The sequence below is a fragment of the Rhyacophila brunnea genome, unplaced genomic scaffold (genome assembly GCF_057557595.1).
Source record: "Rhyacophila brunnea isolate RB1 unplaced genomic scaffold, BYU_Rbru_1.0 scaffold_4, whole genome shotgun sequence".
Classification (NCBI taxonomy): domain Eukaryota; kingdom Metazoa; phylum Arthropoda; class Insecta; order Trichoptera; family Rhyacophilidae; genus Rhyacophila; species Rhyacophila brunnea.
Window position 1 is genome coordinate 50,013,865 of NW_028233068.1, and position 144,179 is coordinate 50,158,043.

The 144,179-nt window shown below is 33.5% G+C and overlaps 2 protein-coding genes and 1 non-coding gene across 3 annotated transcripts in view; 1 reads left to right on the plus strand and 2 right to left on the minus strand.

Annotated features, from left to right (window-relative positions):
* LOC147067481 (UPAR/Ly6 domain-containing protein crok-like) overlaps nucleotides 1-4,740 on the minus strand; it is a 26,374-nt gene extending 21,634 nt beyond the window's left edge. Inside the window, exon 1 of the mRNA XM_085953610.1 lies at nucleotides 4,094-4,740. Within this exon, the coding sequence (XP_085809736.1) occupies nucleotides 4,094-4,160 (67 nt within the window). The 5' untranslated portion in view covers nucleotides 4,161-4,740. The remainder of the gene's footprint in view (nucleotides 1-4,093) is intronic.
* Nucleotides 4,741-20,015: 15,275 nt separating this feature from the next.
* On the plus strand, nucleotides 20,016-120,608 carry Itpr (Inositol 1,4,5,-trisphosphate receptor). Its single transcript, XM_085954285.1, has 59 exons — nucleotides 20,016-20,157; nucleotides 49,752-49,884; nucleotides 52,526-52,596; nucleotides 55,639-55,745; nucleotides 58,008-58,127; nucleotides 58,822-58,939; nucleotides 59,605-59,717; nucleotides 60,172-60,288; nucleotides 60,819-60,932; nucleotides 71,136-71,248; nucleotides 71,552-71,695; nucleotides 72,347-72,431; nucleotides 72,521-72,681; nucleotides 73,117-73,282; nucleotides 73,662-73,808; nucleotides 74,161-74,305; nucleotides 74,909-75,065; nucleotides 75,586-75,721; nucleotides 76,479-76,648; nucleotides 76,867-77,022; nucleotides 80,947-81,144; nucleotides 84,566-84,672; nucleotides 84,848-84,868; nucleotides 85,360-85,448; nucleotides 85,982-86,128; nucleotides 86,753-87,066; nucleotides 88,188-88,347; nucleotides 88,584-88,731; nucleotides 91,206-91,432; nucleotides 92,686-92,814; nucleotides 93,299-93,436; nucleotides 95,178-95,381; nucleotides 96,651-96,766; nucleotides 96,863-96,998; nucleotides 97,283-97,454; nucleotides 97,573-97,736; nucleotides 97,936-98,056; nucleotides 98,138-98,280; nucleotides 98,634-98,854; nucleotides 101,012-101,379; nucleotides 102,164-102,255; nucleotides 103,141-103,285; nucleotides 103,419-103,523; nucleotides 103,615-103,760; nucleotides 104,008-104,188; nucleotides 104,540-104,769; nucleotides 104,885-104,977; nucleotides 105,458-105,601; nucleotides 105,777-105,969; nucleotides 106,589-106,711; nucleotides 106,842-107,014; nucleotides 107,517-107,681; nucleotides 107,786-107,975; nucleotides 111,132-111,191; nucleotides 112,388-112,608; nucleotides 113,484-113,649; nucleotides 115,869-116,029; nucleotides 117,158-117,319; nucleotides 120,026-120,608. The coding sequence occupies exons 2-59, from the start codon at nucleotides 49,784-49,786 to the stop codon at nucleotides 120,110-120,112; spliced, it is 8,601 nt and encodes a 2,866-aa protein (XP_085810411.1). The 5' UTR covers nucleotides 20,016-20,157; nucleotides 49,752-49,783; the 3' UTR covers nucleotides 120,113-120,608.
* Nucleotides 120,609-134,235: 13,627 nt separating this feature from the next.
* Nucleotides 134,236-134,397, minus strand: LOC147067483 (U1 spliceosomal RNA). Its single transcript, XR_015071570.1, has one exon. It is a non-coding gene; the product is annotated as a U1 spliceosomal RNA (small nuclear RNA).
* Nucleotides 134,398-144,179: the final 9,782 nt, after the last annotated feature.

Below are 144,179 nucleotides of genomic sequence, written 5' to 3' on the forward strand. Positions count from 1 at the left end.
TAAACCCGCCACTGCAATCCTCGAATGGAAAATTTTACAAACCGGAATATTCGATAATTTTTCGAAAATATTAAAATGTGGTCGATTTTTCTGTTATATGCGATAAAGAAAAATTGTATAATGAAAATGAATTTAATATTTTCTTAACAATTCTAGAACTGGAATGCAATTTATAAATTTTTCACGAAACGGAACGATTGTCTTGAAGATTTCTCTAAACGGAGCTGAGTTCCGGTCCATTTCGAATCCTGCGCCAGTGTGATAAATACGTTATCTTCGGACTATTATAGGAGTCAGTAAGTGCGTACATTAGATTATTTAAGATCTTGATTGCATCTCTCTGTCTAAGACAATAGGAAAATATCGTGGAAAATAAATGTATAATTTTATATCAAATTTAAGACTGACAATGGGATGGGTGACATTTCAATTTTGCTTATGTGGAGCATTTTGCTTAAGGACTTTACCGTGTGGAATGTTTATGCTTCGTCTTAACCAGATAGTGTGTTTACGTAGATTAAAACTTGACAATTCTTGCGGCTTATGAAACATTTTAAATACATTATATTATTAAGATAAATTTTCATTTATCCATAAATACTAGATTTAACCATCAACTATGTATGGTGGTGTGTAAAAGCTTTTTATGTATTTCGTATGTTGGTACGCGATAATGGTGATATTATGTCCATGTATACCAGTGGCAAAGACTCCGCACTAGACAATTATTGCATTTTGACGTACTTACTTAATAAATTTAAATTAAATTAAAAAGAATTTAATTTGCCAACGACATAATTATGTTGTATATGTCTGAATGTATTATAAATACATACTGAATCATTTGTCAGGTTGTAAGGTTCAAAAAAATTTGCCATAGCGCCCTGTTTTTAACCTTTGTATCTGATTATTCAGCAAGGAATGTTGATTTTTTTGTATGTAATTTACCTCACGTGAACTAAGTCCGTCTACCGCAATGTACGCAATACGGTAGGCTCTAAATGCGAAGTCTATTCAAAGTTGTTGTTTATGACTGCATCTTTGTCTAAAATAATTAATAATAAGATAATTAAAAAAATATATATTACATTCAACCACATAAAATAAAAAGAAATTTTATGACGTGTATAAATATTTAGAGAAATAGGTACGTAAGTAATTTAAACTCATCGCTCAATTTTATATCGTCAGTGAGCTATTGGAATTTCAACGATGTAGTGTGTCGTTGTCATTTTAGTGTGTACATATTCATCAGTAAAAATATTGTCTTCTTATTTACCGTAAGTATAACTGATAAGTGAGTGACAAGTGTGCTATTTTTTTATGATCTCCACAGCCTACATCTTTCCAAAAGTCACCCTTCGCCACTGATGTACACTATGTATAATTAATTATGAATTGGTGTGAAGTAACTACATAATAATAATAAACAATTGGTTACAGTCCTTGAATTTAATCCCATATAATCCTGTATAGTTTTAGGTAACCAAGTAAATAAATTTACTATCAACTACTTTACTCTACCCAACGTCTATAACTGACCCTGCGGTCGAATTAGGATTAAGTGCTACTTGATTAACGAGCATTGAACCAAAAATAAATATCCACTTAAAATGTAACACCAGAAATTACAGTTTTATTAGAAATATAAATTACATTGAATAGGTACCAACATCAGAAAACACTGTTAATTTAAAATATAAAGAACATAACTTGCAAACAGGTAACACAGGGAATTAATAGGAACTGAAATACCTTACGGATGTAGAGTAACAGGCAACCGATCTCCAGTATGAAAGAATATGACGTGATAAAATTCTAAGCTTGTCCTTCGTTCTGATAACTGCTTTGAATAAAAGAAAAATTTGAAGGTTGCAATACACACTATTGCATGTCTATAATGTGTGTTTCATTGTCATTCTCGTAGGACACACATTCAAAAATCTGCTTCAAAATGTAGTGTATTGGAGTAGAGCCTATCTGAATTATATTTATTAATCTGTTCTGTGCTTGCAAAGGTTTTCAACAAAACTTTCTTCTGTGCATATATTATATAAAAATGAAGCTGAATATTACAGTGACGTCCCATGAGGGTAGGCAGACCATGCGTAGCCTAGGGACGACAAATTAAGAAATGAATACTAGCATCACATCTTTTGAAAGCAGTGAAGGTTTTCCATTTAGAGGACGCTGCTGTAGCTTCGTTAGAAAGTACCGACACACCTGAGTTTAAAGAAATCACAAGGGAGCATCCAAACCTGCCGGTGTCTCAGATCTTCACGTAACTAAAACCATCGCTGTTTGGAGTAGGTTTCGTAGAAGTGCTATAATCCTCAGTAGATGATAATATGCACCTAACAATTTGAGACTAAAAACGAAAGAGGACGGTAGGTATTCTAAGTTTGCCTGAGGGCCGCACTTTGCCTAAGGACGTCACAGTGAAAACACTAATTATTACAGTTGGCTAATGATTAAGTTAGCTCCAAATAATTTTGCATTGCAGATGCAATTGTAGCAAACTTCACATATTAGTGTTCTGAGATTTTTATATGCCAGAACAATACCGCTTAAAACGTCTGGCAATTATTATGTTAACATTAGGTATAAAATAAGTTTTTTTATACATGGGCCACCATTATTGAGATAGAATTTATAATAACAAAAAAAATAACCAAAGCACGACGTCAACAGCACATCGACATTTTCTTTTTAATGACAAGTAATGTATTTAACACTCTCAATGAGGATAATAATATTATTATAATGACTTAGCGATCACCCGAGACTTCGGCCGCGTTAAATACGGAAAAAGTATACAAAAGATACACAATAAACTGGTTCGAGTGTAAATTTGAACTCTTGTCATTTTTGGTAGGGTTGATCTGCGTATTCCTGAATACTATCTGAAACATCGGGAGCGTCAGCTATTTGTTCTCTCAAAGTACAGAACTAACCTGCTATTGGTGATGCCAATTGGGAGAGCTATAACTCTGTGCAATCAAATCACTTCGTATATTTATATATTATTCCACCTACGTGAGAATGAATTTAGGTGTACATTATTTTATAAATTCGTGAAATTGGGTCTACTTAGCTAATCCGGCATACTTCCGTGTATATACTTTACTTATATATTTTTTAATATTTACTATGTATACTCTTTTTATACAGCTTTCATTTCTTTGTTTTTTAATACTGTTTCTTTATTTTTCGTATCATATTGGCAACGTCTTAAATTTGTAATTTGTAAAGTTCACTGTGTGTAAATAAATAAATTTGAATTTGAATAAATTCACCCGTACCAAAAACATTCTGGAATCGACATCAAGTGTTGAAATAGAAGTTCAGATTCTAATTTCTATGAGAATTTGTCATATTATTGTATTGAAATGGTGTTTAGTTTGTGTCAGATGTTGCCATGTCATTGAAAAAAATGATGAAACTCATTATTTATGTTCTTCAATGTATCGTAAATTATGAAATGCGTCGTAACCTCTACAAGAAGTAGGCATTCGTAGTCCAATTAATAATGAAATGGCTTCTCATCCAACCGACTTAGTTCGCATCCCAGTTAAGCTATTGTATTGCCGTGATTGTTTCAATACTAGATATGACTATTTTTATCCCACTGTTTCACAATAATTTTACTGCCACTGTCATTGGGCCTTTTGGCCTGTTATAGTATTAGAAAATGTATAAGGTACCTAGCAGTTAAAAATGTCGTATCCAGAATGTATACACATATAATTTATTAAAAATGCAATGTGGTAGGTATGATTATACGTAAATGAAAACGATTTTAGCAATCGACCAAAATCTATTTTGGGTTGTATGTGAGTATATAGTGCATTAATTATTATTATGACAGACATTTGGATAAATTATAGAAAACGCTAATATCTAAAAAAGAGTTTGTAGTTTTTTTGATAACAAATAAAATCATAATAACTAATATTATTTCAATTAAAATACATGACAAATACAACCAGGCATATTGACAGATAGTAAAAAGCTTAAGTTTATATTGGACGATATCAAAAAACAACATGGGTAGGTAAATAATTATAATATCATAGTTAAAAATAATACTTACTTGGTTCCGGTAATATTGCTATGAAAATAGCCAGAACTGCCACAAAACACCCCTTACATAATAGCATTTCGATTTATTTCCTATTGCCGAAAACAGCAATCAAGGTATGGATATCACGCGATATTTCTTATCGCCGAAAATCAAACAAAAAAAACTACAATATTTTTTCAATAGGTGCGCGAAAAGTATGTCAGTATAACTTGAAGACCCAGTCACATATAACAGAAAATACACACTTCGATCTTAATCCAATTAGCTTTTAAATTTGTCTATAAAGTATCATAGTTTATAAAAAAAGATATAAAAACACTATAATTTAAGCGTAGATAATTTCTATTCAAATATGAATTCTTTGATTATTTGCTCGTTAGATATGTTTTGGAAGATATGAAAATTGCTTTTCAGTGGCACACTTTGAGGTTATGTACACCAAATCAATCAAATTATGTAACCTTGCTACGTATTATAAGGCTTCTATCCCACCTAGAGCCTATTTATTTAGTTTTTCAACCGTTACGGCCGTAATTCAGGTCACCGTTACGGTTTTTCGCGAATTTTTGAGTCCAATGTTATGAAAATGCACGGCGATTTTCGAGCGGCGTTCCCGTTACTTAGACAGATAGGGTTTCAGGAATTTCCCGAATATCTCCGAGCGTTCAGTAGCCAAAGAAATGGGGCTACTGGAGCCTTTGAAACTAACACACCGAAGGGGTGACTGTGTCGATAAGAATCTAGCGATGTGTGTGTGCGGCGCATGCGCGATATTAACGAGGACAGGGTGATAAGGAAAAACAGTTAAATTTTTAATCATGTTTACTTCAACAAAATAATATAGGTATAGGTACCAGTGGCGAAGGGTGGAGGTAGGCTGTTAAGATCCGCTATAAATACTCCACACTGAACTTTGTCAGTCATACGTATTTGTTTTCATTGAAATAAGACTACAATTTACAGATGGTGACAGTTTTTAAAATTCATCTAAACCATGTGAAAACCAAGCCATCATAGATAATAGTCAAAAAATACTCGTCTATCTATAAAATATCTAAAATTATGCAATTAAATCATATTATGTAACTTTGAATATTTTATAAATAGAATAATATTTTTATCTATTATAGTTTAGTTTAGGCAGGACTTGTGAATGAATTTAAAAAAAATGCACCAACACTATGTGTAATATGTATTCTTAACCCAACGAAAATAAATAAGCATGAATGAAAAAGTGTGCACAATTCTGTCGTATCGCCCAAAATATGCCAAACATTTATTATTATGGTTTGGTTTAGGCAGGGTTTAATTGATTTTTAACAACTAACCAATAACATTTGTAAATTGTATATGTAAAATTTATAAAAATAAATACTTATGACTAACATAAGTTGCACTATTTATGGTGGATCTTAATAGCCTACCTCCACCCTTCGCTACTGATAGGTACATCAACACGATGGCCGAGCAGTAACATGTCGGCTTATAATGTCGTGGGTTCCGTTTTTTAATCTCGGGTCGAGCATATTCACATGTTGTTTTTCAATGTGTTTAACATAATAAGTTGAACAAGTGACTAATAAGTATCTATTTCTAGTGAAAACAAAAATCTTTTAATAAAACATCCACTCTGTGGGAGCTCATATTATCATCTTCTGAGGATCGAACGTGGTAATATATTGTAAATCATTTTACAGTGGCACCATGGGGGTATGCCAAAATCGATTCATGGTTATATCGGTATTGCGTGCTAGCATTGAAACAGGCATTCTGGCAAATTATACAAATATACCTGCAATTCGCGCATGGTGTCACCCTTACAGCACTCGGAATGGAACAGTTTACGAACCGGAGCGTTCAGATCGAAAGATATTTAGAAAGTTATCAAACATTATGTGAATTTTATAAAAATAAGTGTGTTAGATTTTCTATTAATATCTAGCTCAGATGTCAAATATTTTTTTTCTACGAGACGGAGCGAAAATTTTACCGATTTCACGCACCGGAACGGCGCTCCGAGCCTTGCACCCTTAGGAGTGTCTGAGTATAGAGAATCTGCAAGGAAAAGTGTTTGGGTCCGCGGTTGAGCTGACGAAAAGCCATAAGTAGTAGGTGGGATAATGTGAGAGTAAGTGGCACTTGGTATCAATCTTACTTAATATTTTTTATGGATACGTTTTCGAAATAGACCCCCTTCCTCCAGAGGAATTAGGTATTTCGAGCCCTCCTCTGATGAATCGATTGCATCAGATACGTCGAAGAAAAACTGAATAGTCACAAGTTGTACATTTATCTAACACTATGCAGCCACCGTATTTGGTTTTTGCACTATCACCACGTATTCTCCCTCATAATTAATTCTTCAGCGCTTTGGGGTAGTTTCATACGATTCCAGCTCAACACAACCAACCGAAAGTCTCAAAGAATCAATTATGCAGCAACAATTCCGCTAGCATTGTAATGCTTTTATTTTTTACTATGACCACCCTGTATCCACCCCTATAGTTACCTCATCCAACATAAAATCCACCTAACTGTGTTACCTCTGTTTTGAAGTTCAAACTGTGGGGTTTATTTATCGACTTTACTAAGTGGTCAAAAACTTTCTCTATATACATTCGAAATGGGGTGTTTTCTCGCAAGAAACGTGTTAACACCAAATAGGTTATGGTGTCATGTGAATGTATATCTTCAGAAATAAAACGACCAGGAAGAATTTTGTCATCATCATCACCGGCTTGATGCCTCTAATGCCTCCTACATTTCCATATATCTGCCATCAGGCTTCTTTCGTTGTTTTAGTATCAGGTTTGTTGTGTATCTTTCTACATAGTCCAACCACTTCAGTCGAGATATCTTGACCCTTATTTTCTATTGTGGTCTATTAAGCGGATCCTTTTGGATGCTTGGGTTAGTTGTGTGTCTTTCATTCTTAGGACAAGGTATGCCCTTTGGAATCACCACGCTTTCACGTGTGAGATGGCGGGGGGATCATTCTACAAGTCTACAGTTCGTAGTAGTACGTTTCTCGTCACGTGTCATGTTTATCGCATACAGATGACTTTTTTAGTACGGATACATGCTTTTGTCTTGACCTCCCGGGTGGATTCGTTACGAAAAATCGCACAGGCGTAACGAAAAATAAAGTCACAAAAGTAGCGCGGCCGCGAAAGACTCCAGTCGGCAACGAACGACGCTTCGGGAATGACGTCTTTCTTTAACTTCTTTCTTATCTTTCTTAATTTTTTTCTATGATATCCAGGACTCCGATCCATACATCAATTATAATATGGATCCTGATGACGTTTTTGTAGAGGTATATTTTAATCAATGAAGAAAGCATACGAATCGAAAAAAATAACATGGTATTTGGGCAACTAGGATATTACTTTTCGCGGTTTAATATTGACTTGCGGCATATTTGAAAGACAAAACAGTGTGGGACTGACAACATTAACCTCTACATACACATACTTACCACTCGTGGAGTTGACAGGCCGCAGTGACGAAGGTGAGCATCTCACTTACATATTGTGTTTATTGTCGTTTTGATAGCTTTAATAATTAGTATTTTGATATATAAATATGTCAACTTTAGCAAAATTCGTAGTCATTGATCATATCATGAGTAATGAGCTTGAAGAATCCTCACTCGCGGACTTGTTCATTGATCCGAAGTCAGCTCTTTCCAACGCCTTGAATGACTCTTTCTTCGAATTGTTTATTTGAAGTATAGTAAGCAAACTAACAAATAATCCAGTTTAACGGCTATTTTCAAAATGCGTTTTCCGCTGTATCCGCTTTAACCGAATAGTACCGAAGTATCATATTATAAACATGTTTTCTTTTGTATTAAATTATATTTTCGAAAGATTGACATCAGTTTTTCTACTTCATCTAGCTCTACTACGTCGAGCTACGCGGGCATCTACGAAAATGTGCTACGCCACTAACGTAGCAGTAATACAGGTCGTCAGTAATAATCACGACAATTAACACTCAGGAATACGTACAGACTCATCAATATATTTTTTTACACTTCTTCGATCACTCTATAACCCGATTCAAAAATGGCATTCTTTTGATACGTTAATTCATATGGCGGCAATCAATGGCACAGGAAACAAAAATTCTGTGGTTTTTCAAATTCAAAATTAAAAATATTTAAATTGTAATTAATTTATTTCATTTCATTCATTTACACTTTCATTGATATACGAATACGTAAGAATCTTTTTCAAGTATGTATTATCTTTTAGTCTTGTATGGCCCATTGCAAGGCTCAGTTGCGAAAGTTAGCCTATATGGTCCTACACAATACCTAATGAGAGTTGTACTGTAAGGATTTGTACATTTAAAGAATCTAAGAAGAACTATGGAAATGAATGACACGTACCTACGTATCTATTTTGATTTTGGAAATTTCTGATGAAGCGAAAGCCTCCTGTTATTCGTAGAAAATCACCACTGTTTATACTGGCCAAAGTTGGAGGCTTATTAACCTTTGGTCCCATTATTTATCCGTATTTTTTATGTTCATTTGAAGTCCAATTTGGTAGGTAGCCATTTTTGAATCTGAAGCTATATTTCCGTATTTGGAACAATACTCTTTAACATCGGCATCGGAGGCAAGTTCTGAATATGAACTGTAAGTAGCTGTTGTAGAAAAATGAACGAAAGGTAACTGAAAAAATACACGACTAAACAATCGTACTTACGAGACACTTAAAGAATTAGAAGTTAAATTTAAGAATATAATATTTTATTCATATTTAGATTATTCATAATTTATTATTATGTATGTATGATAATGTATGGATGAGGATTTAGGCATGTATAGGTGTGTATATACAAATATCATATGAGGTGAGTTTATATGTATATTTAAAAAAATAATGTTATAAAAAAGTAGGTACCATCTAAAAGTATTATTGAGTGTTAACTCCATTAATTATTTTCCAATGTTCCTAGAATTGACGATTTACACCTCTTGAGTGTAATATTTATAGTGTTTATAAAGAATAATGATCTATTATTAGACTTTGACGATTTATTATAATATGCTATCGAGTGTATTGTTTATAAGATATGGTTTTTACTAATTAGGTTTTTTACTGACACTTCAACTATTCATAATTTGTTTGTTGTATTTTTGTGACCTCTGACTTGATAGGTAAATAATGGAGTTTTTACCTTCTTTATTGTATTGATTTATTATATAAGCTAGAGTTAAAGAGTGTTCTTTGTCAGTGTGTGTTTACATTTGGTGAGTGTACACAGCACCTGAAGATGCCGAAAGGCGAAACTCTGGTCGCAAAAAACGACCTAAATGGAATAGTACAAAACTTAAATCCATTAGAATTTAAATTCAAATTCCATCAAGTACCTTCGGTCGATAGTATTAATATTAATAATTACAGCCGAGTTTTAAAGCAAAAATTTACAGCAGAAAAACAAAACCGCTGTCAGGAACACGACAAGAACAATATCATATGATAAAAATATAAATATATTTGCAGTCACAATAATTATACTCGTTAAGCGTTCTTCAAAGTACATAATATTGAATATAGCGTAGCGATTATCAAGCCATCTACGACCTACGCCAGCGGCTACCAAACAAAGTACGCACCCTCTGCATTCAATTACTTTGACGTAGATATTATAGTAATGGTACTGGCTAAAGTTGTACTTTTATCATCATTATCATCAGCCGGGGTCGATCCACTGCCGAATGAAAGTCTTCCCTAGTTCCCTACATTGTTCTCCGTCTCTAGCTCTTCGCTATTACGTACGTACATCCATCGATATATTATATGAAGTCGTATGTTTAGCGGGCTTTAGGGCGTTCCTGTGGTCATTTAGTGCTTTAAGATACCACTGTATGACAGCATTTTCCCAGCGATTGTCCATTCGCCAAATGATATGTCTAACCTGTTGCCATTTCATCTGCTCTATCGCATTGCATCGTTTTTTAATATTTGGTTTCTTTTGTGGTCTTTCCGCAGTATGCCCAACATGCACGATTCCATGCCGCGTTGCCCTACTCGTAATATTTGGATTTCTCTTACGTTAAGAGTCAATGTTTCACACGCATCCGTTATCATTGGTTAAACACTTAACGCTTAAGACACAATCTGAGGTTATTTTTGAAGATAATAGGCCAAATGTATGTATATATGTCACCACCTTCAATTATCTGTAGTCCTTCATCACATTACAAAACTCATCATCTAGAGATACTCAGCACCACACACGGTTGTAATCGAGCGTATCAGGACTCAGGAGTCGCACATAAGTGGCGTGAGGCGTATTTAGATTTTAGACCTGAAAACGAGATCACGAGACCAGTCACAACAGACAGAGGTCTAAACACACATCGAACATACTTTGTTATTAGTTCTACAATCCTGTGTGGATCTTGGTTGCCTCCTAAAAGTGGTTTATTAACAGTTTTTTTCTGACTGGGTTCAATTCTTAATAAAAAAAATCATGGGATAGAGGTGCAAATAATATGCACCTTCACAATATATTGTTCAATGTAGAGTTGCCACTTCACAACTTTGCACTCTGGCTCTTGTATAAAAATGATGTATTAATATTATATTCTAAAAATATTTTTAACATACCTATATTATCTATTTATTTATTACTACACAATATATTAATACAAGTGAATATCATTTGATCGAATTTTATCCAAGGTAAGTTATAAAGCGTATAGGTACTCTATATTTTCCAATTTGCCATTGTAACTTAAGTGGCATAATATAATAATTATTCATAAACCGAGAGGTAAATTGAGTTATTCTAAAATATAACCTTTTCAGTTGAAAGAAAAACTCAATCTACTATGATATTTAATATATTATATAGTAAGTCGTATACCTTACTTACAGCTAAAAATGTTTTTAAAATACTCTGATATAAAATATACAGAGAAGGAAAATGAACCCATCTCTACCCATTGATGCATCAAGGAATCTTTTCCAGATTTCTCAGTGCGTATTCCGAAATCTACACTTTAAACGAAGGTACAACTATTATCTAATTTAATAATTTATAAAAATAAGCTTGAGAAATCGTGGTTCTTTAATGTGACGTCACATTTAAAGCTCAATGTTCGTGACGTCACAACCGGTAAACAGAAAGAGTCAAAACTATTTTACAGCCAGTTGATACCTTCTCTTTCATACGCGTAAGAATATGCTTATTATTTTATAATAAGTATATATGTACATACAGTACAACTATAAAGAAACAAAAATATGTCACCATCGATTAGGCTTCCTCGCAGTGACTAGGTCTTGGAGCGATTAATTTAATAGTTCAAAGTGATTACATACCTACTCAAACAATTAGCCTTCATTACTAAAGGTATCGTACAGTTTCTAAAGGCAAGGACTACCTGAAAACAATTGAAACAATATGTGTCGAATTTGTGTTATATTCAGCGCTTGAAATGGACAATTTTACGAACTAGAGCGCTCTACAATTTTCCGAAAATATTGATATAAGTATTTAATATCTAATTCTATGTATATTTTAGTATGTAGGATTTTTCGTTATACAGCCTAAATATCTCAGATGGTCAAACTATTGCTACGACGAGATATTTGACGATATTCTCGGGGATTTCATGAACATTTCGTGTGCGTTCCGGTCCATTTTTCGTTCTACCAATGTTGGTCTTGTATGCCAGGTCAAGCCCCACTTCAACGCTTCAAAAATCTCCATGCCCTCCCTATCAACATTTTATAGTTATCTAACTAATTCTGAAAAAAAAATGAATTGGTTCAAATGAAAATTGTACATAGGCAATACTATTTGTAATTTAACTTTCGTAAGTAAACATGTATACGTATCTACAACTCGGAAGAAAATTAGTGCGATCCTTGTGCTATACTTCATCTACAAATAATTTTCAAGATGGCCTCATTGCTCCCCAAAACAGTCAAATTGCCCTCCTGTGGGATGTACGCCAGCCCCACGTTGGGAATCACTGAATTAAATTATACGCTTCATAACTTTGCACTTCGGCTCTGGGATTATAATGATGTAATATATTCAAAAAATATTTTTTAACATAATATCTATACTCCACTTATATATTTATTTATTTATTACTACATAATAAATACAAGTCAGCGCTCGAAATAGAAAAGTTTACGAACCGGAACGCTCGAAAATTTTCTGAGGATATTAACATGGTTATCAAATTTTATGGGCATTTTATAAACACAAATGTGCTAGATTTTTTGTTATATGACATATCTAGCTCAGACGGTCAAAATATTTTAACCACGAGACGGAGCGATAACTTTACAGATTCCACGAACCGGAACGGCGCTCCGGTACGCTCCGGTCCATTTCGAGCCCTGATACAAGTGAATGTCGTTTGATCTAATTTTATGCAAGTTAATCAGGCAAAGAGGCGTATCAGTGTAGTGAAAAGTGTAAAAAAGTGCAAAGTTATAAAACGTATACTCCACATACCTACCTATTATAAAATAGAATGATTATGCATATTATCGTACGTACGTCATATAGATAGATTTAGTTACTTGGCGAAGCACCGTATCACATGTGACAATAGTGTATATATTGTTGGTGTCCGCTCCTTAGTGGAGCATATAGGCGCCTCCAAGAATCCCTGTCCCTCGCCAGTATTTGTTAATAGCATCTATTCTCGGAGCCTCAGCAGAGGTACGGTTTCTTTATAAAGTGCCATTACCCGCTTAAGTAAAGAAACAATGTCATAGGTCCAGAGTCCAGACTGTCCGCATCAAATTGCCAAGGGCAAGGACGCAGTTTGGCTTTGTTCATGATACCATCACGATTTGAATTCTGATACATACAGCATTCGCTATTCTAATGCAGGGATTTCATAATGGTGATCATGAGAGGCACTCCAGAGGGAGGTATCCCCCAAACTCCAGAGAATTTAAAGTTACGAAAATATAATATTATCTTTCTTCAACTTTTGATTTATTTTATTTTTAACCTATTTAAGTATGGTACCCACTACCCAGATCTAGAAATATGGGTAGTGGGTACATAAACTTTGTAATGAATTGGAATTAGAGAATAGTACGTAGGTTGTAGGTGCCTATATACATTTTCATTGATATACAAATTATATGAAAAGGTTTAGGCATTGAGATTTGGAAATGAAATGGTATTTAAACGTCGCTTTCAAAGAATTACATAATTATTTATCATTTTTTGGATAGTATAAAAATAAACTGTCTTTAAAAGACGAGTAATACTATCTAGATCCACGTACATTTCACTATGAAGTTAAAGGGGCTATAATCTATAAAAAAAAACTAATTATGAGGAGACAAGTTTCTGTTATACATAATGCCATGAATCATGATTTGAAAATCATTTACACAACACTATTGTTCATCATCAATTTTAATTATTTTTACTTCGTCTAATGTCAATAGAGTCTAAAATGTTATCGGCAATGATTTTGGCTATGCTGTTACTGTCTGTCGCTGCTTTAAAGAGGGATTGAGTTGTGGATCAAACTAGTTTCTGAGATTCTTCACCCAGGGCGTTCCTCTTCTGCCAGGGCTTCAATTGTCGGAAATCTTCCCTTGAATATTTTGATACAACAATAGTAATATCCTATTTATTGAACCTCTCACGACTTAATAATGCTGTAACTGAGTATCCCATGCCTCTCGGTGAGAAAATCATTTTAACATTCTAAATTTAATATTAAGATTCGTGTGAAATGTGTATGCTAAGAAAATGTATGCAATAAACAATATTATTTTTGCCATCAACGTCTCTCACTGAGTAAGTACTAACTGATACCGCTGACGGCCTGTGAATAGTGAAAGTTTGTTTGTGTTTGAACACTCCTACACCAAAATACTATGCAGAAGTTGATATCTCTTTGGATGCCTCACGATGTGGTCAACGTAATATGACAACTTGCTAGTGATTACATATTATATGATTACTTCTTTGGTATATTCATCTTCAACATTCGAAACATTGTCTTTCCAGTTGATGTCTGTATACCCACGGAACCGGTCTCTGTATACCCACAATTCGAAAGCTTATTATTTTTGGGAACGTTGTGTCTCTGAGTCTCCACGACTCCACGCTGTATTAGTAGGACGGAAAATAGATTCTTAGCAACTTATCATTTTCATTTTGCAAGTCAGGTTTTAGTGGTAGCCACATATTATTTTCCTCAGTCGTATAAAAGCAGCTTCAATGATATTGTCCCAGTTATCACCCTGATACTGCTTTACACCATATTATGCATTTGAAGCTTTTGATATGTGTATTTATTATATTAGCCACAGGCCCCCTCTGCAAGGGTAATTCCACCCTTTATCGCTTGTAAATACTAATTATATACATACCTATCAAAAATTGAAAATATAATTAGAAATCACGAAGCGGAAGAATATAACCTACAGAAAACACCTTGTATCTTCAAAATACAATACAAGATACCAGCTGGTATCTTAAAAATATAGGTTGGTAGGAACCTACACAGAAGAAGCTAGTGTGAAAATCAGAGCTGAAAATCGAACCGTAACCGAACCCTAAGTGTACGTCCTGAGTGGCAGCGTTCGGCGCAGCGTTGAGCGTTTTGCGCAACTCAAACGTATAACCGTCTGTGAAAATGTTCGTAGACAATGTCTCAAAAAATAAGCTCATCCTAATGTTAATGAGTTGCCTAATTGTATTATATAAGTAGTATATAAAGACCTACGTACATATTCAGTATTCATATACCTATATACTTACATATTATTATTCGCTCTACGCTTTGCGCTTTAAGATGAAAAATCAATCGCGTACAAAGAAGGTTGTATTATCTACATATTATTTTCTATAAATATATATTAGAGGTTGGTACAGGCTAGTCGTGGCTAACAACACAGACAAAGTTAGTTACAATGCCCTTGAGATATTTCCACTGATAACGGGGTAACGATTCTCATTAATAGGTAGATAGATGTAGGTAGAATATTAAGCTTTTTCTATGTAGGTAGGTACTACCTATATAAGTAGTTTAGCTCTTATACGTGTAGACACATACTTAATAACAATAATACCTTCTGACTACAAAGTAAGAGAGAGATACATAGGTACTACGTATGCTACACGTAGTACCTAAGTATTTCGATTTTTTCTTGTGAAACATCAAATTATCAAAGTTTAATAATAGCAACTAAGTTTTTTTGACATAAGTACCTACCTATATCAATTTTTCGCATTAAAAAACCCAATGTACCTAGTTATCTACACTATAATAATATTATATGCAAGTGTATAAGTTTAACAAACACGTAATAAGACTTAGCATCGTCAATATTATTGGAACCTGAAACGACTTGTAAATATCAGAAAAAATAATTATGTAATTACTAAAAACTTAAACTTATATACTTACCTACTTATATACAATTTCTTCTGTGTTGTATTCTAAATCACCCGACAAATTACTATAAAAACCATTACTTCAAAGATCGCAATTGAGGGCGTTGGTATCAAAACTCATAATCTCCAGCATATACCAAAAATGAGTTATGAATGCAGCATTGTTCTCCGTGCTCATGCCTACCATTCAAAGTATAAATTATTTTTCCAAGCTGACAATCTCCCATACAAAATGAATGTGAAATCTGTGTTTATTTTCAAAACTTATATTCTCCAATGCCCTATGATTTTCCAAACTAAGAATCTCCATTCCAGCCAATGAGAAGGCATCATTGTACTGTCATGGTCGACAGGATTTGTTTATCTATCAAAGTGTAAGCATCTGTTCCCCAGTTTTATTTAAGTTTTACTTAATTAATATAATTAATAAAATATAATTAAGTAATTATATTTATATTATATTATAATATAATTAATAAAATATAACTCAACAAAAAGTTAACACTTTATGGTTGCAAAAGGTCGGGTAGAAGATTTTTTTTTTAATTTGTGTATATGGTAATGAGTGACAAGAAAACAAATTTTGCCAATTCGGATGACTTCGGCACAACTTTTGGCGGGCAAAAAACCGCAAAATTTTGGGTGTTTTTTTGGTTTTTCGCTTATATCTCAAAAACGGTTGGTTGTAGAAAAATATTGTTTTACACAGAATTAAAGCTTATTAAATTTTCTAAAAATATTTATGCAACACATTTTTTTATCTTTAACCGTTTATGAGATATTTGCTGTTGAAAATACGCGTTTTAGTAAAAATCAAACTTCAATGAGAAGAAATACTAATCTAAACTTAAGATCTTACAAATAAAGTATATTCATAGTTTTAGTAATGATTGCAAAACAAATGTTAATATGTACAGAATAATAATATTCACCAAACATCTTAATTTTTTAACCGTTTCTGCTGCTTTGGTGAGGTGGAGTAGGCAAAGGTTTTACGTCGTCAAAGTCTTGCAATGCAGCTCCCATGTCGGAATCATTATCCTACAAAACTATATAATAATATATTCCATTAATTTGAAAAGAATGGAGAGATATTATATATATATATATTAATTTCATATCATCCATTACCTGTTCATTACTGGGAAGTTCTCTTGAGTATAAAAGTAATCTTCTTCAGCGTCCTCTTCCTCCAATCCAGAAATATCTGCTACATTTTCACAATTTACTCCACTGCAGTTCTTGCAAATTGACGAACAGTTCATCCCTGATTTTCGACAGGTACATGCTTTACTGCACCCCTTCTTGCATGCACAAGAAAGTACTTTCAGTATTTTTTCAGGCACTGGATCTTTAATGATCTCCACGGGTATTAGGCCATTGCTAGTTCGCTGCCACCCCCAATCGTCTGGTTTTTTAACATTACCAAGCCAAGTTTGTATTTGGTAGTAGGATCTCAGCGAATGGTGTCGCGCTGCGTCTCGAGTTGGTGGTAGTCTTGATAGATTAAATTTAATCTGTTTGGCCGATTTCATGAATAGCCGATAACGCAGTGTCCAGTGTTTCCTCAGGTCTACAGGCATCACTGTACAACCTCATAAGTACCTGTTCTCCTGCTACAGCTATTTCATCAGTGCTGGAATCTGGATTGTTAAATATTGTGACCACTTCCTTCAACTGAATATTCTTCTCCAAAATACCACACAATTTAATCTTTCCATGGCCAAATAGAGAGGAGGATGTATCACTCCCACTGAACGCGTGTGTGAAAAGAATGGTACGTGCGTCATATTTAAACGATTTTGTCGAGAACAACACATCTGGTTTACTTCCCTTTCCAGGTTTTCGAAAGAATAAGTTGTCCAAGAATTGTTCTCTTGCCGACATCAGTTCAAGAAGGTCAATATCTTCACCTATTATTACTACGCATTTAAATTCATTTGCTTTTGAAATGGCAGTAGTTACAATTAAAACATTGGCATCCTCTTCTGCCTGGCTCACTTTTATGCCAACCCGTGAGAAATGTGTTTTAAGTAGTGTTATCAAGCGATTTTTATTACTTCCGTTGCTCAAAAAAAGTTCCTGGTCCACCTGATTGACAGTGTTTCATTGAAACATAATTTCAGGGCAGGTAACTAATCTTTAATTATTATATAAGTAGGTACCCTAATAATTTCAATTCTTAATAATTTAAATGTTACTGACCATATTTTGAATCAGAAAGATATTCTTAAACCAATAAAAGGTAATTATAGGATAATTTCAAATAACTCTAACAAAATATTTAATATCAATAGCATATTAACTGAAAAAACCCAGCGAAATTAATGGACTTTATCTAACTAGTCACTCCATTACCTGTGGCCCAAATTCCATGAATGTAATAAACCCACCATTACCTACCCAACCTATTTATTAAATGTAAAAATAAAATAATAATATTGAAATATAAGGTAATGAACTTTGTTTTTCGTCTCCTGAACATTTCACATATTGTCGCTTTGGACAATATAATCCTAGAGCGACGATATACTATTTTCAACAGCAAGTATCTCATGAACGGTCAGAGATAGAAAAAAACATAGTATATATAAAATTTATAAAATCTAATATGCTTTAATTTGATATATAACAATATTTTTGCTACGACCAACCGTTTTTGAGATATAACCGAAAAACCAAAAAAACACCCAAAATTTTGCGGTTTTTTGCCCGCCAAAAGTTGTGCCGAAGTCATCCGAATTGGCAAAACTCGTTTTCTTGTCACTCATTACCATATATACAAATTAAAAAAAAATCTTCTACCCGACCTTTTGCAACCATAACGTATTTTTCGGTCTAATTTGACTGGACTATATGGCGTATTTTCTAAACTAATAATCTCCATAGACTCACATCAAAACTAAGAATCTCCAAGTTTAAATTGAAGATATCTTGAATGTTTGACGAAAAATAACATCTGTATTTACTACAGGCAATTTCTTTTGCGATCCTCCATCTAATAAAACTATAATCAAACTATTTATTCGTAACTGTAGCATGAAAACAGTTTTTTTTGTTTGCCAATAACACACATTGATGGAGATTCTGAGCTATGATACTAAGCCCCTCAATTGGTAGGTAGGTACTAATAATTATTTTTTGTGATATAAACAGCTACTGGACAAGGGCAGGGGTTGGAAACCTTCTCATGTTGGAAGGCCATGACATAATCTAATATGGCCGAAATCATATATATTGCGCCTAAATTATTATGTAAAAATCTAACTACACTGTATTAACCAACCGTCAAATCTGTTTGGTATTAACGAATTTATTAAAAAAAAAAATGAATGTTAACTCATAAGTTCGCACTGAATGGCATAGCATGTAAGGCCGCATATGGCCTTAAGGCTACACACAGGTTCTCTACCCCTGGACCAGTGGCGTAGCTAGAAATAATAGGTACCTACATATACAAATACGTAAAAAGAAGAATAGGTATACGTACATTATACTATAATAATATGTATTCATTTAAATCTACCGGATTGAGATTTATGGCCACCTATCCAGGCCGGCCCCAATGTTTTGCATACCTACTTTTGCGATGAGATACTACGCCACTGCCATGGATAAGGGCATAATCACCGCCATCTTTAGATTAATAAAGCCTGAGCATAACTTTTTGCACAATCAACGAGTGGTCCACTGCCATACTATTTATTGATAACGTACCCGCAAGCAGAGTTTGGTATTCTATAATGACTGATGATTATAAATAAGTTATTAGTTATTGTCGTTTAGAATCGACTGTCACATTGACAAACGTCCTAGTGTACTATGATATTATTATACACAGAAGAATTTTACTTACTTTGATCATCACTTCCAATTATTAATAACACGTAACCACTAAATCAGATGAACTCCAAGGTCTCCAAGATACGTTAAAATAATCTGAAAGAATTCTGAAACTAAGAATACTCCGACAAGTGAACACCACAGACGCGTCAGTATGAGCACTCTATATACAATGACAGGCAATGACAGGTCATTCATAGACAACGGGAGGGGCGAAAAGTAGGACCATTCGTGTAATGTATCGGCTTCCTTCTTCAGTGGGCAATGGCATAATACAAAAAAGATTCCAATCTCTTTGGCATAATATTATTTGACAATAATAATTATTGATTTTTAATCAAATATTTTTCTCACTTTGTTTATTATCAGAAAACTTTCAGTCTAATCTGCTAAATTTATATTGAACTGCAAAAGAATAATATCTTGATACAATTTTATTAAAAATATAATATATAAATCAAACAGACTTTGTAACAAAATATTGTACCTAATGGTTTTTAAATAATATAAGCATTAATTTAAAAAATGTATTATCAAATCACGAGTGATTATACTACATTATTATTATCAATTAATTATTAGTTGTAAGAATCGTAATTGTGGGGAAAAAACCAGTACACGAATAATAAAAATAATTGGAAAAAATATTATCACCACTGGCAACTCTGAAGGCGAGTGTCATTTGGTGTCATTCGAGATTTCGTATGTGTGTTTTTCGGTGATAGACGATTCAGTTTATTTATATTGTAAAAGTGATCTTTAAATATTGTGTTATTCCAGAAGAATCAATTTATTTGAATCTCCACATGTTAAAGGTGAATATCATTCGCTTACACGGTTTAACACATAACATTTACTCTCAAATCTGACATCCTTGTGTCGTGTTTTTTATCGGCCAAATAAATAAACCGGTACTGATTTTTAATAATATATTCCTTCCACAAGCTTGTGAGATAAAATATGTGATTGTGGCATTGTTTTGTGGTATTTTTATGTGTTTAATTAATGTATTAGCTGCCGAATGGCACGCGTTAGCGAAATATCGTGATAACGTCTGATACGGGTAGGTATGTACTAGTGTTTAAACTAAGTATGTAGTTTGTTATTATTGGTTCAATTGAGTTGCGTGCAAGATGTCAATTGATACGCTGCCCATTGGAGATTTATCTCGCATCTCTATTGATAAATACGGCGCATCTGAGCTATGATAATGTTATGTACAAATTCTACATTAAGTAGGCGATTCTGTAGGTTGCATATTTTGATCTAAACACTGATAAAAACACACCTGTTCACTATTATAATAATCAATTAATGACCTTTTTTATGTAGGTAGGTATTTGTTTTTTTAGTTAAGACAGTTTTGTCCAATTAAATAAATAAAAACAAATAGTATCTAAGGTCAGTATCTAAAAACAATAAGTTCATTTTTAAACAATTAAATGTTGAGTAGCTACTTATATAATATTGTAACATGAAAATTTTTGTTTAACAATTCCAGTATGTATACAAACATCATTTTATTATTTCTAATTATACTTTCTTTCGAACAAATTCTCTAAATTTCTTTGTTACAAAGGAAATTAAGTATTTTAGGGGATTGTTTTTAAAAATCATAACATCTCTCAGAGCGAGGGCATATATATTTTTTTTATTTTATCACTGATTTTACATTTTTTGTGATTATGTTTCATTTAACTATTTTATTCCATTGTCAATAAAATTTTATATTCATCAAATAGCCACTAAATTATACAAATGTTATCTTTGTTTATTACTTATCTTAAAATATAACAGCGCCTCACTTAGCAGGTAGGTAGCTATCCTACCTCACTTGCATTTTATACACCATAAAGTTAAGTAGGTACTTAGTGTAAATTGTTTTTACAGTATTTACATGCATACCTACTTACTTTAATATTTGTTAATGCTTATTCATACTAAGTACTTACTGACATAATATTATGTAATCACACATCATATAATAAGAAGTACATAAATAATGTGCATAATAACTAAATTAATTAATAATTTACCTACTTACTGAATGAAGATTTTTTAAGTCTATGAATTTACAATATACTTAGTTATTTATCAGAAAGCTTTTAGAGAAAAAAATATACTAATTATCTTGGTGTACCTACTTTAATTTACTAAACATACATCCCCTGGTTGACGGTAAATATTAAAATCTTCATAAACCCATGTGCCGCAGATGACTGCATGACCATTTATCATTACTTTTCTGGCAGAAACAGTTCGCACCCGGGGAATAATAGTGACAAAAGTCCAAATTGTCGTTTTTTAGTTAATCATATTATAACATTTTACTTGAATTCAAGCAGAAATAGTGGCACAATCACCATTGTGCCATTGTTATTGCGGATAGCATTCAAAAGTGTGCTAACTTCACGCTATTATAAAGTAAATTTAAAAAATAAACAAATTTAACACACCAAAATAAAATATTCAAACTGCTCTCCTGCAAAAACAAGTTATTCGAGTTGTGCCACTATTATTCCCCGGATGCGAATTTATCCCATGTAAACAATTATTAAATACCCTTTTCTGTCGGCGGAGATGCTTTTCGATCAAATAATTGTTAATTTAAAGTTTAATATTTTCATACATTTCGATGCATCATTATGACACACTAAGGTTGAGTTAGGTTTGACTAGGTTAGAGTAGGTTATGTTGGGTTGGGTTTGGTCTAAAAAGGATGTTTTAAAAAGTCATGCGGTTATCTGCGGCACCATTACCCCTTATTTTTGTATCAGTAAATTCTGTGAATATTGATTGTTATCGTAAGCTGAGATTGCTCCAATCTCAAACGAAGGTCTCTCTATTGTTCTTATGTATTAATTGTAAACTGATGTTTGCCGTGTATTTCTGCTGAACCTAATCAATTTGTTGATCCTGCAGGTTCGGGCAGCTCTGTGACATGTTGTGTGTGTGCATTTACCGAGCAACATGTGCAGCCCATTGCAAATTTCAGCAGTTGGTTCACTAAATTGCGTACTTTTGTCTAAGTACTTCCTTATTCATAGCTGTCTTTTGTGGTATTTGCATGTTATGCCTAACATCTATAACTCCATGCCCTGTTGTGCTACGAGCTACGTTTTTGATTTTTATTAATCTCTTTTTAATACGATTGTACTGATCAACCAATGCTATATTTATATAAATATCTCTAAACAAGAAATGAAAATATAATTAATATTAAATTCTACAGGTTTAATATTAATTATATTTTCATTTCTTGTAAAATGGAATTCTACCAAGTAAATGCTAACTCAATTAATAATATCTCTAATCTTTCCAGCGTTTGAGCCTTTAATTTCTCCTTATAAACTGAAAAAAACTGCAGTGATTTATTTTAATTCTTTCTTCTTTTGACAATGTCCGATCCTAATAGGATTATATGGGCCTCCACAGATGGAGGTTTGTATCAACAGATTTTTTGTTTTTACAAGAAATGGATTTTAGCCACTTGCACAACCTATTACGTCAATATTCTGACTCCAAACACAAATTGAAAAACAATATACTGTGTATTTGCCAGACCCAGGTTTCGAACCTGCGATCCAGACATAATAAGTTGACATGTAAGCCGCTCGGCCATCATGGGCATTTTAATAGATGACGTATCCATACACCTATTTCTAAAGCATAGTTTCTCAACCTGTGAAACAGAGATAATTTTGCAAAATACGCTGTGGACAAAGCTTTCTACACCTCTCGCGACACGCACGGCCACTAGCAGTGTGCTTTGTCGCTAAATATTTTTTGCTGATGCGACCAAAGTTTTTCGCGTCTTCTTAATGCCTACTTGCTCTTTAACTATCTTAACTTTACTATATTAATCTAGATCCATCCAGCTCCGACAGAGGCGGTATCGCGTACTTTGGGAATTGTCAATTGTGTGCTTATTATTTAAATAGGTACCTAAGTACTTGCTAGTTCCTAGCATTCTAAATTTAAGGAGGTGTGTACCTATACACTTTCATTGATCCGCATTTAACTTCTGTTCCCACTTCCACTCTTACTTGTGTTTGTGTAAACAAACTGTAAATGATTCACAATTACTTCCGTTAAGTACCTACATGTGATGCATTCTGCACTTTGACATTTTAAGTACACATTACACACTATCTGCTCTTAAATACTCACTCATTTATTTGTACTATCAATATTTAAAACAATAATGATATCATGTCAATTGTCAACATTGAATGAGCAAAATTTCCTTTTTTATCTCAGATTTCATTTTACTTGCCTTCTTGTATGTAATGCATTAATTTTGGGATTATAAAAACTAAAATCAAATAAGTACCTACATCTGATTATAGTTGCATACTGTCATATTTTCATATAGGTACATCAGGTTTAATTTTTTGTTTGTTTTGAAGTCATTAGGATTCATGCGTGTAAACATCAGATTTAAAAAAAATCATCAATGCTATTTTAAGTGTTTTTAAGTGATCAAACCCTTGTATGCCTACTTATTAACAAATACCGGATTTTAATAGTTTTCATCAGTATGTCCAGTATGCAGTAGCGAAGGGTGGAGGTAAGCCTTTAAGATCCGCCATAGATAGTGCACATTAAACTTTATTAGTCATACGTATTTGTTTTTATTGAACTAAGACTACAATTTACACACGGTGTTGGTTAGTTTTTAAAATTAAATTAAACCTTGCGAAACCAAGCCATAAATCGCCACTTCGCCACTGCCAGTATGTGACATTTCATGTACTTACCTACCTATTTTTAAGTGATAAAATTTATTTTTCTATAATAATGAGCTCTGAGAAGGGGCAGTAGTCGAAAAATGTTTGGGAAACTCTAGCATAGAGCTATCATTGTAATCAGAGCATGGTATTTGATCGTGTAGTGTAGTGCGGTTCTTTACTTATTTATACGCAAAGTAAATAAATACATTGCAAATAATGTATCCATAACATCAATTATTATGACCATTTTATAATCAGCGCTCGAAATAGAAAATTGTACGAACCGGAGCGCTCGATAATTTTATGAAAATATTAACGTTGTTATCTAATTGTATATGTATTTTATAAAAATAAGCCTGTTAGATTTTTTATTATATGACATATTTAGCTCAGGCGGTCAAATTAATATTTCCACGAGACGGAGCGATAATTTTGGAGATTTAATGAACCGGAACGGCGTTCCGGTGCGTTCCAGTCCATTTCGAGCCCTGTTTATAATAATACTTATGTAGTAGTCTGAAGGCCTCCGACTTCCTGACTAGCTCAGGCACTTGGAAGTGGAGGTTCATTAATGTGGAGGAACAGGCAGGAATCTCATAGACGTGGAGTAACCAAGAAGTTACGGTAGAGAAAGAAAGTCGATAACTCATGAAAACACTGGTTAAACTTCATAACTGGTATATTGTCAATGTTGTTACACAATTTAACTTATGGTCACCTTTTATTCAAAAGTTTATAATCAAATGTCAGTGAAATAATGTTTATATGTAACTAGATTCTCGTTAAACAATCACGATAAGTCGAATGTCAAAATTATTTAACGTCTACAAGCCACAATTATCCAAAAGGAAAAGGTCTGAATTGTTCGCATCCGAAATTCACAAGTAAATTATGAAAAGTCATTTATTGAAATCTCGAAATTCAAAAAAAACATTTGAAAACGTCTGATTTATTTATATCTCGAAGTCCACAAAAATAACCACATTTATTACTAATTAAGTAAAAATTAATTTGAATATTATTAATTAATTATTTTAAAATTAACTTGATTATTATTAACTAATTATTTAACATTAACTTAATTATTTCTAATTAGTTATGCAGACGAGATCGTGAGGGTCCCGGAGCAACAAAGCGTCGCCGAGGCGACCCCCAGAATCCACAAAACAGACTGATATCTGATTTTAGAATCTTGCCTTTTTATCCGTTAGGGGTGGTCGTATTTCTTACCCATTCACACCGATACCGCCATATGCTACACATTTATATAAGGTTGACGGATTTCAGTCTATCAACCAAACACATAGTGATATCGATGTACATAATATGATTGATATTAATATTACTTTAATTACATTAATTACCATATACTATTAACGCCCGTCCATATGTCCCACTTTATTATTTCGCTAACCCATTGCATATTACATTTCATTAACCATTATATTACAATTATACATTACCAATTATCTTACAACCAAATCATATTTTATATTTAATCTATCTTAATTAACCCTTTACCTAAGCATATTATATTTAGTCAAAATTTAATCCTATTATCTTATTACCTATATGTACATGGTCTGTGACCGACTTATCTCTTCCACAGTTCACCCTGAGAAGTGGTGGGACTTGTCAGAGCAAACTGCGGGACTTCTACATATATTAAATATTGTTCTGCTTTGTCGAGGGTCGTAATCATCTAACCGGTGGTACATTGACTACCAGGATCAGACCGAGCGGTTGGGAGGCACTACTCCTTATGGGAGCGCCCCCCACAGGGGCGGAAAATTAAGTGTGCGTCAAGTTATACATACACAGATGATTACCTCACCTACGAAGTTTTCTGCACTCTCTATTATTCCTGCTTAAAATAGTTTGTGAAAAAACTGAGGAGGCGATCTAGTTTATGAGCCCCTACGGGCATAGGTATATTGGTCGAAAAATGCGCTTGAAACAAACCAGAAAAATAAAACAGTTTGTACCTATACGAAGACAGAATTGTCTGAAAATGACAGCTTGCTTCGACCTCGTTTTGCGGCTGTTGCGCTTAGGCCGCAATGAATTGAAATTAAATGTATTTTACTAACCAAAAAACCTATACTAATTCAAATAAAGCCTTTTTAAGTAGATATTTAGTTAATATGTATATTTTAATTTCATTTAAGCCGTGTAAAGATCTTCTGAGCTATCCCACATTTTGTAAATACGTCTTAATTGATTGACATAATTGTCTTCCTTCTTATCTTCTTATCGTGCCCATACTTTAACGGAGGTCTGCCACCATCAGGGCGATGTTTGCTTTAACATCCATTACCCGAAACATTTTGGTGGAGCTGCTTTCGAATCAATCACTGAGGTTCAGTCACGGGCTTCCTATCTAATATAAACTTAATATGCAAAACAATTATATCAGATGATTTGTCAAAAGGTATAGTATCTGTGTATTTTTTTTCATTAGTAACTAGTACACATTGTTTTTCGATTTGTGTATGAGTCAGAGTATGGACCTAATAGGTTGAGCAAGTGGCTGACATCCATTTCTCGTAAAAAACAAAAAAAAAATCTGTTATACAAACCTCCACTCTGTGGAGGCCCATGTGATCTTATTAGGATCAAACATGGCCGAGATGAGATGAGATGAACTCATTTGCCCAGATTCTTGTTTCATATTTTATCTACACATCATCGACCTGGGCCTTCAAAAAGACTTTCCAAAGTTCCTTCCACTTTTATCGGTCTCTAATTAATTGTATTCTTCCTGCCACGAACTTTATGGGTTCATCGATCCAACGGGTTTTAGGAGAGCATGTGATTATTTTGTGTATCTTGGGAATACAGTTCTTGGTCGTTCCCTCAAGGCTGAGGATCGTGACTATCTTGAAATTCCGTCATCTTCTGGGTGACCAAGAATTTCCACTCCACTCGATCTTCTGCTTCTCTCAGGGTAGAGTGAAGGCTGCTCCCGGTAAACTTCTTCACTTGGTGTATCCAGTGCGTCGGGAGGCTACCCAAAACCACCATTCTCTCCAGGGAATACTGTATGATTGCATTTATCGAGCGGCTGTCCAAACGCTGAGCGACAGGCCGGCCCGTTACCATTTCGTCAATTTGTCGACCTCTATTAAATATTACGTAGGTCGTAGACATTGATATACTACTGGATGAATCATATGCTTCTTAAAATGACGCCCGATTTTCAGCGACTCGGCCTTTGTTAAAACTTACTGAGTAAGCCCAACTAGCTTGCATCTTACTCTAACTAATAGTCAGCGCATGACGACTTGCTCTGTCTGCTTTGCGTTGCAACACCCTTAGGTTCACTATTCCAAGAACGCAAATTTAGTTTTACAGCCAGGGCAATACGGGTGAAATTAGGGAATCCATGTTATCGGTCTTAACGCATTATACCTACAAGGAAATATTATAAGACGATATTCGTAATATCTTTTGTGGTACATTTTTAAAATGACACTTGTATGGGAACTGCTCATCTAGTAGTATATCAATGGTCGTAGAGTATACGTTTTATAACTTTGCACTTTTTACTACACTGACGCCTATTTGCCTGATTACCTACCTCGCATAAAATATATATATATATATTTTTTCCTACCATGTCCGATACTAATAGGATCATATGGGCCTCCACAGAGTAGAGGTTTGTATTAACAGATTTTGTTTTTACGAGAAATGGATGTCAGCCACTTGCTCAACCTATTAGGTCCATACCCTGACTCACACACAAATTGAAAAATAATATGTGTACTTGCCAGACCCATGATTCGAACCTGGGACCCACGGCGTGATAGTCCAACGCTTAAGCTGCGCGGCCACCGTGGGCATTAATATATTATGTAGTAATAAATAAATAGATAATACTTATATCTTAAAATATATATTTTCTGAATATAGGTATTACATCATTTTCATCCTAGACCCGGAGTGCAAAGTTATGAAGCATATACTCTACCCTCGTGTGCCTCCTTACCCATTGGTTTATTTTGTGATATTTAAGCATTATGCCCAACATGCACAATGCCATGTCATGTAACGCTGTGATCTTAGTTTTTTGGATTTCTCTTAAAATCGTACTTCAGTGAAACGGCAAATAATTTTCAACAGTGGGTACGACGAAATTTCTCACTAGTCGCCAATCGGAGACCGACAGTTGAGGTGTCCGCACGTCGATTTGTTTTGTCATGCCGTCGGATGAAAATATTCTTAAATCGTGTTAAGATGACTAAAAAACTTTACGTATGTATTTAAAAAAGAAAACATGTCAATGAATATACTATTATTATTAGTGATATAACAATAAACATAACATTAAATGGACGCATGTTGGGTTTTATTACAAATTATATTTCGTTCGGCACGCGTCATTTGCACAATCCGCGCATCGCCTAGTCACGATCTTTTTAGACCATGCCTCAACTGAAGTATAGCCTTAAGGGTCGTGAGAACTGGTAACACGTCACATTGATGAAGTATATTATATAGGTAGTTCACGTAAATATATTTTAAAATTTTTCGCCAATTTACTTATTATGTATTATGATTTGAATTCGATTGCCCACCTCTGGTATCAATCGATGCGACGTAATATATTATTAAAATTGAACATATACAACTTTTTTATGATATTTTTAATGTGTTTTTATTTTCTGGGTAGATAAAATAACGAATATTTCGGCACTATAAATAAGTCATTAAATGTTTCCGTTATGTTATTATGATATTAAGACCCATGCCTCCGTGGCATGGTTGTGCATTTATAACGAAACATGCAAAATATTAAAATCCGATGATCTGGTAGGTAATATATAATTATATCGTGTATATATTAAAAATAATATTAATTTTTAAAATTAAAATTTTAAAATTAAAATTAAATTTCCGATAAAATACTATTCGTAAATTTCTTACTGAGATTTAACACCTACTGAAATCTGCATGTCAGATATTAAGGCTATACCTCAGTTGAGGCACGGTCTAAAAAGATCGTGGCTAGGCGATGCGCGGATTGTGGGTCGCGGGTGCAAATGACGCATGCCGAACGAAATATAATTTGTCATATAAATCCAACATCCGTCCATTTAATGTTCTGTTCTATTAGTAACAATAATAATATATTCATTGACATGTTTTCTTTTTCAAGTAAATGGGTAACGTTTTTAGTCATCTTTACATGATTTAAGAATTAATACCCCCGTCGCCATCACGAAACAAATTGATGTATTCACGCCTCCACGTTCCCTCTCAGACTGCCAGCGAGTCCAAAATTTCGTCGCGCCTATAGTTGAAAATTATTTGCCGTTTCACTGAAATATCGCTTTAAGACAAACAAATTGTATTTAAATTCGACGAAACGTAATATTAGGACTATATTCGTGAAATGTATTATATAATAATTAATACTCACGAGTAATGCTGCGGGTTTTCGTGTACGGATGCAGTTCGCCGTATCACACTTCACCGTGAAATGTTGTATCGGAAATATATGGCCGTATATCAAAGACCGTTCAACCTCTTTGGGTCGTATTATAGTTATAGTACATAAAATGCATGTCTCGATAGAACACGGTTCTTGTCGGTTTACACTTTACAGGAAGCCAGCAGCAAACAAATTTTGAAAATAGCCGATATACTGGATTATTTGTTAGGTTAGGTTTTCATTATTGAATTCATGAATTTTGCCAGAATCAGCTATGAAAATTGAATTAATGTTCATATTGAATCTAATAAAATTGGAGACCGTATCTCTTTCCGATAAGAAAGCTCACGGCGAACTGTGCCACGGTGAAATGTTTTACGTACAATTTACACATAACCGCGGGTTTTGGGAACGTCGTTATTTCAATTATTGTTCGCATATTATGGAATCTACCGATTTCGCACATTCATCAGCTTTCAATCTTTACATCGCCGTTTCAAGGTGATAGACCTGTATAGAATCTGACTTCCCCAATATCTTTGATATTGGTCGGCAATAAATCAGGGGTATATTAGCATCAGTCTATAGTAAATCCAGCGATACTCAACCTGTGGCCCGCGGGCCGCATGCGGCCCTTTAAACTTTTATATGCGGCACGAAACACATTTATTATCAGGAATTTCGTATATTCGTTTCGACTTTGACGCACAGATAGTGACACCCGAAGAGGATTGTCATTATGGTCCACATCAGATTTGGTATAAGAGTGTTGCTATTGCACACGATTAATTTAAAAAACACGCATAATTTTGAAAATCTCAAAAATGTTTTGTAAAAAAAGGGGGGGGGGGGTTTCATGATTTTTTTCGTCACACCAGTAGTGATGCGGCCCGCGTTACTTTACAAATATATGTATTTGGCCCGAAGAAAAAAAAGGTTGAGTATCATTGGTATAATCAGTCAGTATATTATGACTAGATTACAATACTTATACAATTAATGTTGTATAGGTTTATCGATTGATCTCCGTCTCAGCATGTCATGTGCAGTGACATCCCGTGGGGGTAAGCAGGTTGTGTGTTGCACAGGGGTGGAACGAATACAAATATTACAACTTTTGAGAGCAATGACGGTTTTCCACGAAGCACACGATACGGTTGCTTCATTATAAAATATTTTAGTTTAAAAAATAGTCGAAGCATAAACATCGTGACTGCATAACTATTATTTTATTGTAATACATGTTATGGTGTTTTACCGCATAAGCAGAATCTTCGCCTACAGTATCTAAAACCACCACTATTTGAAAGTAGGTTTCATGGAAATGCTCCAATTTTCAATAGATGGTGTGAATGACAATTTAAGACTTTTGGTATATTTGTCTGTTGAAGATTGCCGAAAATAAATAATGAGATAGATAAATAGGCACCAAACAAACTTGCAGACAATTTGAAACTAATAGCGCCTGCACACGTACATGGATTTACTGGCAGCAATAGTGCGTATTTTAAACTATCTCGACTATAACTGTTTCTCCTGTCTCATTCTTCAAGAGTGAGCGAGACGCGATGTTGTCACTTTATGGTACTATTTGACAGGTAGTGAAAATCGGTTAACCTCAAAATGAGTATAGTTCGTTTTTTGCCGGCAGGTTCGCCACTATCATCCTACTGCGCAGGCGCAGATCGAAAAAATCCCTACTGTCGCATGAAAATTCAGATGCTTCCAAACTTTTTTGATTCATGCATGCAAGCTGCAACTGCAGGATAATACACGTTTACCCATACATTTTCTTGTTATGGCCGTGATAATACTTACTGTCAACAGTAAATCCATGCACGTCTAAATGGGGTATGAAAATACAAGGGGACAGCATTCTAAGTCTGCGTCACAAGATCAGCACTTTGCCTAGGGACGTCACTCCCCATTGGTCTTAACTGACATCTAGTGGTTATTGCTAGGACAAGACAGTCATATGTCCCGGATAACTAACTACCGATCTTAGAATCATTAATTAATATTGTATGTTCAACCAAGGTTCTGAACTTACATGTCAATGTCAATTAGTAGGGCAATAATGTATTCAAACACATCGTTTCGGATATTGATATATTCCACTTGCGTTAGTCAAATTTAGGTGGACGCTTTTTTATAAATTTGTTCTCTTACTTTTTATGATGTATATATTTAAGTATTAGCCAATTATTTGTTTACTTTAATACTTATTTTCTTGTCATGTTATAAACGTCTTAAACTTGCACTTCATTCGTAATTTTCGGTTCATCTAAAATTTTGAATTTAAATTGTAAAGAAATGTACATATTTGAAAGTTGAATGACCAACTTTTTTGAATTGCCGCGCTACCTTGAATACATTAAACCTATTGACTGGCTTCTTAAAAGCAAATGACTTATTTTAATATTTCAATAAACTATGTAATTTTGGTCACGTGCGCCTTCGAATAGGTTCGGTACCTTGAATCCGGAACTGTGACACCCTGAATATCTAATATTTTACTACTTTTGTGCTACTGTGTGAGAAACGAAAAGGGAGATAATCAAAAAAATCATTAATCTTCATAAGAGTCAAAAGAAAATTGAGTTTTGGCCAACTTTGTATGTATAAAATTTACCACCTGTCTGTAGTATTGATTCTTCTCTTTTCTCCTTATATAGTGTACGTTAGATTAATTTGGAATAGTTCACACATAGATTTATGAATTTTGATTCCGATCAATGTAGTATTTTTGGCTACAAATTACGGTCGTATTCATCGTTGTCATAAAAGTATTGCTGCGATACTATATGCCGATCACTATGCTCGTACATATTTCAGGATTATCATCAATGACATTCTTATCATCCACAAAATATGACGTGTGTGACGTGCCAAGGATGATGGCGCGGCCTAGGTTAAATGTTGTGCACGTAGCTAATACATTTATCTCCGTGAATAGATTGTTACCTACCCCCAGTGTTCTTGAAAATTCGCAATCTCTAGGAGTCATCTGAATTTGAATGGGCCCACGAGCTTCCGTCCGCGGTCTATTAATACCTTCTAAGTTTCCTGTCTTCTTATCACATTGATGGCATCAATTATTATGTAAACGCAGTGCGACTCCTTTAAGCAGTGATGTAGCTGTGGAGACTATTATAAATTATAATCCGACAAGTAGGTATGTGGCGAAGACATTTTAGATTTACTTACACTAGTAGGAAAACTAAAACTACATAATAAAATACAGGGCATATAAACAAAACTTCTGGTAAGTGTTAATTATCATTTTAAAATTTTGCATACGCGTATTTTTATGTGGTCAATTGTTTACTTGTGGTTATGCATTTTCTGTAGGTTTTGTTAAAAGTTCACTGTTTTTGCTTTAAGCGCCGGCTAGACGCTCATGCTTTACCACAAGCTTACCTGCGCAAACTGGTTTGTATCGGGAAGCTCGTGTGTATGAATGGGAAAACGGTACCTCGCGCAAAACCGATAAGCGCTGTAAAAGTAGTTTGCACAAACTATACCGCACAGGCAAGTCGCTGCCGTCTAGCCGGCGCATTATAAGTATATAAATAATTAGATATTTCTGCAATGTTAGTGATCTATAATATTTTGTTCACTATTTTTTTTTCTACTTTTTTTGAGATTTAGGGGGCTGAATAAGGAAAATGTTTGAGTAGCACTGTTCTAGAGCACCATCACACAAGGGATAATAATAATAAAAACAGTGATCAAATCGTTGTCCGAAATCGAAATAAGGCCGAAGAGAAATTGGGAAAGCGAGGAACAAAAAATAGTCGAGGGAATTCGAGAACGCAAAAAAAATAATTGAATAGCTCTGTGATCACTGGTTAGGCAGAAGCAATCAAAAGTTAGTCGGTGGCACAATAGTTAAAACGGTGTTCTACCGCCACCAAAACGAAAAAAAACCGCGAAAATTTCCAATCGAAGTGCATAGTGAATTTAACTATTTTAATACATTTATCACAGGTAGATTATTAGATAATGTTATTCGAATTATGTATTGAGGTTTTACGAGTGTAGTGGTAGCTCTCAAATAAATAGATTTGGGACTCTGTCATGGACATGCCAAGGGTGGCTGCCGCCTGGGTGCCAGCTTACAATTTCCGCCCCTCCCCCAACATTTTGATTGAACATAAATATGACATAAGTCAAAGAAAAGTTGAAAAATAATTACAAGATAAAAAGAACTTTTTATATACAACGTTTTTAAATTCTGTTGAATCATATAAACTTGACTTGACTAGCTTAAACGATTAAAAGAAATTGTACTTGACATGTCATATTGATTTCCATAGTAACGCACGTATATATTAATAATTTAGTTGCTAGGACCCCAGACTATCAACCAATAATGGTGTCGAAATAACTTTTCATACAAAACAGAATTAACTGAAAATGAATTCAATTCTACCTAAAGATGGCTAAAAGTATTTAAAAAATGCATTGGAATCGTGTTCTGATATATTCTAAAATTTTAAAATGTTTATCTAGACGGGAAGTTAGTTAAAAATCGATTGCAAGATTTGGACCGGACAAATAAGAATACGAGCTAATAAAAACGTTGTAAAAATTATTCTATAGTCATCAAACCAGATAACTGAAAATATTATATGTTTTACCTATTAAATAATAAGTATAACATTCTGAATTATAATGTAAAGCGTCTAAAATCGATAGATATACATCGATGGAAGTAATGACATGGAATAAAATTGCGCCAATTTAATATCATTCATCAAAAATGTTTCATCGGACTTTTTCCACCCACGAAACCTGCAGCCCGGGTGTTTCGCGCCCCTGACGCCCCCGCTTGGCGCGTCCCTGGGTTATGTTTCTCAAAAATGATAGTGCCAACTGTTGATGCTTCACATCCAAACGTACGACCTCGTGATACGCTCTATTAAGACCGAGTGTGGTGCGGGGCGGTTGGTTTGGAGGGAACTATTAGGTAGTGGCAAGTCTTTACTTTTTTGACTTCCACAATATTAATAGGTATAAATCAACATATTGACAAATACTACCATTTTTTATATGTGTGAAAAATATAATCTCGACAAAAAAATCTCGAGAAACGAGAAAGAACCTTTTCTTTAAAATTTGTTATTTCTCGAGAAATTTCTAGGCGATAAATCTCGATCACATCCTCTACTGACTAACTCATCCCTTGGTAATGCAATCAATTTGACTATTCAGTATGTAGAAGACAATTGTAGACACATATTTTAAAAATATATTTGTAGGCATCCGACTGACTAGATACGGTTGTTCCAGACAGCGACTCTTTGCAGCATGAAAAGTTTAAAAATAAAATAACTTATCGACCCACAAACTTGACGTCGCTCCTCATTGTTATGTAAAAAGTGCTCATATTTTCGTATTTTTGCGTTCGTTTATAATAGGCATTCAGTAACTCCATTGTTATTGTCTACATACAGACAACACTAATAGGCAGTGTTGTAGTGCTAAATAAAAAAGTGCTGGAGCGCTGGTAAATGTTAATTTTCTTAGTACTTAAGTACTCCCTCCTATTAAATCCACATTTAAACTTTTGATTATTTACTAAAAATCGGATTTAAACCTCCTCGTTACAAATTATTAGTAAATTTCTGAAATGAATCTGTTATTCCAAGATGTCTTCGATTTATGTATGATATGGCGTCATGTCATTGTGTTCAATTGATGTAACAAGATGTTACTTATCCTGGACTTAAAAATAATTAAGAAACACTATTTAACTGTATTATAAAAACAAATCTATTAAGTGGGGGCAATTAACAATTGTTTGCTTCATCAAAAGGTTTTTTAATTGGAATGGTAATTTTTCAATCAATCGACGCGGTCGCCATGAGCTGCCAACATTTGTGAATGAGAACACCAAAGAAAATATATCAGACCATTGATTACCACAATTAAGTTGTGATCAAATTTACATGCATGTCAGTAAACATGTAAAATATGATAAGAACGTTCAAAAATTCATGCAGGTGTCGATGCAGTGCGGTTCAACGTGAGGTGACCCCATTGTTGTTTTGGTGATTTTGCCAACTGACAATGTTCGTTTAAAGTTTCAAAATCTGCTACGGAATGGGAGCATCAGTTTGATAACATTTTAAACACCAAGAAAAACGACGTTACACACTTTTTCCTCGTAGCGGCAGCTTACTGTGACGTCACGTGATAGTCGGCGATATGCACCATGATATATTTCGCGCTTTATTGTCAATTTTCACGAAGTAAATAATAATTGAAGCTTTGATCTGCTTAGAACTTTCTTTAATTCGCAAGTTTTCATGTTCACATTAGAAATATGTTATCGAGGATCCATTAATACTCGAATAGGTTCGGGGCCAGTAGATTGGTATACAGATTGCAAACCAATCTAATTTAACCCCCAGTATTTGTACAAAAGTTAATATTATAAGTTAAGTATTATAAAATACATACAAAAATTAACTGTCAAATTTAGAGATGTTGTATTATTATGTATAAATCAGTTGCTGATCCAGTAGCCCAGAGAAAATATGGGTACTGTTCGGTTAAAGCGGATACAGGGGAAAACGCATTTTGAAAATAGCCGATAAACTGGATTATTTGTTAGGTTAACCTAACCAAACCTAACCTAACCTAACCTAAACTAACCCAAACTAACAAATAATCCAGTTTATCGGCTATTTTCAAAATGCGTTTTCCGCTGTATCCGCTTTAACCGAACAGTACCATGTAGGTACACTGCTTGGGATTGTCTGCTAGTGCCGTCAAAAAAGTATTGACACTTTTTTCCGGAAATAATTAATCCGCCGCGGACAAGCATCATTTTATATCGATTCATGTGAGTATCAATACTTTTTGATCAACATTCTGATACTACGGAATCGATAACTTTCCTTTCGATATGACGACCCTAGTTGTGACAAATATTGTCTTTGCCATGCGTGCAGGAAAGTCGATAGAATAAACCAGTATCAATATTTACAATTTTGCAAGTTAAGCGAGTACAGTCAGAAATATGGTAAAACCAGAAAATATAAAAATACCACAATAATAAACAATGAAAACATTAGAACTCGCATTAGATTAGTGTTAATTGCCTCAATAAGGAAAAAGCCAGCTTTTTGACAAAAATTACAAATTGAGTTAGTGTACAGATAGTCAAAAGCAGTATAAAATTTATTTCAGTGTAAAAATCGATATATTGTTTCTCATTTTTTTTTTTTTTTTGCGAAATTGGTACCTAGTTATTCTAAATAAGAAGACATTATAAAGAGATTCATAATCAAAAACACAGCATCGATTGAAAATATACTGGTTTTTGTTTATACCATAAATCAAAATATTCATCCACATTATTGAAAATTTTCTTTAAAAAAATGAAAAAAATGTGACTGGCAAATAGCTGCCTTTTTGCTTATGGGGGCAGTGTAGGTATGTACGTCAAAAAGATTATTATCTAAAAAAGTATTAAATTGAAATAAACTACTTCTTCCGTTTTTTTGTAAAAGATAGAAAAAATAATTAACCATTAATAGTATAAAATATAAAATTACTTCTTATACCTACTCTTATTACTGCTCATAGTTTGGTGGTTTTCTTCTACTGTTACGGCCAACTCTGGTTTCGACAGTAAAGTTGTTAGTTGTACGGTTTGGGCTGAACATACATTAAGTGGTTACCCAATAATAAAATAACCTTGCAGTTCTAAAAATGCACGTAACCTGTTTTGTAACCAAAATTTGACTTGTATTTGTAAAGTCGCCGATCATAGAATTAATAGTACGCAGAATTCTCTGATTTACGACTACATATTCTATTTCGTCTATAATTTTCTACAAACACGTATCTCAAAAAAACACAACTTTTCAGGAGAGGCAAATAACAACTCTATTCTCTCAGTTTTTAATCAGAAATAAATTTTCTTCTATGAAATATCCATTTAGAATAGTTACACATATTTTCATGAAAAAATGTTATGTTTCTTCAATCTATCGCACTATACTTTCGACCGATCAGTCATATTGTCTGAGATACGAGAAAGCGTTGCAACTTTAATATTACTGCAGTAAACACGTATCTTAACTTACGAGAAAGAGCTTAAGTATAATCATCTGTCGGAGTTCAGTATTCTGTATACTTACAAATACGTAACTCAAGATACGAGTTTATAATATTTATAAAAGTCTTTTATTGTGATACGAGTTTTTTGTCATTGCTTAAATCTTATGTTATAAAGCAGCGATTTCCAAACTGGGAGGCTCGGAGTGTTGCAAAGGGAGGCGCTAAAAGCTTAACACAATTAATGTAGCCACATGTTTGCAGTTTCCAAATGCATAGTTTATAAAACGGCCGCTAGTTATAAACTACAGAAAAAACAGTCCTATAAAAGGTTGTTTGCAAACCTGTCTGAAAATATGGAGACTAATTTTATAATTTTACAATACCTCACTTCTATACTATTGTGAAGTGCGCTGGCTATCTCGTAAAAAAAATGAAGTAAAAGGGTCAAACCATAATGTTGAAATTTGAGACAAATTTGTTTAGGAACAATAATTTTCTTGTTAAACTTGTCTATTTGGCTGAAATTAAAAAAAAAATGAGTGAATAAATTAATGCATTCACTGATGTAAAAAGACGAAGTGAAGTCATTCATGAAAAATTGGAGCTTTGGAAATCAAAATTACAAAAAAAATAAGTTCGCCTTGTTTCCACTTTTAAATGATTTCTGCGCCAGGTATATTGAAGCAAACAAAAATGTATTTACTGAGTTCTTGGTTAGTTTGCTAATGCACTTTTCACATTATTTTATTAACAGTAAAAAAAGTCTATAAATTAAGTAGCAAAACGTTGTTTATTTTTATAATTATTTTTTTTTCATTTTTGTTTTAGTACATTGTTGACTATTTTCTATTATTTAATGAAATAAATGGGGGGAGGCGCCAAGATTTTTTTTCAAAAGGGCGGCGTAGTAACACAAAGTTTGGAAACCACTGTTATAAAGTATGTTTTTAGATACGTGTTAGTGGAATATGTGCGTATTCAAATCCTGAATTCATTGCATCAAACAACTCAAAACTGACAAAAATTGAGATACGTGTTTGTAGAAAATTAGCGACGATTTGTAACTAAGTGTAAAAATTGTAGTTAATTTTAAATTTTCCTAGTAATTCCGTGGCATTGCAAAAACGTATATAGGAATTTTATTTATTTAGGCATACATTTTTATAAATCCATTAACAGGCAGGTACCTACTCGCCTACCTCATATTAAAAGCCTAATTGTCAAAATCTTATAAATTATAAAATTATCAAGCTGGTTTATTTACGTAGTGGTTACTATAAATTGAATTCTAGCTCAATCACTGACTACCGAAAATTAACATATTGTGATAAACATTACTTACTACTTATCTACTGTTGAAACCAACGATAAGGATTCCGATTTTTTCATGCATTTTTAATATGAAATTTAAATATATTTTAATATTTAATTAATCGAAAGAAAATTAGTTGGTTTGCCATGAAAATGATAGATTTACGATTGTTGACAATGTTATATCGAATAATCTACGTTTATATATTTAAAACCATTGGTTTATCAATTATAATGTTTCATTCATCAACTTAGTAGGTACTTCTGAATATACTATATTTATTTTGTTCTATCGAGTTTTCTAGTCAAAAATACCTTTGACCGTCTGAATCGAAGAGGTCCGGCTGTCTAGCCAGCCGAATCTAGACAGCCAGCAGAGCATTGTTATTAAGATCTACCACATAAAGGGCATCAATTTATAATTGTATATGTACCTACCTTTTACTTTGACCTAATATCGCGTACATAATGTTATTCACCTTTGTATAGGTATGCCTTTTTGAGACTCAGTGGCGAAGAGTGGAGGTAGGCTGTTAAGATCCGCCATAAATAGTGCACATTAAACATTGTTAGTAGAAATAAGACCACAATTTACAGATGGTATTGGTTAGTTTTTAAAAATCAATTAAACTGCCTAAACCAAACCAAAATATGACACGACAATTGGTATGATACGACAAAATTGTGCACACTTTTTCATTCATACTGTCTTATTTGTTGTCGTTGGATTAAGAATACATATTACACATATTGTTGGTTCATTTTTTTTAAATCGATTAAGCCCTGCCTATACTAAACTATAATATTAATTATTCTATCAAGAAAATATTCAAAGTTATGTATGATTTAATTTCATAATTTTAGATATTTTATAGATAGATGAGTATTTTTTTACTATTATCTTCTATGGCTTAGTTTTCGCAGGGTTTAATTTAATTGAATTTTAAAAACTAACCAATACCATCTGTAAACTCTAGTCTTATTTCAATGAAAACAAATACCTACGTATAACTGACAAAGTTTAGTGTGCACTATCTATGACGGATCTTAACAGCCCACCTCCAACCTTCGCTACTGTCGAGTAGATACTTACATTTGTGATAATAACATTATCCTAATATAAAAGGTCAGCCTTTTTTAAAATTTAATTTTAGGTAATTTTGTTGTTAAAAAATACTCTTACAGTATTTTTTTAAGAAGTATGCATAGACAATAAACAGATTTTCCTCAGAATGTAATATCTCCCGCGTTTTCCGCGATCTGTTTTGAAGGCTGATAGACATGCTTAGACCGTTTCCTTCGCGTATCTCATTCTAATAATATTATTATTATCTTTGGCTATCGATTCAAGAGGAATTTTCATGCGAAACTTTTGAATATTTAATGTTCTGAATGTGTAGTAAATATATATAAATGTAGAGATAGGTGATAAGTTAATATGGGCTATGATTTCACGAATTCCGTACGTTGGTGATAATTAATAATTCACGAAGTCATAGTTCCTTCGGCAAAACAATTTATTCATCAAGTCTTATATACAGCAGCCGCAAAATACAGCGCTGTGTTAACAGTACCTATGTTAACACCAGTCACTGGAAATATCATTTAAATATCTCCACATCAAGTCTACGTTTATTAACTTTCAGCCATTTTACATACCTACCATCAAAGTTGAATTATGTAAATAAATGTAAACCAATGTGTATGTGTGATGCAGGGAACTCAGAAATAATGGGAACTGAAATACCTAACGGGTAAGGAGAAGCAGGCAACCGATCTCGAGTAAGGAAGAATACGGGATAAATTTAAACACGTGCCAAGAATACGTCATACGTCTAGTACTGACAACTGCTCTCGGTTTATGCATTTACGCTCATTTAATATTGGTGTATTACACACACTATTGCACGCGTATAATGCGTGGTTCATCTTCATAGGACACCCACACATTCAAAACCCTGCGTCAAAATGTACTGTATTGGTATATAGCCTTCTTCTTCCACGGCGCTACATCCCGGGGTGGGATTTGGCCTCCTCCACAACCGCTCTCCACTCACTCCGGTCTCTCGCCACACTTCTCCAGTTACCGGGTATATAGTCTGTCGGAACTCTATTATCTGTTCTGTGGGGTGATGTTTAACATTACCATAAACTAGGTGTAATCGTATAATATAAATGCGTGTTCATCGTTTCGGGTGTTAAATTTCTATAGGCTGTCTTTCTAGTAGTTTGCAAGGGCAACACCATTGTCCTCATCTCGTTGAAATTTAATTTAGTGGGCTTGCCTTGCGTGGAAATTGGTGTCCCGTGCTTTTTATTTTGCCATACTTGCAGATTTGATGATCAGATAATCCTCATTTCGCCTTATTATATCGATTATATACTACCATGATTTTTAGGTATTATGGTGTCTATAGATGGATGTATATTTGATGAAATTGTTCGCAGAGTAAAGCTAGGCTGGAGTGCTTTTGGCCGCCTGAATAATGTCTTCAAAAGTGACCTTCCACTGTGCCTAAAGCGCAAAGTGTTCAACCAGTGTGTGCTTCCCGTGATCACATATGCGTGTAAAAAATGGACCCTGAATAAAAGAGAGATCCAGAAACTTAGAATAGCATAGCGTGGTATGGACAGGTGCATGCTGGGCATAACGCGAAAGGACAAAAAGAGGAATGAATGGATAAGGAAGCAGACAAGGGTTTGCGATGTAATAGAGTTTATTAAAAGCTTTAAATGGAGATGGGCTGGACACATAGCTCGAAGAAGAGACAATCGTTGGACAAATCTAGTCATCCAGTGGTATCCAATAAGTACAAAACGTCCGCAAGGTAGACCTAGAGGCCGCTGGATCGATGAAATGATAAAGTTCTGCGGATTACGTGGCAACGAAATGCACAGGACCGAGAGAAGTGGAAGCAGCTTGAAGAGGCCTTCATCCAGCAGTGGATAGTTTCAGGCTGACGATGATGGTATACAAACGGATAACGATCAGATGCGTATGTGGCTGTCATCGGATTCCTGTAACCCAGATCTCAATTTTAATATTATTTATTAAATATTCATTTTTCACATACACTCAGTCAGTACTACTTACCTATATATAATATGATTTCGTAATGTTATGAGATAGCGGATCTGCAATTTCATAACATTGCGAATTAATATTATTTCATAATAATTTCAAAATATTATTTCTTAATGCGGCCGGTCAACAAAAATATCGGATCAGAATCGATTGGAAATCTCACTCGATTATAGACACATCGCACTGAATTGCCATTATATTTATTATATTGCATCGATTGTACCCTTGTAGTTATTTGAAACAGTAAATAAATCATCAGGAACAAGTATTACCGTCTTTCAACTGCATGATACATATCCTCCGCTGAACCAAAGAATACCACACTTACATACTAATACTACATTGTGAAAATATATTTCCATGAACAAAAATCATAAGTTTAGTATGGTACACGGTTCAAAACCACATGCGGTGTCAATCTATGGATGGCCTGTAAGTAATATTATAACATAATAAATGGACAATGTCATTTTATGAACTTATCAGCGATAATGGCAAAACAAATACATAGTTATGCACAAAAATGCATATGTAACTGTCAAGCAAGAAACTGCAGTTTACGGTAACAAAGATTTGACACGATAAGCGACACATAGAAAATATATTGATACTCAGACTAACTAAATTATTGGTTAACAATGTTAGCGTAATAATTTAGATAATATATTAAATTTATAAAATATATTGAATCAGTTCCCAAGACTGTTGATTGTTTCTATATCAAGTTTTTAACTGCTCCGCTGGTCCAGACTCCAGACCTATTACTGTTATTTAATTATTTTCTGCTTAAAAATTAATATTAGGCATTATCCAACTTTTGAATAATGTTCTTTTTAACAGATAGGACGGAGGACTTAAAAACAATCATAATAAATGGTCTGCTCCAACCCCTGAAATGTATTTTGTACCTGCCTGATTTTAAATGTAAAGTGTTTTAATGAAAATATTTTATGCCTACATAATTTGAAAACACCCCAGAGAAATAAAAGTACAATATAATCAATAAAAAAATCTTTAAATAAAAATACGACACCGTTGTTTTCAAATTATGTATGTTCAATAAAGAATGTTACATTGAATAAAAAAATAGTTTTCAAAATATGTAACTTTTTACAGTGAATTTATTACGGTTGGTAGATACTTCTAGAATTTAAAGCGTATTCGGGCTCAAGACACCATGGCCCTGACATCCTGAAGCGGGGCAACAGGCCACAATGTTTGACGGCCCCCCAAATATATCGCTATGGTCAAGGGCAGTATAATCTTCTACAGTAGTGTTCCCCAAATGGTATTCCGTGAAACTCCTGGGTTCCGTGTAAAATAAAGGGTATTCCGAATATTTTTAGCGATTTTTTGTATTTTTAAATAAATCCACTTGAATTGCCAGCTCTCGGCATCATATTATTATGAAGCACTGATCGTGGCCCCCTTTTGTGATAGCTAAGTAACATGCGATCCTTCGCCATATATGATAAATAGTCATTTCTATTAGTTAGAAAACACACTAAAAATAATCATAAAATAAAATCCTATTTGCCGAATAGCGCTGCAGGCGACTTTTTTCCTATTAATTAGAGCACATTTTTGGTGAGCATTTATCTCACTTAACTGGTCGACCTGCCACGTTGGGGCCCCCAGGCTAGAGCCATTTCAGCCCCTCTTTGTGGGGGCCATGCAAGACACATCATAATAATTCGTACTTATTAACTAAACTTATTAAATACACAGTAGGTGTAGCATTGTACATGTTATACCCACTGTTTATAATTAATCACTATTAGCCATTATAGAAGAAAACTCGTTCGATGACAAAGATTTAGCACGATTTTCTTCGCATTTTTAGAGGCCGTTATTTTCTGAACGAATTTGCAGCACTGCCATATTAAAAATCGACGAAATACGAGTGTGGGTCAATAATTCCTTAGAAAAAAGCATTAAAACAGTTTTTATTTTTGTATTTTTTTTTTATTTCTCAACATAATCTCCTTGGAGCTCAATACACTTGGTTAGACGTTTCTCAATTTTTTTTAAACCGTCAGAAAAATAAGTTTACGGAAGGTCCTCAAAATAAGCATTTGTCCGATCGATGACTTCTTCATTTGAAAAAAAACGTTGTCCACTTAGCCATTTTTTTAAGTTTGGGAAAAGGAAAAAGTCACTGGGGGCTAAATCTGGCGAATACGGTGGGTGGTCGACCAATTCGAACTTCAATTCTTCAATTTTAGCCATTGATCGTAAACATGTGTGAACACGGGCATTGTCCTGATGAAAGAGGATTTTTTTCCTGTTTAAATGAGGCCGTTTTTCTTCAATTTTGTTTTTTAGCTGGTCCAATAAAGATGCATAATAATCCCCTGTTATTGTTTTTCCTTTTTCCAAATAGTCAACGAAAATATTTCCACGTGCATCCCAAAATACAGTAGCCATAACCTTACCAGCTGATTTTACGGTTTTCGCCTTCTTTGGACATGGTTCGCCTTTCGCAATCAACTGATTTGACTGTTCTTTCGTCTCGGGAGTATAGTGGTGTATCCATGTTTCATCTACAGTCACAAAGCGACGAAAAAATTCATCCGGATTGCGTTGCATGAGCGACAACAGGGCTTTAGAGGCCACCACCCTATTGCGTTTATTGTCGACTGTGAGCAAACGCGGCACCCATCTTGCAGAAACTTTTTTCATGCCCAATTTGTCATGTAAAATAGAAATGACGCTACCTTTTGAGATCCCTGTAACCTCAATTATCTCACTCAACTTTAATCTTCGGTCACTTAACACCATATCGTGGATTTTATTGATCATTTCTGGTGTAGTCACCTCTACAGGACGTCCTGAGCGTGGTTCATCCTTTGTTGATGTACGACCACGTTTAAATTCATTTAACCAGTTATAAATAGTTGCAAGTGAAGGAGTAGATATGCCGTGAACTAAATCCAACTCATTTTTTATTTCCTTTGCTGTTAACCCTTTTATATTAAAATGTTTAATAACAGCTCTAAACTCAATTTTCTCCATTTTTGTAAACAAGCAAATTTTTTTTTTAAATGTACGAAAATAAAAAACAACAACCCGACCAATCTGATTGAAACTTCGCAGCATACTGAATCGGTAGTGCCGCTGCATGAAAACAAACCGCTTACAGTACTAGTCGCGCCACCTGTCGGCTTTTCTAAGGACTTATTGACCCACCCTCGTATCATAAAATAATGTAAGGTACGTATAAAAAACGTACCAAAGAAAGTACATATGTAAATTCTTTCATTCTCGGTATAAATTTAACATACATAACGGAAAGACACCTTTAAAAAACACGCCGTTCCAAAAAAGCTCTTTGTACCTATTACCCGAACCGCGAAGATTTCCCCACGCTATTGAAAACTCGAACAACATCCTTTGCCGAAATTTATTTTAGAAATTCGTTCTTTTTTATTTCGTGTTTATCTTCCCGGAATTTTCGCAATTTTACCCAAACGCAGTTATATTACGAGTATTATTTTCGTGTTTACGATTTTCCTCACTGAACGTGTACGTTTGATGGTACGCACGTGTGATGTTATGACGTTATGAGTTATGAGTGTTATGACTGAAAAATATTTTAATTTTCTACCGAAAGATCGTATAATAATTTATTAATTACGCGGTGTTAATGTTACCCAACGTAAATTTTGTACCTACGCCTACACGGTTGTATGAATAACGTTACATGAAAAATAACATGACCTTTGGGTCTATTCTATGCTTATCGACCGCTAAAGTGATAAAGTGAAAAATATTATCAAACTTAGGGTAGGTTTGTATCAAAATATTAGCACTTATTGTAACAATTACACGAAGCCGGTTTTTATTGTTGCAATAAATGCTATATTTTAACAGCACCTATCTTGCTGCTGTTAAAATATCGCACTTATTGCAACAATAAAAACCGGCTTCGTGTAATTGTTACAATAAGTGCTAATATTTTGATACAAACCTACCCTAAGTTTGATACTATTTATCAATTTAGTGTTCGATAAGTATAGAATAGACCCACTTATCAAACTGTTTATACTTACTTTTAATTAGTTTGTTATCGTTGTAGTATGTTAATTTTCCAATGAAAGAATCCAAAAATAATAGATGATTAGTATTTGTAAGAATACCTAGATTTACGAAAAACTCTTTAGACTTTTACTAAAAATATCTTCTACTCAATTGCGTTACGATGTTTTCTCAGAATGATGAGCATATTTTTATTCGATTTTGGATTATAAGTCAGGTGTCGAAAACTTAAATTTCGCTAAATAGTATTATTTCAGTTTTTTCACAATATTATTTGACTATTTATTTATTCGGTTTGCAACTGCAACGTAACGGTGCTGCACTTGTTTCAGTTGGTTGCCAGGAATAACTCGAAGGCGATTACCGAAGATTTGTTAATTGCGCTGGTGTGGTGAATTATTTTATAGTAAATAATGGATCGTGGGTCCCAGGTTCGAATCCTGGGTCTGGCAAATACACATATTGTTTTTCAATGTGTGTTTGGAGTCAGAGTATGGAACTAATAGGTTGAGCAAGTGGCTAACATCCATTTCGCGTAAAAACAAAAATCTGTTAATCCTCCACGCTGTGGAGGCTCATATGACCTTCTTAGGATCGGACATGGTTAAAAAAATGGAAAAGTTTATCCAGTCACATTTAAATATTTCAATATTTTCAGTTTCAAGTTTGTATGGATTCCATTCATAAATAAAATAAACTATATTAAGTATTTTCATTTTTTATTAAAAATATAATGTACATAATATATTATATTCCTTTTAACACTACAGCAGGCCACGAGGCCCAATGAAGTATTGTAATGAAACAGTAGTGTATTTAATAATATAAGAAAAACAATCACAAGCACCTAGATTTTGAGAAAATCACATAAATATATTGTGACTTCACTGAGTCGAACACGAGGCCCCCGGATGAAATGCCAGCGCCTCACACACTGGACCACGAGTATCGTATTGATGCAATAATATTCCTACGACATAAGGCTGACCAGTGGACTCGTAAATAATCCTAATAATACACATCTGAGTCTGCTAATACAAATTAATCATTCATTCGTAAACATATAGATACCGATAAATACGGTAGAAAAATGAACTTTCTCTTACATTGAAATGAGGGTTATTATTGCAAATCTGCTTTCATACATTTATTGACGTTTTATTCTGCTAACGCATCTGTAGCAGCATAATGGTATTCGATAATACATAATTGTTTGTTTTTATGTCTTTGAACTATTCTGTGTCCACTCTAATAATGGGATGTTGTTCTTACGTGATAATAAGTCAATTGCACTGAACAATTGAACAACTAGAATTTTGATTTAGAATTTAAATTCAATATTTTATTAAGTGCCCTCAGTCGATAGTAGGTGCCTGCCTATTCATTATTTGACTGTGCCTGCCTATTCATTGACACCTACTCATTAATTCATACTATCTTACGATGCGAGCGTAGTAGTAATTAAATATACCTACTCCCATTATATTGTACAATTATCGTAATCGTCAAAAATATTAGTGTAGGTATGTAAGTACTTTCTTTCTACCTTTTTTAAAATTCCCCATCTGGCTCGCAAACCATCGTTGATTGATCTCTTATTTATATACATACAATGGCCGTGTTTACACTCGTCCACGAATTAAAATCCGTTAATTCTGGAAATTAGAAATATTATGTTTCTTTCGGCAGACGTAAGACTGTTTTATAAATTTTCTTTGATATTTATGAACACACCGGCTGTAAATTATATCTTTATCCCGACTGTAATATGGAAAACGTTACATAATTAATCTGTTGAATTGATGAACTGTATCGAACAATATTATGCTCCAGTGGCTAGCTATACCTACGCGTCTAAAATCGCAATGATTATTTTATTTCAGATTTCTAAATTTTAGCTACAATTAAAAATAACATAAGTACCTACGTCTTTTCAACAATAATAAATTTTACTTAACACTTCAACTATTCATAATTTGTTTGTTATATTTTTTGAAGTTATACTTCTTTAGGCGCGTTTGGAAAATAAGATCAGAGTGTATTTTTGGCATGTGACATGTAACACATAATTTATTTTTTCAGACGAAAAAAAATCGCACTCGATTGGATTCGAACCATGATTGTTCGGTTATCAGCCTTTACGCCACAGTATGATAATGCAATCGCGACGATAATACAGTATTATATTATAGTTTATTCCGTTGCATAGGCAGCGAATTTATTATTATATGTACGAAGAATTGTTCCGTTGCCTAGGAAACGAATTTATTACTGTCGGCCATTTGCAATTCCTTACGTAAACAAACGATTAAACATCAGATTGACATTTAGTACTTTAAAAATAAAAACAACGAGAAACCATTATTATAATTTAGTAAGTAATATAAGTTAAAATGTATAGAAATAAACCAACGGCGTTCCAATAAGCGGTCATTTTTCTTGAGTGTGTAATTTAACAAGATAATTAAGAGCTAGTCGAAGAATCTAGGTTATCACAAGTTTTGTTTTTCTTTTGTTACGCCAAAGAAGTATAACTTCTAACACACACCGATATTTTTTATTGTGACCCTTGACTTGATAGGTAGGTATTGGAGTTTTTACCTACTTTATTGTATTGATTTAGTATATATGTGTCGCTAGATTTCAAAATCAGCCAAGTCCATAATAGATGAATAGAATAAAAACAGCTTTTTGTTTTCTCAAATACACAGTCACAAGGGTGAAAGTTTATATTATTTCAAGTATAGAATATTTAAAATTAACAAATTCCACATTTTGATAATGCAGAAATGTTAGAAAGCAGTAGTTTTTCAGCAATTCACAAAAAAGTCAAAAATACCTAAAGGTGGACTTGGCTGATTTTTAAATGTAGCGACACATATGTTAGAGTTAAGAGCGCTCGTTGTCAGTGTATGTTTGCCTTCGGTGAGTATACACAGCGCCTGAAGATGCCGAAAGGTGAAACCCGGGTCGCAAAAAACGACTCAAATGGAATAGTACAAAACTTAAAACCATTAGAATTTAAATTCAAATTCCATCAAATACCTTCAGTCGATAGTATTAATATAATAAAAAATACTTACTGTTCATTCTTCATCGAAGACTCAGTATACACAAGATTTAAGAATATAGCAGTCTTTTTTGAAAATACATACATACCTATATAAAAACATACGTATTAGAAAAACTATAGAAAAGTCTTGCACTGAGTGAGATTCAAACACACATCTTTCGTTTGCTGAGCGAGTGCTCTAACCATTGTGAATCGGAAAAAAGAGTTTCAAAACTTTTTCGAATAGCAAACGTCTAAATAATGAATAAAACAAAATACAAACCTATTGAATGATTCGTTATTATCCGTAATAGTACTTAACTAAATATTTTTATTTCTATTTTTTGTAATGTCAAACGTATTATTAAAACAAATTTTGGGGGCGGTCCTGACCCCTGAACTGTTTTCTGAGTAGGCACATTTATTCATTCGTACAGCAGCAGTTTGTCATTGACAAATTTTATTAATCAGGCACACTGACACAAAGTCACACCAGTCAAAGGTTGTGTCTGTCTTTTCGTCGTGTTGTCAATTTATCGTGACTTTGTTTATTTTTTACATTGCGGATTTCTGTTTAACTGCCGAAACCGGGAGATTTAATAATCTTGGGTCCCTAACCCTAGGCATATACTTACCATATTTTTGTTAGTGAAGTTTTGATGTTTTTTATGTTGTAGGTTTCGATCATTGGGGCGCTCCGGTGGTGATAATGGGAGACAACCTGATATGCTCAGCAGGGTTTCTTCATCTGGGAGACATTGTCTCCCTGTACGCGGAAGGGAGCGTATGCGGATTCCTCAGCACGCTAGGGTAAGATACCAGTGAATCCTCTTCCTCTGGCTTGCCAACATTAAAATATTTTAAACGAATATGTTTAGTTTAGTCCAGGGGTCGGCAAACTTTTGGACTAAAGGAGCCAAATATGAGTGGCATAACGGTTAAAAAAAATGTCGAGAGCCATACGTATAACATTTTTATAAATATGATTTATTTAAATGAATTAATTACATTTTATAAGTGTTTATTTATTAAGCGAAGAAGATTTCCCGAATAAAACTAACGTAAATATATGTTTTTATTGTTGAAATTATAAATATAATTTTTACAGAATACGAATTACATACAATTTTCACGTATTCCTTAAAACTAATGTGAACAATGACCTACCTTCCTTGCATTTCTTTGGAGAGTTTCTGTATGTTTGGTATGTAACTAGTTTTTAATTTCAGAAGGGTGGAGGTAGACTGGTAAGTTTCGACATATATAGTGCACACTAAACTTTGTCAGTCATACTTATTTGTTTTCATTGAACTAAGAATAACATTTTCAAATGGTGCTGGTTGAAATTCAATAAAAGCCTGCCTAAACCAAACCACACTAGTTTAGGTATGCTTTGGGCGATCCGGTAAAAATAGTGCACACTTTTTCAGTCATATTTGTTTTCGTTGAATTAAGAATTCTTATTACAGATGGTGTCGGTTACTTTTTTGAAATTCAGTAAGGCCTGACAACCAAACCAACCATAATCGATAAAAAATATTCTCATATCTATAAAATATCCAAAATGATGTATGGTTTAATGGCATAATAATTTTGGATATTTTATAGATAAACGAATAGTATTTGACTATTATCTACTATGGCTTGGATTAGGCAGGGTTTAATTGAATTTCAAAAATTAACAAACACTATCTACACATTTTAGTCTTAGTGGAATGAAATAAATGTGTTTAAAGTTAAGTGTGCACTATTTATGTCAGATCTTAACAGCCTACCTCCACCCTTCGCCACTGACAGGTAATGTATGTCGTGTTTTTACCAAAATTGAATTTTATTATGCTGTAACAATATTGTATGTCCAAATAAGGTATTTCTTACGATACTGTCTTATTTATTTACAGAATAATGTCCATTTAACCTTAGATCGATCAATCGGAATCTTTTGAATTCGATTTTGTCAATTCCGGACATACATACATTATTTATGCACTTTTCCTGCGATGGAACACTTGGCAAATCCTGGAATTTTAACAGAACACTTGTATATTTTATAAGGTCGATAAATAATACATTATCAATAAATTTAAAAAAAAATGATAATTATTTATTTATTAACATTCCGTGGAACATCGTTTGGGAAACCCTGCACTAACCCATTGATACGTTAATTAATTATTATTGACAGACTGGATAAAGATCATGTATTGTAAAATAGTTCTAATGATGACGACTTATCGACAATCCCTACTTTGTAAATTTTGTCATTTTCTTGTATCTACTATACACACCCTATTTATCTACAGTCGAGCTCGGTTATTAAGATCACGGATGTAACGTTAACATTTTAGTTTATGATTTTCTTCATACATTTATTCACTTTTATAACAAGCTCCTTATCGAATATACCGAGCTAAAATATCGTCAAATTTTTTCTTAAAACTGTTAATGTGTGGATCGTTTAAAAACATTTCGACCCTAAGCAATAAAATCCGATGGACAGGATGACCTAATTGGTATCTTCGCTGACAATATTGAAAAAGTATCCATGCATATGGTTGAAATTCCATGTAAAAAATCCAATGTTTGTGAAGTCGGTAGGTACCTACCAGCGTTCATTACAATAAACAACTTCTTTCGGGGAAAAATTCTTATTGTGTATTTTTGTTTGAATTGCAACTTTTTGAGTTATGTGACCGCTCATTTTAAAAATACCTAGTCTCTGATATAACGAGTAACGCTTGTAACGAGCAAATTCAGTCAGTCCCATCTTTCTCGTAATAACCATTTTCGACTGTAGTTATAATGATGACGACTTATCGACAATCCCTACTTTGTAAACTTGGCTTTATTTTCTTCTATGTACTATACACACCCTATTTATCTATTTAATTGGCTTGTCATTAACTGTTGTCGTAACCGGGGTATTTAGCGTTGAGCTCAAATGCTCATTCGTTTTCTCATAAATGATTGTTTGCAACAGGGAATACAAAATTATAGGAAACTGGATTACCCTACTGGGTTTGGAATAAAAGGGTAAGGATCTCGAGTGTGGAAAAATATGGGATAAACTTAGTGTTAAAGAATATATTATTTTCAATAGTTATGTCTGTCTCATAAAATGTATTAAAATTTGTCACTTAAACATAATGCACATTCAATATTTGAGGACAGTTTTGTGTGCCATGGTTTTACGGCCTAAAGTAATAGAATAAACCCATACTTCAACTCTGAACTTCAAAAGTGGTACCATACCTGGTAGGATAAGCCAGTTCCCATTAATTTTGTGTTCCCTGTTTGTCAACTACAATTATTATTCATCAAGACGGCACTTCAAATTCGAATTCAATAGGTGGTCGGTATGAGGCATTTCTAATTCTATAATTTTCAACAATAGTGTAATTAATATTAAGTTACTTGATGCCTTTTTAATTAATTCCGTATTTTTTTTCAGGTTGGTAGATGACAGAACCGTCGTCTGCCCGGAGGCGGGGGATCTCAGTGATCCCCCGAAAAAATTTAGAGGTTTGTATTTTTGATTTTTTTCTAATCCAGTAACGTTCTTAATAAAAAAAACCTAATGTTATTCATAAATCACTATGAGTCACAATGCAAATGTTCAGGCCGCTTCCACTTTTTGTAGTCTTCTTTATATTCTGCTCTTGCAGTCTATTTTAGCTTGGCTTTCTTTCAGTTTATTTAAAATATACAGAATTTGTAAGATAGTAAGGTTAGCATACAATTAAATTTGTCAATTCTTATTAAATAACATTTATTTAGGTACTTGTTAAGTAGCCCAATGAATTTTAACAGCTGTAATTATACACATTACGGACTCGATATCGTGCTTGTGTACTGATAGTCTGTTTACATGTGCATGGATTTACTGCTGGCAGTACGTATTATTGCTGCCATAACATGAAAATGCAAGTATAAACACATATTGTCATGCAAATTGCAAGACTGCATTCATGAATGAAAAAAATTCAGAAGCTTCTGAATTTTCATGCGACAATTGGACCGTGTAATAACTGCGCCTGCAGTAGAACAATAGTAGTGAACCTGCCGGTAAAAATACTAACTACACCGCACAGAGTCATTTTGAGGTTAACCGATATTCACAACCTGTCAAATAGTACAAAATAATGATAACATCGCGTCTCGCTTACTCTTGAAGAATGAGATTGGCGAGACAGTCAGCACTTTTACGTGTAAACAGTTATTGTCGCGATGGTTCAAATTACACAATTTGTTGCCAGTAAATCCATGCAAGTGTACAGGCACTATAAGGTAAATCACATATTATATCTTAGTACCTAAATATTAAAATGAATTGTCACTTTAAAATATATGCGTTATGAAATCACACTTGAAACCTAAATACATAGCACAACTAACATACTATGTAGGATGTAGTGCTTATTTCTACAAGGTTGTGTTTATGTTTCAAATGATTATGTAGATCGAAAACTGTGCGTAAAATTAAACAAGGCATGACAACTCCATATCACTGCGCACGCGCACAACAGCGATTCGTATATTATTATAGCAGTTCGTTTCAAGATGCTTTGCAGTGCGTTGGCCATATACTTTTAATTACTCTGCTTTTATATTATAATCTTTAATTATTGAATCTAGATTATTAGTAGATTATATCCTTCTATATATCCATAATTAGACTCTGTAAAAAGTAAATACATACCTCCATAACCCTCCCTGCTTTAATTCTACAGTTACCTAATGGCAACAATACTAATATTTTGAGATATCTAGTGAATTTTTACATTTACAATATTACTAAAAACTGACACGATAAAGTGACATTTTAATCCATTTGCACTATATTAAGTCCACAAATGACAACATTCCCCTCCATCCTCACTCTTCATCATAATTTTTTTACCCCTTGTCTAAATTATATCACATTTTATTTGACATAGTGCACACTCAACTTTGTCAGTCATAGTTGTATGTTTTCGTTGAACTAAAAATACAATTGGCAGATGGTGCTGGTTAGTTTTTAAAATTCGATTAAACCCCCCTACACCCGCGTTGGCCGCGCAGCTTAAGCGTCGGCCTATAGTGTCGTGGGTCCCAGGTTCGAATCCTGGGTCAGATAAGTACACATTGTTTTTCAATGTGTGTATGAGTCGGAGTATAGACCTAATAGGTTCAGCAAGTGGCTGACATCCATTTCTTGTAAAAAACAAATCTGTTAATACAAACCTCCACTCTGTGGAGGCCCATATGATCCTATTAGGATCGGACATGGTCGAACAAACCAAACCATAATAGTTTAGGAATGCTATGGACAATCCGACAAAAATAGTGCACACTTTTTCAGTCATACTTTTTTGTTTTTGTTGAATTAAAAATACATATTACACATGGTGTTGGTTAGTAGTTTTTTAAATTCATTGCCCTGCCTAACCAAACAATAATGATAAAAAATATTCCTCTATCTGTAAAATACCTAAAATTATGTATGATTTAATGGCATAAACATAAACAAATATTTGACTAATATCTACAATGGCTTGGAATAAGTAAGGTTTAATTGAATATGAAAAACTAACAAACACTATCTACACATTGTAGTCTTAATTCAATGAACAGTCTACCTCCACCCTTCACCACTGCCAGATCCCCTCCCACCTTAGGATGTGACATTAAAACCCCCTAAAAAATTTAATCTTTAGTGACCAACAGTACTTTATTTACCGTTAATTATTATTATAGGTAAATTTTAATTAAAAATAATAGAACATTTCATTTACTTGCTTGCTTGTAAAGCAAAAATTACCCACAAAATTTATTTAATGACAGGGGTGTGATTGCATATTTTTACATAATAAATCAATATCCAGTACAATGTTTGAAATGCTAATTCACAAGGTTTGCTCCAAAGTCTCAGTTGAAAGACACGACATGTGTTTATGTTTTATTATCAGTAATGATGAAAATGCGTAGGTATGTTGTCGCAAAAGGAATTATGATTAACAATGCTGCTTTTGCGAAAGACGGATATTCTTGCTGTCGCCTTATCCAAAATTCTGCAAGGCTTCTTACATTAAATTCGGCTTTAAGGGAATTATCTGATCTAATATCAATCAATTCTTCTTGAGCTGCCCACGTAATATGATCATATTTTAAGGATTTAGCAAATGATGTTCTTATCCAATTGTTGTGTTGGTCTTTATATAAGTTGGGAAATATTTGCTATCCTGGCAGGAGCTCCAGGGCCCCCCAGGAGGCCGCGCCTCCTAGTTTGAGAAGTACTGGTCTATGTCTCTTATGTTCATTAGATTAATCTGCTTACAAAAGAAAACCAAAGTAATTATGAACTTAATTATAGCAAAGTAAATGATTCTGAAGGTGCACAGTTCACGGGTACTTATTAATTACCACGTTTTACGGAGTCACGTGGAACTAAAATTTATTACATTTTTTTTACGATTATCAAAAATGAAATAAAAATTATTTGACGTACAGTTATTTTTATGAGATGTTTAATTACATTTAAGATAATTTGTTTACATTGTTTGATATTTCCACGCGTTTCCGCAGATTGCCTCCTGAAGATATGCCCCATGAACAGATACTCGGCACAGAAGCAATTCTGGAACACTGCCAAGCAAACAAACACCGACACCGGACTTCTAAACAGATTACACGTATGTATTATTACATACTTATTTCATTCCGGAATCTTTATGGAAAGTTTAGAATGGTTACAGGCATTGTTTACAAATATTTGCAAAAATGTATCTACATTTCAATATGCATCACTATATGAATTCATTAAGATAAAATCTATTCCTAACATTTTGAAACAATTACAGTATTTATTTTAAAAAAATGTATTAAACTATGGCTTCAAATTATTGGGTAGGTATATATATGCAATAACAGCAAGTATTTTAATAAAAAATCTAGCAAGTATTTTATTAAAAAGGTGGGAATTATTTAATATGAAAGCAAGTAAAAAATGATCATCGGTAAGTATTAAAATAGTAACAATGGAAGTATTTAAATTATTATAGGGAATTATTTAAATAATTAATGGTAAGTATAAATATCAATTTGTCAGAATAAAATCTATTTTGGACAGATTTTTTCTTTTACAGAGATAGCTTATTGCATAGACTAATATACTTTTTATGCGATAATGGTAACCCTAAAATGCCGTGCGCCCCATTGAATGTTTTTTACTTTTCATACTATCAAAATAATAATGGATATTGGTTTTATCTATTGGCCCATGTCATTTAAATAATGATTATTTTTTGCTGTACCAATATTTTACATTCAACATTAAAACTGGCGGGCTTATACCGATACTTTGAAATAAATACTTACCATTCATTTAAAATTCTGACAGTTGTTATTTAAAAACTTTTCAAAATTGTCTATTAATACTTGCTTTAAAAATGCACGCCTTAAACTATCTCAATAATTTTCTGCGAATGCTTGTTAAAAATTATACACATTCTAATATTATTATGGTGTGCAGAATCATTTCTAAACTACATGATTTTTTAACTAAACAATGAGGCAATTATTTTTGTTTACCATTTCTCCTTTATAGAATGCCAAAATAACTATGTGTGTAAATAAAAGTAACAAGTTTTTTCCGACACTCGGAAATTTTATTTATTTTCTACACCAGTTTTATATTGGTGCGCAAGAGGAAAAGGGAGATAAGTCTGAAAATTAAAAAAAAATATTGTTAAATATAATAGTGAGAGCGGAAATGATCAGTGATGACATATCTTTACATTACATAAATTGAACTCATTTATCTCAATGCAAATTGTTGATATATCTCACTGTAGGTTTGAGGTATCGATATGCATAAAAAAGAATCGACGCTGTTGAAGTAGTGAATTTCACATAAAAATATATAATATCACATACAAATTATGTTGCTATCGAAAACTCAATCGTCTTTTTGGCTTGCTTGAAAAATGTTGATTGTTTACTTATCTCACTTTTCTTTTTGCATATAGATTTGACAGATGAAATCGGTCCAAAAATAAAATGTGTGAAGAACTACAGAAAACTGATTGAAATTATTAAATTAATTATAAGTACATTACTATCTCAACTGTATTTTTATGAGGAGATCTATTGTCAGCCATTTCCTCAAATTTTGTTGTTTGATTTAATAAAACGCAACTTTTTTTGTAGTATTTATTCCACTTTAATAAATAGATTTATTTATCAAAGTGGAATAAATACTACAAAAAAATTTTGCGTTTTATTAAATCAAACAACAATACAATGCAGTTCCACAGTCGACAGTTAACAAAATAAAATAAATAGAATCTTGTTCAGAAATTAATGCTGAAATCTTCTATTTTGGTATGAATCTGTTATTTTATAAAATTTTAATTTATCTTATTGTTAAAAATCACTATGTCACATGCAATATTCCCACTAATGATGCACATGTGCGCAAAAAACCTAAATTTGCAAAAAGCTCTTGTATCGTTAATATAGACAGGTATGAAAAAAGTCAAAATTGATGTGACATAGACTTACACGGAAACTTTCTGAAAGCAGTTATTCATACCTAAAATTTTACAAATAGGTTTTTATACCAAAACAAATCTGTTTCAATTTATTTTTCAATTCATAGGTTTTATTTAGGTTTCTATTTTGATTAAAATTTATTTCTCGTGTGTGGTCTCTTGAAAAGACAAAGCACATTACAGCACTTACACATAAGCTCACAACTTAGAGAGAATACGGGTCACATGTTTAATCCATTTAGGATGGATCAGTGAAGCCAAGATTTGACCGATTCAATACTTTACTGATTATCTATGATGACCAATGAATTGCTTTAAAAAGAATTGGTTGCCAAGTTAAATTATTGTTAAACTAGCATAAATTTGTATCTCATAATATGTACTATTATTTTGTCTTTGAAGCATGCTGCTGAGATAGAAAAGAAACAAAACGAGATAGAGAACAAAAAACTTTTGGGAACAGTGGTTCAGTATGGCAGCGTTGTACAGCTTCTACACGTCAAATCTAATAAATATCTCACGGTAAGATCATATTATGTTCTAACTAATTATTAATCTACCATGTATCAATAGTAAATAATTTCATTGACTATTTTGAAGGCATATGTCATATAGTATAGAAATCATAGCAAACAAGTGACAGCTGAAATCTCTTAAAATTAAACAAATAAGTATTTCTATAAGATATTCATCCAGCTAATTCTCGCATATGGTTCAGAATGCTGGACAGTAACAAAGGTGAGTGATGATGCGTTGGCTATTTTCAAGGAAATGATCTCATGGAGGAATTATGACACAACTCTGGACAATGAAGTGTGCCATAATAGAGTGCGAAAATTATAAATTGAAGTGTCATGGCCGCCGTTGTGGCGCTGCGATATATTATGAAAGGATTGTCAGTATTGTAGTTCTCAAAACGGCCACGCTTCACGTTAAACTTGCCGCAGTCTAGGTGCAATCATGCATTATTTACATTGTACGTGAATGAGAGGATTGCATTCCGTATCTTAGCTGTACATCTTGCACAGGCACTACACAGCGAAGGATGAAGAGGAATTGGACATCTGAGGTTTCAATTAGTGCATTTTGTAGCCAGGATTGGAATCTACTATTTGAGTAGGCCAGAACCCACTTTGAGTTGTCGCCTCTAGACGATGAGGATTTATTAATTCATGTTTCTATACAGTTTAATTGGACGTATTATTTTTATTTTCAGGTTAACAAAAGACTTCCTGCCCTCCTGGAAAAGAATGCAATGCGAGTGTCGCTCGATTTCAATGGGAATGAAGGATCATGGTTTTATATACTCCCATTTTACAAGCTGAGGTCAACAGGTAACAAATAAAGCTTATATTTATTTTCTAAATTTAATTTTGTATGACACATATTGTATATATTAGTGTTTCTTCCTAGTGCACGTGTGGGATATAGATTATTAAAATAAGTGTTTAGGTGTAATGAATTTCTCACAATAGATGTGCAATAGACAATAAAATCATGACAAAAAAAATTATTGTAACATTGACTCTGTAGTGATATTTATTGTCATTGTTTAAGAGCATACTTCAGTGAAACGGCAAATAATTTTCAACTATAGGTGCGACGAAATTTTGGACTCGCTGCCAATCGGAGAGTGAAAGTTGAGCTGTGAACACGTCAATTTATTTTGTGATGGCGTTGGGGGGATTAATTCTTAAATCGTGCAATGACGACTAAAAAACATTACCCATTTACTAGAAAAAGAAAACATTTCAATGAATATATTATTATTATTATTAGGTACTAATAGAACAATAAACATAACATTAAATGGACGCATGTTGAATTTTTATGACAAATTATGTTTTGTTCTGCACGCGTCGTTTGCACAATCTTCGCGTCGCGTAGTCACAATTGTTTTAGACCGTGCCCCAGCTAAAGTATAGCCTTAATATTTCCATTTAATTTTGCCATTATATATTTTTGATTTTAATAATCGCATTGCTTTTATTTTTTTCAGGGGATAATGTAGTAGTCGGGGATAAAGTGATATTGAATCCCGTAAATGCCGGCCAGCAGGTTCTTCATGTAGCCGCCAATCATGAACTTTCCGACAACGTTGGATGCAAAGAGGTAAAGTGGTCCTAAACGAGATGAACTTCAACATATTTATTCTTACTGCCAATATTATTGTAATAGTTAAACATTAATAAGACCAGTTTTCATGTATGGTTCGGAAACCTGGTGCATGTCCAAAAAAATGAAAAGGGTATTAGGCTCATTTGAGCAGAGCGTGCCGCACGCTATTTCTGGACCCATCAATGACACATAATCGGGTTGGAGAAGGAGATACAATTACGAGGTATATGTTTTGTACGGGAGCCCGTACATTGTATAGTCCATCAAATTGGACCACCTTAGATGGATACAGGACGGACAAGTTGCACATGACAATGAAACTGACATTCTGGAAACCGAAAGCAAATAAAGACCTGGTTGACCTCGTACAAGATGGAGGGATAGTGCACTCTAATCACATTTTACAGTCATACGACATGATATTAAAATTATGTTGTTTTATTTTCAGGTGAATGTAGTAAACGCTTCAACATCATGGAAGGTAACACTGTTCATGGAGCACAGAGAGAATCAAGAAGAAATTTTAAAAGGCGGCGACGTTGTTCGATTGTTTCATGCTGAACAGGTAGGAATAATTTAAAAAAACTTCCATTCAAAGCTTTTAGCCTGAAAACAGAGTCTTACCAACGATACTTGAGAAAAAAACGCAACTGAAGTCCATTGAATGGTCTATTTATGTGTATCAACGAAATATTTAAACACTGTAGCCTGAATATCCCTGAAAGTCTTAAACTAAGTGATAGCCAAACGGATGCTACCCTCTTAGGGGCGCTAGAGGACTCTGCTTGAAGACATGGAAACGGTACTGGGCATTGAAAGATGAGGGGTGGTAAAATTGTGCTCGTAGTAGCACACAATACATATCGATACCTCAAGTTTTTTGCTGTGTTTTGAAATAGCCAAACTTTGTATTTTATGTAGTTTTTTTTATTAAAATTTAATTTTGCAATTCTTTGACTCACTCAATTTCTCAACTTTATCCTTCATAACAATATAAAAGTTGTAAAGATTTTTTTCATATTATATAGATTACAAAAATTATATATGAAACAATCGGTCAAAGTCGAGTAAAATTTGTAACTGTGAATTTTCCAGGAAAAATTCTTAACAATGGACGAGTACAAGAAACAACAGCACGTGTTTTTAAGAACTACCGGCAGATCCAGCGCAACGGCAGCTACCTCCAGTAAAGCTCTATGGGAAATTGAGGTTAGAAAGTCTAATATTTTATTAAATATCTGGAGTGATAACAGTGTGATCATTTTATTCCTATTATAGAGACTATTTATGGTTTAAGTGTAAATGGTGATTTGAACACTGACTTTCTTAGATTTATTTATTAAGACAATGAAGTTTTAATGATTTAATACTAAGTGAGGATGTGGATACGTGATTCAAAAACTAATAATAAAATGTAAATTACAATTTTTGCTCCTCTAAGTGGAGCAGGTGGGTCTTCACAGAATGAAAGTTATATCAATAAACTTTCTTACGAGGAATGGATTCACCCAATCCATTAGGTCGTTACTCTCGATTAACCCGATCGCCGCGGATGGGACATATGTTGTTTTTTACATAAGCTCTGATACTGGGCGGATGTCGCAACTGTTGATATCGAAAATTGAAATGTCGGTAAAGTAGGAAATACTTCACGCATAGTATTAATTTTTGTATTGAAAAATGCTCTGATTCGTGTTCGTACCGCCATATCGATAACTTTGTCAAAAATATGTTGTTTTAATTTCATAAACATCGATCTTTCGAACCCCCTCGATCTATCGAGATTCGCCGGTACGATTGCATCAGTTCAAATCTACGCGGTATTTTTCGCGGCTGCGCAGTAGGTATACAAAATATATTTCATTCAAGTTGAGTGTGCGCCGAGTATTTACCGTGTAAAGTTGAATTCACCGCGATTTTTACATCATGTGCGGGAATACGAAAAAGACAACCAAAAAACGAAAAGAAATTTGTTGTAATATTTCTAAAAATGTACTTGAACTTGTGTTCTGGATTATGTCATTTATTACTCATATGTCTCCCTAATTGTTTCAAAGTCATAAATCGAGCTCATTATTGCAAGTCGTAAATATTTAGTAAAGATGCGTCCACACGGAATGAAAAAATATATATTATTATATTTTAGAGGATTGCAAGTTTTACCAATAAATTACGAATTACTATGAAGGAATATATAAAACGTATAAATTTTTGCTAAAAAAATACACACGGGTAGGTATAAAATATAAATCATGGAATATTGACTTTTCAACTATATTACATATTATCTTCGCGTACAATTTAATGCTTATAAATTTTTTAAACCTTACCCAAAAAAAAGTTTTTATAGCACTTGGAAAAATTTACGCAATTCAAAAAATAAATATTGTTTATTTTACAAAACATAAAATGACAATCACTAACATAATACAATGCTCAATAAAACTGAAAAGTAATCTACAAAATCCAAGTTTCACTAAAAAAAAAAAACAAAAAAATTATTATAATATTTTCAACCAGTGTGGACTCACCTTTACTCTTAAATTAGAATGGCCCATAAAACATGTAAAATGCTGACACAATCTATGCCACGAAATAAAACTGGTGACTACCATCCAATTTTAATGGATTTGTCATCAATAAAACTTACACTAATTAACAATAATTCATAAGTCACCAATAAAAGCTATTATTTTCAATAATTTTTATGGCATTTTTAAGTGTTTTTAACACGAGTAAAATAAAATTAGTCAGTGATTAATTGCCTTCATCGGCACACTTGTTTTGAAGTCGAGTGCTTTGTCATAGAAAATGGCTACAGAGTTTATCCGAACAAAGCAATACGGTAGTTTTGTTAAAGTAAACACAGTGAAATTCAACACTCCATTATGTGTTTTAGTGTGGCACTTGGATCCTTATGTATCTAGGCATGATAACAGTTGTAGCCACAATTTTTAACTGCCGTATTTATTATAATTAAAGGCCGGATCTTTCAAGTTTTTAACCGTCAACCCATAAAAAAACACATTAAAATGGTGGACGAATCCAATATCCTAAGGAGACTTTTGCCCAAATGATTCTTAGTATGGATTTCTACAATTTGTCAGTTGTTTTTTCTGGCAGCTCAGGTGCGATGGTAATTATTGTAATTAAGATAATCGTCTTGCCAATATTATAACGCGACTTGCGGCTACGACAAACGAATTCAAATTCGCAAAATGCAATTAAAAAGATCGCATTACAAAATTGATGGTTTGTTTTATTGCAGGCAGTAATGGTAAACCATTTTTATAAAATGCGTGTAGAATATGTTTTTTCATAATTAAATATCGAATAGCTTTTGCGTACCTACCACTAATATAAATACAAATATTGGAAGATTTTGTCCGCTGACCCGTTTTATGTTCTAAATGTATCATATTGATACCTATTAGTATTACAAGCAACAATACCGTACCTACATATCGATAAAAAAGTCACATACCTACTTGTTTATTTCTTTAGATATTTAAGTATTTTGAGGATGCTCTGCCCAAACTGGTCTATTTGATTATAAACTATTGACATTGAAGAATTTCATCAAATCGATCGTAAGAAATTTCATCTTCAAAATACCAGTGGCGTACATCTGAAGATGCGAGACATCCCTGAAAATATTCGTTTGAACCTACTATTATAATATTATGTATTGCGTAAGCCGTAATTGCATTCTTCTAAAGGTTTTGCAATATAATATTGCTTCAGATTTTCACTTAGTCATTGTATTACGTTAATATTTATTGTTGTTTAATTTAATAAAACGCATTTTTTTGTAGTACTTATTCCACTTTTAATCAATAAATTAGGACCAGTTTCGTTCGCATCAGAGGGACATTTTCAACTGAACAAGGGAAGATTCAGTTGAAAATGTCCCTCTGAGGCGGACGAAACCGGTCCTAATTTATAGATTAAAAGTGGAATAAGTACTACAAAAAAAATGGAGCCATTGTCGAAAACTACCCAATCAAGACTCGTAACTGGACAAAATCTGACATTCGAATGAAATTTTCAAAATGGCGTCCTATGGTAGTTCGTAGTTCCATTTTTGGCCATTCTACAGGTAAGTTTGTAGGTGTGTAACGTTAAAAAAAAGTCCCGCCGTCCCATGTAATACTTCAGATTTTCACTTAGTGATTGTATTACGTTAATATTTATTGTTGTTTAATTAAAAAAACGCATTTTTTTGTAGTACTTATTCCACTTTTAATCAATAAATTAGGACCGGTTTCGTTCGCATCAGAGGGACATTTTCAACCGAACAAGGGAAGATTCAGTTGAAAATGTCCCTCTGAGGCGGATGAAACCGGTCCTAATTTATTGATTAAAAGTGGAATAAGTACTACAAAAAAATGGAGCCATTGTCGAAAACTACCCAATCAAGACTAGTAACTGGACAAAATCTGACATTCGAATGAAATTTTCAAAATGGCGTCCTATGGTAATTCGTAGTTCCATTTTTGGCCATTCTACAGGTAAGTTTGTAGGTGTGTAACATTAAAAAAAGTCCCGCCGTCCCATTTAATACATTGTACGCTAAAGGCGCGCCGATTAGGTGGCCATTCGACATAATTAGCATTATATTTAAATGTTGTTATTAAAAAGAAATTATCTGATATATGATTATATTATGTATTTGATTTACATACTTACATATTATAAAGTGTAAAGAACTATTCATCACATAAAACGACTGGTACCTAGATACATATTTCATTAAAACACTTTATAATATGTACTTTCGTACTTTTTCCACATTTATTCCATAATGTTGATATTCAACCGATTTTATCCTAATGGACATTTTCAATTGAATAACAGTACAAAATATAGGTAGGTACATATTATTGCATAAAAAGTCAATTAAGTATAGAGGACGTGGGAGTCGATTGTTTACTTGAACTAACTTGTTGGTGATATTTGTCCTTATTTATTAAATGACTGGTTTATATACATTAAGAAATAGCGTAACTTCAAAACTGTGAAAAATTTGCTGTGTTTAAAATTCACCTGCCGTAGGTGTATGTATCAAAAAAGGTTCCCGACCAATGACAAAAACTTGAAGACGATTTTATTGCTTTTATCGCATGATACGTACAAGAAACCCACAACTTAAAAATGAATTATTTTCCATACGATAGTATGTATCATCATCAGCTGTAGTATATACCAATATTGCATATAAATTTATGTTTACATTTTAGATATAATAGTGCAACCATCTATAATACCGTGGATTTACAAGAATAAAATTACAAAGCGGCAGGTTTACATAGGTCGTAAGTGCATTTGCTAGTCACGCAGCCTTCGCTATCGAGGCTTGATAATTATATATTATATACTTACACAATATTATATATGTGACATATTATAATATTTAGGAATATTATATTTCATCCATTGTTGTTATTTTTAAGTTAATAAGTCAAAAGAATAATATCAACTAAGATTTAATAACAATAAACAAAAATGCAAAATGTACAAAGTGTCAAACGCGCAGGTTAAGTTTTTTTTGTTTTTTCTACCATATTACTATAAGATCAAATTATAGTTTCATGTGTGAACTCCCAGATTGGATAAATCAATGAACTATTAGAACCAAGGTCAACTTGTTAAGGCAAATGGTAGGCACTGCAACTGTGTTATACCTATTTATATCTAATATTTTCTTGATAAAATAATTTATTATCAATGGTATTAGGTACTATATATAGGTACACAATGTATCAATGTCGACTAATTATGATTGTATCATTTTGATAACTTCCGAAATAAATAATTATATCGGGTTTATATATTTCATTGAAATAATACTATGATATATAATTTATAGTATTAGGGAGTAGCAATTAACAGAAAACGCATGTACTTACATATTTTGCATGATGAATATAAAGTTTTTGAAAATGGCCTATAAAATGTCAAAAAAAAACATTACAACATCAGTACCTATATATTAAAATTGAATATCTCAATATGTCCAACCACTTGCTTGAAACACAAAAGTACGATTTGAAGTATCTTTCGTACGAAACTTTTTCTAAAGGGTTTCATTAACCACATAGGTCCGATATTCCCCATTTTACCCATCCATAAATCCATATAATATAATAATATGTTTTCATATTATATATTTTCGTAGTATCAACATAATATACGAAATCATTCAGATTTGGTACGATTTTAATAATACACTAGCTGTCAGGTCCTTCTCATTATGGGAGCAAGTGTGATTTGTTATTTGATAGTGAAAATAAAAGTAGTTTAGTAGAAATTTTAAACTTTGATTACAATAATAGGTATGTATATAAAAAGTGGAATATTATTAAATATTATAGATATTACTATTAACAACTAATTTTTCCACTCTATACGTAAGCGCTTCATTAATTTCTCTAAATAGTATAGTATATCTACCTACTAATAGCAGCGTTTCTATATAATTAAGTATCGATAAAGTCTCTTGCACATATTATCAATATCATTTATTTCATATTTCATTGTACCTACTACATCGTACAACTTATTTTTCTGAAAAACATAGGTTCCATAAATTATTAACGCATTTTTTAATTAAAAAATGTTGTAATATTCGAGTCCGTCCCAAAAAAAAAAGGACTCCAGATATCCGGTGTCTAATTATAATACAGCGAAGAATAACATTTCGAAAAACCTACCGCGGACAGCACATCTTTTGTATGGAAACTTAACGCGCCGATCGGGTTAAACATAATATTGAAAAAAAAATCTTTAATTAGGTTAACCTGTCAATTCATGATGGAAATGCATTGTATTAATAAATTTAATAAAACACAATTTTTTGTACTTGATCCACTTTTTATGTTAAATAATTGTACTGGTTTCATCCACCTCACGGGGACTTTTTCAACTTTTGAAAATTTTTATTTAAATTATTAATTGATAAAAAAATCATGAATTTTGCTACACATGAGTGTATAAAAGTGACATTAAGCCCTCTTTCAGACGGGATTCCGGTGTCGAGCCACCGGCGTGGCTCGATTCCGCATTTACACATAACTAAATGGGAGCGTTCAGACGGAAGACACCCGTATTGCACTTTTTTTAAGCCACCTGTGTGGCGGAGATTCCGCATTTACACATAACTAAATGGGATCGTTCAGACGGAAGATACTCGTGATTACGAGAATCGCACACTTTTCCTTTGCCCACCACAATGTCAAGCCGCTCGAATTAATAGGCATGTTTTTTAGCTAAATAGAAATTTCTTCAAAATAAAATGCATAAATGAAAACAGTGTTTCATACTGATCCAGATTCTGAAAAAAAAAATTAATATTATTCTGTTTTCAATAAAAAAGACAATTTACAGATGGTGGTGTTGGTGAGAAAATTTCTTATGATCGATTTGATGAAATTCATTATTGACAATAGTTTATAATCAAATAGATCAGTTTGGTCGAGCATCTTCAAAATACCTACTTAAGTAGGTATGTAAAGAAATAAATACTAACAAGTTTTTCTCTCAATGTATTTGCCATACTTTGTCTTGTAATTATTTTTATTGCTGAAGCCAGGTCTAATTACCTATTGTCTTTTCATTGAACTCCTCCGCGCTATTTATTTTGTAAATTTTAATTTATCATTGACGCATAATTAATATTAATAGGCATCTAAAATATCTAAAATTATGTGATTAAATTATAGGTAGGTACATAACTTTGGTTATTTTATTGATATGATAATATTTTTTATTATTTGATTAGGCAGAGCATAATGAGCAGAATAAATTTAAAATTATTGTTTATTGTTATTAAATCGTATTTAATATTATTCTGTTTTCATTAAAAAAAACTACAATTTGCAGATGGTGTACTAAGTTTTTTTAAATTCGATGAAACCTGCGAAAACCATAGCTAACAGTAAAAAATACTCTAAAATTATGCGATTAAATTATAGGTACACAACTTTGGATATTTTATAGATAGGAAATATATTTTTTTATTATTTGGTTAGGATGGGAATAATGAAGTTTGTATTTATCGAGCATTCATAACAGAACTACAATGTACAATACAAAATTTGTCATTGATAGGGAACCTTTTTTTTAACATACGATAGGTGAATTTTAAACACAGCAAATTTTTCTATGATAAAATTAGGCAAACTCATAATGTATATAAATAAGTACAAATATCACCAACAAGTTAGTATTAATTTAAGTAAACAATCGAAACCGACGTTCTCTATAATTTTTTTTTATTCAATAATATGTACCTATATTTTTTACTGTCATTCAATTGAAAATTTACGCTAGAATAAAAGCGCTTGTATATCAAAATTATGAAATAAAATGTGGAAAAAGTAAAAAAAATAAAAACCTTTTATTTTCTAAAAGTGTTTTTTGAATGAAATATGTAGGAAGGTACCTGCCGTTGCATGTCATGAATCATGTGTCTTTCCACGTTATATATATTTAAATCAAATAATAATACCTCAGTAGCGAAGGGTGGAGGTAGGCTGTTAAGATCCACTATATATAGTGCACACTAAACTTTATCAGGTATTAGTATTTTTTTCATTGAAATAACACCACAATTTACAGAAGCTGTTGTTTCGTTTTTTTAATTCAATTAAACCCTGCGAAACCAAGCCATAATAGATAATAGTAAAAAAATACCTATCTATAAAATATCTAAAATTATGCAATTAAACCATACATAACTTTGAATATTTTAAAGATAGAATAATTTTTTTTTAATCTTTTATAGTTTGGTTTAGACAAGGCTTAATGAATTAAAAAAAAACAACCAACAAAATGTGTAATGATATTTATTCTTAATCCAACGAAAACAAATAAGTATGAATGAAAAGGTATCCACAATTTTGTCGTAACGCCCAAAATATACCAAAATTAGTATGGTTTGGTTTAGGCAGGGTTTAATTGATTTTAAAAATCTAACCAATAATATCTGTAAATTGTTCAATAAAAACAAATACGTATGACTAAAAAAGTTTAATGTGCACTAATTATGGCGGATCTTAACAGCCTACCTTCACCCTTCGCTCCTGTAATACCTAAATACATGATTGAATAGAACGGGCGTGTGTTCTTTTAGAAATGAACGTTAGCCTGCATTTTATCTACTTAAGGTCTTATAACTAATTTAATCACGGTAAGTGGTATAGTGTGGCATTTCGGATAAGTAGATATAAAATATTCTAAATCTAAATAAATTAACGTTTAGTATATTTTAGTTAGTTATAGTATTACTTTAGGTATATATTAGTTGGTATTTGTATGTATCTATATTAGTTATAGGTACCTGCGAAAAAGCTATTAGATATCATATAATTATTAAACAACGTATTCTATACGCATTGTATAAAATAAATGGTTTGTTATTACTGCATCGACCAAAAAACATTTTTATTCGTCATAATAATAATACGTAATAATAATAATAGTATTGTATTCGTCGACCAACATGTGATTATTATTATATTATTATTAATTAGACCCGCACCATTTAAATTAAACCGCCTAACGCAAAATTGGTTTTACCTTTCACATTTTTGTACTGTGTTTTCGAAATATATTTAGAAATTGAACGATCTTTTGACTTATAGATATGAAATTTTCGGTACATGTAGAAGAAGGGTGTACAAAATGGCATAGTGTTTAGTTTAATGAAAAAAAGAATATCAAAACGTATAATTTATTATAAAAACGGAGCATGAATAAAGTAAAACTACCTTAAAAAAAAGAAGTAAAAACGTGTAGTTAAAAATCATTTCACCCCTCCGGTTGTACAAAATGGCAAACGACATAAATATTTGTCAAAAATAGAAACAAAAATATATTATCAAATAAAAATTTCATATTTTGACATTCAATTTCCACTGGAAAAGTAGTCATAAATCTTCCAAGATGTTTATCTCCGTTTTTATTGTTTTATTTATATTTAAAAAATGCCTTCTTTAAGTTCTTCCATTCATTTTCACAGCTAAAACTGCCTGATTTATTTTCATTGTATCCCATGTCTCTTACAGAGTTTTACGTAGGTAATTTCGGAACATAATCTTTCAGAAACAATAAAATCATAAATCACATAATATGCCGTTTTAGCCTACCATAATGTATGCCATTTTATCCCAATCAAATGAATTTGGCAAATTCGTTAAAAAAAAATGCAGTTTACACTTCAGTAATTATGATAAATTTACATCGTACATGAACACTAATAACGGCTACTTAAGCTGGTTTATATTAAATCTATATATATATATATATATAGATTTAATAATATAAAATACATGTAATATTACCTTTTGTCGACAAGCTGCAAAAATATTCATTTGGTTCACAAATCTTTCCACTGTATCTTCTTGTACGGCTGTTTTGAGTAAACTCAATATGGCTGAATATTTAAAAGAAGGGTCATGCATTGTTCCTGAGCTAGTTGCATCATGTTAGACTGCACCATTTCGCCAGTAGAGCAATTATTTTTCCCCACTGTGCCATTTTGAACACATTTCCCCTACTATGAATGATAGACTATTAATCCTTACAGCGCTGACAGCACAGCTGTTGTATCCTCATTTCGTGGCCATTATATATAATTAGCATGCTATTTAAACGTGGTATTTAAATAGTAATTAAATGTTCCGCGGTGAAGCGATTAAACGTAATAATTAACTCAAATCATATAATTTTACACTTGTGGCGGTTTAGTTGTGATGGTGCGATATGAATTCAGTGGCTGCCATAGCCACTGCAGTGTAGAGTGGCTGGATTCTTCGGTGGCTCGACACCGGAATCCCGTCTGTGAGAGCTCTAATTCTAATCAAAGTTTAATATAATATGAATGAAGGCAAAGTTTAATTATGGTAAACATATGTCCATAAGGTAAAGAAATCAAAAGAAGCTTTAGGCTAGCACTGCATTAAGACGGTACTGTACGGCTGGCAATCGAAGAGCGAAAGTCGAGCTGTGAACACGTCAATTTATTTTGTGATGGCGACGGGGGAATGAATTCTTAAATCGTGTAAAGATGACTAAAAAACGTTACCCATTTACTTGAAAAAGAAAATATGTCAATGAATATATTATTATTATTAGTAATAGAGCAATAAACATAAGTTTAAATGGACGTATGTTGACTTTTTACGACAAATTATGTTTTGTTCTGCAAGCGTCATTTGCACAATCTTCGCGTTGCGTAGTCACGATCGTTTTAGACCGTGCCCTAGCTGAAGTATAGCCTTAAGTTGAAATGACATTATGTGCAAACTTTTATACTAAATGACCAATATTGGGTGTAGATACGTTTTTAGTACCTATGCATATATATGCAAATATTGCAGGGATTAATGATGGGTTGTCCCTATCTTGCAGGTAGTCCAACATGATCCTTGCAGAGGCGGTGCCGGTGATTGGAACTCGCTGTTTCGCTTCAAACATTTGGCCACGGGACATTATTTGGCCGCCGAAGCTGGATCGTCCACTCCGTGAGTTGTTCATAATATTTTACAAATACAGGAACTATCCTAGTTACAGACGGGTTAGGTTAGGTTAGATTTCGTCATACCATATATCATACCATATGTAATGTGTCAAAACTATTGCAGTGCTTCCTTTACTGATTTGAGTTTGTATTAATTCTAGATTCTATAGGATAATTACAGTAATGACACCCATTAATGAAAAAAAATTACTTAAATTGGATTGTTCCTACTGCTCATGCACTATATTCACAAAAAAGGCTATGTCACAAAATATCTTAATATATTTTTACATTATATCTTTTCCAGAGATATAGCCGGAGCAGATCCTACATCAACTGCATTCCACCTGATATCTGCAGCATACTCTTCAGAAATCGCCACCCTTTTTGAGTTGGATCCAACCACTATGACCAGAGCCGACTCCTTGGTACCTCAAAGCAGTTATGTCAGGTATGAAATCATTATTTTGTTTGTCTTATTTCAATCTATAACACCCATATTATTATGTTGAAGGTGTGGACTTTTTCCGTGTTTCTTGTTATTAGACACTGCTCTGTAACCCTACCCTATATGTGATAGCTAGTACTTCTTCTTCTATCTCTTGTCATCTTACGAACCTGTATATTATTTTTATATTCACGTAATCTAACAGTCAAATTAACCTTATTAGTAAATAATCTTAAACAATCAGTTTTGCTGTCCAATCAGTCTCCGTTTCAGTCGAGCTGTCAGACTGACATGTAAATACAAAACTGAAGCGGCCGACTGAAACCGAAACAGAGAGGAGACAGGATGGATTTTCCATCAGTTATTGAGGAAAGAGGTGTTAATTACTGTTGTCGTATTTTTCATTCTACTTTTCTAATTTCGATTAAAATATTATTATTTCTTCAAATATATGTACCGTATTATACCAACCTGAACGGATAACTAAACTGATCGTCTAAATACACCGCCATTTTAAAACTGAACAGACGAAAACGGAAACATCAACTAAATGGTCAACAGAACTGACATCTAAAAGGACCTTTATCTTTGGCAACAAATTGCTCAATTATATTATGAGTATTATCTTTAACGTACTTAAATTTGTCATTTCAGATTACATCACATTTGCACGCACACTTGGGTTCATTCCACATCCATTCCAATAGACAAAGATGAAGAAAAACCTGTCATGTCCAAGGTAAGCATTATATTCAAAATTAAATAAATAAAACTGTATTGCTTTTGCAAGATATAATGATATGTAATTATGCTATTTTTATGTCTCAGGTTGGTTGCTCGCTGAAGAAAGAAGATAAAGAAGCATTTGCCATAATTTCTGTTTCTCCGTCAGAAGTCAGAGATTTGGATTTTGCCAACGATGCTTGCAAAGTTCTTTCTTCCATGTCATCCAAATTTCACAAAGGCACTATCAATTATAATGAAAGAAAGTATGTCAATTTTCAATGTATTATAATTAATACTCATTTGTCAAATCGATTCTTTATAATTTTCATATAGTTCATATAATAATTGCATCCAAACTAACTATAATAAAAATGTAAGAAACATTATTTTACTGCCATGATAGCCGAGCGGCTTACGCATCGTCTTATATGTCATGAGTCCCAGGATCGAAACCTGTGTCTAGCAAAATACACATATTGTTTCAAGAGTATGGACTTAGGAATAGGAATAGGTTGAGCAAGTGGCTAACATCCACTTCTCGTAAAAACAAAAAATATGTTAATACAAACCTCTGCTTTGTTGGAAGCCCATATTATGATCTTATTAGGATCTGACATGGCAAAAAAAAAAAAGAGGATAAACAAGCATAAACGACCAGCATAGAAATATGACAATAATGTATTACTTTTCATTTCCAGGGCTGTCACATACCTGTTACAAGATATAGTTTACTTCATAGCCGGCTTTGAAAATGAACCTAACAAAGCGGAAGCCCTAGAATTGATTGTCACAAATCCAAACCGAGACCGACAGAAACTATTACGAGAACAATACATTTTGAAACAAATATTCAAAATACTCCAGGTATAAAAATCATTTTAGCTTTATTTTATCAATTAACAGGTAACAAAAGAATTAATTTAGAATCTATTATAGTTTTCTCTTAATTATATTATGATTTCAAAATTGTTGCCATGACCTAGAATTTACTGACAGAATCTTCAGTAAAAATGTAATCTTTCTAGAGCTTTATGTTTGGAAGTTTTAAGTGAGACAAACAAACATAATGACAATTTTTCAGATTTATAGTATAGATGTGGAACTTCATGGGTGACTGACTATCAAGGACAAAATAGTAAACACAATTATTAATCTCTTTTATTGTTATACTATTTCTAATTCTATGATAGTTTATGTTTTTATGTTTCTACAATCAACCATAGAGAATTGTTGACCTTTTCAGGGTCCTTTCCAAGAAAGTGCCGAAGGTGAGCCACCATTTTTAAAGATCGAAGAGCTCGGTGATCCCCGTTATGCACCTTACAAACACATCTTCAGGCTTTGTTATAGAGTTCTCCGAATCAGTCAACAGGATTACAGAAAAAATCAGGTACAATTAATTGGCATATTTGTCAACAAACTTTATTTCAGTTAAATTATAAGCATTTAGTTATAATATGATTACGATTTCACATACGATTACGGTCCATGGTAGACTCAACCACTTGCCGCTGCCATAGATCACATGTAATTGTTTAGATTTTAATCATTGTAAATCAACTGAAATATAATGATTAAATACGTGAGCTTAACCGCTACATTTAATTTATAATTTTTCCAATAGTAATTCATGCAATATAATAATTTTTAAACATATTCACCAATCTTTCCATTGCATAATTTTGTTATATATTATGTACATTATGTTAGGTCTGCCTTACATTCTCTGTTGTAATTTTTAGGAATACATCGCCAAGCATTTTGGCTTCATGCAGAAGCAAATCGGATATGATATACTTGCTGAAGACACGATAACAGCACTTCTCCACAATAATAGGAAACTACTTGAAAAACATATCACCGCATCTGAAATTGAAACATTTGTTGGTGAGGCTATTTGCATCATTACTAATTATATATGATATATCTTACCTAGATTCTAATCTATGATTTCATAAGAGCATAAGCTCATTGTTCTGGTCAGTAGTCTCACAGTCTCAAAGAAGAAGATTGCGATTGCTATGATAATTGCCAACCGTCGAAGAAAATATCTAAGATATCTGAAAATATCTAAGATATCTGAAAATATCTATGATATATGATAGAATATCTATGATATCTGAAGATATATTAATCTCGATCCTCTGCATCTCTCAAGGCAGAGAGAAGGCTGCCCCAGTAAGCTCTTTCACTTGGTCGCTCCAGCGCACCAACACTCTTCCTATGCTTCGCTTTCCCTAGAGGGTACCCAAAACTACCAGTCGCTCCAGATTATATGATCCGCACCAAACAATATGTCGAAAAAACTACAGAATGCATCTCAAACATATTGTTGAGAGCCGTTCCTTTATACATAGTCTCTGAATGATTGACTGGTTCGTCCTGTGCTCTGTCCATGAGAACACTAATGTGTTATTATGATAGGTATATTCTGTGAGATCGTTCTGAGGTCTTGAATGAATAGTGTTGTTGTTTTTTGTTATTCAACAGGTCTGGTGCGAAAGAACATGTCAAACTGGGAGTCAAGATTTCTGGATTACCTCAGTGATTTGTGCATATCAAATAAAAAGGCAATTGCGGTAACGCAGGAACTGATTTGCAAGAGTGTGCTGTGTACCAAAAATGCTGATATCTTAATTGAAACAAGGTAAATTATTTATTTCTATAAGTATCTTTTTCATGATTTTAATATATAGTATCTATAATAATTATGATGTGTATTTTACAAGTACTTAATTAGGTGACAGGAAGGAGGAGACATCTTTATCCCAATCATTCTGTTTAATTGTGTAACATGGCATTTTGTATTTTTTTTTTTTGTAACCATATTCATACATCCATTGCAGTTACAAAGTTGACATATGGACACATTCTGCTATGTAACAGTGCCGCACATGCTTCATTAAATTAGTTGCCAGGAATATCTGTAGAGTAATTAGTAGAATGGTGTTAAATTTTTATGGCGTGCAGGCAGGTCATTTAGATGTCGGTATCTTTACCTTCAAATGGCACTAACACTGTTGCAATGTGATTTTATTATATCCGCAATGCTAGAAGAATTTGTCCTTCAGTCCACAATCCGTCGGAAACACAAGACACTAACCTCTACTCCACGGTGAGCAGTGGTGATTATGACAATTAAAGGAAAAATTGTTTATGTTTTGTAGACTGATGAAAACGCATTACATTGAAAATATAAAAGAAGTGAAAGAAGAATATTTACCGCTGGAGGAACCGACGCAAAAAGAATCTCCAGTGGCGACAGTGGAAGATGAAGTCCTTCTCGTATGGAATAATAAAAAGGTGTGGGAACTATAACCTCAATCATTTCTATATTTATGTTTTTTCTTCTCTGGATTTGACTTTCGTAATCTATTTCTTGAAATAAATTTGAAACCATAGAGGAATAGGTAGAATCGAATACATACATACCTACTACCTATTTATTTTATGTTTGACATATAATTAATCAGTGAGCCATTAAACAGTGGTTCCAATATCAGTAGATTTGATGAAAAATCATATTTTCTTACCAAAATTGGTAGCACTGAACAAGAAATAACAAGATGATAGCACGCCAAGACGTCAAAAGTTAAAGATGGGCGAACCGATTTTTAATTTAAAATATGTGGCAGATGTTGAGAAATACTCCTGCCTGTATAATTACGACTACCAGAATATTCCCGTAAAGAAATTACGGAAAAAGCTTAGAATTAAGTAAGACAGACAATGGGTTTGACAGTTAGAGGTTATGAGATTATTAGGTTTCAGTAGCCCCGTGTGCGAAGCATCAGTCACTGGCCAGTTTATGAGTTCCATCAGCAACCAGTTTGTCGGATTTTAGTTTCTGCGTGAGAGGATGGCCTTATATAAACAATAATTTAGTTTTCTCTTCATTCTAAACATTTTGAAAATGGAATAATAATTATTCACATTTATGGCTTCTAATTTTTTTTATACTACAGCTTGTATGAATCTAATATTATTATATTTCAATTATTCATAATACAATATCTATTATAAGAGATCATATTATTATATTTAAATTTATTATTTTTAGAAAACAAGATCTTTGCAGCAGCTGGCGATGTCTCGACGTGACATCGAAGCGTCAGCCATTTTGGAATACTATCGTCATCAGTTGAATCTGTTCTCGAATATGTGTCTCAACCGTCAATATCTAGCTCTGAACAGTCTGTCTGGACAGCTTCACATAGATTTAATACTCAAGTGGGTCTAATTATATTATAACCATAAAAATACACTGAATATAAAATTAATTATTCGACATTGGAATTTTTACTCAAAATAAAATATATGAGCTCATATTTTGATACAATTTATAAGTATAATGATCAAAAAACCTCTTGCATTGTCATGTGTAGATAATTGTATTAGTGTACAATAACAAAATTATTGTCTGTGGTATATAATATATTTCATTATAGGTGTATGTCAAATGGGTCTCTACCTTTCGAACTCCGAGCGTCATTTTGCCGTCTAATGCTGCATCTCCATGCAGACAGAGATCCTCAGGAGCCAGTCACTCCAGTCAAGTATGCTCGCCTCTGGAGTGAAATACCGACTAAAATTAGCATACATGAGTAAGTATCTTTAGTATGTAATATTATATAAATTTGATTATTTTTGAAAATTCAAAGGCCGTTTATTTTCTTGTTATAAACTAAAAAAATATTTAATTAATCTATTACTAACTTAATACTATGTAATTTATACAGAAAATTCGTCAAATGCTCAGGGGTTGTAAAAGTAAAATTATTAATTATCTACACTTGAATAATAAAAATCATGATATATTTTTATACATCTGTGTTTTCATTTTTTTTCTCAATCGATAGAATTTTAATTTTATCGTTTAAATCTTTTTAGAGAATTTTGAAGTAGATTTAAAAATATTATTTCTCTTTTGAATGCCTCATCCATATACATACATGTTATGATTTTTGTCATCTATGAATCATATTTTTACCATGATATCATTTTGATTGGTACAACTGGCCGATGGACTACACAATGTGAGTGTTCATAAATTTCGCATTAATTGATTTTTTCTATGTTTCTCTTTTGTGAACGTGTCTCTTTGATCTTCCTTTTGTATTATATGCTATGTATTTTACAGTGGCAATATTGATAATATGTTTACCTATTTTGAACATTTTTAATACAGAGTATATCTTTTTTACACATTATATATAATATATTTATTTATATTTTCTTTATCTATCTTTCTTCAAGTTGTATTTATATTCATTGAATTTGGCTTGTGTTTGTGTTTGTCTGTAGACCCCTTGAACCTCGTAAATATTCATTAAATAATATTGATCGAGTTAGCCTAGAATTCCATTATAAAATTGTTAATTAGTCTCACAGAATTATAATCCTATAATTATTAATATATAGTATTATAACAACTTCTTCGCTTTTTACACTGAAATTTTGATAATGGTGTGAAAACCGAAACAGCTGTAATCAAACTACATAATATTATATTCAGAATTATAATCTAGTGAGATTTTTTATAATAACCCTCCCATTGAAAAATATATTACATCGCATTTAATGTGAAATATTGTAAATACATATTAGGCCTTGTCCACATGGCGCATGTCTCACCGCGAGTCACCTGTACCTCGACCGTGCGTGACAGTCGTCATGGCACGACTGTATGCGGACAGCTCAGTGAGGTCACATGTAAAATGCGCCATGTGGACAAGCCCTTAATTAAATTGAATTGGCATTTGCATTTACATAGTAGAACTTCTAAAAATATTAGTTTATAAAAAATTATGTTAATTCTAAAATTTATGAGAATTTTGACAGCTGTTTTGGGCTACGAATTCATGATCAGATTTCCCATCATAACATTGCCAACTGAAATTCTATTTACTCCCAAATTGGACGCAGCACAGGATAGAGGTCTTTTTGAATTCGTTGGTTGACACAGTACTGTCAAATCATCTACATTCATCATCATATTTTACATTATTGTAACCCGAAACAGCTGTGGAATTTTTTGATTTTACAACGTTTTTCTTAAGTTGTATTCTTATTTGTCCGGTGGTTGTTCGTCCGGTACAAATCTTGCAATCGATTTTTAACTTGCTTCCCGACTAGCTAGACATTTGAAACTTTTAGAATATATCGGAACACGATGCCAATGCATTTTTTTAATACTTTTAGCTATCTTTAAGTAGAATTGAATTCATTTTTAGTTAATTCTGTTTTGTATGAAAAGTTATTTCGATACCATTATTGGTTGCTAGGGGTCCTAGCAACTAAATTATTAAATAATATATACGTGCGTTACTATGGAAATCAATATGAAATGACATTTCATTATTCAGTATTTCAATCAAGTACAAATTTTTTTGATCGTTTAAACTAGTCAAGTCAAGTTTATATTATGATTCAACAGAAAATTTAAAAACGTTGCATATAAAAAGTTCTGTTTATCTTGTAATTATTTAAGATAACACAAATCTATTTCGGAATTCCAAAAATTATTATTAGTAATTAAGTAGGTATTTATCCATAATAGATATAGTTTATAAGCATATAGCTTTGTTAAGCCATGTATTTCGCATACTAAATGTGCTTTTATCGTACATTTTAAACTGTAATTAATACCAAGTCCCACTATTATATATAGTCAGGCCGTGACACGAAACTGTAAACTTCGATGGTAGTACTAGTTATTGCCCATACTTCAAATGCAATATGGTAAACTGTTTGTAGAAAATTATGACTGCTGCATATTCAATAATCGAAAATCTTCATTTACTGCGAACAAGTTACCGCATTGCATTCAAAGCAATAACTAGCACTACCATAATAATTCGCAATTCAGTGCCACAGTCTGTATATAGTCGGCCTTGAGCAATACAGTCCTTTACTTGTTATGTATAGTATCATAGTAAGACCGATTAAACAGTTACTTCATTTTCTACAATCTTTACTTTTAAATAATGTCTATCGTATCAATAAGTATTTTTTAATACACTACTGCTTCTACGAATAGGTCTACTTTCTTTCCTGCTCCGTGTTGTGTAATTATTGTCTAAAAATTATATTCTAGCAAAAAAATGTTTGCGTAAATAATAAAGGTCTTTCCCTTTTCTTTAGCATCTGTGTGAGATAATTTTGAAAGTATTTATTACGTTGACATACAAGATCTGTAATCACATAATGAATACCAGAGAATGAATATTTATGTACCTAATATTGTGATGTGTTAATAATTGTTGTTGCTTACTGTTATGTACAAAATGCAAACTCTGAGAATTAAGGCTTGTTTACACAGGCTTAGTTCTAATCATTAGTAGGTACACGCTAATCGCACTAATATCTCCACATTTAAACAGGCTGAATTAATGATAAGCATTAGTATTCGGCCTATTATCACATGTCGGTATTAGTGCGATCAGCGTGTACCTACTACATAATGATTAATACTAAACCCATGTAAACAAGCCCTTAGGCTTTTTAATAAATGATTTACACAACAATTTGTAATATAACTATATTACCATGTATATTAATGTTATATTGGTTAGCAGGCAATATGTAGTTGTATTAATGTTATTTCATAAGAGAAGAATTAAGTAAAGTGAATTATAGAATAATTGTGGCCTAATGCAGAGATGTCGACGTTAAGTTATCCTTAACGAAGACATTCTAATGAGAAGAATAATAATAAACACAATGGTTGTTTTTCTGTTTTTCTCACTATCACTGAGTCGCCGAAGCGTCACTATTATAGTGATGTAAGGTTAAGCGTTGATTAAAGCCAATAAGATATTTAAATATGACTATGCATTTGGTCCTTGGTGATTGAGTGAAAATATAAATCTCACATTGGCAACTTGACAATATTTAACAAAAAGTATTGAACATTTGCTTATAGTATACTACAATAATTAGTCCTCAATATTCATTTCATGTTCAACCTAACTATAAACTGTCAACTAAACCAACTCCTAAATAATTGTAATGGTCCAATTGCACCTCCGGTCTCAACTCGTGTCAACCTGACTGGTTACCACCACTAGACACCAAAATTCATATGCCAATCAGGACCTTTATATATACATGTGTTGCATGTTGTTAGTGTCAAAAATATAAGTATAGCAGTTATCTTGAGTGGCTACACTAAACAGTTACAATGTTAAAAGTTAGGTTATTACCAAGTGCTGTCAGTAATCTCAACTGTCATTTTTATTATGCTTATAGTCATCCATGACTGCCGAAAAGAGTTAAAACTGGAGGTGTAAATATGTTCATAAAAATTTCATTGCCCACTCACATTTTTTTTAACTCTTTGAACAGTAAATATTTTATATACACGGAATGATTTGGTTATACTTAATATTATAATATATTCACTTTTTTAAATCAAATTTTTCATATTTTTTTCTTCTATGCACGTTTCAAAATAGATTCAACACTATCAGGGTGTTGTATTTTATTTTCGAATTCAAAGAAATGAATATCGTGTTAAATTATTCCAGCTACGCATCGAACAAATCGAGTCCGGATCCGAACAAAGAAGCGGTGAGAGCGAGATTTGCTTCCACCATCCAATTTGTTGAGGACTACCTGTGCAACGTGGTGGCGAGGATGTGGTCTTTCGCCGACCACGACCAGAACAAACTCACCTTTGAGGTCGTCAAGCTCGCCAGGGATCTCATTTACTTTGGCTTCTACAGGTAATTTACACTTAAATTTGTGATAAGTGCTATTTAAATAGTAAGTATTTTTCTAATTTCATACCTATAAAAAGGAAATAAACATTTTTATTGATTTGCCGACATTTTACATGAATGGAATCTGCCTTGTTTGTTTCCATTTTATTATTTTGTTCACTAATGTTATTTTCTTCTGGACTTAACTTTTCACAAGGAAGGTCTTCCCATATCGGTAAACTATTATTGGAAGATTCATTGAACCATTACGATATATAGATAATAATTTTAATTTGCCTTGTTCACTACATACATTACTTTTGCTTGCACTGAAATCCTGATAATGAAAATATCATGAATAAAATATAATGAAGCTATCCTGAAAACGGATAACACTGTATTCAGTAAACCCTATCAGTGTCAAGTTAGGTATTCGATTAAACTAGGTACGAGGGTGGGTCAAAAATTCCTTAGAAAAAAGCATTAAAACAGTTTTTATTTTTGTATTTTTTTTTTATTTCTCAACATAATCTCCTTGGAGCTCAATACACTTGGTTAGACGTTTCTCAATTTTTTTAAACCGTCAGAAAAATAAGTTTTCGGAAGGTCCTCAAAATAAGCATTTGTCCGATCGATGACTTCTTCATTTGAAAAAAAACGTTGTCCACTTAGCCATTTTTTTAAGTTTGGGAAAAGGAAAAAGTCACTGGGGGCTAAATCTGGCGAATACGGTGGGTGGTCGACCAATTCGAACTTCAATTCTTCAATTTTAGCCATTGATCGTAAACATGTGTGAACACGGGCATTGTCCTGATGAAAGAGGATTTTTTTCCTGTTTAAATGAGGCCGTTTTTCTTCAATTTCGTTTTTTAGCTGGTCCAATAAAGATGCATAATAATCCCCTGTTATTGTTTTTCCTTTTTCCAAATAGTCAACGAAAATAATTCCACGTGCATCCCAAAATACAGTAGCCATAACCTTACCAGCTGATTTTACGGTTTTCGCCTTCTTTGGACATGGTTCGCCTTTCGCAATCCACTGCTTTGACTGTTCTTTCGTCTCGGGAGTATAGTGGTGTATCCATGTTTCATCTACAGTCACAAAGCGACGAAAAAATTCATCCGGATTGCGTTGCATGAGCGACAACAGGGCTTTAGAGGCCACCACCCTATTGCGTTTATTGTCGACTGTGAGCAAACGCGGCACCCATCTTGCAGAAACTTTTTTCATGCCCAATTTGTCATGTAAAATAGAAACGACGCTACCTTTTGAGATCCCTGTAACCTCAATTATCTCACTCAACTTTAATCTTCGGTCACTTAACACCATATCGTGGATTTTATTGATCATTTCTGGTGTAGTCACCTCTACAGGACGTCCTGAGCGTGGTTCATCCTTTGTTGATGTACGACCACGTTTAAATTCATTTAACCAGTTATAAATAGTTGCAAGTGAAGGAGCAGATATGCCGTGAACTAAATCCAACTCATTTTTTATTTCCTTTGCTGTTAACCCTTTTATATTAAAATGTTTAATAACAGCTCTAAACTCAATTTTCTCCATTTTTGTAAACAAGCAAATTTTTTTTTAAATGTACGAAAATAAAAAACAACAACCCGACCAATCTGATTGAAACTTCGCAGCATACTGAATCGGTAGTGCCGCTGCATGAAAACAAACCGCTTACAGTACTAGTCGCGCCACCTGTCGGCTTTTCTAAGGACTTATTGACCCACCCTCGTACATTATCGGACTACGCATTAGTGCACTCTTTATAAATTAGTATGAAACTTACTATATCCACATTGTATTACTTATTGTCAATGTAAAACATTAAAATAAACCATGTCGTCGTTGAAACTAGAAAAATATGTAACTCCGTTTTAATCGATAGTTGACTTTGAATGCCGTCTAGTGGTCATTGTTTATTCTCCCAAGGTGCAGAACCAACCTGCCACTGGTAATGCCAATTGGGAGGGCGATAACTATGTTCAACCAAATTGCTTCGGGTGTTGATATATTCCACTTGCGTGAGAGTGAGTTTAGGTAGATGCGATTTTATAAATTCTTAAAATAGGGCCTCCTGATGTACTTCTTTGAACTTCTATAGATGTATAATTGTATTTTCAGTGCTTTTGTATGTTTATATTATGTTCTCTTTTTATATTTTCATTTTTATCGTTTTTTCTTTATAATTATGTTCCATGTTATGTTGTGAACGTCTTGAACTTATAATTTGTAATGTCCACAATGTGTTAAAAAATAAATTGAATTGAATTGAATCTACCCGTCTTGCAAATGATGTGATTCCAAAATAATTGTAACATTCTGAAATCGTGGATGATAACTCCATAACCATTATTACCAAATACTCAGTCTCGAATACCGCATCAGGCATTTAGCATCGATATTAAAATGCCCCTGTAAAAGGTTGCACAGCCCTGCAGTACAAACGGAACGCTTCAAGCTTTGTTGTTGCGAACGCATTTTTTTTACGCGAAGTCCCTTTGCAGATACCTGCATCCGACCTTGAGCAAGGCGGACGGACAGAAGTCCCGTTACTCAGCCGAATAACTTCCCCTCACCCCACAGCCGTGGCGGTCGTCCCACGTCTCATTACCAACCAACAGGCTTTTTGGAAAAAGATAGTCAGTTGTCAACCGACCCCTAAATATATCGGAGGTAGGGAAATCGTCCCCAAAACGGGCGCGTCGCTCCTGCGGGAAGCGGCGTGATCGTCAGGATAAGTCGGACGACATGTTACCCTAAATTGATATCAGTGCACCCCTTTTGCCGATAATGTGTTAATATTGATTCCCATAATTATACCGGAACGCGTACCGCATCCCCGATAAAGTGCCCCGGCGCCGATCGCGCCCTTGTGTGAACAAATAATACAAAGTGAAGTGTGGACCCAGTGGAATGCCGCGTACACGCCCGCCATCGACATGCATTGCGTAACGTCGTCAATTTAACGTTTCTTTATCTCGCTCATGCTAAACCCTTGTGCTCCAAACTTGTATAACTTAATGTAATTAAATGTCTCCGCGGAGAACCCGTCAAATCAAAAGTTTCTGTGTTATAATTTACCCTGTCAGTAATGACGTCACACACATCTCCCAATCAAAATAATACTGAAGAAGATTCAACCATCGACATACATGTGAGTTCCATCATCCCTCTTCTTCTCGGTATCACCATATATTTGTATATGAAACCGTGTTTTTTGTCTCCTGTAAAGTAGCGTTATTTGGAGTTACACAATTTTCTGGTTTCAATGACGATATGCACATTGATCACAACCCACAACTTATCAATATAAATAAGGGACAGTTGAAAGAAATTAACACACAGCCCTTGTAAAGTTAATTTTTTATAAGAAGTAACCTTATTTAAAATTCTGCTAATTGTTGGTGCATTTTTTAAATTTTTGTCTTATTTACAGCTTTAGTGACTTACTACGCCTCACTAGAACGCTGCTTAGCATTTTGGACTGCGTTTCAGAAGCTGATTTACTAAGCGAAGCTGGCGTTTTGCCTGGAGAAACGGAAAGTAAGAAAATTATTTCAACAACATAAATTAATAATATACAAACAAACCACAAATTAAATGTGTATATATATTTTTTTCTCAAAAATTATCACTCATTTTAATGCTACTACAATAACCTGTCCATCATAATACATACAAAATATTTTGGTATACATTTTTTTTCTTTTAAACGCAGCTGAGGAAATGGAAAAAGAAGGTAATATTAAATTTGTAATTTAGTTTTTGAGATATGTACGTAATCCTACAGAAACTTATTTGTACTCGAAGAAACAACCGGCCATTGCCAGCTGTTCTGCTAAACCTTGCAGGCAACGCCACACTAAGTCATAATTATTATCAGTGACTTTAGCATTGCCGTATTAAGAAAATATTCACTTTATACGATTGGAATATTTTAGTATAAATCGTATCTATTGCTTTTTTCAGGCATTGAACAACTATTATAATATTATATTAACATGTTTGTCACTATAAATAAAATTGTTATTTAGTGTGAGAATTAAAATAACAGGATACCGATGTACTTACATATTTAATATAATGTGCACCTATTGCTATGACTCCATATCAGGATTTGTTTAATACCCTGATTTTATTTGGAATATAAATTTTATTGTAAGTAAATATATTAAATGTTCATAAACCATGCAAAATTTTTGAATTTGTTTTTTTTTTATTTCATGATAGCTGAAGGTGGTGTTTTGAGATCAATAGGGGACATGGGAGCGGTCATGACTTCTTTAGCGCTTGGACCAATGTCTCGGAGTATGGTCAGGGTAAGTTCTTTAACCCCATTTACTGAATTACTTCTATTGGTCATGCTGGAATTGCGTACATACATAATATATTATGGTTCATCACCAGTTGTAAATACATATTAGGTCAGGAGTGCCACAGAATCCAGTGTTATTATTTTGTCCCACATTCGTGATTACCTTTGTCATTACTGTTGTCCATTTTTTTTTTCTGTGGATATCGTATTCAGACCATTATCAAAGTGTTATGCAAAGGTACAAATATTTCTAAATCCATAAAGTAAAATGATTCTTTGGGCCTTACCTTCATATATTGTGTTAAAATCAAAAAGAAGATATTGATGAGCTCTATATAATTAATAATCCTCATGATTGAATTGCGTTGGTATTCATAGAAGTTACGCTCAATGCAGATGATGCTTATTCGAGTGAAACATCTGTTTAACCTTAGAAAGTGTGTCAATCTTTCATCTGAAACTATATTAATAAATTGTCAATGAAAAAATATTAACAGCATTGTTAGAAATAAATATTCTGTATGTGGCTGTTTTCAGTTGAATAGCCAAAGTGGTCCATCTGGCGGTGGATCGCCTATTGGTCCAAGCGGAAGTCGGTTGCAGAGATCAGCGTCAGCCATGTTACTTGCTAAAGAACACCCATTAGTCATGGATACCAAGTTGAAGATCATAGAAATATTGCAAGTAAGTAGAAATGGCTGATTCACCCGGAAAGTGAATGAATGTTTTTAAAATGATATATCTTTATATGTCAATTGTGTCGCTAAGTTTCAAAACTCGCTATAACACATTTTCATTATGTTGAGAAAATCAACAAAAACTTTTTGAACTAAAAAGGTTTTTGAATGTTTCAGTAGTGTTATAGCGGGATTTGATAGACACATTGATTTTGTTTCATAAATGACAGTTAATTGTAGCGGCTTTTGAAAGAGGCGATAAAATTTTCATGTAGAGATTTTAATAACGAATCCAACGATATATATATATATGTTTAATTATTTCAAAAAAGTGTTATAGCGGGTTTTGAAACTAAACAAAGATATAGAAATATTTATAAATATGTTGTTAAAACCAGCATATTCATTTTAAAATACTGTCATATCTTGAAACTAGTATGGTAACACAACGTGACAGCACTGGATGCAACAGAATTAATTAGCACAGCAAGGAGATAGTTAAATTAAAAGTGCGTTAGATTAGTTTTAATTAAATTTGCTAAAATGTCAATAACCAAATCACAGCATCATTGCGTCAAGTTTATTGTCTGCAAGAGTACCCAAAATTTTATGCAACAATTTCATTTCTCAGTTCATCCTTGATGTCCGACTTGACTACCGAATCAGCTGTCTTCTGTCGATATTTCGCCGAGAGTTTGATGACTCTGAAAAGAGAAGCAGCACAGTCAGCACCAGTACCCCCTCACCACTGGCCACGACCCCCATCCCGGTGGTCACAGCACCGACCAATGAGAAGCCGGCAACTACGACCGCCAGCAGTACTACTCCTTCCCCTCCAGTCGCTGCAAGTGTTAAACAAGAGAAGGTGGAACCGCTGTCTGGTGGGATTAGGAATGTGGATTTGGAAGCTGTTGGCGCTCAGGCTGAAGGCATATTCAGTTGTCGGTTAGATTTTTGAGCATATTAATTAAAAACAATATTATTTGTAATTTTTTCTATCATATAATTTTTATTTGTACCTATTATTTTTTTTAAATATATTTAAAAGTACTTAACTAACAATTTAATAAAATTGATATCAGCAACTATGATTAATTCACTACTGCAGTGCTTTCTAAACTGTGACATGTATCTCTGGGGGTAAACAGTTGATAGATGTATTTAATTGTACCTACCTACTATTATTTTGGACCACACTTTTTACAATAGTAAATATGTACGTACAGTATGCCAAAATAGTATAATAAAATGTATATGATGGTTTATTTATAAAATAGAAACACTTCCAGTTTTAGTATTTATTCAGAGTTCACAGAGATTAATCAACAATAACGGAGAATACTTCAAATGGTACACGAAAATAGATTAACCAGATGAACTTGCTAAATAATTATTTCATTAACACTAGAAATGAATCTCGATAGTGTAAGGTGCTTCGTTTCAAAATAGACGACCTGTATGATCAAAAGGGTCAGAGCTAATCAGACTACGCTGACTGGCTGTAAGACTGTGTTTCATATAACATAGGGTTAAATCCTAATCCATCTACATACCGCCTGCTGCGTCCAGTCAATGGACATCGCCATCTATGGGTCTCTTTTCGAAGTCATGCCGCTACAAATGAGAATTTTTGATTGACAGGTCGGAAGATAATAATATCTTCTATGCATTATTAAGGATTTTTATATAATGTATAAAAATATCTAATAATTCATCATTAAAAAGTGGAGTATGCCAGAAAAATCTACGTCTCTGAAGGAGTACTAGGATATTTCAGGTTTGGTAAACACTGCACTACTAGATTAAGATTTCTTTCTTTGATCGAATTAATACCATTTATTCATCATCAGATAGTCAGTCAAAGAAGCATAAAAACTTTGGTAACAGCACAAAATAAAATGGCAGTTCAATGGCACCGGTAAAATGTAGATCTACATCAATACCTTCGAATCAGCTCGATGGATGCCTCCAAAATGCTCCGTGGTTTTAATTTCTGCATAATAGCACGGGAAAGACTGATTTAATTCACATCCAGTAACTTAATTTTACGGTTTGTTTATTTGCAGGGATGGTTTAGATTTAGACGGAGCCGGTGGACGAGTGGTGTTGCGTGTTCTGTTACAATTGTGTGCTCAGCATTCCGCTCCAGCCTTGGTCAGCGGAGCTCTCACTCTACTCTTCAGACATTTCAGCCAGCGTCAGGAAGTCTTGCAAGCCTTTAAACAGGTATATTCCAGATATGAAAAATTACTTACTTGCTGCATTAAAACAGGAACTCTTTCATCCTACCTTTGTTATACAACATACAATATAATGTGTATTTTCTTGGTTGCCACTTTATTTTTCTAGTCTGTTTCTGTACTTTGTACTTATTGTAGTAGTTAGTGTATTTAATGACAAAAACAGCTGTTGATACGATACTAAGTTATAGGATGTTTCATAATGATAAAAAATTTTCTCAGGTGCAATTGCTGGTGTCTGACAGTGATGTGGAGTCTTACAAGCAGATCAAGGCAGATTTGGACATCCTTAGGCAGAGTGTGGAGAAGTCGGAACTATGGGTCTACAAGAGCAAAGGACCACTCGAGGAACACCCCCAGAATCTCAACGGTAAACATTAATCACTGTGTAATGTTAACTATGAGTTGAAAATTTAATTTCTTTGAAAATAAAACACTTTTTGGAAGTTAAATTTCTATAGCTGTTTTTACTTATAAATCATTCGAAACAAATGAAATGAATTTTCCTCACAGACTAATGAATTGGTAAATGCTTATAGTGTGAGAAGAATTTTTCTACAATTTTCTTTAAACTAATATGTAGGGGAGAGCAGGTAGGATTCGTACACTTTTTACTCTAAGCCGTATAAAAACAAAACTGTAAGATATTTTTAAATAACTTTAATGCTGTTATATATCCAATATATTTGGCTTTAATAATAGTGAAGTATAGTTTAGATACAAATCAGCATGGCGAAGATACGGTAACTTTTATGAAAAATGGAAAACGTACGAAACTACCCCACACGTGGGGTAGCTTCGTACATAGTGTGGGGCACATTCGTACATAATGGGGAACCTTCGTACAGTCAAAGAAAATGCTATTTATTCAATGTAATATAATCATGTATTGAGATCAAAGCTAACACAGAATCAGCCTTTATGTAATAATAATTAACAGTTATTGTTTTTAAAGTGCTTATAACTACTTAGTCATAAAAACATAACACTTTTATTAATTTTTTTGTTAATAAAGGAACGAATAAACCAACATTATAAAATTAACCATTAGAGTAATTAATAGGTCTTAATCGTATTTAATAGTTGTAATATCCAACATTATATATAGATAGGTCTTTTTCGAAGCTAAATATTATCCGGGCTGTTCTTGCTGTAAAAGCAGATTTTGATAGCGGGAAAACACATACCACATCTGATATGTAAACTGTTCCTTCATCTTTGGTAGTGGGAAAGACAAATTTCCAGGTATGAGGCTTCTTCCTCAAAAATGAAACTTTGTATTCAACGGGACTATATTTTTTAAGCACCTGCCCAAGATAATTTAAACGGTCTTTGTTTTCTTGAACTCTACTATCACAAAGCGTTCTTCTTTGATGTTCCCTGACGTAACTGGAGTTTCATTGTCAGTATCCGATCCTTCAGACGTCTCTTCGATGAGAGAACAAGAACTTTCTCTTAAACTCATATTAGCCTCATCTTCACAATCAGTTTCATCCTGACTATCAGTCTTTACAGTTTTATTTTGCCTCTTTGGTTTAGTTGTCCCTGAAGTTTTCTTCTGTCTCTTTGTTTTGGTTCTTGTATCTGACAGTAAATGTAATGCTCGCTTCATCTCCTTAGCCCATTGCTTCCTCTCTTGCTCTTGCTTCTTCAACTGTTTTGCTTTTTCTATTTCTTCTAGTCTATTTTTTTCAGGGGTATCTGTATATATTCTGGTAGTTTTCCTTTCTTCGACTTTTTTAACGCATTTCTGTCCACTCTGGGATAGGGCCGGATAATTTCTGGAGCTATTAATCCTACAGTTGATGAAGATGCAGGTGCAGTTGTAGGTGATAGCAAGGAGGGTGATACTGGCGCTGAGCTCCATGGAAGATCTTGTTGAGTAATCTCTGTTTCTGCAGGTAGAGTTTCTGGCACATTGGCATCTTGGCCCGCTGTAGAAGTTGATTGTCCACCTTACGTGGATTCTAACGGCTGCATCTTGGGTCCCCTTTTTCACATATATTCGCGGCATGGTTCTGTAACAATAATATTTTTGGTGAACAATCTTTCTACTGCCACGCAGTTAGGAATGGGGAGCATTCGTACAGTACGAATCTACCCCACTCACAACTACACGAAGGTACCCCAAACCGAAAAATCAACAATTTAATTGAAAATAAAAATAACCGCTATAGTTAGCCTAAAATGACTATTTACATATTAAACAAAGTTATCACTTCATAAACTATACTAAGTCACGTATAACATTCGTGCAAAACTTATAACAGTTAAGCGTGTTCAAAAGTGAATACAAAAAATACTTACGTAGAGCAAAAACACCTATCGGCGTGCTCCGTCGAAGCTGTTGGCCGCACTGATGCCCTGCCCCGCGGTTACACTATGCGTATGAGCGGGAGTCTTACACACAAACGTGAGCACGCCAATGAATTGGATAGTGAAGATATCGCCACTGTACGAATGCTCCCTGTGTACGAATCCTACCTGCTCTCCCCTATGTATGTTTTAACGGTACCCCCTTTTAACTTGTAATTTCCTTCATATTTCAATATATTAAAATTGGTTGTCATTATTATATTTTACTTCTGCCGTGAGTGGAGAGGACAGACATTTTTTTTGCGTAATACATACATAGTACCAATTGTGTGAAACATTCCCTAATTTTGTTAAAATTATTGTCAACTGCTTTCTGAATTGTTTCTTGAATAACACCTATCCTTAAAAAATTACCAACATATTCACTGAGTTAGTTTGAGCAAAATAATTGCAATTATTATATAGATACTCTTAAAATTCATTTATTTATTATATTTTTTGATTTACATACTATATTGTTTCTTTCAGTTACTCCGCCAAAACCCAACAAGGATTACGAGGACGGTTCCGGCAATGCTCAAAGACCTGCCGACAATGCTTCTTCAATTCCGGCTCAATCTCCGCCTACTTCTCACAGAGCCAATGGCTGCCCGCCGCTCCTGAGGGATATGTCTTCAGACTGTTTACTGGATGGAGAAGGAATGAACGCAATGCATAATATTGAACATTTAAACGAGTATAGGAAGATAAAGCAGGTATTATATTACAAACAATATATATATATATATATATATATAGCAATAGAGTTTGCTAAAAAGGAATAAAAGAAAATTGCTTGACGAATCTACTGTCCAACAACAAGAAATCGCTGATTACAGGAAGTCGCTGTAGTCGCATATAGAAGACTTCTCAGTGACGTACCTGTCATGACAGCAACATGTGCTAGAGGCGTGCTAAAATAATTTATCAGCTCACTTTTTAGTTGCGACGCCTTTTCTTCTTCGCAATAAACCAAAAATTTATTAATAATAATTCTAACATTACTCCTGATCATTTTAGACATATTTTTATTATAAAAAGCTTCAAATTACGTAAATTGATAGATCTGTACACCATGGGAGCGTAAAATGAAATGATAAATTTGGGCGCGTTCCTCATTTGAAAACGGAAATGCGATTAGCTGCACTAGAGGGGATTGTTAGTTCACAGTTTTAACACGTGAAAAAGAAGTTCTTGTTTGACAGTAGTCATCCGGGGGTACCCAAGAGGTAGAAAATGTTCAAATGTAGACTTAGAAAGAATAATTCAATTCAGCACACCGGACCGGGAGGAATGGAATCAATTTGGAGAGGTATTCATCCAGCAGTGGACTGATGACGATGATGATTTATAGGAAAATAGATAATGCTGGCGTGGAATTGAAAAAATTGACATTCCTTACGCATTAGTACAAGATATTTTGAAAAATTTAAAGCATTTCATTGAGACATACTGACAGTGAGTGTTTCAGTCTCAAAAGTGGTTGTTGTCCAGTGGGAGAGTTTATTTTGACCATGTCCGATCCTAATAAGATCAAATGGGCCTCCACACAGTGGAGGTTTGTATTAACAGATTTCTGTTTTTACGAGAAACGGATGTTAGCCACTTGCTCAATCTATTAGGTCCAGAATCTGACTCAAACACAAATTGAAGAACAATACATATGTGTATTTGCCAGACCCAGGGTTCGAACCTGGGACCCACGACATTATAGGCTGACACTTAAGCCGCGCGGCCATTGTGGGTGTACAAGAGGGAGAGTTTACTACATTTTATTTTTATATTTATTTCACCTTATCCTACATATTATATTGACTGAAAAAGTCTATCAGCATTACTCAATGGATTTCAATTGTCGATACAGCATATCCGTTGAAAATAGCACATGTAAATCAATTGAAATCTTTAACTTACAGTATTCCTAAGATTTTGTTGTAATGTATCAATAAATTAATTATCTTTGTTTCAGATATTGCTGAGGATGAACAAGTTCTGTGTTCAAGGCCGCTCTGCTGCAGCTGAAGGTAGACCTCGCAGACATGAACAGCGATTACTGCGAAATATCGGGGTTCACAATATTGTTTTAGAATTACTACAGGTATGTAGGTATTTTAATGTGTTTATAGAGTTAATTCTATCACTATATATTTTAATAATCTATTGTTTGAAGATCAATTACTATTTTTGCTCCTAAGGAGAGCATATTATGAGTCTCCATCGAGTGGAGTTTATAATAACAGATTTGCTATGGCAAATGATTTTAGCCATTCAACTAACCGTCTGAATTAAATGCATATTGAAATAACAAGATGGCAGACGCTGAATTTGAACCCTCAGTCTATGACTTCATAATCTAGATACTCAACGGTGGGTGTGTTTTATATTATATGCTTTTAAATCCATTAGAATTTAAATTCAAATTCCATAAAGTACCATCAGTCGATAGTACCTATTAATATTATATATTTCATTTATCTTTTGTTACACTTTTCAAGTGCATGTTCCCATATAACTTTTAAAGTATATTTCAGTAGCAGTCTTAAATATTATGAAATGTATGTGTAATATTATTTCTCTTTCAGGTTCCCTATGATGCAGAAGACGGCTTAATGGATGAGCTGATGCAGCTGGCTCACGAATTCCTGCAAAACTTTTGCCTCGACAACCCGCAGAATCAGGCCCTGCTCCATAATCATCTTGACCTCTTCCTCAATGCTGGAGTAAGCTATTATAACCCACTTATACCTGCCATTTACTCTATCCTAATAGAGTATATGAAATAATTTAAACTGGGATATATTGAGGTTTTGTAACTGTTAGGTTGAGACATTTCAGGATTATATTATTTTAATATGTGTGATATTTAAAAAATATTAACAGCAGAAGAAAAATAAACATTCTACAAATACAAAAGTACGCAGATTTGAAAAACAACAAAAGAGCATAGTGTCCTTCAGGGCAGTGTTGCCAACTATAGAACTGCTGTCTGATACAATGTCAATATTTTTTTCACCAACAAGAGTCTGAAAAATCAGAACCGTATCCTTTGCAATTTCTTTTTACTGGGCTGGCCGACAACATGAAAGACTGACAATTATTGGCCATGCGGATAATTGAGCATTTTCAGCAGAATGGGTGGTTTCACAAGGATATTGTTGTAAAAAAAGAATTTTATAATGTGTGTGTCTGTGACACCACAAATTATAAAATCACAGTTCTCTTCTCTTCTTTCTCGGCACTACATCCCGGGGCGGGATTTGGCCTCCTCTACAATTCTCCTCCACACGCTCCTTTCCCTGGCTGCTTCTCTCCAGTCTCCAGCCCTCCCCATCTTTCTCCAGTCCTCTTCGATACAGTCAGCCCAACCTCTTCTTTGGTCTGCCCCTAGACCGTTTCCACTGTGGGATCCACTTGGTCATGATTTATTAACTCTTCTAACTCGTGGTTCATTTTTATCCTGTAACTTCCATTTTCCAATGTGGGCCCGAAAATTCTCCTGAGGATCTTTCTTTCGAATATGGCCAGTTTATGTTCTTCCCTTTGAATGAGGCACCATGTCTCACAGCCATAGGTAGCTACTGGTCGAATAACTGTTTTGTAGATAAGTCACAGTGAAATGCTGTAAAAACTATTATAAGGTAAGTAAATCACAGGCATGGCTAGCTCAGGGTATAAGGTTCGAGCACTATCTTTTTAGTGAAATCCGATCTGTGCGGATTGGACTCCCAGTACCAATATGGCTCCAGAAAGTAGGTAAATGATGATACCACAACGGCCAATTGTAGTAAGAGAACATGATAAATAGGGCGGCAACACCATTTACTGTAATGTAGAAATGCTGTTAAAGAACACATTAGAAGTAAAAGCAGATAGAATAAATAAAAAAACGTTATGTTTTAACCTCACTGTATTTTAACATAAATACCCAGTCGAGTATGTAAGAGAATGAATAACGAATGCTTCTTCGCGCGGGAGTCCGTCCCCCCACTCTTCTACAAACGCCATGTTTTACAAAATGGACGATTCCTTCCATTGGCTACAAAATAGCATTTCTAATAAGAATGTTGCCCAGTGGCATCAGCTTGAGTGACTGCCAGTTTATGCAGTTCTCGGCCAGCCAATTTATACTTAATCATATTATAATATATGAACCCTAAGTCGTGCACGTCACATCGTGACAATATAAAAAAAAAACTACTCTAACTCTAACTAACCTACTCACTGCATCATTAGAAAACAATTGACCATTTTGTTTTACCTCAAATGACATTTAATTGCTTTGCATAATTCAAATTTATAACTAAATGAACTAGTTATAACATTAGATTTTTAATTTCATCTATTCCTGAATAATGCAGCGACCAAAGAAATGATATAAAGTATCCTGGAATTAAATTATATCGTCTGCGGTAAATTTTTCATGAACTGTTTACTAAGTTATGCAATTTTTTGTTTTTCCAGATCAGAGAAGCTCAGACAGTATGCTCCATCTTCAAAGACAACACAAAGCTGTGCAACGACGAAGTGAACGAACGGGTCATCCAACATTTTGTGCACTGTATTGAAGGGCATGGTCGGAAACTGCAGTACTTGCAATTTCTACAGACCGTGGTCAGAGCAGAAGGACAATTCATTAGGAAGAGTCAGGATATGGTTATGCAGGAGGTATGCTGTGGAGATTATAAATTCTTATTTGCTTTGCAATATCTTGTATTATAAGTTGAAATATTAACATCATTGGGTCTATTCTATGCTTATCGACCGCTAAAGTGATAAAGTGAAAAATATTATCAAACTTAGGGTAGGTTTGTATCAAAATATTAGCACTTATTGTAACAATTACACGAAGCCGGTTTTTATTGTTGCAATAAGTGCTATATTTTAACAGCACCTATCTTGCTGCTGTTAAAATATCGCACTTATTGCAACAATAAAAACCGGCTTCGTGTAATTGTTACAATAAGTGCTAATATTTTGATACAAACCTACCCTAAGTTTCATACAATTTATCAATTTAGTGTTCGATAAGTATAGAATAGACCCACATATCTGACAATATTGTGACAGTATTTTCTTGTGTTGAATAAAAAAATTTTGTTATGTACTTATTTAAATATTTATTCACCACTATGGTTAGTTTCTAATTAATTTACAGAAATTTTCAGTCCATTTTTTTTATACAAATATTCTTCAATTTATTAATGGACGTCCCCGATAATAATACAGTACACTCTCCTACAGTAATCCGCCGCTCGATTATCCGACAACTACTATAATCCGCCGTTATCTTTACTAGTTGAAAGCACAAAATCAAGCTCTATAATAACACCGGTATTTGATTGTTATATTCAGTAGTCCGCCGTGTACAAGTATACAACGCAGATGAGACGGGTTTATTTTGGAAACTTCTTCTTCTTGTAAAACGTATGTTCATTGCGAAGAAAGTAATGTACCAGGGAGGAAAGTGCCGACGGACCGCATCACAATTATGCCGTGCTCCAATGCAACCGAGACACACAAACTGAAGCTTTTGGTCATAGGGAATGCCAGGAATCCTAAGCCATTCAAGAATATCAGCCTCACTGAACAACTGGTTGTGTCAAGTGATTTACTGTTTAATATTTAGTTAATAAACTTAGTTTATAAATATGTATAATTTAGTAAATAATTTGCAAGTACAAATTTCTCAAAAAAAATATTTTTATGAAATACCTGTTTTAATTTTTACCATATTTTATATGGATAAACTATAATCCGCCGCTTTCACTAATTAGACACTTGTCTGGTTTTTGGGGTGGCGGATTACTCAGAGAGTAGTATATTAAATGAATTGAGCATATATCTCACAATCGATGTTGAAGGGTTTGCTCCAAAAACCACCAATAATAGATTGTTATATATTATGTATTCAAGTAGCGTTGCTTTAATTTTTAGTTGGTGAATGCTGGCGAAGATGTCCTCGTGTTTTACAATGACAAGGTATCCTTCAGTCATTTTGTTGAGATGATGAGGAACGATGCCAATGGAATTGGAGACAGCAGTGCACTCAAGTAAGAAATTAAAATTCCGTATAACAAAAAAAACTATTCACCAGTCAACAATATCGTTCAAACTCTCTGACATTAATTCTTATATTTTTTTTTCAGGTATCATGTCCAATTAGTAAAATTGCTGACTTGTTGCACAATGGGTAAAAATGTCTACACAGAGATCAAGTGCCACAGTTTACTGCCTTTGGATGATATTGTGGCCATGATATCTCATCAGGATTGCACACCAGAGGTATAGATTATCATAATAACATACAATAGAACTCATTAATTGTAAATTTATGGGATTTAATTTAAATTTTTCTTTATTGCAAAACGTAATAATAATGTAACTTGAAAATTTAATATATCATTTGATAGTATTTTTCAGTTTATTTTAAAGAGCGCTCTCGAAGTGTAGTTATGTGAACACTAAAGAATTATGCTGTCATTTGAAGTTTTCCATGTTTTATTTTTTATTATATATTATTTAGTAATTATGTTTTACAAACTTTTCTATGTTTTTTTTTTCTCTAGGTAAAAGAGGCGTATGTTGGTTTCCTCAACCACTGCTACATCGACACTGAAGTCGAAATGAAAGAGATCTACTCGTCAAACCACATGTGGACATTGTTCGAGAACTCATTTATCGGAGACATGCTCAAAGTCATTGCTATTAATGTATCAGGGACAGAGAAATTAACCAAAGGTAATATTGAATACATTCAATACTGTCCAAAAAGGACATAACTGTTGTCTGATTTGTTTTGAAATATTTTATATTGTTATCGAAAAGAACAATGAATGAAAAATTTGAATTGTTCCAGTTCTATCTGAAGACGGGTCGGACACATCGCAGTCACCTGCTTCGGTACAGCTCCTTTTGAACTCTTCAGATAGAGCGTTACTGACGTATGTTACGGCCGCTTTGACGCACATCATATGCACTTTTTTCAGTTCACCATTCAGCGATCAGTCAACTGCTGTTCAGGTAAAAGATTCTTACTATAACTACAAAAATACTTTGACATATCTTAATATTACATCCATTTCTAATCAATATTAAAGTGTTTCCATAAAGAAACCTAAATGTCACTATTTTGGATCTCACTAATAAAGTAAAATATATCATTTGCATGTAAACATGTACCTATTTTACAAATTATTATTAATCTAATTTTTTATTTCAGACAAGGCAATCCATCTTTGTGGGCCTATTGCAAACCACATTTAAATTATACCAATGGCCGTGGCTTACTGCTGCCCAGAGGTTTAACGCTGAAAATTGTATCAGAACACTGTGTGAAGTTGGTAAGTACTCATTTCATATCAATATTGATCATTGACTTTTAGTAACGTCCAATATTTACTAAATTGATAATTTATTCACAGCAAAGACACGGAATATTGCCATTCCGCTAGACTTGGAGTCGAAGGTGCAAGCCGTGTTCCACAAGGCGGCCATGTTGTCCCGACAGACGAGCAAATGGCTACTCGCTTCAAAAACTCCGAAATTAGAGAAATCACAATCACAGGTTGGCATATATTAATTATTAATTTAAAACATTTTCCAGATACAAATGCCACATTTATTTAGTTATAACTTAATATTTAGTTCTTCGATTTCTGTATGTTATGCCCATCATGCATCTCTATCTATACCATATTATATTACTCTTTGTTTTTAAACTTCTTGAATTTAGGCTACTTAAATGCTTTGGACCCATATGTTACTACTGGAAGAATGAGATGCCCAAATGCACTACATCATCTCCGGACATTTTTCTCAGAAATTCCTCCTATATACATTTGCTATTTCATTCATTATTCTTACTATTACTTAATTCTATTCAGAACTATAAACAAATTTTCTTTGCTATTTCATCAGGTAATCTGCACTGACCGCTCTATAATGGAAGGCCTTCAAGACATCGTAGCACTTCTAGAGGAACAGCTCCGCTCACTGGTTCAGGCCGAACTCGGTGTACTGGTGGACATACTTTACAGACCGCGCCTTCTGTTCCCGGCAGCTGCTCCAACAGTTTTACTGACCCCGCCACAGACTGCACCAAATACTGACGGAGATGCTTGCGGAATATTTATATCAAGGTAAATGCATTAATGAAGCATTAAATATTTAATAAGCGATTTGCAGACCGACAAGTATAGCTTGAAGCGTGACTGTGGCACTAGTATCGTAATGTGAGTATTGCCAGTGTATTTCAAATTATTAATTCTTCAAATCAACGCACGTCCAGTTATAGTTGTCGATCTCTAGCCGTCAGGACTTAAAATCTCAAAATCTTTCCAAATTTTGGGATTTACTTTTATAGGATTTTTATTAAAAAAATATTTAGTGATCATAAGAAAGGTTTCAACAGTTCATTTTTTGTTGATAAAAAATATATAGTACTGGTAATTTTTGTGTCAGGGAAAATGTTTAATTGTTTTCATCCGCCATTTGTTTATTTACCAATGACTATTGGTTCATAAATTGTTATGGTGTGACATGATACATATTGAGACCTCAGATGCAACAACACTGTATATCGATTTTAACAAATGTTGGGAAAATGAAAAAAAAGTTTTGAAGCAAAAAAAAATAATGCAAATAACGTTTTTATTTTATTTTTTAGATTAATTTTAGTGGTCTACATACAAAAAAGAAAGATATCCTTACAATAGCACTGTATATCACCCCAGTGGTCAAAACCTTGTACATCATTTCTTATTATGGAAAAAAAAGACAGCAACTTAAAAATTGATTTAAATAATGTTTTAAATTAATGTATATGCTTGTTCAATACATCATTCGATGCCCAAGGAGATGTACAATATTGTGGCCCCAGTGGTCAAAACCTTGTACATCATTTCTTACTGTGGAAAAAAAAGCAACTTAAAAATTGATTTAAATAATGTTTTTAATTAATGTATATGCTTGTTCAATACATCATTCGATGCCCAAGGAGATGTACAATATTGTGGCCCCAGTGGTCAAAACCTTGTACATTATTTCTTACTGTGGAAAAAAAAAGCAACTTAAAAATTGATTTAAATAATGTTTTTAATTAATGTATATGCTTGTTCAATACATCATTCGATGCCCAAGGAGATGTACAATATTGTGGCCCCAGTGGTCAAAACCTTGTACATCATTTCTTACTGTGGAAAAAAAAGCAACTTAAAAATTGATTTAAATAATGTTTTTAATTAATGTATATGCTTGTTCAATACATCATTCGATGCCCAAGGAGATGTACAATATTGTGGCCCCAGTGTTCAAAACCTTGTACATCATTTCTTACTGTGGAAAAAAAAGCAACTTAAAAATTGATTTAAATAATGTTTTTAATTAATGTATATGCTTGTTCAATACATCATTCGATGCCCAAGGAGATGTACAATATTGTGGCCCCAGTGGTCAAAACCTTGTACATCATTTCTTACTGTGGAAAAAAAAGCAACTTAAAAATTGATTTAAATAATGTTTTTAATTAATGTATATGCTTGTTCAATACATCATTCGATGCCCAAGGAGATGTACAATATTGTGGCCCCAGTGGTCAAAACCTTGTACATCATTTCTTACTGTGGAAAAAAAAGCAACTTAAAAATTGATTTAAATAATGTTTTTAATTAATGTATATGCTTGTTCAATACATCATTCGATGCCCAAGGAGATGTACAATATTGTGGCCCCAGTGGTCAAAACCTTGTACATCATTTCTTACTGTGGAAAAAAAAGCAACTTAAAAATTGATTTAAATAATGTTTTTAATTAATGTATATGCTTGTTCAATACATCATTCGATGCCCAAGGAGATGTACAATATTGTGGCCCCAGTGGTCAAAACCTTGTACATCATTTCTTACTGTGGAAAAAAAAGCAACTTAAAAATTGATTTAAATAATGTTTTTAATTAATGTATATGCTTGTTCAATACATCATTCGATGCCCAAGGAGATGTACAACATTGTGGCATTCATAACTCAGAACTGCCCAAAATTGATAGTGTTGTTGGAGGGGAGGTCTCAATTCATGAATTTTGCCAAAATCGGCTATGAAAATGAGATTATTTTCTTTTTTCATCCATAAATTTTCGTGTAATGGCATTTGTTCATTAACTTCTTAAAAATTAGATTCATGTCTTTGGTGATGATTCTTACCAATTGTTGAATTAATATGGAATATTTGTAACATATATTAATAAATGTAATATACTGATAAATTTATTATACGTATGTACGTCATGTTGTTGGTTGTAGACTTATACGGCACACGGAAAGACTGCTAGAAGAGAAAGAAGAAAAACTATGTGTCAAAGTCCTGCGTACGTTACGTGAGATGATGGCCGTGGATCCCGAGTACGGAGAAAAGGGAAATCTGCTTCGTAACACTCTCCTATCGCAGTACTTGGTCGGTCGGAAGCCAGAACTTCGGCTGACTGCTGCCCAGGCAGCCATGGCGCAGTCCGCAACGCACGACCCTGCTGCTAAGATTCTCATCAGAACTGGACAAACGCTGGCTGAAGTCCAGACACATCTGGACAAAGAAGGAGCCTCCGAGCTGGTAGTGGAACTAGTCATCAAAAGTGTCAATTCTCCTGCCATTTTCTTCGAAGCTGTTCAGTTAGGTAGGTATACATTAAATGACTTACTACACCTATATCTTTAAAAGATTAATTTAAATGTATTCAATATAATTAGTATCTTTAGTTGCGATTGTAAATATATTTAATTGTTTTGTGTGTATATATCTAAAAAAGAAAAAGAAGAAGGTTTTCTCTAGAGATGGAGCCTAAAATGGACTACCGGTTTATTAATTTTCATACAAGCTGTAAAGAGATCGAGGAGCAGTTTGTTGATGTTACATAGAAAAATGGCGCTTGTAACAAACTGGAACTGCTTCAGCAATTTTGATTAGGACACCACCACAAATGGCTCCATCTGGCAGAAGAAGGTTTTCTTCAAAATCATTGATCTGATTATTTTGTTTTGCTGTTACCTTTTTGCTTACATAAGTAGATATTACATTATTCATTAACAAAATTATCGTCAGTGTAAATGCAATACCGAGCGGCTTTCTTTTAAATGTGACAGCATTGGCTTTTGAATTCAAATTTCAGAATCAACTAATTTCGTTTTTATTATTGACTTCAATCAATACTGCTTATGATAGAATATAGATATGCATAGAATGTACGTGATGTAAACAAAACTGCGGATGAACTGTATTCAAATTAAGCGACGCATAGTAACAAGGTTTTTTGTCTCTCCTGAAAATTTAAAAAAATAGTTCTTTCGCATTTTGTAATTTACACTGATGATATATAATTTTTAGAATTATGTAGGTTTTGAAATATAACTGTGTGTTAGTTTTATTTCTCTAACAATTAACGCTGCTTTTATTTGAAATAGGTATTGCTCTTTTGGAAGGGGGCAATTCAATAATACAACACAGTTGCTGGATGAAACTTCAAAATGGTGATTTCTCACAGGCTTTCTTTAAGGTTTGTCATGATATAATAAATTCTAATATTCTTGAAAGATTCATCCATATATGGATCAGTAGTGTCCAATAAATGCAACGACATTGTTCTTGATTATAATCTTGACCGTTAAACAAACGAAACAAGGTCAATATATCGCTTATTTAGCAAGCTCATTTTACTGTTTCCGTTTACAAATGAAAATAGCTTACGAGGTCGACCTAAATATGCAATATTATAATATTATAAAGGTCACATTTTGCTAATAACATTTTTTGTATGTACCTCTTCAACGTTTCAACACATCAGGAACTTTCAGTATCTGATTTGATTCCTAGAAACACGTAAATTATAAAATAATTTTATTTTTAATAGTGCCCCAATTTAAATTATTTAATTCATATTATTTGCTGACATTTTTTTAATATTCATTTTTAACAGATGCCAAAGAATCATCTTGACTCAACAATGTTGGATCATAATATTATGTAGACAGTGTTCTATAATTGCATTACATGACTTGTAATATTTTTATGATTTATAAACAATACTTCACAAATAGGCCCATATATTTACATTGAAATTAGACAAACCCTAGCTGTCATATATTATGTACAACCAAATTATAAAATATTTATGGATTTTTTGTGAATCAGTTTTGTAAAAAAATTAACTTATTGGGTATGTACTTGAAGCAAAATGTGTAATCAAAACACTCTCTTTTTTATGATCATCTTTACTGAATTATTTCTCTAATTTACAGTGTTATATATATATATATATATATATATATACATCCAAAAATATCTGATATTATATACGACTTCTATTAAGTCCGTATAAAAAGATTATTTTAGCTATTTGAATGATATTGTCTTGCATTTAATGTCTTGTTATTTGTTGCAGGTATTCTATGACAAAATGCGTGAAGCTCAGCAAGAAATCAAGTCGACGGTAAGCGTAAACACTTCTGAAGTTGCAGCTAAACAGAATCAAGAAAAGGAAGGAAAGGATTTGGCCGGATACGACAAGATGGGCAGAGTGCACGGAGGTCAATCATTTTGTCCACAATTAATTATTTCAAAAAATCATTTAATTAGCAATAATCTTTAATTTATTTAATTGATAATTATTGGTAAAATAAAAAGATTTGTGTATTAATTAACCTACTATATTAATAACAGGTGGATCTAAAACTGTGCTGATGACAGATGAACTCCATGAAGAATTGACGCAAGCTGCCCGAGCTACAGCACAAGCTTTCTCCACAGTTAGAAATATGGCACCGGGTAAATTTATTGTTTTTTATTAACCGACAACAGTACCTGAACTATTTTATTATTCTAATTACATGATTCATTATTATTATTCTTACTTCAGGAGTTCCACATGGTCTGGAAGAGCTATTAGCGGAGAGGCGCGAGGCGGCTGGTCAGCAAGATTCTTTGCCTCCCAAAGTTGCTGTCATGCAACCCGTCTTGAGATTCCTGCAACTGCTTTGTGAGAATCACAACCCTGAACTACAGGTAAAGATCGTTTGAAATGAACATTGAAAACCTAAATTTTGGTAATGAAAATCGATGTCTCCGCCAAATCTTAAATTACACTGCTTCATGAATAAACGCATTAGTCTCTGGCAGTTAACGTGGCTGGAACATGTACTCCATATCTGCACACCTTGTGCCTGTCTCATTCTCTGATGCTGGAGCATGACAGGGTACTTAATGTAAGTAATTTATACTCTGAAAATAATTGGCATATTAATATTTTCAGAACCTTCTCCGCAATCAAAACAATAAAGCCAACTACAATCTCGTATCGGAGACGTTGATGTTCCTGGACTGCATCTGTGGATCGACTACCGGTGGCTTGGGACTGCTCGGTCTTTACATCAACGAGAACAATGTAGCTCTCATCAACCAAACTCTTGAAACGCTCACCGAATATTGCCAAGGTATTGTCATTATTGCTAAAAGTGTCAAAAAAATCAATAGAACGAAAGTATAGGACAATGATCATGTCCTCCTCATGAATAATTTCTCATAGATATAAATAACTTGATTCAGTTTTAAATATGGAATTTTTGGCCGGTTGGGTATCTAGATTTGATTATGACCAAGTGAACTCAAAATTTTAAACCTAAAACATGAAAAATGCAGGAAATCTAATCAATTCAGTTGATTAATCAGTCATATTTTTTAAAATAGCTTTGCTAGAAATTCAACTTTGCTTACAGAAATTACTCATTAAGTTTAGCATGGCAGATAAAATGTCATAAATGATTAAATAATCCTTTTTTCACCAGGTCCCTGTCATGAAAATCAAAACTGTATAGCAATGCACGAAAGCAACGGGTTGGACATCATCACTGCTCTCATCTTGAACGACATCAATCCGCTTGGAAGGAGTCGGATGGACCTCGTCCTCGAACTGAAGAATAACGCTTCCAAGTTGCTTCTGGCCATTATGGAGTCAAGGGGTGATTCCGAGAACAATGCTGAGAGGATACTTTACAATATGAATCCAAAACAATTGGTAAAAATTGTATTTTTGATCATAATAATTTCATATGCCCAACTTTTGAACTTCTGAATCAATCCAATCATGGTACCGATTACATGTATACATATATATATTTTATGGAATATAGGTAGATGTGGCGTGTAGTGCTTTCCACCAAGAAGTCTCCGTTGAGGACTGTGATGATGATGGGGATGGAGGCCAAGGAGTGTCTCCCAAAGAGGTATAATAATATCATTATTTTTATTTTATATCAAACATCGTCATATGTAGTTAAGGCTATACTACAGTTGAGGAAAGATCGTGACAAGGCGATGGGCGGATTATGCAAATGACGCGTGCCGAATGAAATATAATTTGTCATAAAATCCAACATGCGTCCATTTAATGTTATGTTTATTGTTATATTACTAATAATAATAGTATATTATTCATTGACGTGTTTTCTTTTTTAAGTACATACGTAAAGTTTTTTAGTCATCTTTACACGATTTAAGAATATTTTCATCCGACGCCATCACAAAACAAATCGACGTGCGGACACCTCGACTGTCGGTCTCCGATTGGCGACTAGTGAGAAATTTCGTCGCACCTACTATTGAAAATTATTTGCCGTTTCACTGAAGTACGCTCTTAATAAATTTTTATCATTTTTGGACACTGATGACTTTTTGAATTATATTTTGTGTATAATTTTTTACAGGTTGGTCACAATATTTACATCCTTTGCCATCAGTTGGCTGGTCATAATAAAGATTTGGCTGCCCTACTAAAGCCGACATCTGCGGTTGATCCCAAGAATAGATTGGCTCTGCAGTACTATGCATCTCACACCGCCCAGATTGAGGTTAGCATAAATTTATTTAATAACCCTTTAAAGGATTTTAACATTTTTACACATTTGGTTTAGGCCAATGGGACTTTAACTGCCAGAGTGTAAAACCAGTCATCTGGTTTAAACTATAAATTATAATACACAAAACTTGTTTAAACTAATAGCAAAAATAATTTGTTTCTCTCAGATAGTTAGACAAGATCGCACCTTGGAACAGATTGTGTTCCCCATTCCGGAGATATGCGAGTACCTGACGGGTGAGACAAAACATAGGATTCTCAACTCGGCAGAGAGAGATGATCAGGGCTCCAAAGTGGCCGATTTCTTCGACAGAACTCCTCAGATGTTTGACGAGATGAAGTGGCAGAAGAATCTGAGAGGTATGTTATCAACCGTTTTATCTATCTAGGTACATACTACAAATTTATATATCAAACTCACATCATGAATGCCAAATAAAATTTATAATCCACATCTTTAGCGCTGTCTTCTCCCATGTGTAATACTCTGTTCACACATGCATGAATTTACTGCTGACGGTACGTATTATCGCAGCCATAACAAGAAAATGCATGTGTAAACATGTATTATCGTGCAAGCTGCAAGATTGCATACATTGATCGAAAAAGTTCAGAAGCTTCTGAATTTTCACGCGATAGTTGGAACTTACATGATCTGTGCTCATCAGCAGCATAACTATATTGGCGAACCTGCCGAAAAAAAAATTAACTACACTGCGCAGAATTTTTTGACCTTTACCAATTTTCACAACCAGTCAAATAGCACCACAAAATTACAACAATGCATCTCGCTTACGCTTGAAGAATGAGATTGGAGAGACAGTCAGGATTTTTAAACAGTTATTTTCGCGATAGTTGAATTTACACACTATTGTTGTCAGTAAATCCATGCACGTGTACAGGCGCTATACAGCTATGTGATGGTAATAACTTATTAACAAAAAATTCTCTGATAGTGTGATTTGTTTTATAATTTTAGGTCAACCAGCTTTGTTTTGGGTCTCCTCCTACATGTCACTGTGGAGTAATATTCTCTTCAATTTCGCTGTCCTCATCAATGTGATTGTTGCCTTTTTCTACCCATTTGGTGGGACAACTCCAGGTTCGTAAAAATACCAAAAATAATTTTATTAAATTATTTTATGACCTGTTCACCAGTATAATAATTCTTAATTTACATAATGGAAAATGCGAAATTTTCATGCTAATTTTTTTTAATTTCATGTCATCAGAAGTGGACACTCGTCTATCGCTGGCGGTTTGGGCAGTGACCTTGGTAGCGGGTGGTTTGGTTGCCACTGTGCCAAGGGCTTCGGGAGTTCGCACCCTGGCTGCTGGAGCCATCGTCAGATTGATTCTCTCCGCTGGACCCAGACCGACTCTCGCCGTTCTAGGCATTCTAACGGTACATGATTGTTATATGATGAGTATCACATACAAATTTGAATATTTTTAATCCTAATATTATCTAATGGCCAATATCGTTTCTGTGACATTCTGTAAAAATACATTTATATAACTAACGATTGTTATTATCCGACATAAATAATGCACACTAAACTTTGCCAGTCATACGTATTTGTTTTCATTGAACTGAGACTACAAATTGCAAATAATGTTGGTTAGTTAGTAAACCAAGATTTTTACACTGCAACAAGCCATGAGGCCCAATGACAGTAGTGTAATAAAACAGTGACAGTAATAACAACCAGATTGAGAAAATCACACCCCGCCAGGAATTGAACCTGGAGCCCCGAGATGTAAGGCTAGCGCTTTACGCACTGAGTTACAAGGACCGACTACTACTTTGCAGACACCTGCGAGCTCCGTCGTGGCAAATAAGCTGTGTTCTATTAGAGATTGTCAAAATTTCATGTGATTCATATATAGGTCTATTATTCTTACAGATCATGGTGAAAGGTGTCCATCTTGTAAGCATAATGGGCAACCAGGGCACTCTGAGCAAGTCAATAGACAAGATCGTCACTGATAGAGAACTACTTTACCATCTCACCTATCTCGTGTTTTGTTTCCTGGGAATATGCGTGCACCCCTTCTTTTTCAGCGTTTTGGTAAGTTGAATGCTAATGATAAATTATTTTTTTTGTTCTAGTGCATGTATTTTATGTTTATTATTTAATACATATTATGATTAACTATGGGTTTTTCTCTTCAGCTGTTTGATGTGGTGTACCGAGAAGAGACACTCCTGAACGTGATAAGATCGGTGACTCGAAACGGGCGGTCCATCGTGCTGACGGCGGTGCTGGCCCTCATTCTGGTCTACATGTTCTCCCTCGTCGGATTCCTTTTCTTCAGAGACGATTTTCTCGTCACTGTGGATGAGATCGATGAGGCCGAAGCAGGTAAGAATCTTAAAGATACAATGTGACACATGTCATGTAAAATTAATGCACAAAATACAGTTACATAATATTAAATATATATCCATGTATAGCGTGAATATGTTGAAGTCTAAAAACATCAATTCTCAGGGCAGCTATCTGTAAGGTTGGTATTCTGTGATAAATCAGAAATGTTTTTAAATTTTAGGTTGTTGAGAATTTACAAGCATTTTATTAAAATTTTAAATCATCCAAAAACATAATATATGTAATCTGATTTATCAAAGAATACCAACCTTACAAATAGCTGCCCTGAGAATTGATGTTTTTAGACTTATCAGCATATTCACGCCATACACGAATATATATATATGTACAGGGCTTTTTTGTCATGTAACACGGTGGAACGGCGTTCCGCCACCTTTTTTCATGGTATTTTTAATGTTTCAAAAGCGATTAGATGAAACAATTTTTATGCTTACATAATTAATCCATATTTATATAATTCATCAAAATGATAAAATATGGTATTGTTATGAACCGGATGAAATGTCGATGGATTCAAAATTGGCGGCTATCATGCGGCGACAAGTGAGAAGTGGACTTGTCCATGTTCCCATTGGTCACTCGTGGTCAACGCGACACATGTGCACTTTTGTCTGCATTTGGTCATTAGAAACAAACACTTATTGTTTCCAATCATGAATACATAATAATATTATTATGTCCCTATAAATTAAAAAAAGCCTTTTTTTCTCAAAGCCCATTTTTTAAAACTATACTTATCATGTTCTTTACATATTTATATTGAAAATATTAACCTTACACTAAAATGCTGACAGCGGCGATGTTCCAATTATTTATTGTACAGTAACAATGACATTGTATTAATATTATTATATTGCAATAATTGTTCCTGTACATAAGGAATTACAAAAGAGAAATAATATAATCAACCTGTGAAATATGATGATGCATACACGCTCAAAATAAAAATTATTAAATCATTTTAGTGATGTGTGTCAGGTGTTGCATTTTTTCGCAATAGGATAGTGTCGGATTTTGCTGATTCTGAAAACTCACCTGTTACTTGTTTCAACAAATCGCTTCACTTCTTCAGTCGTTTGTCACTTTTCATTCTGATAAGACTCACAATGTCGCATTGCCATATAACGTTCGGTCCATGCGATGCAATTCCATTTGACGATAAGAATAAACAAAATAAGTTTAATTTCAATGTACCGTTCCCGGAGCAGTTTGACTTCGATCGGCCGAAACTTTGGTCACTGTGGTTAAACAGATGGAACCGATACCATCGTCTAATGAATCTTCAAAAGAAGTTGTCAGAAGTCGAACAGATTGACACGTTTTTATATTGCTTGGGAGAATCGTTCAAAAGTCCGTTGGAAGAATTTAAAATTCCGTTAGCGAAACGAAATGATTACAAATATATCGTAGAAGTATTCAACGCGCATTTTACCGCGTTTGAAAAAAAAGAATTGGATGATCGCAAGAGTAAAAAGCTGCACGATATACGTTCGGTTTTTATGCAACGGAAACAGTCGCCAGAGGAATCGGCTTTTGCATATATCACCGATGTGCTCGCCATGAGTGACAAATGCAAGTTTGAAGAGCAGCGAGATACCCTCGTCAAGACCATCATCATATTCGGAATGAGGGACGTGGAGCTGGCCAAGAAAATGCTCTGCATGGAAATCACGCTCGACGAATGCATCAAGATGGTTATCGCCAAAGAAGTTCTGTCAATGTGCGCGGGGGATATTGAGGCTCAAAATGGTAACCGGGAATTGAAGAAGAAGAAATCAAAAATTCCACTATTAAAACCTCACTGGAAACTGTCTTTGCACAATTAAAAACAAACTTTGCAACAATTGAAGACACCCTCCGAACAATGATAGGGCCACATTTCAATAAATTTGAGGAATGAAGAAAAATGTTTAGTCAAATTTTTTTACAAGAAAATGATATTTTTTATTTATTGATATTATATTATCAATATAGAAAACATAGACTTCTAGACTTTATAGAATCTTCTGTTTTCTACCTTTATTTAATTGAGTTATGCCACTATATGAAAAGCTCATACCTCTAGCATCCGCCATCTTTCTTCAGCTTATCGTTGTTCTTGGGTTAAGCAGTTTTCAAAACATTTCAGCACCATCTAGGAGTGAAGGATAAACCTTTTCGATACATTAAAACGTCCACAGGGATCTACTTGTCATTGTTCTATACTGAACCTTATATGTGAAATATGTGCCGCTTATCGTTGTTCGGGGGGGTGCCTTCAATTACTGGATAGTAGGGGAACATTTATTTTATTGGTGCTAGTGACATAAGCAACTTTATTTATGTATCTCATGTCGTTTTGTGTCTTCAATAGTTACATAACATCACTATTGTAATTTATATGGGATATAGTTTTTTGGAGAGTAACACCGTTATCATGACTATAATGTTTTGCACAGCTAAGTAGCTAATAAGAAATACATAGTAAAAATGCTACATACCAGTTTTTTGTTCTTGTAGTATCTAATCAGTGATTGATCTCATGTTTCATTTTCTCATTCTAGCAATAAAATTATGAAGTATAGTTTTTTTTGAGAAGTAAACATTTTTGTATGTACATTTTAATATTTAAACAAATATTTATTTCATTGTCTAATTATAATAGGTATCTACTTATGTAATTTTTTATACTTTTATAAAATAAATTATTAGTAAAAAATATTGTGGGTATTAAATTTATTTATTGTTTATTAAATTTTCCTCCAAGTACCTATAGAACAGAACCAGAACAATAGTTTAAATCTAAATATGTATTTGACATAAGTTTCATACACTTTTAGACATTTAAGCGCCGGCTAGACGCTCATGCTTTACCACAAGTTTACCTGCGCAAACCGGTTTGTATTGGGAAGCATGTGTGTATGGACAGGAAAACTGTAGCTTGCGCAAACCGAAAAGTGTTCTATATTTTTTGCACAAACTATACCGCGCAGGCAAGCCGCTGCCGTCTGCCCGGCGCATTACACATTTTTTTGTAACTTCTTGATTTCTTTGAACCTTCTATGTAACTCCAAAACATCATAATATGACTGCTAATTTCATGGCTAAATTATTTATGTTTGTAAGTTGGAATTGGTAATATTGTTTCAGTTACTGCGGCACCTGATCACACCGGTTGCCTCGATAATCCTGCCGCTAAGTACTTAAAAGGTAAATGAACAATTAAATAATATATGTAATTTGATTAGATGAAATAAAAAATCAATATTTACGGTGCAAAGAAAGACAGCAAGTCGATGTGGTCATCGGTAGTTGGGTAATTCATTCAATTGAAACTTTGAAAAAGCCAAAACTTTAACACTAAGCGGCCTCACACATCTAAACTCGTCTCGACTACAACACGTTGTACCTATATGTTGATGTGATTTTATTGGCTTTCACAAAACACTACTAAACTAAATGTACCACCGCACACCGCATAAAACAGCCGGTGTTGCATGCAACAAATTTCACGCAACATGCAGCACAGGTATAATTCTGAAATGTTGCACTTTGTCATTCATTTCGGGTTGTCGCGTGACGTCACTGTCCCAGCATGGCCTCTCCTATGTGCATGGAAGAAAGTTACATGTTGCACCCAGTTTTGATTTATGATTATATCCCAATCGAGACGATTTTAAATGTGTGACTGGGCTTAAATCTCTTGTGATTTTGGGAGTAGCAGAGTTTGGCTTTATAAAAATAATTGTTTTCTTCAATAAATTAATCATAAATAATAAAAAATATGAATATATATCTCCCAGTAAATCGAGAAAAAAGCGTTGTGGGTCCCAGGTTCGAATCCTGGGTCTGGCAAGTGCACATATTATTTTTCTATTTGTGTATGAGTCAGAGTATGGACCTAATAGGTTGAGCAAATGGCTGAAATCCATATAAAAGAAACTGCCACAGTAATTTATATACAGTCAACGATCCTTATTTCAATAATTTGGAATGAAGGAGTTATGAAAACTGTATACCTATCTTGACATTATCAACTTTTCTCTTACGGTAATTTAACCAAAGACAACCAATATTTTTTTTGATAATAACATTGGTATTAATGTACCCATCAGGTTTATTGTTCTGTTTGGGGAAAATGTAGATACTTCTATTAAAATGTCTTAATTTATCATTTAGCTACATTGCACTATAGCCCATAACGACTGCTAGACGCAACCACAAATCACAAGATGTGGCAATGGATATTTCCCGTGGGTTTCGCTTGCCCATCGATCCGTGGCACGATCAAAAGGATGTTTCAGTGATTTTTGCAACTATGTAATTGTTTTACATATTTTTAGAATGGTTACAATTTTTATATTTCGATTACTAATATTTGACACCAAAATAAATGCACATTTTAGATCAAGGCAGTGGTTCGTGTTCACAACCGGCAGACACCGGAGGCAGTGGCGGTGGTTCCACAGACGACGATCAATCAAAAGCTAGCGGACTCGTCAGCGTGGGAGGGGAACTTCGAGAGAGGTCTTGCGACTCACTTCTCATGTGTATCCTAACTACGCTGAATCAAGGATTGAGGAATGGAGGGGGCATTGGAGATATCCTCAGAGCCCCTGCTAGTACGGTGAGAGTTTAATCAATATATATCTCGATTCTTGTAAAACTAGAGCGGGATTTCAAGAGGTATTAAAAATATAATATAATTTAGAGTAGCACCTGTACACGTGCATCGATTTACTGGCACCAATAGTGTGTAATGGAAACTATCACGATAATAACTGTTTACATGCAAAAGTGTTGGACTATCTCGTATATCTCATTCTTCAAGCGTAAGCGAGACACGTGAAAATTGGTAAACGTCAAATACCCTGCACAGTGTAGTTTGTATTTTTTTTCCGGCAGGTTTGCCCACTATCGTTCGACTGCGCATGCACATATGTCATGCAAGTTGCTACTACCGCGTGAAAATTCAGAAGCCGGTAAACTTTTATGATCCATGCATGCAGTCTTGCTACATGCATGATAATACGTGTTTACATTTGCATTTTTCATTATGGTTACGACAATATGTACTGCCGCCAGTAAATCCATGCAAAACGGGCTATTAAATCATAATAATAATGGCGTTGGTAGATATGGTAGTGTCTTTATTTGGCTTAGTGGATGACTTAACCTATGCATACCTATACAGATTCAGTTTTGACAAAATATAAAATTGCTTTTGGGAACCATTTTATTTGGATATGATGTCTCTCCAATAGTATGTGTACCTACCTAGTTCATTGTTGTAGTTAAGTTAGTAGAGTACCTAATTAACATGTGCATTCAGATCCATTTTCATCTTGCCTATTGGTATTACATTTATGTGTGAAAAGCTACGTACTAATCCTACGAAGAGACAGTAAAATACTTCTAATGGGAATCCATAATATGTTTCATTTAGTAACAGATGTGTACAGTGAGACGAATATATTATTTTTATGGTGTGGTATGTTCCAGGAACCTTTGTACGTGGCCCGAGTGATTTACGATCTGCTCTTCTTCTTCATTGTGATAATTATCGTCCTAAACCTGATCTTCGGTGTGATCATCGACACGTTTGCCGATCTCAGGAGCGAGAAACAGCAGAAGGAATTGATACTTAAGAACACGTGCTTCATCTGCGGTTTGTCAATTTTATATTTTTTTGGTTTTTTGCAGTTCTGAATAAAATTTTCATTATTAAGATTACACAGAATTAGTATTTTTTTGTGAAATAGCACCTGTCCCTATCCGAATTTCCCTCTGATTAGCGACGGGCAAAACATCGAGCGCGTCGGACAGCTTCAAATAACTGGGGGTACACATCACTGGAGATGGCATTTTGCAGAGAGGGCTTGCTATCCAAATGGGAATGGCTGGAACAACATTCAACTTGATGCGGAGTGTCTGGGACTCACAATTGTACTCGGTTAAAACCAATTGCCGTCTATTCGATGCTTGCATTCTGACGGTGCTAGTGTACGATAGCTAATCATGGGAATGAATCGCGGATTTTTAGAACAAACTCTGGTGTTCCTCAAGGTTCAAATCTTGGCCCAATTTTGTTTTTAATATTTTTTGATGATATTGTCAAAGTTATAACCAATTCTTCTTGTTTGCTATTCGCAGATGATCTTAAACTTTTTCGAACTATTGAAACCCCATTATGCTGTGCGATGTTGCAGTCTGACCTAGATGCTATCTCGCAATGGTCTATCTTAAATAAACTTGAATTCGCTACCTCCAAATGTAATATTATTTCATTCAATCGTTCAAGGCACACCTTATTGTTCCCATACACATTGTCTGGTATAATATTGAGTAGGGTAACGGAGATAAAAGATTTGGGAGTATTGTATGATACAAAGTTCACTTTCAATCAGCATATTCTTAACATCAGTACTAGATCTAGCAAAATGCTTGGTTTTGTTATGAGGGTTTCAAAATCATTCGAAAACGTCCGAGTGCTACGTACATTATACGTATCATTTGTGTTGAGTATTCTTGAATATGCCAGCATTATTTGGAGTCCTAATAGGTTCATGCACACAATTAAGCTGGATCGAGTCCACAATAGATTTCTTAGATTTCTCTACTTAAGAACATACGGGTTCTTTCCTTATGATAATGACAATAAAATGAATTTCCCGACTCGTTTTCTTCTGGGTATGCTATCAATGCAATCCCTGTCTACCCGAAGAGTGATTGTTCTTTTAAAGCATTTCTTTTTACTTCTTCGTGGGTTCATTTACAATCCGCATATACTGGCAAATATTAATTTTCATGTTCTCACCAATATCACTCGCAGCTCCACGGTCTTCAAGATACCTCGTCGCAGGACAGATGTTATGTTTCATGATGCTGTGTATCGTGCAATTAGCTTATTTGATGGCACCATAAAGGTTGATTTGTTTTTCATTAATTATATAATGTTTGTAGACGTTTTAAATAGGATAAATTTATAATTGTATATATTATCATATTTCTTTAATATTTACACATGCTGTCTTTTCCACTTTCTTGTCATATTAGTTGTTATTTGTAATTAAGATATTTTTATATATTTGTATGTATTATGTATTATGGCGCATTGGCCAAAAGCTGTAATGCCGTAATACTCTTTTTTATAAATAAATAAATAAACCTTACGAAAGCTCAGAGTAACCGTATACTGATCTTCGAGAACAGATATTTGCGACAGATACTGAGTGTGTGCGGTGATATGACTTTAGGAGTAACGAGGAGATAAGAGAACACACCAAGCAGCCTCTCATCATGCATCACGGCTTTGCCACTCTGGTAATCCTAATAAAGTAATGGGATTGCAATTGCATTATTTATTGATTTTGATATTTGGTTATTATTTATAAATTAACAGCTTTCTTTATAATACTCTTATTTGATTTCTTTTATCGTGATAACGGACAATTTTTAGTGGAAATGCATTATATTAATTAAAATTGATTAAACCAAACATTGGTTAATAAAAAATAATGTATTTTTAACCAATGTCAGAAATACAACTTTTCCTGAAATGCCAGGATTTCAGGCTCAGGAAATTGAATAGAATCCTGGAATTGCAAACCCTATGACCAGAAAATACTATGCTTGACATATTCAATTAATTCAGTTTGATAACTACATAGGCTGGATTGATAAATAGTTGAATTTTACGCAATGCACAAGACCGAGAAGATGGAATCAACTTTGAGACAGTTCACCCAGCAGTTGATTGATCAGGACTGATGATGATGATGATGATTTACATATAAAATTTCTTCTGTATTAATCATTCTATACCTACTTGTAGGTTTTAAATGAAATTTGAAGATGCTTCATGTTGTATTTGCTTTTTGTTATCAGGCCTCAACCGTTCGGCTTTCGACAATAAGACAGTCTCGTTCGAGGAACACATTCTGTCGGAGCACAACATGTGGCACTACCTCTACTTTATCGTTCTCGTCAGAGTCAAGGACCCCACTGAGTTTACTGGACCGGAGAGCTACGTTTACTCTATGGTCAAGGTAGGCTAAATTGTTCTATTTTCTAATAAATGTATTATTATTGGAAAACAAAAATCATTATGTTGTAGCGGTCTAAACCTAATATCACAGAATATTCTACTTCTCTGTAGCTGTAGTTATGTTGTCATGAGTATCCTTGGGCGACATTTTCTACTGCACTAAACACATCAGTCTGATACATATATTATCTAGATTACTGTAAACGATACATGACAATTTGCAGCTTTAGAGGAGAAGATAAAAACAAATTATATTGTTTCATCATTTATATTTTTAACTGACTACCCAACCAAAAATCTAATACATCTAACCCAACCTAACCCCATAAATAAAGTAAAACCCCGTTGATTCGAAATCGACTAAACCAGAAGGAAAATCGAAAAAATTCTAATTAAGTACGAAATGCAAAATGTAAAGCAAAATAAAAACAGTAAAACGTTTTTTTTTCTGTTGCAATTTTGTAACATTATTTCCATTTCCAATACAACTTCTTTCAGATTAATATCTGTGGTGACTATTAAGGTTCAATCATCGAATTAGTGGAAATCGCTATAAACAGTTTTCTTGCGAATACTTTAGGTACCGGATAGGTTTCCAGATCAGTGATTCTCAACTGGTGGTCTGCAAATTTTTGGCGTCGAAATGCCTATGCTAAAAATTCCAATAAAATCTTCAAAACCTGTGCACATGCAAGTGTTTGTCCATTGTGTTTTTGTTCTTAAAGTAGATTAATAGTTTTATGTGACAAAATCAACCGCGATCAGACATATTATATATTACTATATGAATAATATTGTTTTTCTGTGTTTGTTATCCGCAAAACGTTTCTCCTATTTTCAGTGTTCAGGTATAAAAAGTTTGAGTGACACTGTAATCTAGATGACATCCCCATAATATTCTGTCACCGGAGGCCACCTCACCCCGCGACAATGGTCGAAGAGTGATCTTCACTCTGCAGGGAAATGAAAATGTTCAACTAAGGAAAACAGCGTAATCTTGTGTTTGCCCCATGTTCCAAGCGTGGAGCATGATAGGGTGAAGTGGCTGTAATGTTAACTGTGCACAGGGTAGCGAAATACCAAATAAATATGGTCAGAATATGTATAATTCATATTGTTTCCTCTGCAGGCGTGTAACTTGGAATGGTTCCCCCGACTGAGAGCAACATCTCTGGCCACAAGCGAAGGCGAAGCGGCGGAAGTAGAATTCCGATCTCTTCAAAACCAATTGGAGAACACGCAGGGAATGCTCGCAACACTCACGCATCTTCTGACTGACCTTAAAGATCAGGTATCTATAACAAATTTATCTCATTCTGGTGTATATAATAATGATAAATTCGGTCATGGTTCACTTTCATATCTCCTCGTTTCTGACGTTATCCACCGCAAGTATCTGTTTTCTAAGCTCAACATACAGTTACTTTGAATCTTCATAAGGTACCATGACTCGCTAACATAAAGCATCACCATTAGAATAAAACTATTGAATACAACTGGAATTCACAGACATTCCGCAAAGATTTAAATACTGTTCCAGCGATCCTCAGCTATCTAGAGATATTGACATTCGATGTTCTGTGTGTCGTTGAATAAAAATGCAATGCGGATCGGATCATGCAGCTTCTTGTCACATCTAAAATTAAGACGCAATGTTGGGTCTGTCTTGATCACTTGCTACAGAGTCTCACCATGCCATGTCTTTTCTTCAAGCTAACCAGATTCTATTGTTCTGGTAGTTTGCTAAATACTATCCACAGTGAATACAACGTAGCTACAGGCATAATCTGCGAAGACGCGAAGGGATCAGCGATTGACGGGGATTCTTGGAAGCACCGCGTGGTTTTTCATATTATATGTACACAAGAAATTTGATCTTTATCAACGTATCTAAAACCATATAAGCTTTAAAAATATATTTTCTTCTGAAACATGTACCGTGCACTCGGTGCCAAGGAGATCAGTCCAAACCTTTCTCAAATGCATCACTTTTTTGTCTATTATAATAATCATATTATCTAATTTGAAGGTTTTACTAGAAGATGGTATTCATAACTCACTTCTGTGGATAAGTCATTCTATCCATACATGCAAAACGAGGTCCAATTTTACCAAAGAGTTTCGACCAAAATAGACGGAGCCTATCAAAGGTTTTATAGTACAGGACTTGATAACAATTCCAGAACATTTTTAGTAGGTATGGTTGACTTGGTAACTATAGAAAAGCTTATATTCTCAGCACCGAATCCATTGCTTGTGAATAAAATGCAAATGACGGCCTGTTGTTGACACGCTCTCGCTTTGGTTACTTATTTAAATAATGATAATTCATGAAAAAAAAATCTTTTAGGCTTGTAATGCCGGGTACTCATTAGCGAGCCGTAACTGTGACTGTTGCAGGATACAGCAACTAGTATGGGCGCCAAATAATAAGTTCTCGAGCTTAATAAATAATTATTTCGCATCTAGAGTTGGTTATAGTATCTGGAACGGTTTCAGTTACGGCTCGCTAATGAGTACCCGGCTTAACACTAATGTATGCTTGTAACTTATCTCAGTGCGCCCTTGACTAATTATTAATCTCGGAGCACAAATGTGAATCTTGCTACAAATATTGCTACACCCTGTACAACGAAATGACTTGCAGCTATATTGGCATGACAGCGAAAGTAAGGTGCACAGATATAATTTCTTCTTATGCACAAGAAGAAGGCTATTTTTTATGGTTGCTATCGATGACAGTGTTTATTTCTGTCAAATTAGTGTGTCTCACTCGGACCTCCTCTCACTATTTCTTATTGCCCGCCCGAACTATCAAATCTTACTTGCAACTTATATTATAAGGGCTATTTTGAGATGTCTATATTTAAAAAAAATTGTCATGTAAAATTGCAATTTTGAAATAAATTATTTCGATACTCATTTTATACTCGGTGACTTGACTATGTATTTTTTAAAACAAATAAATGTAGCATTTGCATTCCCATTGCACTCTGGCATTGCGTGGGAAACAATATTTTATTAACCAGTTTATAAATTAGTTTGTAATAAGTACTTTATGATAATACTATTACACTTTTATATAACATTAAAACTAAAAAAAAAATATTTCCACTGTACTAATTTTATTTTTCACTACCAAAAAGTCCCACACCATATCAAATTTTCTCCCACGGGAAGCAGTACAAGTATCACAGCTAGTAATTTAGTAAAGTAATCTTATTACTATTATCAGCCTTACTCTAATATTTTGCACTGTGAATTTAAAACCATAGTAACTGCAAATGACATAGTTTAGCTTGTCCACATGGCGTGAGTCTCACCGCGGTTTACGCTTAAGTACCAAAAATGTCTTCTATCCTAATAACACGTTTAATTTGGCAGTGAAGCAGCTAGGTGACGTAATTCATTTTTGAATCAGCATAAAAAACAAATGCGAATATAGAAAAAAGCTTGACAACTCGATTGTGTTACTCGGTTTCTATGAGATTTTGTATTTCAGGATAACTTGCAATATGTTTTCTCGGCACTTAAACTAGGCTAGGTGACGTAATTTATGTTGGAGTAGCAATAAAAACTGTCACATTCGATCGCCAGGCGGTCGTAAGTCATTTTTGTCGCGCGACAATCGTCACGGCGTGAGTGCTTGTGGACGGCTTAATGAGGTCACAAACTGGAGAATGCGCAACTTGTTTCAATCTTATGATCCTTAATGATTTAATTTAGTCAAGACAAATAGAATTTCCAAAAAAATATTTTGTTTATAGGTACACTATGTCATATTATTTTATTAATTTCCATACTTTTGCATAAAACATTTACCATAATTACAAGTTGTTTCACATTTAAATCTTGAGATCGAAAAATCTGCACTTACTATGGTTTTACACTCACGATGCAATATATAGGCTGCATCCACATAGAAGGTGTTCTTAAATGAAATCTATTTTTGTATTATATCGAGCGATATATTTGACTGTTATTTTGTTTGTTTCAGATGACAGAACAAAGAAAACAAAAACAGAGAATCGGCCTGCTCAATTCGACATCGACGTACATGCAAAACATGAATCACAATATGTAAACTATATTTTTATTTATCGCAACTATCGAATTGCGTAAAACTTATCGATCTATCGACTGAAAATTCTGGGATTGATATAATATGTATTTACTTGTCAAGTGCGTACAAATACAGTACGATCCAATTATACTAATGGTAAAGGTTTACTATGAAAATGCTTTTACTAGTAAAGAGTAGGCATTGTTTTTAAACAAATAATGGCAAAAGCTATTTTATTTATTGCTGTTAACTTTCACTGTTTTATTGGACATATTTTAAACTGTTACCCATCTACTCTTAACAGTACTCATCCCGCCGTGTCTTGTTCTGTCTACGTAACAGTGATAATCACATGATTTGCTAGAATGGCCGTGCAGAATGAGCTTTGTTATGTTGGTGGCACTATTATAGTTGATCAATTCGCACCGTGAGTGTAAAACCAACGCATCTGCAAAAGACATATTTTGGATATATTAGGGTTTGAAGTCTTCGTTTTGTTAGGAGAAATAGATTTTCTAAAAAAAAAACATAATATTTGGTTATATTGCATGTTCTTTCAGTTACTTCACTTTTACATGATCAGGTTCACGACTTCTGCAGTTGTTTTGCATTTAATCTCGAAATTAAAAAAATTGCAGATACGTTGGTTTTACACTCACGGTGCGAATTGATGTTTGATTTTCACTTATTTTTGTCTGAAAATATTATGATTATTAACTTCTTCACCGCGGAGCATTTAATTACTATTTAATTACCACATTTAAATAAAAATAACATGCTAATTATATCTAATGGCCCCCTAATGAAGACACAACAGGTGTGCCGTCCGCGCTGTAAGGATTAATAATATGTCTATATTGTGGGGTCCATGTGCTCCATCTGTAGTGGATCTAGTGTTTTCCCCTTTTTAAATCATGATACATTAGTTTATGATTCAAACTATTTGTCTATAATTGAAGGGACCTACGTAAAATAATGTCAACCCTCATAATTGTAGTTCTCAAAAAATCATATTTAACTTTAGTCATATTCGAATTTGAAGGTTTTTTTTTGTCAATCAGCTTGGAAATGATTTTCAAAGATAACATTCTCTGCTCAGTTTTAACCAAAATGAGGTTTTACTAAAGAATTTGGACCTAGATAGAAATAGTATGGTTGTATTGTAACACATTCTTTATTTTCTTCTTCTATTGGCAACCCCCAAAACAAAATGGTGGCTCGTATTCTGGTTTAAAGTCTTGCTTTGTTTACATAACCAAATTACGTTTTACGTGATTATTAATTTTATAAAAATAATGGTCAAATGAATTGCTTTTGGCTGCGTACATAAAATTGTCAAGGAAGCAGTATCTTTCCAGAGATATTTATAGCTAAATTTTATATTCAAATCTGCCTTGATATGACAATATGTGAGATGCATGAAATGTCAAAGGCATATTTTGGAACTGCACATAATATAATCATGTATTAACAATTAATTAATTTGATGAATCTGAAATTATAGCGGAATTCCATAGCAGAAGTGTGAAAATTGTAGCTTACTTAATCAGTAGACCAGAGGTCCTTTTTTTCTTCAATTTCATATATGAGGTAGTCAGAGCAGAAGTGACGTAACCCACAAAAATGTCTAAACAGAGTTAACCATTGGAAGAGGTTCCAGAGGTAATATGGAACCTCTTCCAATGGTTAACTCCGTTTAGACATTTTTGTGTGTTACGCCTCTTTTGCTCTAACCGCCTCATATTTATAAGAAGGTTTTTATTAATATATTTAGGTTTGGTACTATTTTATCCCGGGTCTTTCAATTTTATTAAGCACGTAATCGGTATACTAACACATTCTCTCTTGCCCTCCTTAAATGTATATCGTAATGTTGTGTTTGAAGTGTTGACATGAATAAAATTATTGTTAGTCCATTTGTGTGTGATAAAAACGTCTTATTGAATAATGCAATAATCACATTGTGTTTAATATCTTAACGACACTTTAAATGCCATTTGAAAAATCTTATGAGTTAGCACAATATATATATAACATTTTATCTTATTGAAAATGTCTTTAATAAAATGTATACTAAACTTGTTCTATAATTGTATAAATTAATGCATGTCTGTATAAATTTGTGAAATTCTAGTTCTTCAATTTCTACTGTTTTATCATTAAAATTGTAACATGTAATGCCATTCAATTCACTGTGTGATACTCTGTATGCATAGTAAAGTTGTTGATATTGAAGCGCCTAGTTTCAAATCCCCCTAAATCGGTTTTTGAGTTAGATATGTCTTTAGATGGATATTTTTGTAACCTATAAGATGGCCAAAGATTTAAATTTAAAAACGCCAAAAACCGTCAATACATATGATCAAAAATTAGGGTAAATTTCAAATCCCGCTAAAGTGGTTGGGTTTGCTTTTCAAATACCCTTAAAATGGAAGCCAAAATACCCTTTAGAATGTAACGAATTAAAAAATAAATACATGAAGTTCACAGATTTAATAGATACGGGTTTTTCTCATTTTTCTCAGAACTACCTAAAATCGTTTTAGGAACTTTTGAAACTAGGCGCTTCAATATTATATAGTATGAGAAATGTTTTGTTTAACTTTTAATTACATTTTATAGCACATTACAACTAACAGAATATTGATTATCCGGATTTCATTATGATTATCAGTTTGAGTAACAGAAAAATGCTTGGATGAATGGTATAAAAAAATGTTTAATCAGACTGTATTCTAAATGTATCAATTGAATATTTCTCATTATTTAAATAATGGTTAATTACAGAGTTATTATATTAATATTCATTATGTTCCAACTTTGCCAATGTATTCAACATGTAAAATGCACATAGTGCCCATCTGAATGTATACAGTGATAAAAATTTGGTTTCAAAAGAACAACTCTATTCATTGTGTATGAAAAACTTTACTAAACACTGCAATGTATGTACATAATATAATATAAACATATTGCTAGCATTCAGGCAGAAATCAAGTCACCGGAAACATAGTTCTGTGATAATAATTCTCTTTGAATGTTTAAAAGTGTATGGAAAATGGAGTTTTTGACATGTTTATTTGTTTATCAATTCAGTATTTCATTTCATTAAGTGATCTTGCTCCATTTAAATAATATGTTTCTGAATCCATTGGTTTATTAAACTAAAAATTGCCAATTCTGTTGATAGTGACTTTTGCCTGAACTGCGACAGTGTATAATTTTAAATAAGTGATCTGCAACAAACCAGTATTCAACTCTTCCAATATATCATATAAACTCGTCTGGAATTCATGTAATATATTCAAGTACCATGGAATTACAGACATATCCTCATGTATTCAACCTTTTTACAGTTCATGTACACATTTCAGTACCCTATCAGTATCGTCACTGTAAAGTCTTTTCACATTCTAGTTTGAATGAGGTCACTGATAGTGAAGTCTGATAATTATGCGTGTCGCTATGTTAAAAATAGTACATTTATTGACAAAACATACAGATGCCAAACTGGTATGGTAATGATTTGTTTAAATGGATGTTTACATAGATACAGTGTTCTTCCTAACATAACATTATCGTGGCCATATTTACAAGTAACGTATATTTCCCTAAAGCCTTACAAATTACAGGTTTTTTAGTGTTGTCTTTAAAAATAATACACTTGCCGTCCCTACATTGATATGGCAATAATCTTTTTTAACACATTTTATCAAATGTTATAGGAATTGGTTACAATAAACAAAGCAATGAAATATGTACGACTTATATTTTCATATTTCAATAATAAAAAAAATTGTAGTGTGGTCCATGAAACGATAATAAAATTATTATCTAATACAAAAGGTTGTCAGCGTATTAAATATTTATTATCTCAAAATTCTGTTGTAATATTAAACTCTTTGTACGAGAAACAATCTACATTGCATAATATCTAATAACTCAATCAATATGTTGTAAATATATGCAATATTTAGTGAAGCGCACGTAATATTTGGTGAAATTAATATTTTTTTTGTTTAAAAAAAATCTTCCGTACAGTTAGTACATATACATTTTATAGTTCACAAAAACCTAATATGTAAAACCAAAATGTAACTTCTTAAACATACAACTTTATTAATCTCATATTGTCAGCTTTCTGCAAAGTCACCTACTGACATTGTTGTAGAATACGAGTTTTATAACACTCATTCATTGTGAGTGGCATCAAGATTCTTAAATAAATAAAAGACGATAGTTATTTAAAATTTCAAACCATCGCTAACTTTGAACAGAACATGACGTGTTGTAGGAATAGTCACTGAATTACTTCATTTATGATATTTGTGACATCATAATATATTTTTGGGTTGTCCTCGCGTTTTCTTCCTCCTTCCTCGATGATTCAGACTCGTTGCAGAAGCCTTTCTCAAGACATAATGTATTGAAGTGTAATACAAATACATTATCTCTTGTGAATTACCTCTGCAACGAACTCAAAACGTCGAGGAGAGACTCAAATGTTATGTATTTGTGACAATTTAGTGACATTTCGTGCATGTTTTATTGAATCAATGCTAGTGTATATACTAATGTTAAAACCAAAACATTAAATGCTACCATCTGTTTCATGGCAAGCTGGCGATATTAATTGGTTTATTATACTTGGTCATCTCAAATTTATATATTTTTCAAATATCTTTTTAAATGTCTTACATTCCTCATTTTTAAATCTCGTAATTATTTTTGTATTCCTTTTATCTTTTCTTATCTGATTATTACGGAATCTACTTTTGTATTTTCTAATAAGTATCCTATTTTTTAGCAATTTTTCCTTTCGTTCATTTAATCCATTACTATGGAATCGTTATAATATCAGCAAAATTGATGAATTTCCTATGATGAAACGCTGTTCATTGCATCTCCAAAAACAGCAAGTGATTTGATTCACGTCTTGTGATAATATTGTTCACAAAATTATAGATTTTTGTAAATCAAAATTATGCAAAAGTGCATACATAATTATAATATGTTTTATTAATATTTCACATTTGATCATAATATTATATTATAATGGTATCACTAAATCAATAATTATTATTAAATATTTCCCAGTGACAATATAATAATAATATTATCTAGGAATAATAATTTGTTGTACAATCTTATGAAATTGTTGTAATTGTGTTTTTCTTGTTTTGAATTGTATTTACAATAATATTTGTAATACAGTCCAACTCGGTTATTACGATCACGGACATAGCGAGATCTCGGATGTAATGAGGAAACATTTGTTGACATTTTCGTTTATGATTTTCTCCATACATTTATTCACTTTTATAACGAGCTACTTATCGGATATACCGAGCGAAAATATTGTCAAAAACTTTCTTAAAACTGTTAATGTGTCGATCGTTTAAAAGCATTTTCGACCCTAAGCAATAAAACCAGACTGTAGACCGATGCTGCCGGGATCGGATTACGTTTATGACACTAGTTAAGTTCCAAAATTGGTGTTTTTGCCAACGACGATATTGAAAAAGTATCCACGCATATGGTTGAAATTTCATGTAAAAAATCCAAGCTGAAGTCAGTAGGTACCTACCAGCATTCATTACAATAAACAACTTCTTTTGTAGTTTATGAATGCCATGCTTGTTTCGGGGATTTTTACGGTGGTTTTCAGATTTTTTATGTTCTACATATGCGTACTCTGGACAATGCATAATAAACATTACGAGGTGGGGAGAGTGAAAACAATGAAATAAGAATCAATTTTAAATTTTATAAGAAAAGTGGATTGACAGAAAAATGTAATATGTGTAAATAAATTCTAATTGTGTATTTTTGTTTGAATTGCGACTTTTCGTGTTATGTGACCGGTCATTTAAAAATACCTAGTCTCTGATATAACGAGCTAATTCAGTCGGTCCCATCTTCCTCGTAATAACCGAGTTCGATTGTAATTTTATTATGTAACAAAGTTTTTGAACATTTTCTAATATTATCACCGATAAGAATGAGAAGGATTCATAAGTTTTTCGATGTTAATCAATCCATGTCACTTTATGTGTATTTGACACGTTTAAGAATTATATCAAAAAGACATGTCGTTTCTTAATAATTCTCTGATTTTCGAGACACAAAGCAATTGAATAATTGAATAATTATTATCAGTGAAATGTGTTATAATAGTGTTATTAGTAATTATTATATATGCACGTAGAAAATAAGCATAATACAAAAGTGTTCATAGAAATTTCTCTAGTGCCACTTAAACAATATGTTGATTAGTTTACTCTAATCAATACAATATTGTAGTCAAAATCATAATGCTTTTTAAAAATAATTATAAGAATTTCAATAAAATAAAATAAATCCGCAGAGGAGAAACAATCTTAAGCCTTACAAAGGAAAGGGGCTTAGCCCATTTTTTTTCTTTTGATCTACTGAATACTAATTATTAATTATTAATGTTACTTAATTGTATATAAGGTGTGAGATATTAAGAATTTTTATTGTTTTTCTGATATATCTTCTACGTATTGTTATATTTCTCAAAGTTATTTTTAGGTATCGCTATTCCAGTGACATCTCAATTTCTTCTATATATAACGTACAAAATCTACACTTATATTAAATCTTAATAACTAGAAATCTTCCAATTTGCTCTTTTCCAATAAATTGTTCTTCATGAAAAAGTAGACAAACATTGACAACAACAAAATGTAATTTTACTACTATAAATATTTTTAGGCCAGTTGAATGGATCTAGAAAAAAATTGCAATCTCCATAAACATGAAGATCTGAATCCTCTCTTATATGATGTTTGCTGGATTTCATCACTTTTACACACATATCACTATATTTTAGAATGCTTTTTTTGTACATTCCCTTATATCTTCTCATTCCTATTATTTTTTCCTCTTTTTATTATCTTATTATAAATATATTTATAGTAAGATATCTTTTATTTAAGAATTTTACTAACCTAGAGATCTGAATCATTTTTTAAATTATGAATTTTATGTTTTTAATGCATTCCTTAGGTATTTAAATCTATTTCATTCCTATGAACTATCCTTTTTTTATACAATCTCTTATTTTATACCTACTTCCTATTAAAAAAAAAATGGTTATCAACGAATCTTCCATGTTAAGTTTATCCAATTTGTTAAAATATATGTGCCACATTTTTTTTTTTTAATTTATCTTTTTGGTGTAATTTATTTTTTATTCTTTTAGCTTGGTTTAGTTTTAGTATGTCGTTTTATGGCAGTGCAATATATATACATATTATTTTTAACAGTTACAATTATTATTGATTTTTATGATTTATTTTTTATTTTAAAAATTATCGTGATAGTCGTAAAAGAATATTTTTTTATGTTTGCTTTTTATTATTGTAAACCTATTATAAGTGAAGTCGTTTTCCAAGTTAATTGTTATTGCAAAGTTTTATTTTACCATTATATTTATCGTACTTATTTCCACATGTTTTATTTACACCCTTAAGGCTCTGGCACACAGAACGCGATCTGTCGCGGCGGGCAGTAATCGCGCGATCATCGTGGCGGTCAGCGATATAAGCGTCACACAGGCCGTGATACCTTTGTGAGCGATCTAGTATCTTGGTTGCTTCCTAATGGGCAGATATGTATTTTTTTAACGGATTTTGTTCGTAATGAGTAATTTGGACGAGGAGCAAACTCCTTTTTCTATTAGCCCTACAAAGTAATAGAAAAAAACATCAATGTGAAAAGGGAAAGATTTGGGGAGTACCACCCACCGCCTCTGTATTAAGCTTCAATCAATCTTCATTCAAATTCATGAAGATATTTTCATGTCACGTGAAGTTTCGAGGAACTCATGACCTGATAAAACCGAAGATGTTCGATATATAACTCCGTTTCTTTCGCCACTGCACAGATCGCGTGGTCACGACTAGCTCGCTGCGACAGATCGCCCTGTCAGTAACAGGACGGGGATGATGCAGTCTTATGTATACAACTAGATCGCCGTCCGCCGTGACAGATCGCGTTCTGTGTGCCAGAGTCTTTATTTTTTCAGTTTTGTTTATTTAAATTACCCATCGAAGAAGAGAGCGATGCAATGATCTATTTTGCTTGCCAGGTAGGTGATAAAATTATATTTCCCACCAAACCTATTTCATCATATTTTTATTTATACACTATTGAATTATTATTTTGTCCTTTGCTAAATAATTTGCATTCATACACTTCACCACCAAACAATATCTTCTCATCAAAACTATGCGCATTCAATTTTAAAACAGCGACCATACAGAAGTAAATTATTTCGATAATATTAATCTAGAGAAGTATCAAATCCGAATTCTTTAGAAGTCTGCAACAATAATTTTGAATAGCTACATTTGAAAAAAATATTCATAGAATTCAGTGTAATGTTTTCAGGGATTTGTAATATATGAACATGGTATAACAGAATTTATTATTGACATGTTAGATACTATTGTTATTTAGTATTGAAAATAAATTTTCTAAAGTTTATAAAGATAGGCTCAAAGTAAAGTGAGAGATGGGACCCTTTTATGAGAATGACAATTCAAAAATAATATATTTAGAAATTTCTATTAGACGTCTTCTTAGGGAAAAAACATTCTAATCTTTTATAAAAAAACTCTATTAGAATTTTGGCCAATTATTAAATGAAAACAATCGTGACAGTTAAAACTGAATTGTCTCTTTCCCTTTTTATCATTAATTCAAATTAAATTCAATTTATGTGAATCTGTATTGTAATATTTTAATTGTCAGAATGATATAATTATTATAAATATTTATTGCAGAAAGCAGCAAAAGCAAAAACTGCACTTTTTAATGATAGTTTTATTGTATTTGGCCAATATTCATATTTGTAGTTATATTCTGTAGTTGAAACTGTATTTTCTGAAACATTTCTTCTTATATTTAAATTATATACATCAAAATAATAAGTATAGGTAGGCTAGTCTTCTTATATAGCCATCGAAATGTAATTTCCTATTGTTGTGAGTGATAAGGGTTGTAATCTAGGTAATAAAGTATAAAACATTGAATTTGTTATTACTTTCACTCTAAAAGCAAATGACCCCATAGTATTCTTACATGTGTAAGGGGACGGTAATGCTGCTAGCGTTGCCTGGCGGCAGAATGCAAAGCACACGATTTAATACATTAAAACCAACAAGACAATTTAAAAAAATCGTTGGTAAAATGTGCGTTGGTTGAAAATCCGAATTTTATTAATACATCGTATTTTATGGTTAACTTTATTATTATACCCCATTTACACATGCATGTATGTACTGCTGAAATGCACGTGTAAACACGTATTATTGTGCAAATTGCAAGATTGCACGTACGGATCAAAAAAGTTCATGCAATAATTGGCGGTGCGCATGCGCAGTAGAACGATAGTGGTTACCCCAACAGAAGAAACACAAAGTACACCGCATAGAACATTTTGACATTTACCGATTATCTACGAACCTGTCAAATAGCTCCATACAAAGACACCATTGCGTCTCGCTTATGCTTGAAGAATGAGATTGGAGAGACAGTCGGCACTAAACTTTTACGTGTAAAGTTATTATCACAAAAGTTTAAAATACACACAATCGGTGCAAGTAAAATCCATGCACATATACAGGGGCTATAAAAAGGTAGTCAAATTAGTCTTTTGACGTTTACATAAAGATATAATTTGTAGGTTTAATATATTTTATATGCAATTTAAAAACATAAATTTTCTAAAAAATAAAAATTTCTATAACTTGAAATCATTTTTCTTTATATCGTTCGACCTTCAGCTAATAAAAATAGGCATATAATTCTACTTTGAAAACACGTATGGAAAAAGTCACCTATACCGCCTGTACGCGCGTGCATGTATTTACTGCCAGGTATTAGCATGTAAATTAAACTAGCACAGCAATAAACGTTTACACACAACAACGCTGATTGTCGCATCAATCTCATTGTTCAAGTGGCAGCATGATGCGTTTGTTGTTGTTGCATGGATGTTTTGTGTGATGCACAGTGTCGTTTGTATTTTTTACAGCAGGTTCGTGAAGATCGTTCTACCGCGCACCCGCAGGCAAGTTGCAACATCACTTGAAAAATCAGAAGCCGCTAACCTTTTTTGATCTACGCCTGCAGTTATAACTGTGTTTACTTTTGCATTTTATTGTTATGGTTGGGACAATACGTTCTGCCAGCAGTAAATCTATAGGCACGTGTAAATGGGCTATAACATTAAAACCATCCGTACACTGGAAATGTCATTATTTATGGCTAATATTGAACTATTGTGAATAATAGATGCCTCATAATACAATGGGATTATTGTTTTCATCATATTTATATAGTAAAATAATGAAAGGTTTCTTACATTTTTTGCTTTTCGATTTTCCTCATTTAACAATGAAAACAAAAAGGTCACATATAATTTTACTGTGCAAAGACAGGTAAGAAGAACTAATAAGTAAGATCTGATGAAGCAGAATAGAAGAAGAATAAAATTCGATGAAAATGGTAAGTCTCCTGAACGAAAAAAACTATATTTATGGCTCGCCATCCGATTCTGGAGGAAAACATTCAATTTATTTATCCCAGAATAGTTTTTTTAGTAAATCAACACCAAACAAAGTAGTCACAAGAGTTTTAATGAAAGTTACGCTGGGTTTAATTTAAATTTAAAAAGTTAATGAAAACACATACGTATGACTGACAAAATTAAGTGTGCACTATTTATGTTGGATCTTAACACAATGCTTGCGGGCCCTTTTAATTAATTTTGTAATTAACGTGTTAATTTGCATTTGAAAAGTAATTAGCAAAAACACAATTTTGTGCGGCCCGTAAGCTATGGGTTAATAGCCTGCCTCCACCCTTCGCCACTAGCCTCTATACTAATTATTGCTAACTCGCCACCTGGAGTCTGTCATACAATCAAGCATTTCGTTTGTTTTAGTTCATAGTTTAGAAATGTGGGTCGTGATCCGTGGTGCACTTTTTATGTATAATTAATTATACAGGGATTGGCGACGATCGAAAACGAAGGTGGGAGAATTCAATCTTTAAAATATCATTTTTTTAATATAATGTACATACTTTCACTGCCGACACAAGCCGCGCGACTGAATATTATCAATGGCAAAGCTTGGTTGCACGGGCTATATACAGAAGAAAACGAGAATGGGGAGGTTCATTGTATGACTAACATTTATACCCCGTTTACACGTGCATACATTTACTGTGCACAGTAAGAAAATGTATGGGGAAACATGTATTATCCTGCAGTTGTCAAGATTGCGTGCATAAATCAAACAAGTTTGGAAGCTTCCGAATTGTGATGATTTATTACGCGCAAGTAAGATTATTTTCGATCTGCGCTTGCGCAGTAGAGCAATAGGAGCGAACATGCCGGTAAAAAAACGAACAACTCATTTTGAGCTTAACCGATTTTCAATACGACCTGTGTGGTGTATAGAATGACAACCTCGCTCACTCTTGAAGAATGAGATTGGAGAGACAGTCAGCACTTACTTGTAAACTGTTATTCTCATGATAGTTCAAAATAAGCACGATCGCCGACAGTAATTCCATGCATGTGTACAGGCGCTATTAGTAATTTTTAATAGTTAATATGAAGTTTCATGGATATGGACATCAATCGTCATATCACTTCAAATTGCATCACACACATAGCCACATAATTTAAAATGCTAATATCATTAAACATATAAAGAATATTAGTAGGTAGGTATTCTAAGTAAAACATCTCACATTTAACTGGTCCACCAGTGTTGCCAACCGTACTATAATTATAGTATTTGTACTATAATTTTGGTCTATGTAGGATATAAAACAGGTATAGTACCAAAATACTATAATTCAATATAAAAGTACTATAATTTCGCATTTGCCATGTCGCAATCGATTCGTCTTTGAAAATTTGTAAATCTGCGGCCCGCGGCGAAATATTTTCCTTAAAAAAACGAGCCGACTATGAAAAATTGGGAACTTGCGGCCTGCGGCGAAATATTTTTCCTGAAAAAAACGAGCCGACTATGATAAACTGGGAACCTGCGGCCAGCTGTGAAATATTTACACACTACTAAATTCTCCGTTATTTTTTTTTCTGAGTTACAAAAAACCTATGCATTTTTAACAGATGACAAGGCGTACTATATTTTATTCCCAAATACTATAATTTTGGAGGCTCTGTACTATAATTCCACTTTCAAAATGCAAAATGGCAATACTGTGGTCCACCCATCCCGGGCCCCCAGATTTGAACCTGTCATCCCAGGCTTCAAGTAACTCAGCCAATGTGGCCTACCATACTATAATAATTTTGGTAGGCGTATTTTGTTTGACATAAAAGGGTATTAATTAATAAGGGCAAAATACAGGCGGACCTCGACTTACGAACGTTCGACTTTCGCACAATTCGCTATTTCGCACATTTCAAAAAAAATCGTTTTTTTTTTAAAACGTCGCGTTGGCCGTGGGGTTAAGATATCCCCTTCTCACTCGCTCACAAGCAAGTGCATTTCTTGCGTCACTTGCATCCTGCTCGTACTCGTCACTTTGCTTGTGAGCTAGCTAGGATAGGTTTAGTCTTAGACTATAGCGACAATTATTGTGCGATTATAGTGTAGATTAGAGTGCGTATTATTATTGCGCAAGACTATTGCGGTGAATCTTTTTCTTCAATCGGACGTTCGTATGATACAAACAGGTCTACTACGATATGTTCAATTTTGAAAAATAAAAATAAAATTAAGGAATACGTTCAAAATTGTGGAAATATATCTTTAAAGGTTGTTTCCAAAAGACACGGCATAGTTATGGATGAAATGGAAAAATATTTGTCATCATGGATCAACGACCAACATCAAAAAGATGTCCTTCTGAATATTTCAATTATTCAAGCGAAAGCTCTTAGTTTGCACAAAGATTGGAAGGCTAGATTAAAAGAAGATTCTAACATGATTTATCAAGTTAGTAACGATTAGTTTATATTAAATTCACTGGAGAATCGGCTGATTTTCGCGGAGAATTTATTTCCTCATTATCCAAAATTATTGAAGATGGAGAATATTCTTCTAGCCAAATATTTAATGTAGATGACACAGGTTTATTTTGGAAAAAAATGCCTAGTCGTACATTCTTATCTAAAGAAGAATCAGTTGCCCCTGGGCATAAACCTTCTAAAAACCGATTGACATTGCTTCTTGGTAGAAACTTGGCTGGTGATTTAAAATTGATGCCAATGTTAATTTATCAACCAGAAAATCCCAGGGCAGGGAAGGATAAAGAATTGCTTCCAGTAATCAAATAAAGATAAAAAAACTGGGTTTACTGCGTTAATATTAAAAGATTGGTTCACTTTACATTTCGTGCCAGCAGTTAAGCAATATTGTAAAGTTAATAATTTACCATTTAAAATAAGAAAAAGAAGAGTGGCAAACAGTTAACTCTTGATAACTTTTTAAGGGAAACATCCGCAAACCCCACTTAAACATCTTATATTCATTGATAAATACATATTTCAAAATACACACAATTTTTTTTTTTTTTTTTTACTTCCCTCTACTTTCGAACATTCAACATTCGCACACCTTTCCAGGAACCAATTATGTGCGAAAGTCGAGGTCCTCCTGTACTATATTTTGGTGTGAAGTACCTACAAAGTATAATTTTGTAATAGAAGACAATTTGGCCATCTGAAAAAAAGTCGTTGATTGTTTGAGGGGTAAAAAGGTCATCGAAATACTCAAATTGAAACTCGAAACAGATTTTCTCAAATCCCTATTATTTTTTTTTGGCCGGAAGAGAAAAAAAATAACTTAGATATATCTCAAATTCCTTTTAAACGTAGACATTTTCATGTTACTATAACTTTTGCCAACTACTGTATTTATTGGGACCGCGTGGCGGGTGTACTCGGTACATCATTAAATGAACTATGAAGTAAATTTTACTGATTAAACAGTCAAACAGAATCGTTGTTTACCATAGTAGAACAAAGATACCCTCAGCATCCTTCAATCATGACATGACGCTTTAATACATCATGCAACAACTAGTCACGTCGCAGTAGAGACACGAAGTAAATTTGCTCATAAGGTCCGGGACAGCGCGTACGCAGTCCCGACTACCAAAAATTACGCGCCCGAGTTATCCGCATTAGGGATAATCGCAAGGGTCAGCCCAACCGAAGTGCAATGGAAGAGCCTCGCCCTGGGGGAACCGCCTTTGTGATCACGGTATCCCCTACGCCAGGTAAGTATGCTTTGTCGGTAACTATCTGAGCTTCTTATTGCCCTCTTTCAACATCCCGCATGCGAATTCATAATTATAATGAACTACGACATCTAGCGGTTGAGAATAAAAGCTACTTTTATAATAATTATTTTATTTTTTAGCATAATAAAATAATATCCGGTATTTCTAGTGTACATACTATTCTAGAATTTTATTTTACGTAGGTATAAATCCATAATATTATTATTTTATTTAAGTACTTACGTATTTCTTATAGTATAAAAATAATATAAATCGACGATACTAAAGAACAGCCTAGAAAAGAACCAGTGTTTTTGTAGTGTTTGTCACCCAATTAAAATAATTATAGTTGTCTTACATATTAAATTAATTAATAAAATTAATCCTTCCCATGTACGCATGTTTACGCAACTTATAAAAAAATTAAATAATATGTAAACATGTCCGTAAAAACACAAAATACGATAGGTACATACCTAGGTATACCTACAGAGCATCTAAAAAAGTCAGACAATAAAATAAATACCTATTTCTCAAAATTCAACAGAACTGATAGGTATAAACGCATTTTTATCAATCATTTAGAGTATTTTTTTATGCTGAATTGCTATTGTATAATTTTATGATTACCTACTCCGAGCATCATACATGGCACAGTGCATTGACATTAATTTTTGCTAAGATAACCATGGATGTTGACTTGCTCGATTTGAGAGCCGTTGATGAGAATCGCTTTAAGTTCATTAAAGCAGTTTATCATTACCTTTATATTCTATAATTATATGAAAATAAATATTAGAGTATTTCCCATAGACATTTTATTTCCTATGTCGTTATTCAAACCAAACGTACCTAGTTAAATAGGTATCATTAAATTTGAATGTTTTAGTTTGCTTTTTTTCCTTTAATAAACATCAATAGTCTTTCAATAGATATAAAGCAAAGCGTCTCTCGTGGTGCAGTGGACGCGGAAGGCGCTGGACTTTCATCCGGGACTTCCGGGTTCGATTCCGGTGAGGTTATAATTTATATGATTTTCTCAAAGCCTGGGTGTGATCGTTTCACTTATATTACTAAATACACTACTGTCATTGGTCCTCTTGGCCTGTTGTAGTGTTATAAATAATATATATTTTTTATCTAATAAATAAATAATAAAAAATACTGTAAGTGAACGATACAAACAAATATTTAGAATATACAATTGCGTACCTATTTTACTTGGAAGCGGATTGATACAACTTTGTCAGTCTGGTTCATTCGTATTTCTTCAATCCTCAGCACCTCAATTATCATAATCCTTGGTTATGTTATGTTATGTTATGTACCTATCCATAACTCCTCTCCCTATCATATCTCCCCAATGACAATAAATTGTATTGTGTGTAATCCATCGACCCTCTAAGTAACTTATTAACTACCTACCAACCTACCTATATACGAGGGTGGGTCAATAAGTCCTTAGAAAAGCCGACAGGTGGCGCGACTAGTACTGTAAGCGGTTTGTTTTCATGCAGCGGCACTACCGATTCAGTATGCTGCGAAGTTTCAATCAGATTGGTCGGGTTGTTGTGTGTTTCTCGTACATTTAAAAAAAATTTGCTTGTGGAAAATGGAAAAATGGAAAATGGAGAAAATTGAGTTTAGAGCTGTTATTAAACATTTTAATATAAAAGGGTTAACAGCAAAGGAAATAAAAAATGAGTTGGATTTAGTTCACGGCATATCTGCTCCTTCACTTGCAACTATTTATAACTGGTTAAATGAATTTAAACGTGGTCGTACATCAACAAAGGATAAACCACGCTCAGGACGTCCTGTAGAGGTGACTACACCAGAAATGATCAATAAAATCCACGATATGGTGTTAAGTGACCGAAGATTAAAGTTGAGTGAGATAATTGAGGTTACAGGGATCTCAAAAGGTAGCGTCATTTCTATTTTACATGACAAATTGGGCATGAAAAAAATTTCTGCAAGATGGGTGCCGCGTTTGCTCACAGTCGACAATAAACGCAATAGGGTGGTGGCCTCTAAAGCTCTGTTGTCGCTCATGCAACGCAATCCAGATGAATTTTTTCGTCGCTTTGTGACTGTAGATGAAACATGGATACACCACTATACTCCCGAGACGAAAGAACAGTCAAAGCAGTGGATTGCGAAAGGCGAACCATGTCCAAAGAAGGCGAAAACCGTAAAATCAGCTGGTAAGGTTATGGCTACTGTATTTTGGGATGCACGTGGAATTATTTTCGTTGACTATTTGGAAAAAGGAAAAACAATAACAGGGGATTATTATGCATCTTTATTGGACCAGCTAAAAAACAAAATTGAAGAAAAACGGCCTCATTTAAACAGGAAAAAAATCCTCTTTCATCAGGACAATGCCCGTGTTCACACATGTTTACGATCAATGGCTAAAATTGAAGAATTGAAGTTCGAATTGGTCGACCACCCACCGTATTCACCAGATTTAGCCCCCACTGACTGTTTCCTTTTCCCAAACTTAAAAAAATGGCTAAGTGGACAACGTTTTTTTTCAAATGAAGAAGTCATCGATCGGACAAATGCTTATTTTGAGGACCTTCCGAAAACTTATTTTTCTGACGGTTTAAAAAAAATTGAGAAACGTCTAACCAAGTGTATTGAGCTCCAAGGAGATTATGTTGAGAAATAAAAAAAAAATACAAAAATAAAAACTGTTTTAATGCTTTTTTCTAAGGAATTATTGACCCACCCTCGTATTAATTAATGAAAAAAAATGGTTTTCATTTTTAATTTAAAACTCGAGCCTGTTACCCATGGCCTAAGACACGTATATCCAGGCACATTATTAATAATTTCTTTTATTGTAATAACTGTCAATTCATGGTGGAACTGCATTGTATTATTGTTTAATTTAGTTGATATACCTATGCTTCCGTTAAATTAAAAAAAATCTGATTTCTGCAACAATGAATCACAGATTTTAGGACTGGAAAGCAGTACCTACCTACCGGTTTGAGACTATCGCTTAGTCTCGTGGAAGATTTATTTATAAAAATGCGTTCTGGTACGTGAATTATTATGAATATATTAAATTCATTTACATTATAATATATTTTAGGTAAATTTAATAACGAAAAATCAAACACGTTTAAATATTTACGGAAAATTATCGAGCGATATCTACTGTTCGTAAAATATTTAATTTCGAGCTCTGTTTCGGCAGACATTTCGTTTAATATCTTCTTCTTTCGACCATGTCCGATCCTAATAGAAATGGATGTCAGCCATTTGCTTAACCTATTAGATCCATACTCTGACTCATACACAAATTGAAAAACAATGTGTACTTGCCAGACCCAGTGGACCGGCTCTTAAGCCGCGCGGCAATCGCGGTGGTAGCAGACAGTTATTGTCCTCCCAATTGGCACCACTGATGACAATTACACATGTGGTTTAGCGTTTAGCCGGCTCTCACATCAAAACTCGTCCGCCTGCAACGTGTCGAATACGTGGATGTGACGTCATCGTTATTCACAAAACACACGTTGCCAAATGGATCCCCGCAGATTTCTCGAATGAGACTTTTTCGTTTTAAAAAAAAATCTACTGTTGAAATCGATAAGTTGCATGCTTTTCGGGCTAAGACGCCAGTACGCATACAAACACCCACGAATTGGTCATTCCTATACCGGCTCGCCGATCGCCGCATCCAAATATCTATACATTTCGAAGGTTACGTACGACTGTCGCTAGGTAGATATGCGCGGTTTTCTTATGGAACACCGGATCAGAACAGAACAGGACAGCAGATTTGATGTATGGCTATGCGGCAGACGGGCGAGTTTATATGTGCGAGCCGGCTTAGTATTAGATAGGTACCTATATCTCTATAACTAGATCATGTCGATGGTAGGTGGGACAACACACCGTGTAAAAATTAAATAAAAATGTTCCCCGATAACGAATGACGTTATTAAGCACCACTTAAATTATTTTGACCATCAACTTTGGCATCTGTTTTTGAGTAAACGTAAGACAGAATATTATTTTCATTTTCTACGTTACCTTTTCTATAATATTATACGCCATGCATAAGTAAATGTCTACCAGCTTAACAGTGATAGTACCTAAGATGTGTGTGTAAATATATCAACTGTATATGCTTAATCAAAACTTTGCACTGGTAAGTTGTAAAGACGAAGTACCCAAGGAGCACTAAACAACCATTAAACCCGCTTGATAGACGAACTAATACATTTTGGTGGCTGTACATATTATCATCGAAGGGACCTAGAAGAGTGTAAAGAGATAGAGGAGGCATATATCCAGCAGTAGATGATGACGATGAGTACCTACATTTATATATATTATTTGGATCTATAAAATTATTTGGGTATCTTTTCACAGGGCTTCAAATGGGCGCTAAAAATTCTCACTATTGCTCTGACCATTTTTTGATAAGTGTAGAGAAGTGGCAAACCTACCAGTTAGCAGTGGGCAGGCCACGCGTTGCTTAGGGACGGCAAACGGAAGAATGGGTACTCACTAGCATTACAAATGAAAGTAATGGCGGTTTTTCATCAAGTGGACGATGCGGACGCTTCGTCAGAAATTACTGATATCTTAGTTTAAATTAATCACGAGAGGGGCTCCAATCTCGTCAGTGCATCAGACCTTCACGTACCTAAAACCATCGTTGTTTGAGAGGAGGTTTCGTAGAAATGCTCTAATCTTTAGTAGATATGTACCAGATTTTTTGCTGAAATTGTCAGTTGAAGATATCTTGAACTGACAATTTCAACAAATCGTCACTGTACAGCAGCAGCCCGATTTCCTAACTATCGTCTGGTGCCACACGAGACGATAGTTAGGAAATCGCGGTGCTGACCAAATAGCGTAACCCTCAGGTAGTGTAGTAAAAACTGTGGGCATTGGATTTACCACAGAAAAGAATTTTGAGTTCCCTGGGATTTACTTATTGTTGTATATACTTAATATATATTTATTATTTTATATAGGTATATTATTTTATTACAAATTGAGTGGCTTACTCTGTAAGTACGTACCATGTGGCTTACGTTTAGAGAGGGTTACAGCATTTGGCTGGAATATTTTTTGTCAAGTAGTTACAAATGGTTTAAAAAATAGTTTTGAATTATTTTGATACTTTTAATATTTTTTTGGGATTTATGATACTTGGCCAGTTCGCGTAAGAGAATGCAATTAGTCCATTGCCATCAAAATGTCACTTTGGTGAAAAGTGAGGGTTACGCTACTTAGCCTTAGGTATGCACCTAACAATTTTGCAAACGATTTGAGACTAAAAATTAAAGGGGATGCCATTCTAAGTCTGCCTAGGGATGTCACTGCTAGTTAGTGAAATAAATAAAAATAATAGATAAAGTCTTAATTTGTAACGGATTTGTAACTTCGGTAAGTTATTCATCCGGTCTGCGTTAGAGTTTAATATTATGTTCGCGCTTTTCTTTTGTTTAAGCTGAACCCAAGACGTTTTAAGAATCGCCGTCTGCTGAAAGCATTCCTCGGTGTTTGTTTTCTTTACTAGACTGCATCCAGTAGCGTCCACAGTCGGCTACCAACACATACGATATTCTTAGCTGTGTACAGTTACAATGGGCAGTGCTTTTCAGAGACCACGTCGCTCGAAGCAACCAAAATTTTAATGCCCTCGTCTTCAAAAAAAAAAAAAAAACTACGAGAAGAAAATATCAAATGCTCACTTTGTCAGTGGTATTTAAAATTAACAAATTTTCAATTACAAGTTTTTGGATAGGCATATTTAGTAACTTCCTTTATGTAACTCTGCGATGTGCATGCTACTCGATAGCGGGACTGATGTGATGTTTCATGATGCTATATATTGTGCGGTTAACCCGTCTGATAGTGCCATTAATGTTGATCGATATTTTCTTAAATTATTTTATTATTCTTTGGTTGTGTTAAATTTAGCAGATTATGTGGATAATTTTATTAACATTGCTACTAATTGAATTTTCCTCATTTACATCCATTTCATTTTCTCTTCTTCACTTATTATTGTAGTAGACTGTACCTACTTACATTATTGTGGCGCATTGGCAAACAACTTTTATAATATACTACTGTTTTCTGAACTCATTAATAAATAAATACAGCGAACTTTCTTAAGTAAAAATACAACCTTTATTTTTCGTTCAAATCCACACATATTATAATAAATAAGAATAAAAAGCTTTTAAGCTAAGATATATATTTAAATCTAGAACAAGGATAAGCACGTAATAAATACATAATCAGTGACATCCCGTGGGGGTAGGCAGATTGGGCGTCGCTTGGGGGCGGCAGGTACTCCAGGGGCAGCAAATCGAGGAGAATCATTTGGTATATAGAGAAATAGCTACCTAAACTGAGTACTTAATGACGAAAATATCTTTCATTTAAAAAAAATCAGGTCACTGGTTGGAAACAAAATTTATTAATTAACATAAAACAGGACTGTAATTTCTTGTCGGGTTTGCGATGTCTAGTTTACTTCCGTTGCCCTTCAACGTCCTTGGTGACAAGAAACGACACAAGCACGGATGATAAAAAATATTGTAAAAAAAAAATGTCGCGGCATTATGGCGCTGCTCAGGGGAGGCATTTTGTCGAAGGACGCCACTGTACATAATCGTTGTAGATGAAGTTGTCTTTGCTTATTGCATGTCAGTCGACCAAATGTGACATAAATGTGTGGCATTTATTTATATCATAAACACAAAAGCCTTTTTGATTTTTTTAAATTTACGGAACCATTCTATATTGCAAAGAATGTAATTTAAGTGTGGAATTATATTGGTTTCTTTAAACATTTGAATGCGTGAATCGTGGATTTAACATCGATTTTGTTTATAGAAAACTTTCAATATGCATATCAATGAAATATTGTTACTTGTTAGTCTCATCTGAGAAAGTGTGATTATAGTTGGTACTTTTGAATACGGTCATTTATGTATTACATTTATGTTTTGAATACGGTTATTTTTCACCGATTCTGAGATCGAGATCGAAAATAGTTATGTGGTTGAAAATTAGTTCCGCTGTTAAAACCCCCATTAGGCACCACACTGTCCCTATTGCTAGCTTAGAAGGTGCAGGATTAAATTAATGAACTTCCAAATAGCTTTTCAAAATAGGCCACGGCCGGCTATGTCCCTTTAATTAATTGTTATTTTATTATTCAAGTCAGATCCTAACCATATTATTATTTACAACAAATAAATAGCCAAAGTTAAAATAATAGTTATCTTATTTATTATAGGACATAGATTTTGTATCAAAATATTGCGAAAAGACGAAAAAAAAGAGAACCAGGGCTGTAGCTGTTTACATATTGTATCTGATCAATTGGAATATTATTATTAACTTAAAGATAATATTATAAACTGGATACATCGCTCGATGAAATAATAATAGTTCCATAGATTCGTTCATCACATTATTCGGTAGTTTGTGGGTTACCAAGATAATATAAATATACAAATTTTCTAGAATAATATGTAACAGCGAAATTATATTGCCAGATATGTCGTAATGATAGAGTCCATTAAAATATGCCTTTATCTATCAGTGGATCATCACCTTTACATGAGAATAATTATTTATCATAGTATGTATTATGTTCATAGGTTTTTGTATATATACCTAATACTATCTTCAAACCTGCCTAAACTAAATATTAACTAATATCATTTTCATTTGTGAAAATTTGTGATATAAGAAAATTATAATACCTACCTAATACATAATAATAATTATAATCGTACTGGTAAGTTGTACGAAAATACTTGAATGAGGGAAAAATTCCTTAAACCACCAGGCACATTCATAAAAGTAGAAAAGCTTTGATCATAATGAATATTTTAAATAGTAAATACTTATAGTAATAGTAACCGAACCGGTAACTTGTTCGAATTAACAAAAAAGGTAGAATTGTTTTTGATAGATCTAAGACATTTATTTTAAAACATTGATATTGTTTCATGTAGATTAAATACTATTTGATAATTATTATATACAGTTACTTACGTAAGTATATTTTAGTTATTCTATGAAATGTGAAACGATCTAAAGCTTTCGGCCAATTTTCCTACGCACAAATGAAGTTTTCATAAAAAAATACATCTCTGTGTATAATACATAACGTCATACAAAGATTACTGCGTTACTGAGCAAAAGATCATGGGCTAGAATCCCAATGACTTAAATTTATTAATTAGATTTTTTATAATAATAATTAATATATTGTGTATTTGGACAACCTGCCGTGATCATAATGATATTGATTGATGGAAAGAGAATTATTATTGGTACCTATTACATATTCTCTAGGTATTTCCTGGCACATGATTAGTGAAATAAATTTCAGAAGAAAGATCTATCGTTGTTTATGGTTATCTCGAACTATGCACTGAAATATCATTGACTGTATTAAAGATGTTTTTTCATGTGGCGCAAATCGTTTTGTATACAAGTTGAATAACATTATTGTCGGAATATTCTAGATGATTCACACAAAGGAAAATGATAATATTATTTTGTTTATGGAACCATTCTGGATTACTAAATTTATGAATTCATTTTAGTAATTATGAAGTCATATTGTTGTCTGATATAAATTGATTGTTTGAATCATTTATTTGGCATCGACTTTGTTTTTACACAACATTCAATACTTAATACATATTGGCTATTCTACACCAATAAAACATTGTGCTAAGTCTTATTTAAGCGATAATGTAGCAATTAGTTTGAAGAAATCAATTTGACAACAGGTATTATATATTAATAGGTACCTAATCAAAATTATCATTAATCATAATTATACTATTTTATTGTGAGTAATGTGGACCCACATGCACCGCAACTCGAAACAAAATGTGATACACTGCGGCAGCGAAATTTGGCTAATATAGCATAGTGAATAGTGATGCTTTCGGCTACCGCGAGATAAATGTACATACAAATACCGCATCTTGCGTTCGTTTATGAAATAAAATTGTATGTTGCATATGACCAGTAGTCACATTTTTTAATATTAATTTATTATATTATGTATGTACCTACCTAGGTACTTTTATTCTCTCAGCCGTGGCTCCCACAACGGTTGACAGGGGTCTAGCCTTGGGACCCGATATTAGGGGAGACCTGGCGTGGCGGCTCGACCAGCTAAATTAGATAGACACAGATTACGAATTTTCTCTCATAGAACAAAAGTTGCCTTCATCGGCGCTATTTTACTTCAAAAATATAGTTTTTTTACTTATTGAAATAATGTACAATGCAATTTGATGTGATATTATGATGATTTATATACTTACTCAAACGATAATTCACGTAAGTTAAGAATTTGCTGACTAAAATAAAAATGACCATTTATCCAATATGGTGTGGGGTTGCATGTTACTTGGTTACCATACAAGGAGGACTCGAACAGTGCTTCATATTATGATGCCGATTGCTGACAACCACCGCCATCTTTAGATTAATAAAGCCTGAGCATAACTTTTTGCACAAGCAACGAGTGGTCCACTTTTCAGCTGTCAAAATCAGATCCCAGATTGCTTGACATATTGATTCGCCCTTTCTCGTTTCAAATTGAATTATAAAAAATTCTCATATCAAATATATTAACTATCAGTATTATTTATAAATAATATATATTCCTTGTTGTTTAATTTAATAAAACGCATTTTTTTTTTAGTACATATTCCACTTTAATCAATTAATTAGGACCAGTTTCGTCCGCCTCAGAGGGACA

Excerpts from the sequence above, each read along its gene's own strand:
- Itpr (XM_085954285.1), top strand. The coding sequence starts at position 49,784 with ATGGGAGACAACCTGATATGCTCAGCAGGGTTTCTTCATCTGGGAGAC. Across the intron at positions 73,283-73,661 it reads AAATATTCAAAATACTCCAG|GGTCCTTTCCAAGAAAGTGC; the intron begins GTATAAAAATCA and ends TGACCTTTTCAG. Across the intron at positions 104,770-104,884 it reads ATATGAATCCAAAACAATTG|GTAGATGTGGCGTGTAGTGC; the intron begins GTAAAAATTGTA and ends TATGGAATATAG.